Source organism: Suncus etruscus, chromosome 12 (genome assembly GCF_024139225.1).
Source record: "Suncus etruscus isolate mSunEtr1 chromosome 12, mSunEtr1.pri.cur, whole genome shotgun sequence".
Taxonomy (NCBI): domain Eukaryota; kingdom Metazoa; phylum Chordata; class Mammalia; order Eulipotyphla; family Soricidae; genus Suncus; species Suncus etruscus.
Window position 1 is genome coordinate 91,776,003 of NC_064859.1, and position 138,199 is coordinate 91,914,201.

Sequence of the window (138,199 nt, forward strand, 5' to 3'; positions counted from 1 at the left end):
GGCTCTTAGGAATTTGCACTTAGGAGTCATTCCTGGTGGGCTCAGGGACCCTATGGGATGCTGGGGATGGAACCCAGGTTGGCCAAGTGCAAGGTATGCACCCTCCCCACTGTACTATCACTCTGGCCCCTCTGCTTTTTTCAAATGGCTGTTTCTGGGCACTAGAGAGAGGGTACAGGATGGAAGGTACTTGCCTTGCATGTGGTTGCTTCGGCTGACTTAATCCATCTTTGGCACCATATTTGGTCCCCTCAGAGTCTTTCCTGAACACAGAGCTAGGAATATCCCGAGCAACACCACATGTTTCCCTACTATTGCTATTTCTGGTTCAGCACATGCCTAGCACGTGTGGGGACCTGGGTTTCATCCCTAACAACCACACACACACACACACACACACACACACACACACACACACACACACACACACACACACGCTCTTGCAAGCTCTCCATAAAAATTCTTTATCCAGGGGCCCGAGCGGTGGCGCAAGCAGTAGGATGTTTGTCTTGCACTCGCTGACCCAGGATTAACCAAGGTTCAATCCCCCAGCATCCCATATAGTCCCCCAAGCCAAGAGCGATTTCTGAGCACATAGCCAGGAGTAACCCCTGAGCGTCACCAGGTGTGGCCCAAAGAAACAAAAACAAAAAATTTTGTCTCCATGGACCAGAGAGATGGTACCAGGGTAGAGGTACTTACTTTGAACCCTGATTCGAATCCTGAGCACCCCAAACAGTCCCCTGAGCACCACCAGGATTCACTCCTGAAAGCCAGAAATAGCCCCCAAGCACAGTGAGATGTGGTCAACTGCACCCCTCAAATTCTGCCTCTGTCTTTCTGTTTCTTTGTGCCATGATTCCTTTTTTTTTGTATGCCTATGATACTTACCTAATATTCTATATATATATTACTTTTTTCTACCATCTCTCTTCTTCCACCCAAATGTATGTCCTATGATGGCAAAAAAAAAAAAAAAAACTGTGTCTGTTTTCAATGTTGCTATATCTCCAGCATCTAGAACAGTTTGGTATATAATAAAACCCATTAAAACCATATCAAAGACTGGGGCTGGAGTGATCACACAGCAGGGTTTGATCCCGGCATCCCATATGGTCCCCTGAGCCTGCCAAAAGTTATTTCTGAGTCCAGAGCCAGGAGTAACCCCTTAGTGCCTCTAGGCATGGCAAAAAAAATAATAATAATAACAACTCCAAAACAAACAAAGACAAAACAAACAAAAAAATTGTTGAAACAGTGGTGAATGATGTCTGCCAGACTCGGCTGAAATCTCTGAGGGCAGAAAATTTTGGACCGATTACCATTGTATCCAAGTTACTAAATATAGTGTTGTTTCACAGAGCTTTGTTGAAGACATCAATTTATTCAGGAAAAAGACCATTTATGAGGGAAAATGGAACGAGAACAATGACACAGAAATGAGAAAGAACAGGAATATTTTGGTGAGGAGATTGGCTTGATGGATTTAAAAGGGTCCAGAACAGGGTAATACTAGGGAATGAGTTTGGAATGCTGCTGCTTTTTTTTTGTTTGTTTGTTTTTTTGTTTTTTTGTTTTTGGGCCACACCCGGTAACGCTCAGGGGTTACTGCTGGCTATGTGCTCAGAAGTTGCTCCTGGCTTGGGGGACCATATGGGACACCGGGGGATCGAACCGCGGTCCGTCCAAGGCTAGCGCAGGCAAGGCAGGCACCTTACCTTTAGCGCCACCGCCCGGCCCCAGCTGCTGCTTTTTAAGGCTAAAATGCTGGGGCTTTTTTGTTTGTTTGTTTGTTTGGTTGGTTGGTTGGTTTTTGGGTCATACCGGGCGGCGCTCAGGGGTTACTCCTGGCTCTATACTCAAAAATTGCCCCGGCAGGCTCAGGGGACCATATGAGATGCCGGGATTCGAACCACCAGCCTTGTGCATGCAAGGCAAACACCCTACCTGCATGCTATCTCTCTGGCCCCTAAAACGCTGTTTTGAATTTGGCTTTTTGGACCACACTCAGTAGTGCTCAGGGATTACTCTTGGCTCTGTGCTCAGGAATCACTCCTGGCAGACTGGAGACAAATGAGAGTCAGTCACATGCAAGGCAAGTGCCCTAGCCCCTGTACTAACTGTCCAGACCTAAAAGCTGCTTTGCATTTTACAGCTAAGCATTTCTTTAAAAAATCATTATGGATGCACTTGTTTAAGGACCTAGATTTGACAGCAGTGCCTGAGATGGGACTGGCAGCAAAAATAATTAGGTGGCTGGAACAGTCGGTGTAGAATAAAAATCCTCTAACTGGGTGCCTTAGGAAGACAAATTTTGAAACAAATGAAAGGACTATTTTGAAGGGAAGAAAAAAAAAAAGCAGTGGTTTAGGCAGCCTGGGCTTGAAGCTGGTGATGTCTGGTTTTTAAGCATCGTCATCTTGAAAACAGTCCTAATGCTAAGGTCCTCGGAGAGACCGAGATGAATAGTCAGTTTGAGGACAGGATCATAATTCAGACGCTGAGCGTGGCTGGGAGGCTGGCATGTGGGGTGATGGATGTGGGTCAGGGGTTGAGCCAGGATTGCTCAGGAAGGAAGGGACCACGTACAAACAGGCTCGGAAACCAACCCAAACAGTAGGAGCTGGCAGAGGGCGGAGGAAGCAGGAGGCGGAAAGGTGACAGGAACCAGAGAGGAAGGAAAAGCAGCAGAAGGAGGAAGCAACATTAAAACCCAAAGAGGCCAAATTGATGTGGGACAGAAAGACACCTCTTCCCAAACATAGCCCATTAGTTTCCCTCAGTTCAAATTATGGGGGTGAGGGGCCAGAGCAAAAGCGAGTAGTTCTTGTCACACATGTGGCTGAACTGGGTTCGATCCCCGGTATCCCATGTGGTTCTCTGAGCACTGCCAGTGATCTCTGAGTGCAGAGCCAGGAGTAAGCCCTGAAAACAGCTGGGAGAGCTTTTCTCCTAATAAAATTTGAAAGTGAAGGGTTGTGGATCAGAAGAGACCCAACTGAAAGCCACCACCTCCCCCTCCCAGGGGTCCAACCCAAGAGAACAACCCATAGGAGGAGCTCCAGGTCACAGAGAGCGCCAATGCAGTAATGCACCAATGCAGTAAGAGGGATGAGGGGCACAGCCCAGCATTCTCCAGGAAAAGGGGAGAATAGCGATCGCAGCTGACTGTCTCCTAGACCTAGACGGCTGAGTCAGCCAGGGACTGAAGCTCAGGGGAAGAGTGAGATCCCGGGTTCGATCCCTGGCACCGCACACATATGCATACCCTCACAATGATAATAATAAAGTGGGAAAGAAGGAGCTGTCTTAGAGGAAACACTGAAGGTGGGGTTCAGAGAGGTAGGGCTGGAGTTCTGGGGGGGCCCTCGAGGAAGTCAGACTTTCTCTTTGAGCCACGCCTGCCTCAGCTACAAGAGGAAGGCAGGGGGGACTTTGCTGCTCAGAGACTCTTTGCGGCTCCAAGTGTATAATGGCAGACTCTGGTGTTAGTGGATGACAAATTCTGATCTCTCTATCTCTATCTCTCTCTCTCTCTCTCCACATATGTTACCAAGAATGATATTTCAAATATAAATATGCTTCTGTCTGCTGTCTGTGTGTATACACTCCAGCTATATGACTAAAAACTTTAGTTGTTGTGGGTAAACACTTCTTGGTTCTTCCCCAGGAGCGGCCAAATGACTAAGGTAGTGAACATACTCCAGTCGCTGACTCAGGTGGTGAAAAGACAGATTCCAGAAAGGGTCTGTGGTCCGCCTTTGGGACACTTCTGTTTTCATTTTTACTTTTTTAATGACCAAAGGAAAAAAAAATTTTGACATATGTCCTGGGAAATGGCACAAAGTTTATAGTAAAGGAAAGAGAGCTGGCATGGTAGTTATAGCAAAGAGGGCGCTTGTCTTGCATGTGGCCAACCTAGGTTTGATACTGGCCATCATATATGATCCCCTGAGCCCCACGAGGCGTGATTCCTGAGCACAGAGCCAGGAGTAAGCCTGAGAACTACCGAGTGTGTCCCATCTCAAAAATAAGGAAAACAGGGGCCGGAGAGATATCATGGAGGTAAGGCGTTTGCCATGCCTGCAGAAGGTCAGAGGTTCGAATCCTGGTACCCCATATGGTCCCCCGAGCCTGCCAGGAGTGATTCCTGAGCGTAGAGCCAGGAATAACTCCTGAGCGCTGTCGGGTGTGATCCAAAAACCAAAAATAATAATAATAATAAGGAAAACTGATTATCAGAGATGAAGGGCCCCATCTAAAATATCACAGCTGGGAGTGATACAGCAGGTAGGACCCTTGGCTTGCACGTAGCTGATCTAGGTTTGATCTTCTGTATCCCATATAGTCTCCTGAGCACCACCAGGAGTGATTCCAGAGTACAGACCAGGAGTAACCCCTGAGCATCACTGAGTGTGGCTGAAAAACAAAACAGATTAAAGAAAAATCACACAGCCTGCCCACGTCCCTGCATACCAGCTCATGTTCCTCTGAGGACTGGCCAGGACCCTGGGAAACACCCAGGCAGAGAAAACCATCGGGATGACCTCCCTCTAGGTGATGGAGAGAGCCCAGGCCTCTGCAGCCCTATCGCTGTACCATGTCGTCCCTCACAGCAGCACTCAGCACATCCACTCAAGGTCCCTATGAGCGTGGGAATAGGAGAGGGGTCTCTGTTCACACACCTAATCTGACATGACCCAGATCTATGAAGAATTCACAAGACTACAACCAGAAACATGGAATGGAGGGGATATCTCATGGGGAGAGCATGCGTCTAGCATGGGTGAGGCCCTGTATTTGATATGAGACATCACATGTCTCCCCAGGACTTCTAGGTCTGACCTTGATAGCTCCTGAGCACTGTTAGGTTAAAGCACTGAGTCACCAGACCTGCTGTACTGACCTGAGGGACCCTATTCCACTGTATGAACCACATTTAAAAATATAAATAGAATGGGGCCAGAGAGATAGCATGGAGGTAAGGCAATTGCCTTGCACGCAGGACAGGGTTCAAATCCTGGCATCCCATATGCCCCCCTGAGCCTGCCAGGAGTGATTTCTGAGTGTAGAGCCAGGAGTAACCCCTGAGGTCTGCCGGGTGTGACCCAAAAATCAAAAATAAATAAATAAATATATAAATAGGGAGCCAGAGAGGTGGCACAAGTGGTAAGGCATTTGCCTTGCAAGTGCTAACCTAGGATGATCCTGGCATCCAGAAAACATTTATGGCAGGCAGGGGACCATAAAGGATGCTTGGGATTGAACCTGGGTTGACTGCTATGCTATCCCTCCAGACTGACTCTCTCTCTCTCTCTCTCTCTCTCTCTCTCTCTCTCTCTCTCTCTCTCTCTCTCTCTCTCTCTCTCTCTCTCACACACACACACACACACACACATGTATATATATTCATAGTTTTTGGGTCACACCCGGTGGCACTCAGAAATTGCTCCTGGCAATATATATATTGCTTTTTGGGCCACAGCCGATGGGTTACTCGTGCGCTCAGAAATTGCTTCTGGCTTGGGGGACCATATGGCATGCTGGGGGATCGAACCTCTTTCCATCCTAGGCTAATGCAGGCAAGGCAGATGCTTTACCACTTGCACCACCGCTCTGGCCCCCATAATATAAAAAAATTAAAAAAAAAAAAGGACCAGAGAAATAGTACAGTGGGTAGGGTGTTTGCCTTGCATATGGATGACTCAAATTAAGTTTCCCCCAGCACCATATATGGTCCCTGAAGCTCATTAGAAAAGACCCTCGGGCCCGGAGAGATAGCACAGCGGTGTTTGCCTTGCAAGCAGCCAATCCAGGACCAAAGGTGGTTGGTTCGAATCCCGGTGTCCCATATGGTCCCCCGTGCCTGCCAGGAGCTACTTCTGAGCAGACAGCCAGGAGTAACCCCTGAGCACCGCCGGGTGTGACCCAAAAAACCAAAAAAAAAAAAAAAAAAAGAAAAGACCCTCAAGCACAGAGCCAGGAATAAGCCCTGAATGCCCTCAAGTGTGGAAGAAAGAAGAAAGGAGGAGGAGAAGAAAGAAGAAGAGAAGAGGGGCCCGGAGAGATAGCACAGTGGCGTTTGCCTTGCAAGCAGCCGATCCAGGACCAAAGGTGGTTGGTTCGAATCCCGGTGTCCCATATGGTCCCCCGTGCCTGCCAGGAGCTATTTCTGAGCAGACAGCCAGGAGTGACCCTTGAGCACTGCCGGATGTGGCCCAAAAACCAAAAAAAAAAAAAAAGAAGAAGAAAGGAGGAGGAGGAGGAGGAGGAGGAGGAGGAGGAGGAGGAGGAGGAGAAGAAGAAGAAGAAGAAGAAGAAGAAGAAGAAGAAGAAGAAGAAGAAGAAGAAGAAGAAGAAGAAGAAGAAGAAAGGAGGAGGAAAAGAAAGAAGAGGGAAGGAAGAAGAGGAGGAAGAGGAAGAATATATGCCCCCCCCAAGCCAGGAGCGATTTCTGAGCACAGAGCTAGGAGTAACCCCTGAGTGTCACTGTGTATGGCCCAAAAAACAAAAACAAAAAAATGTGGGAAAACTGAACGGACACCAGGCAAAAAGACATATTAATGGCCAATGACACAGGAAAAACGTTACCACTTACTGTCATGAGCTTACAGTGAGATAATAACAGTCCGGCTCAGAGGGCAGAGATCACTGTGGTCAACAGGGTAGAGAACAAGGAATCCATGTTTGCTGTGGTGGGGGATGTAAGTCGGAGCTGCCTTTACAGAAAACAGGATGGAAACTTCTCAAAATAGCCAACTGAATTTACCAGATGGCTCTGTAATTTCATTTCTAGAACACAAAAACATTCATCTGAAAAGATAGATGCCAGCTATGTATGGGCACTAAACTCTATTTATAAAAGTCAAAATACAGAAACTGCCCAGTGCCAATGATGGATAAATGAATAAAGATGTGGTGATTGTCCCAGAGTTATAATACAGTGGGGAGGGCACTCACCTGGCATGCAGTTGGCCCAGGTTCAGTCCCCCGCACCACATATGGTTCCAAATCCCACTAGGAGTGATTTTTGAGCACAGAACCAGGCATAATCCCTGAGCACCACCAGGCATGACCCTAAAAGCAAGCAAAAAAGGTGTTTGTGGGGTTAGAGATAGTACAGTGGGGAGGACACTTGCCTTGCCCACATAGTCCACGATGCTCGATCCCAAGCATCCCACATAGTCCCGAGCCTGCCAGGAGTGATTCCTGAGTACAGGATTAGAAATAATACCTGGGCCGGGCAGTGGCGCTAAAGGTAAAGGTGCCTGCCTTGCCTGCGCTAGCCTTGGACAGACCACGGTTCGATCCCCCGGTGTCCCATATGGTCCCCCAAGCCAGGAGCAACTTCTGAGCACATAGCCAGGAGTGACCCCTGAGCGTTACTGGGTGTGGCCCAAAAAAAAAAAAAGAAATAATACCTGAGCACTTCTGGGTGTGGCCCCCAAAATAAAACAAAAATATGTTTGTATAGTATATGTATGTATAATATGTATGTATGTATAATATATGTATACATATGTGACATATATGTAATATCAGCTATAAGACACCAAATATAGTCCCCCTAGCCCACCAGGAGTGATCCCTGAGTACTGAGCCAGGTGTAAGCCTTAAGCATCACTAGGTGTGGTCCCATAATCCAAAGAATGAAAAGGGTGTTTTTTTGCCATTTTTTTTCGGGGGGCCCACATCTGATGATGTTCAGGGGTTACTCCTGGCTATGAGCTCAGAAATAGCTCCAGGCTTGGGGGACCATATGAGACGCTGGGGGGGAAAGAACCACAGTCTGTCCTAGGTTAGCACGTGCAAGGCAAAATGCCTTACCACTTGCGCCACCACTCTAGCCCTAAAAGTTTAAAAGAATATTGTAACTCCACCCTGGATTTAGGTGTAGCTACCTGAGACCCATCCATTTCTGGGAGGGATCTTGGGAACCAGATATTATGTGTGACCTTACCTGCAAGACCCTGCCCATTCCTGGGAGGGGTCTTGGAAAAGGTAGATTAGCCTTTGAGCCAGGGGATTAGGGGCGTCTGCCCTGCTGGGCTTTCGGGCTTTTGGGTCTTTGCCTCTTTTGGTCTTTGACCAGCATGGAGGTCAAAGGGAGATGGCTGAAAGGAGTTAAGATGCAGGGCTAGCTAAGAATGGCTGAATGCTTGAAAGGTTAGGATAGAGGCCACACATGTGGTGGATAGGGTATGAATAAAGCTGATGCTTCCTGATGCCTGCCTGTGAGTTCAATACCCGTCGCTTTCCTGGACCCCAGACCTGCCGGTTCATGGGGGATGAAGCCACGTGGCCGGGGCCTAAGGACAAAGGCCTCCATCCTTCACCATCCATCGCTATCCAGCTCCATCTTTAATTATTTGATTCAACAGAATATGAAATCCTGCTCTTTGCAACAACAGGGATAGCATTGGAAAAGGTCATAGTAAGCAAAATAATTCAGAGGGAGAAAGCTAAAAGGCCAGAAATCTCATCCATGGTGGTACTTGAAGAAGCAAAGCAAGAGGGGCTAGAGTGGTGGCGCAAGCGGTAGGGCATCTGCCTTGTAAGTGCTGACCTAGGGCGGACCATGGTTCGATCCCCCGGTGTCCCATATGGCCCCCTAAGCCAGAAGCGATATCTGAGCACAGTCAGGATTAACCCCTGAGTGTTACCGGGTGTGGCCCAAAAAGCAAGAAAAAAGAAAGGGGGGTGAAGGAGCATTTAAGGCTGGAGGGGTCTTCACTGGTACTTCGGTGGGGCAGTTAACATATATTTTTGGGGGAGGTCACATCCAACAATGCTTGGGGATGACTCCTGATGCTATGCTTGAGGGCCACCCCCAATGATGGTAGGGGACTATGCGGTGCCAGAAATCATGGCTTGGACCTAGTGCCAGGCATGTGCTCCAGCCCTCTGGACCTCTTTTCCTTGACCCCAGTAATATACTATTTTAGGGGGCCAGAGCAATAGCACAGCAGTGGGGCATTTGCCTTGCACACAGATGACCCGAGATGGATACAATCTTCTCAACATCACCTCATTCAGAAAGAGAGAGGGCCATAGAGTATAGTGGTTAAGGCCTTGCAAGTAGCTAATCTCATTCCTAGTACTGCATATTGTTCCCTGAGCACCCTGGGGTCAATCCTGAGCACAGAGCCAGGAATAGATCCCCACACGCACCCCAAGCAAGCATTTTCGGGTATGGCCTAAAAACGTGCCCCCCATTATGAAGAGAAAAGAAAAGTAACATGTATCTATGTTCACAGAGGGAAGCGAGGTGGCAAGAAATCTCTGGGGTCAAGGCGAGGAGGAAAGGTCAGTGAAGAGTCTGAGAAGTGAGAGGCCGGGACCCTCAAAGGATGCCAATACTGCGTCACTGGGTGAATACCCTTGGGGGGAGTCCCCAGGCAGTGGGGTTTTTCTTATTCAAAGGCTGTGAAGCAAGAGGGAACAGGATGTGCCAGAGGAGTCAGGAATGGGGCTCAGTGGAAGTACATTTGCCTTGCATGGGTGAAGCCCAGAGTTCTGGCCTGAACACTGCAACACAAACTTTAAAAAACACAGAACTTGGAATGCAGTCTAGTACAACCTTTATGGAAAGCGATATGGAGATTCCTTCACAAACTGGAAATTGAGCTTCCATACGATCTAGCTATACCACTCCTAGGAATATACCCGAGGAACACAAAAATACAATACAAAAATCCCTTCCTTACTCCTATATTCATTGCAGCACAATTTACAATAGCCAGACTCTGGAAACAACCAAGATGCCCTTCAACAGATGAGTGGCTAAAGAAACTGTCGTACATATACACAATGGAATACTATGCAGTCATCAGGAGAGATGAAGTCATGAAATTTTCCTATACATGGATGTACATGGAATCTATTATGCTGAGTGAAGTAAGTCAGAGGGAGAGAGAAAGACACAGAATGGTTTCACTCACCTATGGGCTTTGAGAAAAATGAAAGACATTTTTAACAGTATCTCAGAGACAAGAGAGATGAGGGCTGATAGGTGCAGCTCATGACATGAAGCTCATCACATAGAGTGATGAGTGCAGTTGGAGAGATGACTACACTGAAAACTATCATAACAATGTGAATGAATGAGGGAAGTAGAAAGCCTGTCTCAAGTACAGGTGTAGGGGGGTGGGGAGGAGGGAGATCTGGGAAATTGGTGGTGGGAATGTTGCACTGGTGAAGGGGGGTGTTCTTTACATGACTGTAATCATACAACTATAATCATGTTTGTAATCACGGTGTTTAAATAAAGATAATTATAAAAAAAACACACAGAACTGGGGCTAGAGACATAGCACAGTGGTAGGGCATTTGCCTTGCATGTGGCCGACCCAGGATGAACCCAGGTTCGATCCCTAACATCCTATATGGTCTCCCGAATCTGCCAGGAGTAATTTCTGAGTGCAGAACCAGGCATAATCTCTGTGCACTGCCAGGTGTGGCCCAAAAACCTATAAATAAATAAATACATAAATAAATAAAATAATATTTTTTTAAAGCACAGAACTGACAGAAAAACAGAATGGTAGAAACTTGAGCTGCTGGGGCTCGAACCCAAGGTAGGGCTGGGACCCCATGGAAGGAATCCGCACTCCTCAGGTCTTTTTTCCAGGACTAGTGAACATATGGCCAGAGAGACCTACAGGGGGTGTGGTGTTTTTCTTACATGCAGCCGACCCAGATTCTATCCCCAGCATCTCATCCCGAAGCTCCCCCGGGAGTGATTCCTAACTTGACCCCTAAGATTGCTGGATTTGGCCTCCCAAAAAAAACAAACAAAAGACATGACAACCAGGCCTGTCACCATAGAATGGTGTTGAAAGGGGGCCGGAGAGATAGCATGGAGGTAGGGCATTTGCCTTGCATGCAGGATGGTGGTTCGAATCCTGGCATCCTATATGGTCCCCCGAGCCTGCCAGGAGCGATTTCTGAACGTAGAGCAGGAGTAACTCCTGAGCGCTGCCGGGTGTGACCCCCAAAAAAATAAAAAAATAAAAAGAATGGTGATGAAAGGTAGGGGTCTGGTTAGAGAAAGCTGACACAGTATACCCCCCTCCCCGAAAAAAAGTATCTGTCAGGAGATGAACCTCTAAATACTAACCCAGCGCCTAGGAATGGATTGGATGAAGGCAAAGTTTTCACCTCCATTCTCAACAGATCTGTAGGAATCCACTAATTTGGGGCTCACAGGGCAGGCCCTGTCTGCCTACCAGGTTTGTCTGCCCCATCTCTGGGTATTGGCTTGCTACTTAGCACCACCAAGAAGCTGGGGAAAGAGTGATAAAAACTAGAAGAGGGGTAAGAAAGAGATTACTGGATGCTCAGCCGTTGCTCCTGTTCTGAGTGGCGCAAACACTGCCTCCTGCAGGCCGTAAGAGGAACTGAAGCAGCACACATGTGCCCTGCAGACTCCAGTCCTGTTGGGTCACTTTTGGGGAAAGGGTTAGCGATATTGGATCAGGAGCCTCAAAAAATCCTTCTAACCCAGTAATTCCACTTTGGGGAATGTTTACCCTGAGGGAGGGGGAAGATGCAAACGTCTGTAGATGAAATTTTTCATGGTAGGGTTGGAGAGAGAGTACAGGTCTTCGAGAGCAGGCGGACAAGCAGGGTGTGAGCTCCAGCATCTCATATGCTCCCCAGCACTGTCAGCAGCCACTCATGCTCATAGAGCTAGAAATAAGCCTTGAGCACTGTGGGGTGTGGCCCAAAATTATTTTTTAATTATAAGATTATGTTGTTTTTTTCATTATAAGGTTATTATAATATTCAGGTTGGAATAATCCAATAGATTGGTTTGAAAGAATTTAACCATCCAGGGCCGGAGAGATAGCATGGAGGTAGGGTGTTTTCCTTGCGTGTAGAAGGACAGTGGTTTGAATCCCAGCATCCCATATGGTCCCCAAAGCCTGCCAGGAGCAATTTCTGAGTGTAGAGCCAGGAGTAATCCCTGAATGCCCTCAAGTGTGGAAGAAAGAAGAAGAAGAAGAAGAAGAAGAAGAAGAAGAAGAAGAAGAAGAAGAAGAAGAAGAAGAAGAAGAAGAAGAAGGAGGAGGAGGAGGAGGAGGAGGAGGAGGAGGAGGAGGAGGAGGAGGAGGAGGAGGAGGAGGAGGAGGAGGAAGAAATAATGAAAAAGGCTAAAGGGGCCGGAGAGATAGCATGGAGGTAAGGCGTTTGCCTTTCATGCAGGACGGTGGTTCGAATCCCAGCATCCCATATGGTCCCCCGAGCCTGCCAGGAGCGATTTCTGAGCATGGAGCCAGGAGTGACCCCTGAGCACTGTTGGGTGTGATCCAAAAACGAAAAGAAAAAGAAGAAAGAAAGAAAGAAAGAAAGAAAGAAAGAAAGAAAGAAAGAAAGAAAGAAAGAAAGAAAGAAAGAAAGAAAGAAAGGAGGGAGGGAGGGAGGGGAGGGAGGGAGGGAGGGAGGGAGGGAGGGAGGGAGGGAGGGAGAGAGGGAGAGAGAGAGAGAGAGAGAGAGAAAGAAAGAGAGAAAGAAAGAAAGAGAGAAAGAAAGAAAGAAAGAAAGAAAGAAAGAAAGAAAGAAAGAAAGAAAGAAAGAAAGAAAGAAAGAAAGAAAGAAAGAAAGAAAGAAAGAGGCCAGAGAGAGCAGAGGCAGGGCATTTGCCTTGCACACAGCTAACCCAGGACAGACGGTGGTTCGAATCCCAGCATCCCATATCCCCCCGAGCTTGCCAGGAGCAATTTCTGAGCACAGAGCCAGGAGTAAACCCTAAACATCACCAGGTGTGGCCCCAAAACCAGTCAATTAATAAATAAACTGCTAAAATATAAATTAAAAAAAAAGAAACCATCCAAGCTAGATACTGCAATTAGGTTCTAAAGTACAGTCGCCTTACTACTGTAGTTTCAGCATTACTACTGTGCTCTGGTATTACTACTGTAGTAACAGGATTACTTCTGTACTCTAGTACAGAGGAGGTGGTGGCACTTCACGATGTATTTAAAGGTTTCTGAAGAACTGTTGTGACTGCAAATGTACTGAGTAGAGGGAAGCGCGAAGGAACAAGATGAAGGGCAAGCAATGCGTTGTCAGTGCAAGTGGGGACCACCGAGGGGATGCAGGAAGAAGGATGGTCAGGATTGCAGGCACACGAGGTGGAATTTCTGGGGGTGCAAAGCTGTTTCCAGCGGGAAGGGAACTAAAGGGTCCAGTGGGGACCCCAGGAGGCTGAAAAGGACTAGGGGGGAAAAAATAACATGTCTAGGGACCAGAGAGACAGCGCAGCGGGTAGGGCATCTGCCTTGCACTCAGCCGACTCAGATCTTGGCCCTACATGAGCCCAGATTGCAACCTGGAAGGGCGGTCGCCTCCCCCTGGAACTGGGATGTCGCAGGATGCTGTAGCCACCGGGTTGGACGCTCTTCTTCCACGTTGCCTTCCCCGGCGTGAAAGAAGTCCCAGGCTCGCGCATGCTCTCCTCCAGGTTCTTCCGGTGGCGCCAAAAACCGACCCGGAGGATGGCGGCAAGGGTGCGCAGGCGCAGTAGACCTTGGGGCCCTGCTCTGTGAAATTTCACAGCCTAGTGGGGGGATTGTAGGTTGCATGTGGCCGGCAGGAGTGAAGAGTGAGTCGGGGTATGACTTCCACGGATTTGGGGAGACCCCCACGGAACCCAGAAACCTTGGTAGCCAGAGCATGGTGCTTGGGGAGCCCTAGGCCTAGCCCTTGGGCCTCTGAAACGAACGCCTGGGTTCTGTGTCGGTTCCCTCACTGGTCCCCAAGTCACCCCATTTCCTTTTGAAGCTCTTGCATCTGCCTGTGATCCCCAAGGCCCAGGGCTGGCAGGGTCGAGAGGAGTCTATGGCCTGGCCGAGTTGAAGAGGCCCAGGAAAAAAAAAAAAAAAGAAGAGGCCCAGGAACCCAGGGGTCTCTTCAGGCCCTGAACTGCCCAGATCTGTCCCAGCCCCCCAACTCTGCCCCTTCCCTGGAGGTACAGAGTGGCTCTGCTCTGCACAAGCCCAGCTCTCACCCTGGCTTGCACCTCGAAACACAGAGCCCCAGGATGCTGGGGAATCAGATTTCTTCTCTTCCTGTCCTGCTCTTTGCCGTAGTTGTCTGAATTAGGATTCACCAGCTCCCACACTTGACCCTAGTCCTTGCACAACTGCACGTGATGTCTACACAATCACACATTCAGTTGAGGTCCTGAGATCACAAAGATAGACTCCAGAATGGGGCCCCCAACTGGGGATCAAACCTGGGGAGCCACATCCCTGAACCCCTCTTTTCTTTCAGAGCTGGTTCTTTTTTTTTTACATGAAGATAACAACCCTCCAACTTATGCACACACACACACACACACACACACACACACACACACACACCCCTAGTGGTATTTTTCAAGGTCCTGTCCCCTGACCTGGAAGGTCCCAAGGACTCCAGGAATCCCCCCCCCCAAGATTCTGTGTTTCACCCCCATAGCCCTTTCCTGCCATCTGAAAGATACCTGAGTTTATAGCCAATTTTCATTCAAATCCGCTGGAGAAGGGGATGATTTTGCCGCTTTCTCAGCCAAGAACCATGTCATCCTGAACATGTTGTGAGGAGACAGGGCAGAGAGCAGATATGGGGGAGCAAGGGAGAGAAAGCCCTTTTGACCACCTGAATTTGAATGTCTTTTCTGGCACCTTCATTTTCCTGCTGGTCACAGACTGGGGGGCCTCCACCCCACCATTGTTGTCTCAGACTTGCCCCTGACACATCATTTGCCCACTAGGCCCCGAAGGCATGACGTTCTGTCACTGGACGGTCACTCTGAGTGGCCTTTCCTGTGCATGCTCCCTTTCCTGACCCAGATCATGGCGGATGTAGATGAGGCAGCCCGCCATCTGTCAAAAAGTGGGAGCACCCTCTATGCAGTGCTGGAACTGAAAAAAGGGGCTTCGCCCGAAGATGTCAAAAAGGCCTACAGGTTCACTCCTCAGCCCCTCACCCCTCACTAGCCTGGAATTGACCCCTCTGATCTTTGCTCTCTGATCCCTGGCAATCCCCCCCCCCCCCAGTCTTCCTTTGGGGACTGAACAGGATCCTCACCCTCTTGGGCAGCAGGAAAAGAATTCAGTGGAGCTGTTTCTTTCTTTGGGCCCCTCTCTGCCTTCCTTCTTTTCTCCTCCAGCCTTTCACCCCAAAATCCTCTACCCCCTCATGCTCTGTCCTCTTCCCCACCCACCTTCGGGTATTGTCTGGACAGGAGATTGGCTTTGAAGTACCACCCAGACAAGAATCCAGGGAATCCACAAGCAGCAGAGACATTCAAGGAGATCAACACGGCCCATACCATACTGAGTGACCCAAAGACGAGGAAGATCTATGACAGACATGGCTCTCTGGGGATCTACATATATCAACACTTTGGCGCACAGGGCGTCACATACTATTTTATCATGAACAGTTGTTGGTTCAAGGTATGTAAAATCATATTTCCAATCCTGGGTGAACGGGTCTGAAGCAAGGACACACATGAAATATTCCAAACCAGGCTGAAGATGAAACACATGTAGTCTGGCAGTCTTCTACCTCATATTGAGGGTGAGTTGCCTGCCAGAACTATCTTTTGTTGTTGTTGTTGTTGTTGTTGTTGTTGTTGTTGTTTTTGGGTCACATCTGGTGGCACTCAGGGATTACTCCTGGCTCTGTGCTCAGAAATCACTCCTGGCAGGCACGGGGGGGGGGGGGGGGGGGGGGGGGGGGGACGGGGGGGGGGGGGGGCGGGACGGGGACCATATGGGATGACGGGATTTGAACCACCATTCGTCCTGGATCAGCTTTGTGCAAGGCAAATGCCTTACCACTGTGCTACCTCTCCAGCCCCAGAACTATCTTTTTTATTGAGGACAGAGACCACCCCAGGTGGGGTGTTGAATCATAGCCAGGAGTAACAGCCAGGAGTAACCCCTGAGCATCAAAACGGGTGTGGCCCAAAAACCAAAAAAAATAAAAAAATAAAAATAAAAATAAATAAAAATAAAAAAAGCAATCTTTGTTTTGGGTGAAACCAAGTTGTAAACAAATAGAAAGGAATCAGGGATGATCTTTGTTTTGGGTAAAATAAGGTATAATCTAACAAAGTTAGCCTCTTTTCTAATCTCTTAAGAATAAGGAATGGTTAGGGGTCGGAGAGATAGCACAGTAATAGGGCATTAGCCTTGCACACAGTTGATCCAGGATGGACAATGGTTCAAATTCCAGCATCCCATATGGTCCCCACACCTGTCAGGATTGATTCCTGAGCGCACAGCCAGAAATAACCCCTGAGCACCGCCGGGTGTGACCGAAAAACAAAAACAAACAAACAAAAAAAAAAGAATAAGGATGTGGGAGGGGGTAGCTATAGCACAGTGGGAAGGGCATATTTGCCTTGCATGTGGCCCACCAGGGTTCAATCTAGCATCTCAATTGGTCCCCGGGGCTCACGGAGTAACTGCAAAGAAGAAGGAAGCAAGGGCCAGAGTGATAGGATAGTGGGAAGGATGTCAGCCTTGCACGGGTTTGATCCCCATCATCCCATATGGTCCCAAGCCCTTAAGAAATGATTCCTGAGTGCAGAGCCAGGAGGAAGCCCTGAGCACTGCCAGGTGTGGTGGGAAAAAAAAGACATAATGGAAGTGGGAGCCCTGGGTTCCTGGACAGTGAATCCTCTTAGGGCAAACTCACGGTCAATGTGCAAGGATATGAGAGAGAAAGAGAAGCTGGTGGGACAGACCTTTTCCCCTTCCTTTCAGATGCTCATGTGCCTGTGCTGTCTGCTCACCTGCTGCTATTGCTGCTGCTGTTGCTGCTTCTGCTGTGGGACACTCCGGCCTCCAACCGATGAAACTACCAGGAGAAATTACCAGGTCTACACTCAGCAGCCTCCAGGAGCAGGTGAGAGGCTGGGGCCAGAATTGAGTGACTAGTGCGTTTAAGAAACACTTGGGATGTGGGAGAGAAACAGACTGGAGGAGAAACTCTGAAGCTCCTTATGTATGGGTCTAAAAAAAGAAAGAGTTGATTGGGCCCAAATCCAAGTGCAGCGGAGAGGGCTTTTGCCTTGCACGCAGGTGACAAAGGTTTGATCCTGGCATCCCATATGTTCCCGAGCCTGCCAGGAATAATTCCTGGGTGCAGATCTAGAAGAAAACCTTGAGCATTACCGGGTGTGACCCAAAAACCAGAACAAAAACTAATTAAAAAAAAAAAAAAAAGGGGTTTGCATGAGCTCTTCTGTCCTTTTGGTCTCTCACTACTATTGTAAGGAATGGGATGGGAATTAGGCGGTGCTGCGGGAGGGAGCCCTGGAAAGGGCAGTAGCTAAAGATGAGTTAGAGGATGCTTCTGACGCCTGGTCTCACCTAGAAGTTGAGGAATCATGGGGACTCCCTCTGCAAGTAAACTTGAAAGTGGCATCATTTGGGGCCGGAGAGATAGCATGAAGGTAAAGTGTTTGCCTTTCATGCAGAAGGTCAGTGATTCAAGTTCCGGCGTCCCATATGGTCCCCCGAGCCTGCCAGGAGCGATTTCTGAGCATAGAGCCAGGAGTACCTGAGCACTGCCAGGTGTGATATCCCCCCCCCAAAAAAAAGAAAGTGGCATCACTGGCAGTCTCATCAGTGCCACCTTGTGATGCCCATGCATAACTGCAGGACAACGGCTGCTAGAATAAAACATCATGAGACTGAATGATTATTATCTATAGTTTGTTGTGTTTTTTTTTTTAAATCCCATCCTAGGAAAACGAGAAAGCTATGCACAAGAGGACTCTAATAGCATTGGTTAAAAGATAAAGAAGATTAAGGTATGGAAACATATGCAACAAGGATAAGGAAAGAGATGGAAAGATAATAGAGCGGGTAAGGCATTTATTTGCCTTGCACATGGCTAACCCAGGTTCAATCCTGCCACCCCGTATGGTCCCTCGAACCCTCCAGGAGTGATTCCTGAGTGCAAAGCCAGGAGTAGGCCCTGAGATCCCCCAGGCGTGGCCCCAAAATAAAAAGTAAGAAGGGAATATAGATTCAGGGGCTAGAGCAATAGCACAGTGGGTAGGCTGTTGCCTTACATGCAGTTGACCTGGGTTCAATCCTCAGCATCCCTGATGGTCCTCTGAGCACTGCCAAGAGTTAGGAGTAAGCCCTGAACCTGCTGGGTGCCATTTCCTACCTCTATAAAAGAAGAAAAAAAAAAAAAAAAGAATATTTAGACCCATTCCAGAAGGGACATTCATGGCAGCTTTATATCTTTGAGAGAGGAGTACAGGAATTTCTGTCCTTACATAAAGGGGTTTTCTCTCTTTCCAGTGATCTCTGCTTACTGTGCCTCTTCCTCTGCCCAAGGTGCTGACTTCATGATGTGCCATCTACGTCCCAGTCCACTGGACCCTTTGGGGAGAGCAGGTAGCCCGTCCCTACATAGACCCTGCCTCAGAAGCACTGATGACATTCGTCCCCATGAGGGGCTGTCTCTATCCTTGATGGCATCACTGGCCACTCTTCCTCTCCACTCCTCTCAATTTTACCCAGGGGGTGGCCTCTCTTCCCTCTCCTAAGGTGGGCTCCAGCAGCCACTCTGGTTTTCCTTGGCTTTCCCCGAGTATCTTCTGCCCAGTGTCTTCCTTGGGATCTGGGCCCAGCTCAGCTGAGAAGGCCCCAAAGTCATTGGTAGTCTCTTCACCAAGGTGCTGATAACTGAAGCTGGAGCCCCCAGACAACCCCGCCCACCTTTGTTGCAACTCCCAGAATCCTTAGCGAGTCACCTTCCCAGGCCTGGGCACCTTTCTGGTTCCTGCCTCATCTTTCAGACACTTCTCTGAGGGCACCTGAGGCTGAAGAACTGCTAACCTAGGGGTGGGCTGATGCTCACCAACCGTGCCTGGCTCCCCACAGGCTATCCTGGGACCTCCCAACTGATGCAGGCCAGTCAACAGACATCTTCGATCTGGGGCCTGAACCTGACAGTGAGGAGGCTGTGCTCCCACAGCCCCCCAACCCACCAAACCTCCCCACAGCTTATCAGAATCTCCACAGACCCTTTAGTCTGCCCCACCCAGGATCAGAGCTCAGGAACACCTCAGACTTCTCTCTGCGACCTGGGAGAAGGACCAAAAGTGTCAATAAAGGAAATATTGTCCTGTCCCAGTGTGTATGAGTGGGTCAATATGCACACACACACTGTGTCTGGAGACAGGAAGTTGCCTGGAAGGGAAGGCCACGGTCTGCCACCCACGTCTAGCCGGGCCTGGCAGAGAGCAGAAGTCAGCCCATCTGTGAGCGTGGGGCAAAAGCTTCTGGAAGCCTCGTCATTGTGACCGTATGTTCTAACATATCCCTGGAGCCCAAAAATAGGCCCCCAAAGTCAGGTGTCCTCTGCCACGCCCAGCTCCTCTCAACTTCCCGACAAGTTGGAATTCCCTGGGGTGGCTCCAGAGATGCATTTGGGGACCAGCATCTCACACTTTCCTCAGGGAGTGGCTAGGAAGGACAAAGGGGCAGCAGCCATTCTAGCCTGCAAAATTGGAGGGAAGGGGATTGTTGGGGTCACACCTGGCAATGCTCAGGGCTTACTCCTGGCTCTGTGCTCAGGGATTAATTCTGGTGGAACTCAGGGACCCATATGGGATCAAATCTGGATCAGCCATGTGCAAGGCAAATCTAAGGTGATAAAGAATTGGGCAGGGTCTGAGAGATGGGACATCAGGTGTCTTTTGCCTATATGCAGCTGACCTGGGTTCAATTCCCAGCACTCACCAAGAGTGATTCCTGAGCACAGAGCCAGGAGGAAGTTCTGAGCACTGCCAGATGTGGCCTAGAAATTAAACAACCAAACAGTTCAATGCCTCCCTCATCCCAATCACCCACTTCATTGGGGGGGGGGTGTTGTCCTGTTTTGAATCCTGGGGTTTACAGCAAGATACTAACTGACTAAACCAACTTGTGCTGGCTCTAAGTCCCTTTCCTATGCCCGGCCTCAGGCCCATGGAGATTCTGCGCCTCTGCCCTAGCAGAAGGACCCGAGGACTGAGCTTGGGGTTCACAGGAGCTTGCGGGGAGTGAGAGCCAGGTCCCCTATAACCCCCCGAAAACCGTGTGCCCGGCCTGTTTTTGCGTGACTCAGGGTCATCACAAGAACAGCTGCAGCTCGCCTTACAGGAGCTAAATTGGGAGCTGGAATGTCAGGCAGGGGCTCCCCACCCCCATGTTCCAGTTAATTTGGGGAGCAAGGGACAGACAGTGCAGTCCAGAGCGTGAGCAGGAGAGATCGGGGAAGCAGGGGGCAGACACACTCAGCAAACAGGCATTAGCTGGAAGCTCCAGGTCCCTTCAGGCCCAAAACAAGGCAGCTTTCGAAGGAGCAGAAAGGACAGAGAGAGACAGAGAGACAGGCCAGGCGAGCAGGAGCCACTTCTAGAGGGAAAGTCGGGATCCAGAGCCAGTCTAGAGCGGACGAGGAGGGTCAGGAGGCAGTGAGGAAAGGCCAGGAACCAGGGCCGAGGCCAGGCCACAGAGGGGATGAACTTCACCGTGGGGTTCAAGCCGCTGCTAGGGGATGCACACAGCATGGACAACCTGGAGAAGCAGCTCATCTGCCCCATCTGCCTGGAGATGTTCTCCAAGCCGGTGGTGATCCTGCCCTGCCAGCACAACCTCTGCCGCAAGTGCGCCAACGACGTCTTCCAGGTGTGTCTAAAAGGGCAGGGGCCAGGGCGGGAGGTCTCCCAGCAGGTCAGAGCTGGGCGCCCAGATGGCGTCGGGCAGAGGGTAGTGGATGTTCCTGGCTGGGTCCTAGCAAATCCTAAAGTAAGCATGAGTCAGCAGCTGCCAGGAGTGCTGGGGACAAGAGTCTGAGGCACAGCACAGCTGTAGCCCAGAATTCACTGAAGAGGAAGGCGCAATAGAAATGAGAGGGCAGGGGCTGGAGAGATAGCACAGCAGTAGGGCATCTGCCTTGCATGCAGAAGGACGATGGTTCAAATCCCAGCATCTCATATGGTACCCCGAGCCTGGCAGGAGGCATTTCTGAGCTCAGAGCCAGGAGTAAACCCTGAGCGCTTATGGGTGTGACCCAAAAACAAAGAAAAAATAATTTTAAAAAGAGAGAAATAGAAGGGTTGGAGGGAAATGGCCCAAGACCAGCTAGTCTATGTGGATCCAGGTGATCAGTGTGGACTTTTAGATGATTTTGGTTTTGTTTTTATTTCATTTTATTTATTTTGGGGCCATATCTAACAATGTTAAAGGATGACTCCTGGCTCTGCACTCAGGAATCACTTCTGGTATTGCTCAGGGGACTACATGGGATGCCAGAGATCAAATCCAGTCCAACCATGTGGAAAACAAGCCTGCTGTGCTATCGCTCTGTCCCCTTGTTTTTTGTTTTGAGCCCAGTTATCAGCAGTGCTCAGAGATGACTCCTGACTCTTGCACTTAGGAATCATTCCTGGCAAGCTCAAGGGACCTTAGGGGATGCCAAGGATGTAACCCAGATAGCCACGAGCAAGGCAAATGCCCTATCACTGTGCTATCTCTCTGGTCCCTGGAGTTGCGGATTTTGAGGATAAGAAAAGGGTAGAAAAAATATCCAAGAGAGAGTGAAACACTAAAAAGTAAATCCTGTGAGAAAAACTGACTATGGGGTGAAATGATTGGTATTTCAGGCAAAGGTCAACACACCCATCTTGGGGGTCAAGCTAAAGAATGGGCAGGAGGCTGGGAATACCCCAACCAGCATTCATGCTGGGACCCCATCATGTCAGACCAGAGACCTCCTAGTTGAAAAAGAATTTAGACCACAGACTAGAAGCTGAGATAAACACTTCCCAAACTTGTTCTCTGGGTTGGTTTGTGGTTGTGAGGGAAAGCAGAGAGATTCAAATCTCCAGAGGGCCTGTTAGCTACTGGGTTTAACATGTTCAGAGGTTTTAAATATTCTTGATTTGAGGGGAGCTCATTCAGCAGTGCTCATGGATTACTCCTAACTCTGTGCTCAGGAATCACTCGTGGCAGTGCTCAGGAAATCATATGGGATGCTGGAGATTGATCATGGGTAAGGCAAACACTCTACCTGCTGTACTATCTCTCCCACTGGAGCAAAGGTTTTAGAAACAGATTGTCTGGGCCCGGAGAGTTAGCACAGCGGCGTTTGCCTTGCAAGCAGCCCATCCAGGACCAAAGGTGGTTGGTTCAAATCCCGGTGTCCCATATGGTCCCCCGTGCCTGCCAGGAGCTATTTCTGAGCAGACAGCCAGGAGTAAACCCTGAGCAACGCCGGGTGTGACCCAAAAACCAAAAAAAAAAAAAAAAAAAAGAAACAGATTGTCTTACCTGCCTTTTGCCCCTGGGATCACCGCTAGTCATCAAGGAGAGGGAAGGGAAGGGCACTTGCCTTATATGTGGTTGACCTGGCTCGATCCTAGACATCCCATATGGTCCCCCAAGCATCACCAGGAGTGATTCCTGAGTGCAGAGTCAGGAGTAACCCCGGAACATCACCGGTTGTGGCCCCATAACAAAGGAAAGGGAAAGGAAAAGGCTCATGCATATAGGCACAGATCTTGCAGCGGAAGTAAGTGAACAGATGAGAGCCAGAGTGGGCTGGATTAGTATGCATGGTGATAAGGAGCGGCCAGAACATATTTCATTTGCATCTGAATTGATGAGGAAATGCGGGGGACTGGCAGTGATACTTAACTGTAAACACGTGCTTCCACCTTCAGTCCTGTGGGGCAGCTGGTTTAAGGAAATAATGGCCTGGCTGTGTTGAACAGGCTCCATCCGGCCAGCCCCTTGCTGTTCCCTGGGTCTGCTATATGCTCTCTTCAAGGAGTATCACTCAGGGTCTCTGCTGCCATGAATGCCCAGGCCGTATCCTCTTCCTCTTAGTGTCCAAACCTGCCATTATTTGACTCCAGAGTATTCTAGAGCCAATGAGTTCTCTCTCTGCGGATTCAGGCCTGCTGCCATCACCAGTCCATCTTGGGTTCTTCAAGACAGGCCCAAATGGTTGTGCCTTACCTGCCATCTTGGTTTCCCCTGGTTGTGCCTTGCCTGCCATCTTGGTTTCTCCCTGGTTGTGTCTTGAATGCCATCTTGATCTAAGTAACTCTCACAACTTCCTTCAGACTGACAAGTTTAGGGTCCAGAGAGCTAGTACAGCAGGTTGGATGCTTGTTTTGTACTTAGCTGGCCCAGATTCAATTTCTAGTACCACACAAGGACTCCCAAACTATAAACACAAAGTCAGGAGGAAGCCCTGAGCACTGCCAGGTGTGGCCAAAAGCCAGAAACAATAAAAGAAAACAGACTGAGGTCTAGGAAGGAATTTTAGAAAGACATGACCATTCCACCTCATGAGTTTGTTTTTGGGTTGTGTTGTTGTTGTTGTTCTTGGGCTACATCTAGCTGTGCTTTAGGTCTTATTTTTGACTGTGCTTAGGGATCACACCTGGCAGTGCTAAGGGGACCTTTTAGGGTGCCATGGATCAGGCCTAGGTTGGCCACATGAAAGGCAAATGCTCCCCCCACTGCACTATCTTTCTAACCCCCCAACTTTCTTGTGAGTTTGCAATGACACATCCGTTCTATGAAGCCTGAAGTTGTGAAAGCAAAGAGAAGTTTGGGGAGTGAAGGTCCTTCTGGTCAGTGGCCAGTGCCAGGTTTTCTGGATCACCAGGTCTAGGAACACAATCAGGTCATCTGTCAGGAGGTAAGAAGATAGATAAGTGCCTCCCCTGTTCCTGTTGGACCCCTACACCTTTTTAGACCCTCAGCATTCTAAAACTATGAACTGAGTTGCAAGGACCTGGGAGTAGGACCACAGAGGTAGTACAGCAGGTAGGGCATTTGCCTTGCACAGGGCTAACCTGGATTCAATCCCAGCACCCCAAATGGTCCCCTGAGTAACCCCCCAAGAGTAATTCCTGAGTACAGAGCCAGAAGTAACCCCTGAGCATCACCAGGTGTGACCCAAAAACAAAGACTTGGGAATTGCTAGGTTGAAGCCCTGTGCAGAATGTCTGGGGGCTGAGCTTGCTTCTGGAACTATGGAGTGAGAACTGTGAGTTTCTCAGTACAGAGTACCTCAGGGATGGGGTGGAGAAGGCACAGAACTCACTTCCTGGGGCTGCTTTATTCGGGCCTGCCTGGTGGGAGGCTGACCCAGATCCTTGGCTACACTCATCTCTATACATCTCGGTGAATCTCCTCTGCAAGATGAACATATTTCGTTTCTTCACACGTTGCCTCCACATTTTGACAACTTGGGGCATAATCAGATTGTCTGTTTTCTAAGTATGGGGACAAGAATAGGACTTTTGGTTCCTCCAATCTGAAATTCCTGAGGAGTACTAGCCTTAGAACGTTGTCTAGAAAGTTAACAGAACTTATAAGTGTGAAAGCAGTCTTTTATTTACACATGTGAGTGTAAGTATGGGCACACACACACACACACACACACACACACACACACATATATACGTTGTTTTCTAGCCTCTTCATCTCAGATCCTTGAGTTTCTTCTCTAGATGCAGGTAGTATTACAATGCTCCCTCCCCAAAAACCCACAAATAATTTTTTTTTAATTAGGGGCTAGAGAGAGAGGATAGCAGGTAGGGCCGCCTTGCAAGCAGACAACCCAGGTTTGATTCTCCAGGAGTGATCTCTGAGTCAGAGCCAGGAGTAACATCCGAGCCTTGCTAGGCTTGACCCCCAAATCAAAACAAAATGTTTTCAAATTTAAAAATGATTTAGGGGCCAGAGTGGTGGCACAAGTGGTAAGGCCTTGCCCACGCTAGCTTAGAGTGGACCGCGGTTTTATCCCCTGGCATCCCATAGAATCCCCCAAGCCAGGAGCGATTTCTGAGCACATAGCCAGGAGTAACCCCTGAGCGTCACTGGGTGTGGCCCAAAAAGAAAAATATATATATATTTAAAAATTTTTACTTTTAGGGGGGCTAGAGTGATAGAACAGTGAGTAGGGCATTTGCCTTGCACACAACCAACCTGAGTTTGATATCTGACATTCTATAAGGTCCCCTGAGCCAGCCAGGAGTGATTCCTAAGCAAAGAGTCAGGAATAACCTCTGAGCATTTCCAGGTGTGGCTCAAAAACCGAATAATAGGGGCCGGAGAGATAGCATGGAGGTAGGGCATTTGCCTTGCATGCAGAAGATCGGTGGTTCGAATCCCAGCATCCAATATAGTCCCTTGAGCCTGCCAGGAGCAATTTCTGAGCATAGAGCCAGGAGTAACCCCTGAATGCTGCTGAGTGTGACTCAAAAACCAAAATAAATAACAATAATAATAAATAAAAACTTTCATATGTGGGGCTGGAGTGATCGCACAGCAGGAAGGGCATTTATTTACCTTGTACACAGCTGACCCAGGTTCAATCCTGGCATTCCATTTGGTCCCGAGCCTGCCAGGAACTATTTCTGAGCTCAGAGCCAGGAGTAACCCCTGATTACTGCCAGGTGTGGTCCAAAAACAAACAAAAAAAGAATCTACTATTATGGCTGAGAATGTGGTTCAGTGTTCAAGTCTTGATTGCATGAGACCTTTCCCGTCCTGACTCTGTGTCTTCGTTGCTTCCTCTTGGTTGATATGCTCTAGTTACACTACTTGGCTCTGTCTTCCTTTTCAAATGCCACAGAACACTCATTTGTCAGAACTAGACCCAGCCTAGTAAACAATCTTCTAAAATGTTGGTTTGGTTACAATGCCAGAGATGAACCCAACGCCTCACAGACCTAAGCAAAGGCTCTACCCAATGCCTCACAGACCTAAGCAAAGGCTCTACCACTGAGCTGGTCATTCTGCCTTGATAGCATTTACTTGGGGCCTTGTTTTCCTGTTCTAAAACCTGCTGTGATGGACAATGAAGATTAAATTGGAAACTTTTATAACATCAGGATCAGGAAGAGCCAGGAAGCAAATTGAAAAGCTCAGACATGGGACCGGAGAGATAGCATGGAGGTAAGGCGTTTGCCTTTCATGCAGAAGGTCATCGGTTCGAATCCCGGCGTCCCATATGGTCCCCTGTGCCTGCCAGGAGCAATTTCTGAGCATGGAGCCAGGAGTAACCCCTGAGCACTGCCGGGTGTGACCCAAAAGCCCCAAAAAAAAAAAAAAAAAAAAAAAGCTCAGACATTTGAGTGAAGCTGGAGCACCTCCAGGTGTGACCCAAAAGCAAAGGCAAACAAACACCATACACTCCACAGTGGCCAGAAATGTGGCTCAGTGGGCAAAGTACAGGCCTTGCACGTGTGAGGTCCAACAACAGCCAGACATCCTGGAAAATATTGACTTGTTCCCCAGTGCCCTCAAGCACAAGCCCTTCATGTCGGCAGCTGCTTTCAAGGACCCATCTCAGACTTTATTAGAGCTCTTCCATCGTGACTTTCTTTTTTCTTTTTTGGAGCTGTGATCCTTGTCTGTGTTTGGGGAGCAGAATAAACACATCAGCCCCTCTGGGCATCTCCCTCCCTCTGTCCCCACACTCGCACCCACTCAGACAGCAGCGTTCTGATGAGAGGAAAGCTGTCAGAGGAGATCCAACGAGGCGCCGGCCATGTGTCCCTGTATTTGTAAACTCGCCTCCCTCCTCAGCGCCTTCGTTTATTTTTGTACCTGCCCCCACTTCTCCGTGGGCACTTGCAGATCAGCGACAACCTGTTGTCATTTAATAGACAGCCAGAAGGTCTGGAAGGAGGCTGCTTGCGAGGGATTTTTCTGGACCATGTCCAGTTAAGGGAAGGGAGAGAAAATAGAGAGGGCAGGGACCTAATTGTCCTCAGCAAAGGGAGGTGCACAGGGCCCGGAGACAGGTAGGGCACACTTGCATTGCATGTGGTCAACCTCGGTTCAATCCCTGGCATCCCATATGGTCCCCCAAGCTTCCCAGGAGTGATTCCTGAGCACAGTCAGGCTGTTGGATGTGGCACCCAAACAAAAATTAATACAATTTTTAGAAATAGGGGCCGTCATGATAGCACAGCAGTAGGGTGTTTGCCTTGCAAGCGGTCAATCTGGGTTTGATTCCCAGAATCCCATATAATCCTCGAGCCTGTCAAGAGCGATTTCTGAGTGAAGAGTCAGGAGTAACCCCTGGGCACTGCTGGGTGTGGCCCCAAAACAAAACAAAACAAAACAAAAATAATAATAAAAGGGCAGTGTGGGTAAAGAATGACCTCTGTTTTTCTGTACCCCAAATGCAATTCATTTAGGAGGGATGCTTTGGGCCACACCTTCAGGTGCTCAGGCTTACTCCTGGTTCTGTGCTCAGAGATTACTCTTGGTAGAATTTGAGGAGCCCTATGTAGGTTGGAGATTTAAAGTAAAGTTGGGTCATATGCAAGGTCAGGACCTTCCCCAGAACCATCTCTCTGGCCCCCTGACAAAAAAGCAGCTGTTAGTCAGCTCCCTATTCTTTTAGTGTTTGTTTTGTTTTTGTATTTGGGCCACACCCGGCAGTGTCCAGGGTTTACTTCCAGTTCTAAACTCAGGAATTACTCCTAGGGGTGTTGGGGGAGGACACATGGGATGCCAGAGGTTTGAACTGGGTCAGCCTAATGCAAGGTAAACACCCTTCCCGTTGGACTGTTGCTCTGGCCTTGCTCCCTGTTCTGATCCCAACAGTTATAACTAAAGCACAGTTCTTGCGTGTGATGATCCCAGCCCAGCCTGCCTCTGTCCCCCCACTACTGCACCCCCATCTCAGGCAGGTTTCCCTGAGAAATAAGCTCATTGAAATCTTTTTTTTTTTTTTTTTTTTTTTTTTTTTTTTGGTTTTTGGGTCACACCTGGCAGTGCTCAGGGGTTATTCCTGGCTCCAGGCTCAGAAATTGCTCCTGGCAGGCACAGGGGACCATATGGGGCCGTGGGGATTCGAACCGATGACCTCCTGCATGAAAGGCAAACGCCTTACCTCCATGCTATCTCTCCGGCCCCGTGAAATCTTGAAGTTGCTTTAACCAGAGATACCTTAGGGAGCTTCTGGGGAGAGTACCTGGGTTCAATCTCTGACACATGTTGGTCATGTGACAGGCCATGTTGGTCATGTGACAGGAAGCCATGATTGGTGATTGGTCATGTGACAGGGACCAGACTTGGGTGCCTCTTGTGTTCTCTCTCTCTCTCACACTATAAGGAAGGCCCAATGTGACTCTTAGGATTCTCATAAATTCAAAATATATCATTAGGGCTTTATACTTTTCCAGAACCAGGGGGATGAGGCACATGTGAGTTCAGTCCCAGTACCATAGGGTCCCCAGAACCCCCAATCACATGCTTCATTATGGCACTGGGACTCCAAAATAATAAAAACTTCCAGGAGCCTGCTGGGGTACCAGAGATTAGATTCTCAAATCCTATTTGCAAGTAGCAGTGATTTTGCCATTGAGCTAACTGATAATAGACATTGTTTTCCTGGCTTTTGGGTCACACCTGGCTACATGCTCAAAAGTCATTTAGGACAGTGCTCATCGGAGCTCAAGGTACTGGAAATCAAACCTGGGAATCCCACGTGTTTAATTAAGCTTGAACTTGAGCCTTCGGCCAGCCCCTAGCTCCAGTGTGTTTTTATTTTTGGTTTTTTGGGTTACACTCGGCAATGTTCAGGGGTTACTCTGGATTCTGCGCTCAGAAATCGCTCCTGGCAGGCTCAGGGAACCATATGAGATGCTGAGAATCGAATCAGGGTTCGTCTAGGATTGGCTGTGTGCAAGGCAAACGCCCTACAGCTGTTTCTGATGTCTGTGTTAGGCTCTGAATACTTTGGCCATACGCTTTGTGATTTATGCACTTTTTCACACATGCGTTATTTGGGTCAGGGACATGGGACACCAGTTTTATTTTACAGGGAGAAAGTAGGAACCAACTTACAGTCTTACACTAATCTGGATAAATCCGCATATTCAAATCATTAGATGGAATTTCCTCTTCCTGTCGCTTTTTGGCATGTGAAATCATACTATCCTGGGCCACCTCCCTTGTGAAAAACATGGGTTCCTGAAACAACAGACATTCATTTGCAAAACAGGCCCATCAGTCATGTCTTAGTCTTGATTTTACCACAATTTTTAAAAAAGCCTTTGGGGGCCAGAGAGATAGTAACCTGGGGTAGGGCTGTTGCTGGAAGTCAATGTGGGGTTCAATCTCCAGCATCCCAGATGGTTCCCAGAGCACTGCCAGAAGAGATGCCTGAGTGCAGAGCCAGGAGTAACCCCTAAGCACTGCAAGTTGTGGTCCTAAAAACAAAACAAAACAAAACAAAACAAATATAAGCGCTTGATTTAAGCTTCTCTTTCTTTGGGACAGGATGTGATAGCATAGCATTAGTGTTTTCCTTGCACACGGAAGATCCAGGACAAACCCTGGTTCAATCCCTGGCACCCATATTGTTCCCTGAGCCTGCCAGGAGTGATTTCTGAGTATAAAGCCAGGAGTAATCTCTGTACAGCACCAAGTCTCCCCCCCACCCCCGCAAAAAACAAAACTCTTCAAGCTTCCTAGGTGATGCCCCTATTTGTAGTCTGGACCCCTGCAGCCTCTGGTTTCTGGAACTTTTCTACTGCACATCTGCTCTTACCTCTCCTATCTAACCCTCCCCTTCTGAGCTCACTGCATCCTTTTTTTTTTTTTTTTTTTTTTTTTTTTTTGGTTTTGGTTTTTGAGCCACAGGCACTCAGAGGGTTACTCCTGGCTCTTTTGCTCAGAAATCACTTCTGGCAGGCTCAGGGATCATATGGGATGCTGGGGATTGAACCTGGATCAGCCGTATGCACCACAAATGCCTTACCCACTGTGCTATCCTTCCAGTCCCAACTCACTACATCCTTAAAGCTTCTCCCTCACACCTCTCTTCACATTTCAGACCTGCATTTGGGGCGAGAGGTGCCACTTTCGACAGAAGCTGACCTCTGGCTTGGCCCCATCTTATGATAAGACTGTTCCCCTGTTTGGCTCACCATTACCCACTCAACCATCCTACCAACACACTCCCAGGGTCTCCTACTGATCCGGGGCTGAGTCACTATCTGCATAAATATTTCCATTGCTTTCTTGGATGGATTCCAAAGCAGAATTTCTGGGTCAAAAAAGTCTGAATGGGGGACCAGTGAGATGGTAGAGAGGTTAAGGATTTTGCCTTGTATACAGGTGACCCTGGTTCAACTCCTGACACTACATATGGTTTCCCTCTGTCCCACCAGGAGTGATCCTTGAGCACAGAGCCAGGAGTAATCCTTTAGCATTGTTGGGTGTGGCCCCAAACCTTCTAACCTCAAAATGAGCATTTCTATGACATTCCTATTAACTTTTTTTGTTCTGTTTTGGGGCACATCTGGCAGTGCTTGGGTGATTATATGACGTGCTGGGGATCAAACCTGTGTGCAAGGCAAGGGACCCTCTCTGCTATTTCTCCAGCCCCATATGCTTTTATTATCTCTTCATTTGCAATAGGGCACTGCCAAGAGCCAACCTGGTCTTGTTGTTTTGTTTTATAGCCACATTCAGTGGCACTCAGAGGGGTAACTTCTGGCTATGCACGTCAGAAATCACTCCTGGAAGTGCTCAGGGCACTCACTGTAGGGGATGCTGAAGATCAAACTTGGGTCTGTCCCGGTTGGCTGCGTGCAAGGCAAAGTGCCCTCTCACTATGCTAGCTTTCCACCCCAACCCTGATCTTTTTATATCTTGATGGAAAGAGGGTCCAGATCACTTTCCACAGTTCCATGGTAAACCCAAAAGCTGACACACTGTCCCCACAGAAGGGCACCAGAAGGGACAGACAGTGTCTGTTCCCACGCTTCCAGAACCCCTGATATTCTCAAATGCCAACAAGGGGCAGAAGCATGGTCTAGATCTGACCAGTGGAAGGAGGAAGGGAAAGACTGGGGGCTGGGGGGGGGGGGGCACTCCTGCCTCTTCATTCTCTGGCCATAGCTGGGACCATCTGTGCTGTCATTCAATACAGATGGTCTCCAACTCGCCATGATTCTACTCAGGGACTTTTCAACTGTTTGATGGTGTAAAATCTCAGCATGGTCCATGAAATGTTGTCTCGCATCTGAATCAGCAAGTGCCATGCCTTGAAATTAGTATTTGTGTTCAGTTTTTTTTTTTTGTTTTTTGTTTTTTGCTGCAGCCTATGCCTGAAGGCAAATGCCCGGGGTAACCTGCAAGTTCAGGGTGATGAAGCTGAGTTAGAATGTAAGTTACGGGGGCCGAGAAAAAGCACAGCGGTGTTTGCCTTGCAAGCAGCCGAATCCAGGACCTAAGGTGGTTGGTTCAAATCCCGGTGTCCCATATGGTCCCCCGTGCCTGCCAGGAGCTATTTCTGAGCAGACAGCCAGGAGTAACCCTGAGCACCGCCGGGTGTGGCTCAAACACCAAAAAAAAAAGAATGTAGGTTAGGAATTCTACATGTTGGGTTTCAACCTACATATGTATCTTTTTTGTTTTTTGTTTGTTTTTGGGTGGCACTCAGGGGTTACTCCTGGCTCTGTGTGACTCCACCCTGGATTTAGGTTTATCTATCTGAGGCCCGCCCATTTCTGGGAGGGGACTTGGGAATCGAATATTACTTTATCTTTACCTGCAAGACCCCGCCTATTCCTGGGAGTGGTCTTGGGAAGGTGAGAGAAGGCCTTTGGGCTAGGGAAGAGTCTTTGAGTCTTTTGCCAGGAATGGAGGTTGGAAGTAACGTGGATGAAAGAAGTAAAATGCAGGGCTAGCTAAGAATGTGCTGAATGCTTAAATAGGTTATAATAAAGGCCACACAAATTGGTCATGGCAATAAAGATGTTATCTCTCTGGAAGCCTGCCTGTGAATGATTCAATACCCTTGCTTTCCTGAACCCATACCCGCCGGTTAATGGGGGATGGAGCCACGTGGCCCGGGGCCTAAGAACAAAGGCCTCCATCCACCATCCAAGACCATCCTAAGGGCTGATTTTTCTACAGCTCTGCGCTCAGAAATCACTCCTGGCAGGCTTGGGCGACCATATGGGATTGCGGAATCAAACCACTGTCCGTCCTGGGTTAGCCATGTGCAAGGCAAAATGCCCTACCCACTGTACTATCTCTCTGGCCCCAACCTGCATATTTTCCATTTACAGTAGTTGATAAAGAGGTAGTCTCATAAGTCAGATGAGAGGGGTATTTCAATTTAAAAGATCTCATTTTCCGGGTCAGAATGATAGTACAATGTATAAGGTGTTTGTTTATTTGCATGTGGTCAAACTGGGCTCAATGTCTAGCATCCCATATGGTTCCCTGAGCTCCATCAGGAAAGACTTCTGAGTGCAGTCAGGAGTAAGTCCTGAGCATTGTTGGATGTGACCCAGCCCTTCCCCCCCAAAAAAAAGAGCAAAAAAAAAAAAAAAATAGTCTCATTTCCAGAGGCTGGAGAGATAATGCAGGGGTGAAGGTGCTTGCCTTGCACTTCGGTTGACCCAGGTAGATCCCTCCTAGTACTGCCTACAATTGATCCCCTGAGCTCATCCTGGAATGATCCCTGAGCAGAGAGAGTCAGGAGTAAACCTTCAACACAGCAAGTGACTTCAAAACAGTCTAATAAAAGAACTCATTTTGGGGGGCCAGAGTGATAGCATAATAGGGTAGGGTGTTTGGATTTGATCCCCAACATACCAATATGGTCCCTCAAATCTGCCAGTAATAACCCCTGAGAGCTGCTGGGTGTGGCCTCAAAACAAACAAGAACTCATTTTGGGGCCAGAAAGAACAGGAGCAATCCCCCATATGCAATCAAGAAGCCCTCCACTCCACCCCAGCACTGCGGGCTGTGGCGTCCTCAAATTAAATGATGAAATTAAATAAAGGTTCACTTTGGCAAGGAGGGAAAGTTGGAAGGGCTGAGCATGTGTTTCATATTCAGGAAGCAACCAGTGTCTGCCCCATTCCTTCAATAGAGCTGTGAAAAGCCCTTGCCCCCCACTGCCTGAATGTGACCTCCAAATAACCCTCATCAAAATGAGGGGAAAGCACTCATGCTTGAAAACTTAGCTATTTGCCTGTTATCTCTTTTGGGGGGGGTGGGGTGGGGGTGGGGCTTACTGCTGGGGTCGGGATTCAGGGTGGGCTTGGGTGGGACCTTATGGGTGCCAGGGATCAAACCAAGAAGGCAAATCCTCCCAACTGTTTCTAATGGCTCCAGCCCTTGGGCTTGACCTTTGGGTCATGTGTCAGTTCAGTTCCTTTGGTTTCAGAGGTGAGTACAGGGTGTTGACCAGGATTCCTAGTGTGACCTGGAGTTTGGCGTTCGGTGGGAGCCTAGAGTTATTTTTTCAGAGGGTCCTGTTTACTTTTCTTTCTTTCTCTTTCTTTCATTCTTTCTCTTCTTTCTTTCTTTCTTTCTTATCTTTCTTTCTTTCTTTCTTCTTCTTTCTTTCTTTCTTTCTTTCTTCTTTCTTTCTTTTCTTCTTTCTTTCTTTCCGTTCTTTCTTTCTTTTCTTTCTTTCTTTCTTCCTTTCTTTTTTCTTTCTCTCTTTCTTCCTCATTCTTTTTTTCTTTCTTTCTCTCTTCCTTCCTTCCTCCTTTCCTTCCTTCCTTCCTTCCTTCCTTCCTTCCTTCCTTCCTTCCTTCCTTCCTTCCTTCCTTCCTTCCTTCCTACCTTCCTTCTTTCTTTCTTTCTTTCTTTCTTTCTTTCCTTCCTTCCTTCCTTTCCTTCCTTCCTTCCTTCCTTCCCTTCCTTTTCTTTCTTGTTTTTGGGCCACACCCCGTGATGCTCACGAGTTATTCCTGGCTTTGTGCTCAAAAATTACCCCTGCTTGGAAGACCATATGAGACGCCTAGGGGAGTCAAAACCGCGGTCCGTTTAGGTCAGTGCATGGTAAGGCAAACGTCCTACTGCTGCCACACACTCTGGGCCCCAGAGAGTTCTTTCTCAAAGGGTCCTGGGGTAGTCTGAGATGTAGCAGGAGGACTTGCCTGGATTTGGAGGCTATTTTGGATAGAAAAGTAGAAAAATGCTGAGCCTCTTCAGCGACACCCAGTGGCGCAGGGATTTGAGTTAGTGGGTTGGATTTTGCCAGAACAGCCCCTGGGTCGTGGCCCTCCAAACAAAGAAATGAAGGATCCGACCCTTGTTTCTTTCTCTCAACTTCACAATAGCCACAGGGTTGTAGGTTGGAGGACAAATACAAAATAGCCCCAATTGTAACCCACTACTTATTTTTGTTTTACTGGCTAGAGTAAATGTTCCCCTCTGCTGAGTCTACAAACACACATTCACACACACACAACTCACACACACACAAACACACACACACACACACACACACACACACTGTGCCTTCCATGCTCCCCCATTCTCCCTGGAGTGATTTTTTTGTTTTTGTTTTTGGATCACACTCGGTGGGGGCTCAGGTGTTACACCTGGCTTTGTGCTCAGAAATCGTCTCCTGGCAGGCTCAGGGTACCATAAGGGATGCCAAGAGTTGAAACCGGGGTCCGTCCTGTGTAAGGCAAACAAACGCCTTACTGCTATGCTATAGCTCCGACCCCCTCCCTGGAGTGATTAAGGGATCACACTCCTAACCTTGTCTCCATCTCTTGCTACTGATGGATCAAACTCTTGCTTGGTGAAACTCTCTGAACTAGATATCTTGAGGGGGACCAGGGGTGCTGCTATTCACACACTTGAGGTGTCTTTTCAGAACGGCCTCTAGTCCATGGCCAGGGCACAGATCAGGAGAATTACAGCAGATTTCTCTTAAGGATCTCCCTCCCAGAGTGCACGACCTTCCATTGGTTTAGGGTGAGATAACACAGTGGCAGAAAATCCCAAACAGGGGCTGGAGCAATGGTGCAAGAGTTAGGGTGTTTGCCTTACGCACGCTAACCTAGAACGAATCTTGGTTCTTATCCCCCAGCATCCCATATGGTCCCCCAGGCCAGGAGCAAGTTCTGAGCAGATAGTCAGGAGTAACCGCTGAGCGTCACTGGGTGTGGCCCCCAAAACCCAAAATAATAATATTAATAATAAATAAATAAAAAGAAATCCCAAACAGGCTCCAAGGGATAGTTCTGGCCAGAGCTCCCGCCCGTAGCAAGTGTTTAGACTGAGAATTGGATCTGCAGGCCTGGTTTCAGCATCTCAGTTGTCCAGGTCCCTAGGTGTGGCAGAATCCGGTGAACCACACTAGGTGTGGTACAAACACCCTGATTAAAAACTACCCCCCACTCCACCCATGAGTGTATATACCACACTACCTCTACTATGTACCACTCTCTGTAAGCACCACAACCAGGGTTTAGTTAGACACCTGGGTTCATGATAAGAACAGCAATGAAGGGCCTGAGTGATAGCATAGTGGTAAGGCATTTGCCTTGCACGCGGCCACACAGGATGGATTGTGTTCAAATCTGGCATCCCATCCAGATGGTCCCTTGTGCCAGCCAGGAGTGATTTCTGAGGCGCAGAGCCAGGAGTAACCCATGAGTGTCACTGGTGTGGCCCAATAACAAACAAAAAAGAACAGCAATGAAAAGGGGAAGGAGGGAAGAAAAAAGAGCAAGAAGCCAGATTGAGAGGACAGGTTTAGGGTATTGTGTCCAGCCAAGTTCCAGCCCCAGGCATCACATGGTGACCCCAACTTCATTGGGTGCAGGTCTAGAGTCCCGCCAGTCAGCCCTGCTGGGGTGGACAGGTTCTCATCAGCCCTCTGGGCCTCAGGCTTTTGCAAACCAGCCCTTGTTTGCCAAAGAACCACCAGTGGGACCTCCAGACCACTAAGCACCATTTGGAAGGCACAAGTTCCCGTCACAGGGAAATAGTCCCCAAATAATGGATCAAGGGGAAGAAAAAAATTTTTTTTGGTTTTGTTGGGCCATACCTGGTGACGCTCAGGTGTTACTCCTGACTATGTGCTCAGAAATTGCTCCTGGCTTGGGGAACCATGTGGTACACCGCGGGATTGAACCACAGTCCATCCTAGGTTAGTGTGTGCAAGGCAAATGCCCTACCACTTGCGCCACCGCTCTGGCCCAGAAAAATTTTTTTCTCTTTTTTTTTTTTTTTTTTTGGTTTTTGGGCCACACCCGGCGGTGCTCAGGGGTTACTCCTGGCTGTCTGCTCAGAAATAGCTCCTGGCAGGCACAGGGGGACCATATGGGACACCAGGATTCGAACCAACCACCTTTAATCCTGGATCAGCTGCTTGCAAGGCAAACACCGCTGTGCTATCTCTCCGGGCCCTATTTTTTTCTCTTAAATGAATCCGGGGAGAACATTCCACTATCTCTCAGACACTCACCTTCCTTCCTTCCTTCCTTCCTTCCTTCCTTCCTTCCTTCCTTCCTTCCTTCCTTCCTTCTTCCTTCCTTCCTCCCTCCCTCCCTCCCTCCCTCCCACCCCTCCCTCCCTCCCTCCCTCCCTCCCTACCTCCCTCTCCTCTCTCTCTCTCTCTCTCTCTCTCTCTCTCTCTTTCTTTCTTTCTTTCTTTCTTTCTTTCTTTATTCTTCTTTCTTTCTTTCTTTCTTTCTTGATTCTTTCTTTCTTTGCTTCTTCTCTTTTCTTTCTTTCTTTAGTTTTTGGGTCACACCCGGCGGTGCTCAGGGGTTACTCCTGCTGTCTGCTCAGAAAGTAGCTCCTGGCAGGCACGGGGGACCATATGGGGATACCGGGATTCGAACCAACCACCTTTGGTCCTGAATTGGGCTGCTTGCAAGGCAAACGCGCTGTGCCATTTCTCTGGGTCCTCTTTCTTTTTCTTTCTCTTTCTTTCTTTCTTTCTTTTCTTCTCTTTCTTTCCTTTCTTTCTTTCTTTCCTTTTCTTTCTTTCTTTCTTCTTTCTTTCTTTCTTTCTTTCTTTCTTTCTTTCTTTCTTTTCTTTCTTTCTTTCTTTTTTTTTTTTTTGGCCACATCTAACAGTACTCAGGGGTTTACTCCTGGCTCTACACTCAGAAATTGCTCCCTGGGCGTGGGAACCATATGGGAATGCCAGAGTTGGCTGCGTGCAAGGCAAACGCCCTACTGCTGTGCTAGCCTCTGGCCCCAGACACTCACCTTCTTGTTGTCATTCTCATCCCCTTTGCTACTCACACCTTCATGCAGTCTGCTTCAAACAAGTCATTCCTCCTCCTCATCCCAGACAACAGGAAGGACTAAAGAACAGAAGAGGGCATGTCTCTATCCTTAAAGTTACTTCTTAGAGGCTGGAGCAGGTAGAGTGCTAGCACAACAGAAGTACAGTGGGTAGGGTCTTTGCCTTGCACGGGGCTGACCTAGGTTCGATTCCCAGCATCCTATCCGGCTCCCAATTTCCCACCATCAAGAGTGATTCCTGTGTGCAGAGCCAGGAATAAGCCCTGAGTGCCATCGCTGTGGCCCCCAAAACTGAAATAAATAAATAAATAAATGTTGGGGATAAAAAGAACCCATTCCTGACTCAGTGCTCAGAGATTTCTCTGGCAGGAAATTAAAGTTCTTGCCTGCCACACTCCTCCATGCCACACATCTTGGTTGCTCCTCAAAGGTGGCCCAGTTGCCAACCCCAAACGCTCTCAGGGGGGCTGTAATGCTGTTTCACGTCATGCTTCTGTGCCTACAGGCGTCAAACCCGCTGTGGCCAGTCTCGGGGCTCCTGCACCGTGTCCTCGGGTGGGCCGCTTCCGCTGTCCATCCTGCAGGCACGAGGTGGTCCTGGACCGCCTCGGAGTCTATGGGCTGCAGCGGAACCTGCTGGTGAGAACATCATTGACATCTACAAGCAGGAGTCGTCCCGGGTGAGACCCGGGGAGCCCGGCCCACGTGGAAGGGCAGGAGATTCAGTCGCTTCCATCTAGAAAATGAGTGGCCTCAACTAGACGGGGAAGGACTAGGCCCAGCACCCCAGCGCAGTTGGTCTGTTTTGGGGTCCATAGGACCTCTCGCTACACACCCAACCTACATAGTTGCTGGCTGAGTCCCAATCTGTGTCTTCCAGGTCCTCATGCCAGGGTGCCACCTCAGTCCCCTGGAGGAATGTTGTCCTTGGACTCAACTCTGCTCATTTCCGTCTTTCTATTCGAAATGAAAAGAGTGCTTTGGGGCTGGAGCGTTAGCACAGCAGTAGGGACATTTATCTTGCATGCAGCTGACCCAGGATGGACCTGGGTTTGATCCCCAGCATCCTATATGGACCCCCGAGCCAGGAGTGATTTCTGAGTGCAGAGCCAAGAGTAAACCCTGAGCACCACCAAGGTAAGGCCCAAAAACAAAAAAAACAAAAACAAACAAACAAAAAAACAGAAAAATAAAAATAAAAGAGTGTTTTATTTTTGTTTCTATATTGGGTCACACCCAGTGGTGCTCAGGGGGTTACTCCTGACTCTGCACTCAGGGATCACTTCTGGGCAAGGCTCTTGGGGGACCCTTATGGGGATGCCGGCGATCAAACCCTAGTCATGGACACATGCAAGGCAAGCACCTACCGTTGTCCTTGTCTCTCTGGCCTGAGGAAATGAAGAGGGGGTTTTTGGTTTGTTTTTTTGGCCAAAACCCCTGCGTATGCTACAGCAGTTATTCCGTAAGAATTATTCAATCCTGGGCCCGGAGAGATAGCGCAGCGGCGTTTGCCTTGTAAGCAGCCGATCCAGGACCAAAGGTGGTTGGTTCGAATCCCGGTGTCCCATATGGTCCCCCGTGCCTGCCAGAAGCTATTTCTGAGCAGACAGCCAGGAGTGACCCTTGAGCACTGCCGGGTGTGGCCCAAAAACCAAAAAAAAAAAAGAAAAGAATTATTCAATCCGGGGCCAGAGAGATAGCATGGAGGTCATTGGTTCAAATCCCAGCGTCCCATATGGTCCCCCGTGCCTGCCAGGAGCAATTTCTGAGCTGGAGCCAGGAACAGCCCCTGAGCACTGCCGGGTGTGACCCAAAAACCACACCAAAAAAAAAAAAAAAAGAATCCAGGATCAAACGTGGGTTGATTCCATGCAAGCTCTACCAGCTGTACTATCATTCCAGTTCCCTAGATTATATTATTTGAGGATCTACATCCAGCAGTACTCAGGGGTTACTCCTGACTGCATTCAGGGATCACTCCTGGTGGGTTCAGGGGACCACATGGGACATTAGGGATTGAATCTGGGTGGGCTGCATGCAAGGCAAGTGCCCTGCCCACCGTGCTATACCTCTGGCCCCTTGGATTTTGTTTTGTTTTTATTGCTTGGTTTGGGGGGGCACACCTAGCTGTTTTCGTAATTTATTTCCAGCTCCGTGATCAGGGGTGCCCTCTGGTGGTAGACAGGAAGCCCTATGCGGTGGCAGGGTTTAAATCAGGGCTGGTTGTGTAAAGAGAATTTGCTGGTCTGGGGAAGCCTGTGTGCTGCCTTGCTTGCCACAGCGCCAAGGGCAGGAAAGTGGCAGTTAGTGGAGGTGCAGGACAAGTGTTTGGGTGCTCACGGCATGGCCTCTGATCCTGTCTCTCCCCCACAGGCCACTGCATTCCAAGGCTGAACAGCATCTCATGTGCGAGGAGCACGAAGATGAGAAGATCAACATCTACTGCCTGAGTTGCGAGGTGCCCACCTGCTCGCTCTGCAAGGTCTTCGGTGCCCACAAGGACTGCGAGGTGGCCCCACTGCCCACCATTTACAAACGCCAGAAGGTACTAGCAGGATCTGTAGATTGTTTTACTTTTGTTTTTCCACCATACCAAGCAGTGCTCTGGCTCTGCGATCAGAAATCACTCCTGGCAGACTCGGGGGAACCATATAGGATGCCAGGGATTGAATCTGGCTGGGCCACTTGCAAGGCAAATGCCCTACCTGCTGTGCTATCGCTCTGACCCAGGATCTATTGTTTGTACTTTGCACTTCTAACCCTTTCAATCTAAGCAGATGTTGGATCCCAACACTCTGGGGGCATTTTTATTATGTGTGTGTGTGTGTGTGTGTGTGTGTGTGTGTGTGTGTGTGTGTGTGTGTGTGTGTGTAGGGGGTGACAAAAACTGCCAACATTGGGGATTGAGTAGTACAGCAGGTAGGGCTCTTGCCTTACTTGCAGTCAACCCAGGTTCTATCCCTGGCATCCAGAATAATCCCTGAGCTTTCCCAGGCATGTGACCCAAAAAACAAACAAACCAAAAAAACACATAAAAAAAACCAAAAAATGACAACATAAAATGTTTCTTTTCTTTCTTATTTTTGTTGTTGTTGTTGTTGTTTTGGGGTCACACCTGGCAGCACTCGGGGTTATGCCTGGCTCTATGCTCAGAAATCGCTCCTCGGGCCCGGAGAGATAGCACAGCGGCCGTTTTGCCTTGCAAGCAGCCGATCCAGACCAAAGGTGGTTGGTTCGAATCCGCGATGTCCACATGGTCCCCCGTGCCTTGCCAGGAGCTATTTCTGAGCAGAGACAGCCTGGAGTAACCCCTGAGCACCCGCGGTGTGGCCCAAAAACAAAAAAAAAAAAAAAAAATAAAAAAAAAAAAAAAAAAGAAATCGCTCCTGGCAGGCTCCAAGGACCAGTATGGGATGCCGGATTCAAACCACCGTCCTTCTGCATGCAATGGCAAAGACCCTACCTCCATGCTATTTCTCCAGGCCCCCCATAAACGTTTCTTAAAAATGCCTTTCTCATGGCGACCAAATTTAAATGCAAATAAATCTAGGGGCTGGAGAGATAGCACAGCAGTAGGGCATTTGCTTTGCATGGCAGCCTACTCGGGAGGGACCTGGGTTCAATTCCTGGCATCCATATGACCCCCAAGCCTGCCAGAGGTGGATTTCTGAGTGCAGAGTCAGGAGTAACCCCTGAGCACCTCTGGGAGTTTCCAAAAACCTATCTATCAATCAGTAAAGTACAAATTAAAAAATAAATGCAGATGTTCTGTAGTGCTGGCCCAAGAGACATTCTCAAGGGGAGCCGGGTAGCTGAAGCCCTGTTGTGGTCTCTGGATCCCCTGTCCTGACAGTGCCCTAAGGGGGATAGTACAGTGGGCATGAGCACTTGTCTTGCCACAGCTAACAAAACCAGATGTAATTCTTGGGCATGTATATGGTCCCCTGAGCCAACCAGAAGTGATCCCGGAGTGCAGAGCCAGCAGTGACCCACTGAGGAGGGGAGGCTGGGGTTGGTCTCTCCTAGGCTGCAGTTTGGGGGCGTGTGAAGCTGCAGCCAGGTTCTTTTTATTTATTTATTTATTTATTTTGGGTTTTGGGCCACACCCGGTAACGCTCAGGGGTTACTCCTGGCTATTCACTCAGAAGTCACTCCTGGCTTGGGGAACCATATGGGACTCTGGAGGATCGAACCACGGTCCGTCCAAGGCTAGCACCACCGGCCCAGCCCCTGCAGCCAGGTGTTCTTAATGCTGACATGTGTCTGCACCTGCACACAGAGTGAACTCAGTGATGGGCATCGCTATGCTGGGTGGGCAGGCAATGACCGCGTGCAAGCAGTGATCACGCAGATGAGGGGAGGGTGTGTCAGGGACTATAGAGTAAGCTGGGGATGTGGAAGGGTCCGTCTGGGGTTCCTGGGTGAACAACAACTAATGGCATGTGCTTAGATGGGCTATTGGGTGTCAATTTTTTTGTAATATAGGAGGCCAAGGTACCAGAGAGTACAGTTGGTAGGGCACTTGCCTTGCATGCAGCCAACCTAGGTTTGATCCCCAGCATCCCATATGGTCCCCTGAACCTGCCAAGAATAATTTCTGAGTGCAGAGCTTGGAGTAACCCCTGAGTGCCAAAAGGTTTGGCTCAAAACAAAACAGAAAACCTAAACACCAAAGGGCCAGAGAGATAGGTAAGAAACTTGCCTTGAGGGGCCAGAGCAATTGCACAGTGGGTAAGGCATTTGCCTTAAACCCAGCAAACCCATGGGGCCAGCGAGGTGGCGCTAGAGGTAAGGTGCCTGCCTTGCAAGCGCTAGCCAAGGAAAGGACCACGGTTCTATCCCCCGACGTCCCCTATGGTCCCCCCAAGCCAGGGGCAATTTCTGAGCACGTAGCCAGGAGTAACTCCTGAGCATCTAACGGGTGTGGCCCCCCAAAAAAAAAAAGCCGGCAAACCCAGGTTTTTTTTTTTTTTTTTTTTTTTTTTTTTTTTTTTTGTGGTTTTTTTTTTTGGGTCACACCCAGCAGCACTCAGGGGTTACTCCTGGCTTCATGCTCAGAAATCGCTCCTGGCAGGCATGGGGGACCATATGGGACGCCGGGATTCGAACCGATGACCTTCTGCATGAAAGGCAAACACCTTACCTCCATGCTATCATTCCGGCCCCCAAACCCAGGTTTAATCTCCAAAATCCCATATAATCCCCCAAGCCTTCCAGGAGTGATTCCTGAGTGCAGAGCCAGGAGTAATCGCTGAGTGCTTGCTGGGTGTGGCCCAAAACCAAATAATAACAACAATAATTTAAATAAAATAAAATACAGAAATATTATTCTAAGGACTGGAGAGATAGCCAGGGAGATAGCGGTAGGGCCTTTGCCTTGCATGCAGCCAATTAGGACGGAAGGTGGTTTGAATCCGGCATCTCATATGGTCCCCCAAGCCTGCCAGGAGCGACTTCTGAGTCCAGAGCTCGGAGTAACCCCTGAACACCACCAGATGTGACCCAAAAATAATTAAAATGAAATATTATTCTAAAAAAAGAAGCTTTCCTTGAATGCTTTAGACCCAGATTCAATCCCCGGAACACCATATGGTCCTCAGACCCATCAGGTGCACTCCTAGGCTGTAGCCCCCAAACTAAAAAAAATCTATAATAAAATAAATATAGGGGCCAGGCCAGAGATCTCTTCAGGATTTAAAGCACTTGCCTTGTAGTTTGTGCTGAAGCAATGTGGCTGAACCCCCAGTCAATCCTTGGCACTGCTAGGAGTGACCCACCCCAAGCACAGAGCTGAGACTAACTCCCAAAAAATTGCCCTTTGTGACTCCACCAAATGAAGTAAATAACTAAGAGGTTGGAGTGATAGCACAGCAGGTAGGGTATCTGCCTTGCACGTGGACAAATTGATTCAACCCTTCCAGCAGCTCATATGGTCCTGTCTCCCCAACCTGCCAGGAGTATTTTCTCGAGCACAGAGCCTGGAGAGTAACCCCCGGGCACCACCAGGTGTGGCCACCAAAACAAACAAACAAAAAAGTAAATAACAGGGCCCCGGAGAGATAGTACAGCAGCGTTTGCCTTGCAAGCAGCCGATCCAGGACCAAAGGTGGTTGATTCGAATCCCGGTGTCCCATATGGTCCCCTGTGCCTGCAGGAAGCTATTTCTAAGCAGACAGCCAGGAGTAACCCCTGAGCACTGCCGGGTGTGGCCCAAAAACAAAAAAAAAAAAGTAAATAACAAAATGTAGAGGCTGGGAACTGGAGGGGTTTGGCAAGGGAGCTGGGGCCAGTTCAGGTAGGGCTCAGTCGCACCAGTGCTGGCCCTGATGCTGCCGAGAACCACGCAGTGCAAAGGATCTAACTCATACATCCTAGCGGTTGCTCTACCTGCATTGACCTTGGCCCTATGCTTCTGGCTTTGAACCTACCTCCCCTTCCTCCCAGCCTCTGTCTTTGGTCCACTCACTGCACTTCTCTATAAGCACCAGCAAACATTTATGAAATGACAGGACCATGAGCTCACTGCATCTTGCCAAGAATGAATTGGGATTGTGCAAGGGAAAACCAGGACTAGAACTCCCTGAAGCTCCTTTAATAGGGCACATTAGCAAGACTGAGAAGATCTGGGGACCCACTAGCCCTGGGGGAGGAGAAGCAACTAGCTTGGCTTCTTGGCCTCCGTGACATCCTTAAGCAGGGATCCTTGAGGGGGTCAGGAGGCCAGACGGATGGATGGACCCTCGCTCCTGGGTTCCATACAGGACAACAGCCGCCGGCAGAAGCAGCTGCTGAACCAGAGGTTCGAGACCCTGTGTGCGGTGCTAGAGGAGCGCAAGGGCGAGCTGCTGCAGGCCCTGGCCCGCGAGCAGGAGGAGAAGCTGCAACGCGTGCGGGGCCTCATCCGCCAGTACGGAGACCACTTAGAAGTTTCCTCCAAGCTCGTGGAGACGGCCATCCAGTCCATGGAGGAACCGCAGATGGCTCTCTACCTCCAGGTGCTCCAGGCAGGGCCAGGCTCCCTCCTGGGGATGCTGATAGTGGTACCCAGCGCGCCCTCCCCATCCCTTGAGCAGGCCTTGGCGCTTCAGGCCTGGGAATCTTAAAAGTCTGGGGCACAGAGCTGGAGAGATAGCATGGAGGTAGGGCGTTTGTCTTGCATGCAGAAGGACGGTGGTGGTTCGAATCTCGGCATCCCATAAGGTCCCCCGAGCCTGCCAGGGGCGATTTCTGAGTGCAGAGCCAGGAGTAACCCCTGAGCGCTGCTGGGTGTGACCCAAAAACCAACCCCCCCCAAAAAAAAAGGTCTGGTGCACCCCCTTTCCCCTGCACCCCGACCTCCAAGGCCCTGCCTCACTCCTCCCTCCTTTCCTCCTCGCAGCAAGCCAAGGAACTGATCAATAAGTGAGTAGGGAGAGGCGATCCATGGGTGGTGTCTGGGGCACCTTGGCACGGGGGAATTGGGTGGCGGGAACCTGGGCATTTCCCGACCCGTCATTGCGCCCCACGCAGGGTCGGGGCGATGTCCAAGGTGGAGCTGGCGGGGCGGCCCGAGCCCGGGTACGAGAGCATGGAGCAGTTCACAGTGGGCGTGGAGCATGTGGCTGAGATGCTGCGCACCATAGACTTCCAGCCGGGTGAGCGCAAGCCAGCGCGCAAAGCGAGGCCGGGATGGGTAGGTGTGTGGGGCTGGTGGGAGGACCCAGAAGAGGGGCTCACGGGGTGCTTTGCGGGGTGCAGGAGCTTTCGGAGACGACGACGAGGAGGAGGCGGCTATGGAGGGTGATGAAGGCGGCGCAGGGCCCGAGGACGAGCGCTCCTTGGATGCGCCCGAAGGTGAGTGCGACTTTGCGCGCATAGAAGCGCCTACTTTCCCTCCCCACCCAACCCCGCACCCCGTTCCTAGCGGGAGCCCCTGGGAACCCAGACAATACCCAGACCCGGGGGGAAGGCTGAGCTGGGATTTGGAGTTGGCTCGACTGCCCACCGAGCTTTCTTATCCCCATCACAGGCTTGCACTGACCTGCACACCCCAGGAAGGCGCTGAGACCATTCTGTCCCCCAACCCTGGGGATGGAGAGACTCAATAAAAGGCCGAATGTGACCCATCCATCCAGCAGCTCCTTTAGTGCACCCTGGGCTGGGGAAAGGCAGCCCGGTTCCCTACTCGCCCCTCAAAGCATCTGTGACCACTGGGGAGGGTGCATATAGGGGTCCAGTGAGTTTCCTACCCAGGCACCCCTTGGATACTTGGCATCCTTTTGATGCCGGGCATGGAGTCTCCAAGCCTGATGCTAAGAGAAACCTGGTTGGGCGGGTGGGCCTGACTGGCTGAATGTCTCTTCCATCCATCATCTGGTTCCCTCCCCTGGCCCAGGGGTTCCCGTGCCCCCCCCCCAATACAAGCTCTTGAAGGCTCTTGAGCACTTTTATTAAAAACCTCCCCGCAGCCTGTGGCTCCCCACCGCTCTAACCCGTGGGACTTGGGTCCGTTTGCCCATCCAGCCCCGGGACTTTGGGGGCCACGGAGCTGGGAGCAGGAGGGAATGATGAGGTTCCCCAGACGTCTTGCCCACCCCAGTGGGTCACTTGCCCACCGAGTCAAAGATTGATGCGGTTCTGCTCGGCTCGCTCCCGTTGGCTCTGCGCCCGTGCCAGCTCCAGCAGTGCCGCAGCAGGTGGAAGGTGAGATCGATGGACAGTGGAGGGTCGTCCCGTCGTGGGCCGACTCGCCAGCGACCGCCCAGCGGCGCGGGAGCGTTCGGCCAGCAGCAGGAGGAGCGCCCGGGCCCCACCACCCCTGGCTGCCCAGGTTCCGAGCTCCAGGGCTCCAGCGTAGGACCTCGGGTCCCTGTCCCCCGCCGCTGCCACCACTGCCTCTTCTGAGTTCCACTGGCTGCTCCCGGGGCTCAGGCAATGCCAAAGAACAACAGCGTCGCCAGCAGAGCCGCACGCCTCTCCTGCCTCATGGTGCCAACCGGCCCCTGGACACACAGGGGCAGCCCTGGGTGAGGGGTGCCTGTCTCCCCTATCCTATACACATCCAGACCCCGCAAACCCTCAGGGCTGCCTGCCTGTGCCCCACCCCTCCTGCCACGCCCCATCCTGTTCCATCCCTGGCTCTCTCCTGCCCTCCCAGCGCAGCTGGTGGCCGCTGATGGGACGCACAGAGCCACTCACAGTTGCTGGAGAGTGTTTGCTGGGCGCTGTCCCCTCTGGGCGGGCTGCAGGCGCCTTGGGGAGCACGGGGGTCCCCGGCCAGCAGCCAGCCTTATATAGAGCCAGGACAGCTCTGGCTGACGTCAGCCGCACACATACACTGTGGGCAGCAGTGACGGTGACCTCGGCTCCCCGGGCCCTGCTGCAGGTGGAGTGACCCCCAAGGAATGCCCAGGGGGCCCTGGATGGAGTGTCAGAGGTTGGCATGGGTAGGAAGGTTTTTTCTGGCAGCTCAGAGTCCTTCCCGCAGGGAACTGTGGGCTGTCCCCAGACAGGGGACCCCAGTTTTTTTTTTTTTTTTTTTTTTTGGTTTTTGGGCCACACCCGGTGAGGCTCAGGGGTTACTCCTGGCTATGCGCTCAGAAGTCACTCCTGGCTTGGGGGACCATATGGGACGCCGGGGGATCGAACCGCGGTCCGTCCTAGGCTAGCGTAGGCAAGGCAGGCACCTTACCTCTAGCGCCACCGCCCGGCCCTGGGACCCCAGTTTTTTCAGTACCCAAAGGTGAAAGGCTTGTGGTGCTGCCTCTGTGTGTGTTTGCCCAAACATCTCCAAACTCTGTTTCATCCATGTCTTATTTTAGTCCAGGACTTCACTTCTAGGGCTGGGGGCATGAGAAGGGGGTCTCTGGTGCCACATGTAGCTTAGAGGTAGCTCCCGGCTGGATTCAGGCTCCACAAATTAAAGGGGGAAAGAGCTTGGCTCACAACAGACTGGTGGAGTGAGTGTCTGAATCTGCCCTCCAGGGGCTCTGTCCCGGACCCCGCAGGAGGAGCAGCTCTGACCTCAGGGAAGGAGCTAGAGTCCCTGTGAGCTACTGGAATAACCAAGACACATCACGGGCAGTTTAGAAACATTTATTGCTCAAAAGCCAGAGGCTGCAAGTACAAGGTCATGGATACCACCATCTCCAGGGATTCAATTGGGGAGGAGCCACTTTCTAGTGAATCAATGGCATTGGGTCCAGTCCTCTTAAGGCTCTCATAAGGCACTGATTCCCCGAAGACTCGCCTACATGTGGGACCCCCCCCCATCTCCTCCCACTCCCACCAGCTTGGATATTATTAGGCTTTTCATGTGAACATGGTGGGTGGGGGGAGTTTGTGGGCAGTGGGCCCAAGTGTGCACTCAGCACCAATTTCTGATGCGGCAGGTCACTTCTTGTCCTCTTCTACACAAGACTGAGCTGGGGGAAGCGCTGGTCTTGCACACAGCCAACATGGGTTCTATCCTCTACATCCCATATGGTCCCCAAGCCTGTCAGGATTGATTCTTGAGTACGGAGCCAGAAGTCAACCCTGAGCATCACTGAGTGTGGCCCAAAACTACAAACAACAGGCTGAAAAAGACTGGGCTGGATGATCTCTGGGCTTCTTTAGAAAGTCTGATGTGCTGGTCGGTATCTTCTGGATCTGAGGCTTAGTCTCCACAGGAGCTGGATCATGTACAGTGGCGCCATACAAAGGCTCAAAGGTTGGGGGGCACACTTGGGTTAGTGTCAGGACTGAAGAAAGCCACATATCAACAAAGTTGGGGTGTGGGCATGTGAGAGCCTTCTTAGGCATCTGCAGGTATGCAGGTGTCGGGCCCACATCTTAGTGGCTGATCCACCACCCAGTCAACTCTGGGGGAACAGCCGGGGTGCCCATACCCCGGGGGCCAGGCCGCCCACAACCATGTGCTAGGGACAATGCAAGTCCTACAGCCTAGAGCCGATGAGCCTTCCAGGACAGGTAGGAGTTCCAGATCACAGCCACACACTGCACAACAGCCAGCCTGTGGAGGAAGGGCCTGGTGAGGAAGAGGAAGGCAGAGCCCAGGGTGGACACTGCGAGAAGCCGGTTCGGGCCCTTACTGTCACCGCCGAGAGAGGACATGTGGCTGAGGCAGCAAGATGGCCAGCTCAAGTCCCATTGCTATCCCTAGCCCTGTCTCCTGGGCTGGGAGCTCCGAGTCAATTCAGTAACCCTACACCCCTTCTAGCACTCATTGGGAAAGATATATCTCTCTGGCTTAAAATTCTTTTCTCTGATTTCAGAGTGGTTTGGGTTAAAGACTTGGTTCCTGTTCCTTTGTTTGTTTGTTTGTTTTGTTTTGTTTTGTTGGTGGGGAAAGATGGGAAGGAGGCACATGTAGAATCACTCCTGCAGAGCTCTGGGGACCATATGCAGTGCCAGGGATAGAACCCAGGGCCGGCTTAGATGCAAGGCAACAACCATCTCCCTGTTCTGTCTCTCTGGTCCTAAGAATCTGGTCCCTAATCTGTCCTTCATTCCTTCGAGCCAAGCAATTTGTCTCAATCTTGAACCTGTCCTTTCTAATTTACATTATTGGTTTTTTGGCTTTTATTTTTTTTTTATTTTTGGGCACACCCCGGTGATGCTCAGGGGTTACTCCTGGCTATGCGCTCAGAAGTCACTCCTGGCTTGGGGAACCATATGGGACACCAGGGGATCAAACCATGGTCCATTCTAGGCTAGCGCTGGCAAGGCAGACACCTTACCTCTAGCGCCACCACGCCGGCCCCACATTATTGTTTTCTAACACCCATCTCTTCCCTCTATCAAAGCAAAACAAACAAACAAAAACCAACCATATCTTCTTCTTCTTCTACTTTTTTTTGTTTTGTTTTGTTTTTGGGTCATTCCCAGGGGTTATTCCTGGCTATGCGCTCAGAAATCGCTCCTGGCTTGGGGAACCATATGGACGCCGGTGGATCGAACCACGGTCCATCCTAGGCTGGCACGGGCAAGGCAGATGCCTTACAGCTTGCACCACCGTTCCGGCCCCCCAACCATTTCCTTTATGGTTTCTGGGCCACATCAGTCTGTGTCCAGGACTTACTCCTGGCTCTGTGCTTAGGGACCAATCCTGATGGTGGCTGGGAAACCAGGTGGGGTGCCAAGGACTGAACCCAGGTTGGCCACATGCAAGACAACACCCTTCTTGCTATACAACTGTTCTAGCCCCCCACCCCATCCATTATTTTTGTAGAGGTTATCCCTATTCTTTGGTACCTCAGGGCACCAAAACTAACTCAGTGATACTTGAGGGACAGACCTTGATGCTGGGGATGAAACTCAGGGTCCCACACAAGTGAGGCATGAACTGAACCCCATGAGCTATCGCTCAGACCTGGCACTGTCTTACATCCCCCAGTATTCTTAGTGGCAGTTTTGACAGCCAGAGCACAAGAACTTCAGCATAGGAACACTCTAGTAGACTTACCAACCAAGTTCTGACCCAGCCCTCTGACCCTGTCAGAACCAGCCCTTCTCCCAAGCACTATTCCAGTTGGCAGAGCTTGGTGGGTGGCGATCAGGCACCCCTGAGGGATGGAAAACAGTAGGCAGAGCCCAGTGGGCTGTATGGGGTTAGAGGGGTGGGGCAAGGTGCTCAGGAGTCCCAATCAGGACACAGTGTTCTGTGTCTTCAACTGGGAGGGTGGATTCTGTGGCCCTTCCCTGGGGGGCAAGGGGTTGCCCTACCTGTAATGGAGGGGCACCAGGTAGAAGTTGGCCAACTGCACAGCAGGCCAGAGCTGCGACAGAAAGAGACAAAGAAAGGTTGGGGGCTGCACCCCTCACTGGCCCCCCAGGCTCACTGCCTTGTCTGGTCGGCTCTGACCCTGCCAAGCGGACCAGAGTTAAAGATGGGGAACACTTTCTGAACCCTGAGGTGTGGGGGAGCTCCACACTGAAAGTGTGTGTGTATGTGAGAAAAAGCTCTACATGGGTGTGTCTGTGTCTGTGTCTGTGTCTGTGTCTGTGTCTGTGTCTGTGTCCGTGTCCGTGTCCGTGTCCGTGTCCGTGTCCGTGTGTGTGTGTGTGTGTGTGTGTGTGTGTGTGTGTGTGTGTGTGTATGTTAGCTCAAGAGCTCCCCATATATATCCCAGCCCTGGCACTTTGGAGACTCACAGCACAGAGATACTTACATAATAGTTGGTGATGAGGGCGTCCGGGTAATCCTGAGGAGACAAGGGGAGAGACAACATGAGGTCCCCCCACTCTCTCCTCTTTTTGGAGCCCCCCAGCTGACCCCATGACACTCACCCTCCGAAGCTTGTCCCAGTTAGCCTGTGCTGACAGCCCATTGAACGCCCCAACCAGGGGCAGGAAACAACCCAGGAAGCAAGGTGCGAAGCAGCCCTGTGGAGGGAAAGTGGGGATTGGAAAGAAAGCGAGGGTCGAAGAGAGTGTCCCCAGCCCATGCTCCCCTCGGCTTCTTCTTCTCACCTGATCCAGCAGCATCTTCTTGAGTGCGTCCACCTTGGTGGTGCCGGGGACGAGCCGGTCCAGAACTCGATACCAGCCTCCAATCACTGGGCCCTGAGAGTGAACCCCGGAAGAGTCAAGCTGTTTTGGGGGGCCACCAGACTTTCCCCTGCAAGCTCCCCCAACTCATGGGCAGCAAGTTTAGCTGGGATAAGTGAGGCCCTGCAGCCCCAGTCTTAAAGACAGAACTTACAACAAAGCCACAGCCCAGAGAAACCATGGTCAGGGTTCGAGCCGCCTGGTGCTCCCGTAGGCCTCGGCGCTCCACCAGCTGCTGAGAGATCACATCCCCCAAGCCCATCAGGGATCCTGCAGGGAAGGAAGGAATGAGTATGGGGGAATGTGTTAAGACCCCTCCTGGGATCAGTGTGCAGGTGGTGGGAGGTCTGATTCTGGGGCAATTGGCCAGTCCTATCCTGCTACTGGACAGCTTGTATCCCAAGGAAGGGGTATCCAGAGTGACCAGTCACACATGGGTGTTGAGCCTCGGGGAAGAAGCAAGATTGGGAGAAAGGGCCCGGGGAGATAGCACAGCGGCGTTTGCCTTGCAAGCAGCCGATTCAGGACCAAAGGTGGTTGGTTCGAATCCCGGTGTCCCATAAGGTCCCCCGTGCCCCAGGAGCTATTTCTGAGTAGACAGCCAGGAGTAACCCCTGAGCATCGCCAGGTGTGGCCCAAAAACAAAAACAAAAAGATTGGGAGAAGGGGGTGGCACTGGAAAGGCCACACTTAGGGGAGGAAGGAAAGACAGAGCCAGGTAAGAAGCTCAGGCCTGCCCCCCTCCAAACAGACATCGCTATGGAACAGGCCAGGTCCCCTGGGCTCAAACTCTGGTTTCATCTCTCAACCCAGAAGAGGTCTCGAGTCAGTCTGTCCCCAGGGCTTGGGACTCGGGAGCACTGGCAAAAAAACAATTTTTTTTTTTTTTGGTTTTTGGGTCACACCCGACAGTGCTCAGGGGTTACTCCTGGCTCTATGCTTAGAAATCGCTCTTGGCAGGCTTGGAGGACCATATGGGATGCCGGGATTCGAACCACCGTCCTTCTGCGTCTAAGGCAAACACCTTACCGCTGTTCTATCTCTCAGACCCTCAATTTTTGTTTTTGTTTTTTTAGGCCGCACCTGGCTATGCTCAGGGCTCACTCCTGGTTATGCACTCAGGGCTCACTCCTAGTAAACTCGGGGGATCAAACCTGGGTCAGCCACATGCAAGGTAAGGGCCCTCCCTGCTGCATTAGGGTTCCAGCTCTCCATTTTTAGGGGGGATTGGAGGAGAACAGTGAGAATAAGTCTTGGCTAAAAACACAATGCCCAGTTGTTTAGGGAAGATATTGGTTGCCTCTAAGCCATGTCAGGGAGCCCCATTTCCCCCCTCTCCTCCCAATGAGTCAGCAAGGCTGCGTGTCCCCCACCTCGCTCCCACCCCAGATCCACAGCCCCTTCCCTCGAGCTCTGGAAACTGAGCCTTGAATAGCTCCCTGGATAGCGAGGTGAGGGCGGATGCACTGACCCTCTGAGCCTCATTCTCCTGTCCTCTCACTGGGTAATGAGGGTCCCCACACATCACTGTGGCCACCACTATCCGGGTGCCCCCAATTACCCTGGGCAAACACATCCTCCCAGCTGCTGCCCAGCCTGGAGCGGCCTCTCGTCTGTGACGTCTGTGCTCGCCTCACATTGCCCACCCCCCCATCCCAGACCCAGCTAATGGGAGACCAGGGTGGTGGCCCTCCACGGCACCTGTTCTTCCCTCCCTGAGGTCCTGGGGGGGGGGCTGCAGTTCCTGGTCCAGCACTGTGGACCCCAAAACCCAATCATAGGGCTGCCTGGGAAGAGGCAGGAGAGATTCGAGTCTAACTTGAAAAGCCCCTTGGAACCAAAAGCTGCTGGTCCCACCCCATCAGCCCCAGATGACTTCACCTTCTCTTACTTAGCCACTTAGGGTTCCCCAGGTTCCCACCTCTACTCTTAGGCCAGAGCTGCTGTGTTGAGGCATAAGGGGGAGTGTGACCAGAAGGCCACAGGGGAAGGGAAAGGGTGGCTTTTGAGGTTTTAGCAGCTGGTACAGAGGGGGGTTGGGGTACCCAGCAGAGGTTGGGATATTCCTCTCTGCTAGGACCTGAACCCAAGCAAGGTAAGTAAGGCCCATGTTCTGCTCTGAATCCTGGTCTGAGCTCTAAGAAGCAGGTCAGAACCCCCAGAGCTCTGGGTACTGCAACTCCTTCCTGGGACCTGCAGAGGCCTCTGCTCCAGGGGAGCAGGGTGAGGGGCTGTGAGTCAGGGGTGGCCCATGCCAGGCCGGGCAAGAGCCCAGCAGGCAGACGTTGGTTCGGATGTGACATCACGGCCCTGGGTCGGTGCCAGTTCTCATGCCGTCACTCACCACCAAATCCAGCGGGGGAGGAAGGGAAGCCTCAGAGGACGGCTCTAGCTGGGGACACCCCCCCCCAACTCCCACCCGAGTGGAAAAGCCCCAACTTCCAAGCCCTTTTCCTCGGCTTGACAGGGGAGGTTCATTTCCTGGCTCCCCTATCCTGTTCCTCCTCTCTTGGCTCTTGTGTGTGGCCTTAGCTGCAAGAAAAGAAGGTGCTGGTAACAACGGGTAGGGTGTTTGCCTTGCATGCGGCTGACCTGGGATTGACCTGAATCTGATTCCCGGCAACCCATATGGTCCCCCTAGCCTGCCAGGAGTGATTTCTAAGAGCAGAGCCAGAAGGAAGAGTACCGCTGGGAATGACCCAAGCCTCCATAAAAAGAAAGTACTGGTAGAAAATGAGCAGGCTGTGTGCCAAAAGGGCGGCCTGGAGCAGGAGCCAGACCTTAAGGATGGGAGTGGGTCCTGGGTAGGCAGCTAAAGAAACTGGCTCAGGGCCTGCAAGTTTCTAACAACTCCACAGCTGCCTGGGTGAGGGGCTGGGGCTGGCATTGCCTGAAATGCCTTGCCACCAGCCCAGATGGGTGGCTTGGCCCCACCCAACTCACCACTGACCACACACCCAGCGAGATGTCAGGAGCTTGTCCGTCACCCACATTCAGACCAGCACACAGAGCCTCTGGAGTCCTGAGGGCAAGTCAGTGCCCAGGAAGTGCCCCTGGCTTGAGTGCCAGTTCTATCTGCCACTGGCAAGACCCCAGAGTCCTCCTCTGAGTGTCCAGGGCTGGGCTGGATGGTCAGTGCAGTTTCTGGCCTCATTCCCACTCCAGGGACTAGCTGGGGAGACAGTATAGCAGGATTTGCCTTGCACATGGCAGACCTGGGTTTGGTCCCCAGCAGGTATCCCATCAGGTTCCCCAGACCCTTTGATCTTTGAGCACACTCAGGAGTCAGGCCTGAGCACAGGCGGCCAAAAGAATTCGAATTCTGAATTCAGAAAACCCCAAGCCTCCAGTTAGCTGCTCCCACAGCAGGCCCAGGGGGGCCTGGAGTCAAGGCTGGAGTTGAGGCTCAAGCTAGGCTGATGGAAGGGAAAGGCCTCATGGAAGGGTGGAGCAGCTGACTCAGCCTCCACTGGACATGGAGCAGGCTGCTGCCCTAGCTGCCCGTTCCTAGCTCTGGCTTAGCCAATACTGGGTGCCTCAGACACTGCCCGGGAAGCATTTTGGATAGATTCTTGCCACTTGTGCAGTCAGACTGTACCACTAAGACCCTGGCCTTGGACTTAGACCACTTCTCTCTCTGCTGTGATGTCCACAGCAGAAGCCTCGCAGAGCTTGTGGGCAAAGGTTTCTCTGTTTTTCCAGAAACCAGTTCACTAATAAAGCCAAAGAGCTTCTCAGTCCATTCTAAGGGAGGGAGGGAGAGATGGCGGGAGGGAAGGAAGGAAGGAAGGAAGGAAAGAAGGAAGGAAGGAAGGAAGGAAGGAAGGAAGGAAGGAAGGAAGGAAGGAAGGAAGGAAGGAAGGAAGGAAGGAGGGAGGGAGGGAGGGAGGGAGGGAGGGAGGGAGGGAGGGAGGGAGGGAGAGAGATATAAGCACAGAGCCAGGACTTAGCCCTGAGCCACACCACCAAGAGCAAAGAAAAGAAATCCCTTTTCTAATGCACAGTATGATGGGCGCTCTGGGGGATCATGGGAATGACTGTATGGGGTTGAAGAGCTAACTCCACTGCTCTCTCGCTCTCTCTCTTTTTTTGGGGGGGGGGAGTTTGGGTCACACCTGGCAGCGCTCAGACATTGCTCTTGGCAGGCACAGGGGACCATATGGGATGCTGGGATTCGAACCACTATCCATCCTGGATTGGCTGCGTTCAAGGCAAACGCCCTACCACTGTGCGATCTCTCCAGCCCTCCACTGCTCTCTTAATCTGCAGTTTGATTAGAATCCTCAAGAAGGCTTGAGAAGAAGGCAACTGAGGGGTGCTTCCAGCTGGCTTGAGACATCAGCTCCAGCACCTAACACAGCCAGACCCACACCAAGGCCCAGCCAAGCTGTGCCTTATCCCTGCCCAGCAGCCACTGTCTTGGATCAGGAAAACACAAGGGCTCCCCTCCCTTCCCCGTTCCAGAGAGCACAAAGGGGACCTTCCTTCCGGCACGAGCCCCAAGGGATGTGAGACCGGGCAGAGGGCCCGGAGTGTCAGTTCCCATCACAGCCACACAAACCCACATGAGTCACCACACGCACAGCCAGGTGAGTCATGCAGCCTGATGGACACTCTGAGGACAGGACATGGGTGGCGGGGCTCAGAGAGGAAAATAGGGAGAGGTTGTTCCCTGCCCAGCTATTGAGAAGTTTCGAGTGCGGAGGTAGGGTGATTCTAGAAATTGTGGGCCCAGAGAGATAGCACAGCGGCGTTTGCCTTGCAAGCAGCCGATCCAGGACCAAAGGTGGTTGGTTCGAATCCCGGTATCCCATATGGTCCCCCGTGCCTGCCAGGAGCTATTTCTGAGCAGACAGCCAGGAGTAACCCCTGAGCAACGCCGGGTGTGGCCCAAAAACCAAAAAAGAAAAAAAAAATAGGTGGTTTCGGGCCGGAGAGATAGCACAGAGGTGTTTGCCTTGCAAGCAGCCGATCCAGGACCAAAGGTGCTTGGTTCGAATCCTGGCGTCCCATATGGTCCCCCGTGCCTGCCAGGAGCTATTTCAGAGCAGACAGCCAGGAGTAACCCCTGAGCACCGCTAGGTATGACCCAAAAACCAAAAACAAAAAAACAAAAAAAAAAAAAAGAAAGAAAAAAAGAAATTGCTTCCTCATGCTGCCCCAATTTTCTGGCAAAACTTTCAAGAATTTTTCTCTTGGAAGCCCTGGTCCTCCTTATTATTGGGTCCCTTCCCCAAACATCCTAAGGCAAGGGCCCAAGAATTTCGCCATCTTCTAATCTAATCCTTCCTCTAGAAACTGGCTTCTCTCTTGCAGTCCATCCCTAGTAAGAGGAGAAGCAAATCTGCCAGTGAAGATGAGGCTGCTACTCCAACAGCATAAGTGGAGTAAGATATTTTTGATCCTTGGTTTGTTGTGGTGTTTTGTTTTGTTTTGTTTTTAGTGCTCAGGGCTTACTTAGGAATTACTCCTGGTGGGCTTTGGGGACTGACCACATGAGATGCCAATCAAATCTGGGTCAGCCGTGTTCAAGGCAAGTGTACTATCTCTCCGGCCCCTCTTGATGCTTGGTTGGTTTGTGTATTGTTTGAGGGAGATAAACTTAGCTCCCAAGACTATAAGAAAAGCAGAAGAGTGAGAGGAAAGGGTTCTCTCTTGGGGTGTATGATTTAGGGAGTAGCACTTAAAGCTGAGTCCCAATACAGGAGTACAATTTTGTTTTTGTTTTGGGGCTACCCCTGCTGGTGCTGGGGGTGCTCAGAGAACTGAGGCGTTGGTGAATTGGACTGGGCTTCCTGCATGAATGTGCTCCAGCCCTTTGAGCTACCTCCCTGGCTGCAGACATATTGTTTTAGTACATATGCACATCATCATTCCTGGCATAGTAAGCTTTCTCCTACAATTTTTTTTTTTTGGTTTGGTTTTTGGGTCACACCCAGTCATGCTCAGGGGACCATATGGGATGCCAGGATTCGAACCACTGACCTTCTGCATGCAAGGCAAACACTTTACCTCCATGCTATCTCTCCGGCCCCTTCTTCCACAATTTTAAAGCCTAAGGAAGACAGGCTGATAATATAGGAGGTAAGACACTTTGATCCCTGGCACTACAGATGGTCTCTTGAGCACTGTCAAGTCACTCCTGAGCACTGAGCCAGAAATAATATCTCTGCACCAACAAGTATGCCTCCCCTAGGTTATTCCAAAAGAAAATTGAACTGAGAAAGGAATCCTGATTGTAGCTATTAGAGCTGGGCGTGTTCATGTGCTCTCAAACTTGAGGGAGGCTATGTGGTGAGTGCTTAGCACACGAGGATATGTTGGTTGTTTTTTTCCAAGCCAAGTAACCTCCTGGTCAAGTGAGTTAATCCCGAATTGTGGCTATCTCGGGGCCACCAATACAGAACTTGGAGACCATGCTCCTTACAGACTGGATCCAGCTTGAGATGAAAAAATAAAAAGAGTCCACAAAAGCTGAAAGAGGGGAGGCAGGGTACCCTATGAACCCCTGCGGGCCTCTGCAATCTGCATCACTCAAGTCACTCACCGGCTGTCAGCAGCTGCACTTTCCACGGGTGAGCAGTCAGGGCCCTCTGGTAGGCCCGCCAGAGCGCCATGCTTCCTGCCAAGCCAAGAGGAGAGGGGGTCACCCCCGTTGCTCTTCACAGGGACCCCCCCAAACCCTCCAGTAGTAGTGGATGGCGGTCTACACCGGGGATGTGGATTAACCCATATGCCATGCAGACTGCAGCGCAGCCTCCTGCACCCGCTTTTGGCTACTACGTCCGAACAACCTTAGCAGCGGGGCTCCCCGTCACCAAGTGGGAATGGGGGGAGACTGTGGGTGGGCGGGTCACCCCGGGGTCCATTTCCCAGAGGTGCACAGATAAATGGTTCCTTTGCTCGGGTCAGTCCCCCCAGCAGCCCGCAATCCTTCCCGCACTCGGGGAAGCAGGGACGACTGTCACTCGCTGAGCCTGCAGCTGCCACCTGCGCGCGGTGCTGCAAGGTGTAGCCCCGGGTGCGTGCCAACTGCTTGCAACTCACCTGGGCGCGCGCCCTTTCCCCGGCCCCGCGCGAGGACTACCGCGCCTGGCCACGCCCTTTCCGGCTTAGGACACGCCTCTTCCTCTCGGCGGTGGGCGGAGCCAGCCCTGGCTCTCGGGGCGGAAGAAGGCGCCGCACTACGGAGCGAGCCGGCTCCTTCCCGCGGGCCCGGAGCGAGGACTTCCGTCCTAGGCCACGCCCTCTTCCGCAAGGCTCCGCCCACTTCGCGGCGGTGGGCGGGCCCGTCCCTGGGCGCTCGTCCCTTGCCCGGTGCTGGCCAAGGTCCTGAAGGGCTCGGCAGCTCTGGTTGAAACTGACGATGAAACAGTGACACTGACACTGACTGACAATGAAACTGACAATGACACTGAAACTGACATTGACAATGGGGACTGGAGAGATAGCGTGGCGGTAAAGCGTTTGCCTTGCATGCAGAAGGACAGTGGTTCGAATCCCGGCTTCCCATATGGTCCCCTGAGCCTGTCAGGGGCGATTTCTGAGCGTAGAGCCAGGAGTGACACCTGAACGCTGCCAAGTGTGACCCCCCAAAAAAACAAAACAAAACAAAATAAAACTGACATTGACCATGACACTGACCCTGGCACAGATGCTGACTCTGACCCTGAGCCCTTTGAATCCTGGTTAATAAACCAGTTAAGTTTTTTGTAATTTTGTAATTTTATTTTTTGAGGGGTTGGGTCACACCGGGCAGCTGTCAGGCGTTACTACTGGCTCTGAGCTCAGAAATCATCCCTGGCAGGCTCGGGGTGTGTGTTGGGGGGAACCATATGGGATGGGATGGGGATAGAACCATGATCCGTCACCAGTCAGCAGCGTGCAAAGGCAAAGGCCCTCCCCGCTGTACTGACTCTGCTCCTTGTTTGTGCATCTTTTTTTTTTTGGCTTCCTAGCAGCAAGTCAACTTAGTGCTTCATCCACAGTAGTGTTTGGAATTTAACCTTGACAGCCTCTAGAGGGGAGTAGGATTGTGTTTTTCAGATCGGGCTCCTCGGTTTTAGGGAAGATGGAAGGGTAGTGGGGGGGGGGCGGTGGAGGGAGGAGCCTTTATAAATCCTTTCCCTTTAGTTTGGAGTTCCAAACTCGATGTTTGGAGGGGGCAGAGGGGATGTACAGCGGTAGGATGCCTGCCTTGCTGGGGTTGATGTGTCCAGTTCCTCGCACCCCATAGGCTCCCTATCACGGAATATCCCCTAGGAATGATTCTTGGGCAGTCTGAAGTGCTGTACCACAAAAAAGCATTTAGAAACCAATACATGACTTTTTTCGGGGGGGGGGGCGCACTCAGCAGTGCTCAGGGGACCATATGGGATGCTGAGGATCAAACCCAGGTCTTTCAAGCCCCAGGAGGTAACTTTGCCTTTGTTTATTTTGGTCAACACCTAGCAATGCTCAGGTTTTACTCCTGGCCCTGTACTCAGGAGTTACTCCTGGAGGTGCACAGGGAACCACATGGGATGCCAGGGAACCAACCCTGGTTGGCCATGTTCGAGACAAATGCCCTGCCCTCTATATTATTGCTCTAGCCTCAACAGGTAATTTCTTAACCCTTTCCAGATTTTTTTTTGTGGGGGGCCTCACCCAGTGGAACTCAGGGATTACTCCTGGCTCAGTGTTCAGAAATCGCTCCTGGCTTGGGGGACCACATGGGATACAGAAATCAAACTCAGGTCTGTCCTGGATTGGCTGTGTGCAAGACAAACGCCCTACCGCTGTGCTGGCTCTCCTGCCCACCTTTTCCAGATCTTTTTTTTTTTTTTTTTTTGGGGTCACACCCGGCGGTGCTCAGGGGTTATTCCTGGCTGTCTGCTCAGAAATAGCTCCTGGCAGGCACGGGGGACCATATGGGACACCGGGATTCGAACCAACCACCTTTGGTCCTGGATCGGCTGCTTGCAAGGCAAACACCGCTGTGCTATCTCTCCGGGCCCCTTTTCCAGATCTTAACATAGTAAAAATTAGTGAAGAGGCCTGAGCAATAGCTTAGCAGGTAGGGCTTTTGCCTTGCACATGGTTGACCCATGCTTGATCCCCGGCATCCCATATGGCCCTCCAAACCTGCCAGTGGTGATTTGTTTTTAGCACAGAGCCAGGAATAACCCGAGAACTGCCAGGTGTGACCTAAACCCCCCGCCCCATTATTTTAGTGAATATTGTGCAACTTGCTATGTAAGTGGTGAAAACTTCAAGTGGATGTCCAGGCTGACCAGAGCCTGCACTTCAGAGAGGACTTTCCCCAGCTTGCGATCTGACTAGGTCCAGACTCAATTCACTTAATTCCTTTAAGTCTGTCAGGGAGAAACCTGCCACTGATAATGGAGAAACACAGCAAGCAGCAAGAGAATCCGATATCATAACCTTCGATGTAAGGCTCCTTTATGCAAAATATCGTGAAAATTTATACTAGTCGAAAAAGGCAGTCCAATGTTACAGGTTGCAAGCTGTGTTCTGCAGACCATTCAGATCTGCATTCCAACCCCACCCCTTAGGAGTCATGTGACCTTATTCTGGCTGAGGAGGTGCTCTCAGTGCTGGGCTATTCCTGGCTCTGTGCTCTGGAGCGTCCCTGACAATGCTTCGGGATCGAACCAGGACTGAACCAGGATGGCAGATGATGTTTGCCTGCATGCAAGACAAGAGCTTCAACTCCTGGACTCACTCTCTCTCTGACCCTGTCCAGAATTTCTTATCAGGTAAAATTTGGCAGACATACTTCACATGATTAACCTCTACGAAGAAGCACAATAGCAATAGCACAAAGGGGAGGGTGTTTGCCTTGCATGGCCGACCAGATTTTAATCTTCAGCATCCCATATGGTCCCCAGAGTCTGCCAGGAGTGATTTCTGAATGCAGAACCAGGAGTGACTAAAACAAAAAACCATATACACACAGTATCTGAAATACACCCAGTGCTTGTTGGTTTTCTTTTCTTTCCTTCCCTGGTGGGAACACATGGGAGAAAGAATGTTTTGCTAGAGATAGGGGGGATTGGAGTTGGAACCAGGTAGGATGACTCAGCCTTTGGGGGAGATAATGGAAAGGAAGGGATAGAGTGAGCACAGGCACAGGTCAGAGAAACAGTCCCCCTCCCCTCCCGGATGCTGCCAAGTGGTATCTTTGGAACAGTTTATCGGGGAGAAGAGCTGCCAGATGCCTGAGAATGCAATTTCACAACACCCTATCATGGGCTGCCACCTAGAATGAATGGGAGACGCTTCCTGTCATTCAGCTCACAAACACAAAGTGTACAGGGTCCCAATGGGGTGATGCAACCGTTGGCCTCTTTGCGTTGATACGGGTTGTGTCCCCATGGCTAATGGGAACTAATGCCTTCCTCCTGGTCTGTTCTGATTCTGCACAGGAAGGGAACCATAAGCACTCACTTCTTTTATTTCTTTCTTTCTTTTTTTTTTTTTTGGTTTTTGGGCCACACCCGGTGACGCTCAGGGGTTACTCCTGGCTATGCGCTCAGAAGTTGCTCCTGGCTTCTTGGGGGACCATATGGGACGCCGGGGGATCGAACCGCGGTCCGTCCTAGGCTAGCGCAGGTAAGGCAGGCACCTTACCTTTAGCGCCACTGCCCGGCCCCTTCTTTTATTTCTTGAGGTGCAGAAGATCAAACCTAGAGACCCAGACATGTATAGCAAGCGTACAACTGCTGTGCTAAGTTCCCAACCCTCAACTCCATTCTTGGTAAAGATTCCCTAGGCTGAAGAGGAAGGTGGTGGCTGACAGGTATTTCCCTACTCTGTCTAGAACGGCAGAGGGCTGTGTCCAAAGCGGCATGACCCTTATCCAGATGCTTCTCTCAGTCATCCTGTGACTCTGATTTGCCTCTTTCTGTGCTTAGTCTGTCTCAGCTCAGCAGGCTGGTCCACAATCCCTGTCGCTCCACAGTCTCCTAGAGAACTCTGCAGATGATGTGTCTAGATGAAAACTTACAGTGTGCCCTGTGCTTGCTGCTAAACATGGGGGAGGGGGGGAAGGAAGAGAAAGGGAGAGAGAGGGAGAGAGAGGGAAAGAGAGGAAGAGAGAGGGAGAGTGAAATAAAGTGGCTAACTGTATGTAAAAAGTCACAGTGGGACTGTATGTGAAAAATCAAAAAGAATGACGTGTGAAAGAATCGGTTAAGGAACTGAAGATGTTTAATCTAGAGAAAACTGGGGAAACACATGATCGCTACTGTTCCATACTTAAAAGGGGCAACCACAAGAATGCCTAGGCTTGTTAATACCTAGGGTCAAATTTATAGACGTATGCTCTTTGACTTGATACAAAGGAAGGCTGAAAACATGACTGTCTAGAACTATTCAAGTAGGGTCGGATGGCCAGTGACCACAATAGTTTGTAAGCAGGAGCGAGTACGGTCTGAGCCGACGACCGACTGGCAGGGTGTTTGCCGTGCCCCCGGCTAAAGAAGCTGCTGCTGTCCAACAACCACTGACCCCTCCCTGTGCGCCCATGTGTTGCTAACTCTATAAAAAAAGAGGTCTGGGGAGGCAGTAAGCGTGGATCCTGGGGCCAGAGAGGAGCCTTCACGCAGCTCTGACTTCTCCAGTTCTCCAAACACCCATTCACGTGCGGTCTCAAAAACACCCAGTACCTTTACTTCGCTTCACCTATGTCACACAACATGTGCTCAATATGAGCAATTTGACTCCCAAGCCGAGGTCAGGCCTGAGGATTTCTCGTGAGCCAGAATTGAGGCTGAGGAGCCTGGGGGGCTGGTGGGGGAGAGCCCCTCTGCCTGCAGGAGGCTGTGGTGATCAAGTCTGTGGAAGGAGAGGGACATAGGAGTCCTCGGGGGGCAGGCCTAAGGTCCAGGCTGGCAGCAACACCGTCCAGCAAAGCCCCAGTGCTTATGGCTCTGTGCATGGGGCCCTTTGTGCCTCGGCTGACTTCGTTCCGAGAGGCCTGTGTGGAGCAGACTAAGGACCAGGCAGAAGATGGTGGCTGGCTGGAGGCAAGTCTGGCCCTTTAGTTGGGGACGACGGCTGGAACATAGCACTGAAATGAGCCTGGCTCTCAAGCTGCATACGGTGACCCAGCGGGGAGGTGAGTCCACGGATAAAATGAACTCGCACCAGTCCTGACTGCCCCCCAGACACCAGCCAGCCGTAGGAGTCCAGGTTTGGGCTGAAGCGTACCTGTGAAGAGAAGAGAGAATATAAGAGATGCAGTCAGGGCTTTCAGAAGAATCCCGATCATCAGAGGAAAAACAACGGGGTACAGTGCGAGGCCAGGACCACAGTGCGGGGTGCGGGACAGGAAGGGGCATGAACGCAGAGATGTGGGACTCCTGCTCTGGAGCGGGGCTTCAGCCTTTTCCCATTCACAGCTTCTGTTCTTTTCTTTTTTTGGTTTATGGGTCACACCGGCAGTGCTCAGGAGTTACTCCTGGCTCTACACTCAGAAATCGCTCCTGGCAGGCTCAGGGGACTATATGGGATGCTGGGATTCGAACCACTGTCCTTCTGCATGCAAGGCAAACACCTTGCCTCCATGCTATCTCTCCAGCCTCTCACAGCTTCTTTTCAACTAAAGAAACTATTACTCGATCCCGGGTATACAGGCGTATAAAGTAGACATACAGCTCAGACATTTACTGATAATAAATCATAAAGAAATTTTATTTTCAAAGCTTTTCTGTTTAGATGTTTGGTGACACCCACATTTAGTTACATGACCCCAGATGGGGTCTCAGCCAGAGTTTAAGAAGCTAGAGGAAGAAGCTGCCAGAGAGGTGAGCTCCTTAGACACCTGTTCCCTTCCTTCTCCCCACCCCCCCACCCCCAGTCCTGAGAGAAGGGTCCGAGGGGGCTCTTACCTTGTGAACAGCCTCCAGCTGCAGCCGGTCCAGGCAGAGATGAGACTGGCCCTCTCCCTCCTGCATGCGCAGCATGGGCTCTCGATGGAGCAGGTCATGGAATGAGCCCTGCGGAGGGGTCACGGGGGAGAGAGGGGGGAGCAGCCCCTTAATCGGAAATCTTTGTCTGGGAACAAAGCCCTCTGGAGGCCTCCTTCCTGTGCAGGGAGGGAAAAAAGCTTCCTGCCTTTTTCTACTGCCACACCCGTTCTCCTGACCTCAATTTACCAGGTCTGTATCCTGAAAGAGCAAATAGTGATGGTTCACAGTTTCAGCGTAAGTTCGAGCTTTGGGAGGAGGATTGGTGGCCTCCGAGGAATCAGAGTGGTCCTCGCCGTCATGTCTGTCCTGATAAGGCATTAGATCCGCTTTGTAAATGGGCTAGAAAGGAGAAAAGTGTGATTAGATTCTGCAACACCACAGACAGAAAAAAACTGCCTTTTGACTGGGCCAGAGTGATAGCACAGCAAGGAGGGTGTTTGCCTTGCATGCAACCAACCCGGATTCAATCTCCGGCATCCCATGTGGTCCAAGAGTAATGTAATTCCTGAGTGCAGAGCCAGAAGTAACCCCTGAGCATGGCCAGGTGTGGCCCTCCCAAAAAGACCAAACCAACGAAAATTCATGGACGTACAAATCTCCGTTCTGCGGGCCGCTTGACATTTATTGGGTTCAGCGCCATGTCCGGCAATATGGCTGCAATGAGCTCCCCAGATATATCTCCTGCGGCAATTGTCCCGAGCCAGTCAGATCCTGAAAGACTCTATTAGGAAGAGACGGATTTCATTATTCATTATTCTTTTGCTTACTAGCAGCCATTTTCATTCAGTTCTTGAACTGGGAATAGTAGCTGACTCTTGCAAGCACAAACCAGTTGCTGAGTCTTGGGATAAGGACACACAATGGTAGTGTCTTAGGGTGACAGGTACACACAGACACACATGTCCCTCATGGTAGTTCCAGACCCCCATCTCCCTTCATAATCAGAACAATTGAATGGAATCGTTTCCCAAGGAACAAAAGTGACAGAGGCTCACCCAGACGGTGCCTTTCCGAGGGGCAGTGAAATAGGCCTTGAAACCCAAATACCCAGCGTCAATGTAGTGGATTCCACAGAGTCCATAACTGTAAGAGGAAGAACATGTAAAACCTCCTTCTTTCGAGATCTCAGATTCTTCTCGGCCCCTCCCAGACATCACACCACTTCAGTGAACCAGTCCTCAGGCCCCTCTCCCCAGCATGAGCCCCAGCCCCTCAGCCTGTGCCAGAGCTCCCCCTCTTTCTGTCCTGCCGTACGAGGCATAGCAGTTGTCCTGGGCCACGGTGACACCATTGTAGGGGAGCAGCCAGGCCAGCTCTGTACTCAAGAATCGCTTGATAGAGTTTATAGGTTCATAAGGTCGCCGAAGGTCCCAGAATTTGATTTTCCGGTCACTCCCCGCAGAGACCAGGAAATGGCTGTAGAGGGACGAGAAGGCGCAGATGGGATTTAAATGGGCTTGAAAGCCTCCTGCGTGAGCCTTACCTGCTGCTCGCCTACCCATACCTGTTTGCTTTGCACCACTGAAGGGTGCGCACGGCCTGGTCATGAGCGAGGATGCACTGGAAGGGGTAGAGCTTCAAAGACCCATCAGGTAGCCGTATCCGTTGCAGGGGAGAGTTAGTGGGAAGGTTCCAGAAAACTACCATGCCTGAAATAGGGACAGAAATTTTTGATATTCAAATCAGATTCTTGGGGCTGGGGCTGGAGCAACAGTATCGAGGGTAGGATGCTTCCTTGTACCCAGCTAACTTGAGTTTGAGCCCCAGCACCTATATGATCACCAAGCCCACCAGGAATGATCTCTGAGGGCAATGAGGAAAAAAGGCCTGAGCATTGCTGGATGTGTCCTCAAAACAAACAGACAAACAAGAAGATTCTTTCCTCCTCTACCCTCCAACGTGACCCTGAAGATCAGTAAAGGACTCTGACTTTGCAGATGGGTAAAGGAACATTTTGCATAATGTAAAGACATCACCTGGTATTTTAGCTCTGATTCTCATCATTAAGAAAGCCATCATTTTAGTCCGGAAAAGACAGACTATATTGAAAGGCAGACTGTATGCACACATCAACCTCTAATCAACTAAAAAGGATTCTTTAAAAGTGTAAACCTAGGGGCCGGAGAGATAGCATGGAGGTAAGGCGTTTGCCTTTCATGCAGAAGGTCATTGGTTCGAATTCCGGCATCCCATATGGTCCCCAAGCCTGCCAGGAACGATTTCTGAGCAGAGCCTGGAGTTATGCTTGAGCGCTGCCGAGTGTGACTCAAAAACCAAAAAAAAAGTGTAAACCTAGAGGTTGGATCGGTGGCACTAGAGGTAAGGTGCCTTCAAGCGCTAGCCTAAGATGGACCGCAGTTTGATTCCCCAGTATCCCATATGGTCCCCCAAGCCAGGAGCGATTTCTGAGCGCAGAGCCAGGAGTAACCCCTGAGCATCACCAGATGTGGCCCAGAAATAAAATAAAACAAAACAAAACAAAGAAAACAAAAGAGAACAGATCAATAGCACTGCAGAGAGGGAATTTGCCTTGCATGTGGCTGATCCGGGTACAAATCCCGGCCCAAAATAACCAAAGAAATAAAAAATAAAAAACAGAACAAAAAACACAAAACAAAGTAAAAATAAAAAGATGAATTTGGGGCCTGGAGAGATGGCACAGCAGCGTTTGCCTTGCAAGCAGCCGATCTAGGACCAAAGGTGGTTGGTGCGAATCCCAGTGTCCCACATGGTCCCCCGTGCCTGCCAGGAGCTATTTCTGAGCAGACAGCCAGGAGTAACCCCTGAGCACTGCAAGGTGTGGTTCCCCCCCCCCCCCAAAAAAAAAGATGAATTTGGATAAGATGTGTGGCTCAGGGCCGGAAAGATAGCATGGAGGTGGGGTGTTTGCCTTGTATGCAGACAGGACAGTGGCAATGTGGGTGGCAGTCAGGGCTATGCTGGCAGTGATCGGGACCAAAGGCCAGCCTTGCACGTGTGCGGGTCAGGCCCTCGAGTCCTTCCAGACCCCCACAGCTCCTCTTAGTATCTTCATCTCCTGGATTCACAGTGCTCTCATTTTTTGGTAGATAAATCCTAAGGACTATTTTTCCTTCTTTTCTACATTGCTTGAATCTCTCTACCATGCCCAACATCAAAACAAACAAAAGAAAAAAACTGCAGCAACCAAAAAGCAAGCAGAGAGCAGTTCCGAGAGGTTTGGCTTTGATTTTTACCATTGTAGTATCCAGCCGCTAGGTGGTGGTGGGGCCGGGTGGGCATCCAGGCCAGGCTAAGGCACTGCCCACACTCAGAAGGGTCTGTGGCTTGCATGGACCCCACCTGCAGGGTTGCCACACACTGCACCTGCAGTGACAAGAGAGGCCTGGTTAGGGGGACACCGCTGGGGAAAGCTTTCGGAGGTGGGTGGAACAGGTTGGGGAAGGTTCCGGAAGACGGGGCCTCACTCACCTTATAGATGGCGGGCTTCATCGCATCTGTGAGGGGGAAGAACAAAAAACGGGGATCCTAATCAGACCCAGCTCCAAGAATAGGACTCTGCCCTTCTGTGTTTCTTCCCAGCACCTCCAGATAAGCCGTCTCAGGACCTGCACCATCCCACCAGGCAGGACACCATCCTGCCAATGGCACAGCAAATCCCTCCACAGCCTTCTGCCCCTGGCTGATCCCTTCTTCTGCCTGCGTCACCCACTTCTCTCTCTCCCTTCTGGGCAATGCTCACTCACAGAGAAAAATGGATTATTTCTTCTACCCAAATAGAGCAAAACCTTCCTCTATTCGCAGTGCCAACTGCCATCCTTCCCAGAACTGTGCATCCTGCCTGCCCTTACATCCTCCATCGCAGCACTACTTCCTGCCTGAAGCCCAGCACTCTCCCCTCAGATTCCCAGTGCTGCTAGGCATGGAGATCCAGGAAGTAGGAGCTTCCTGTTCTGATCCTCCCTCCCCTGGCCTCCCGGCTCTCTTCTACACCTCTCTCCCTCTCTTGAACAGACAGTCTACATGCTTCCATGCATCAAGAGGATCAAAGGAGATAAGAAAAGGCCCCCAGGGAATGGGCCTCAGCCATTATAAGACATGTTACAGACAGAAACTAGCATAGGAAAGATGAGAGGAATGGGCAGAAGACAGTTATGGGGGCTGCCAGAGTTTCCAGAACAAAGCACGGAAGTTGGAACAGGGGAATGGCTGAGTGGGCTGAGTGTTCGGGCGATGGCAAGCCCTGTTCAGCCCTGTTCAGCCAACCCCTCCGAGCCTGCTGCTCACCTGCAGGCTGCAGAGCCAGCAGGGCCTCGGGATGCGGCAGGCTGAAGAGCAGCACCTTTCCATCTGAGCAGGCCAGAGCCAGAAGGCCCAAGCGGGGCAGGAGCGGAGCCTGGAGAGAAGAGAGACCTGGCTTGGGCTGAGGCTCGCTGCCACTGACCTCTCAGGGAATTGGGGTCTCTGAAGAGATGACAGGGTGTTGCGGGCAAAGCTTCATCCTCTGCTTCAAACTCCCTTTCCTCGGCTATAGGAATGGGATAACCAGGGCTCTTTGTCCCAGCTCTGAAGGCTGCCTGTAACCAATAGGACGTACCTTCCGAGGGGTGCTGGGAAGCTCCCAGGCTCCACTGGGGCAGAACTTGAGGTCCCAGATGCAACCATTGTCACAGGCAATCCCATAGACGAAGTGGGCCCTGTTGCCAGCGCTAAGGAGAACAGTCACACAGGAGAAGGGTAGGAAGATCAGGCCACGGGGTCCTGGACTCCCTTCCCAGAGCCAGTCTCCCCACCCCCACACTCCCAGCCAGAGCCCCCGCCCCACCTCACCAGCTCTCCTGCTGCAAGGTCCCCAGACCCCAGAACTGGAGCAGCCCAGGGCCGGAGTGGAGCTGGCTCAGAGGGTGCGTCTCATTCATGTCTGGACTGGAGTAAAGGGCCACGTACTGCGAGGCGGCGGCCCCCTCCGGCACCGGGCACCAGTCCAGCGCCCACAGCGGGCCACCAGTGAAGAAAGACAAATCCCAACGCTCAGGGTGCGCTGTGATGGAGCTGAACCTAGGGACAGTCAATGAAGGAGGAAGAAAGGAATTCACAGGAGGCAGCGAGGACTCTGGTGAGTAAAACAGACACACTGGGGACAGCAAGCCGGGACTGGCTCGCCGATGCTAAACCCAAGGAGTTGTCTGAACGCTCAGATACCCTCCTCAAAAGGCTTGGAAGGACTCACTCAGCATGCAGCACAAAGCTGAAGAAGCCCATTGGGGAAGGCTACATGCTCTGATCCCAACCGACTATGTGACAGTCCAGGAAAGGCCAAACTATGGAGAGAGGGATCAGGAAAGTGGGGGGCAAGGGAACAGGGGAAATGAAGCCAAGCACAGAGGATTTCCAGGGTGATGCAGTCGTTCTATGACCCTCTCTCGGCGATTCATGCCGGTGTGTATTTGTCCACATCTAGGGCAGGTGTAGCCCCCAGGTGAACCCGAAAGTAGACCGGGGACTGAGTGATGATGCTGGGTCAAGGTTGGCTCAGGGATTGGAACTAGGGCAGCACTGCCATGAGGTTCTGGTAGGGGAGCGAGTGTGTGCATAGAGGAGCAAAACCTCTGCTGAGAACACTAATAAAAGACAAGGGCAACAACAATAACAAACAAACAAAAATAAACCAAACAAACAAAAAATAAAAGGGCAACAAGGCCAGAGTGGGGCAGTGTAGATCTCGTGCGTCAGAAACCACCTAAGCCAGGTCTGGAGAGTTGGGGTGCAGTGCTCAGTCACCCCCAAACCTCCTCTGAATCTGAAGAGCAGTTGCAACCGGGACACAGCTCACCTGTTGATCCGGTACAGGGTGCCATCTTCAGGGAGCCCCTCACGGTGAACAGAGAACAGGGGCGATTTCTCCTCCTGCGGCAGGTAAGGGGCCGCCTCCCTGGGGAAGGACAAGACACAGCCTACATCTGGAGGTGCCCACTCAGCCCAGAGCTGTCAGACCTCGCCCTGTGGCTCCCTCCCAGGCTCAGCGATGTCTTTCCAACTTACAGTTCAGAGAGTAAGTGCCACTTCCAGGCTAAAGGGATCCACTCAGCGAACTCCCAGTATGAATGCTTCTGGTCTCGGCTGGGGGAACAGGGCACAGTGCGCTGGTGAAGGTGCCGGGACTCTCACACAGTGCCACACCAGAGTCACCAGCTGTGCTTTCAGACACGCTAAACAGGCCCTTCAAATTTGACCAGTTTGACCTGGACACCCAGTATGATTTTTTGTTTTACTCTTTTGGTCTTGTCTACTGGTATATGATGAGATGGGGGACCTCCCAAAATGGTGCCCAGGGGACTACTCCAGCAGTGCTTAGGGAGCTGAAGCTGGGGTGTCCTGCTGCAGCCCTTCGAGCCATCTCTCTGATCCCCTGCAATCTTCCTCAACCTCAACCGATGGTCACATGTGGCCAGAGAGCCCTGGACTAGACTAGCCTGTGGCACGCTGCATTTCACAAATGTCACCACCATTCTGCCTTCAGAGTGCTTCTCCTTCCCAGGGCCACACTTCCAGGCAGAGCTTTGTACCCCACCACCTCTCACATCCCTGTCCCCAGTCCTTGAGCCTCACAGGTCTTTGGTGAGATGGAGACACTTCCAAACAGGAGCCATGATGTGATTGGCTAGGCCATTGGGGGCCATTCCGCGGCAGTGGGGCTTCTGTTTCTGAGGATCAAATGGGGAAAAAAGGGGAGATTGTTGTAAGTTGAAGAAACATCCCGAGAGAGCTTTCCCAGCTTTCCACATTTTTCTTCTTCCTTTTTTTCAGCTTTGGCACCATGCCCAAGAATACTCAGGACTTACTTGTGGCTCTGAGCTCAGGGATCACCCCTGGTGGGGCTCAAGGGATGACCCTAGGGTGCCAGGAATAGACCTGGGGACAACCACATGCAAGTCTGACCACTACTCTGCCAGCATCTAGAAATACTAAAGTTTCTGCCACTACGATGACTTCTGTACCTTTGGCTCCTCCTTCAAAACTGTAAAGCCTGTTACCTACTTCCTGGATGCCTGCCTTACTGTCTCCTTGGTCTCAGATTCCAAGGACTTCCATCTGCTTCTGGAAACTCCTATCCAGTGAGCAGATGCTCCTTGTTTCTGTCATCTCTCTAAGACTCCTTTGCAGCTTCTCCCTTCCTCTGATCTACTCAACTAATGATTCCCCCCAGAATCCCTCTTTTATCCAATCCTCCAGACACTCCTGGTTATCTGCTCCCATGTTCTGTAGCTTTGGACTCTTACTCCCATTTCATGTCCAAATTACAATGCACATTTCTGTAAATATAAATTTGATCTAGCTTCTCTATAAATCCTAGACCTTTACAAGATAAGAGTGAGCCATAACAGAGACTAAGTCAAGAGAAAAAGTAACACCGGCCCCGTCTTTATTTAAGATAGATATCTGGGGATTGGAGAGAGTGTACAGTGGGTAGGGAACTTGCCTTGCATGCAGCTGATCTAGCTTCAATCTCTGGAATTCCATATGGTCGCCTGAGCTCTTCCAGGAATAACCCCTGAGCATTGCCAGGTGTGGCCCCCAAACAAACAAGAACAAAAATAAATATGGAGGGGTTGGAGAGAGAGTACAGCAGGTAGGGTGCATGCCTTGAACACACTGACTCAGGTTCAATTCCCAGCATCCCATATGATGCCCCAAACACTACTAGGAGTAATTCCTGAGTGCAAATCCAGGAGTAAGCCCTGAGTATTTGAGTGACCCCCAAATAAAAACAAACAAACAAACAAACAAACAAATCATACTTGAGATGATGAACGTTTTGGAAAAGGACAGAGGTGATAAAGACGCAAAACTGACAAACTGAACACTTCCAGTGGAAACTTCTTATTTGTTTTTGGGTCCCACCCGGCGATGCTCAGGGCTTACTCCTGGCTTGCATTTAGGAATTATTCCTGGAGGTGCTCCAGGAATCATAAAGGATGCCAGGGATCAAACCTAGATTGGCCACAAGCAAGACAAATGCCCTACTTGCTGAATTATCTCTCTAACCTCCAAATGGAAACTTAAAAAAAAATTTTTTTTAATTTAAAGAACTGTGATTTACAAATTTGTTTGTTTTTGGGCCACACCCAGTGATGCTCAGGGGTTACTCCTGGCTATGCGCTCAGAAATCGCTCCTGGCTTGGGGGACCATATGGGACGCCTGGGGATTGAACTGCGGTCCGTCCTAGGCTAGCATGGGCAAGGCAGAAAAGCCTTACCGCTTGCGCCACCGCTCCGGCCCCTACAAAATTTTTAATAGTTGAGTTTTAGGCACATAATATTTAAACACCAATCCCACCACCAATGTCAACTCCCATCACCCGTGTTCCCAGACTCCATTCCAAAATGGAAACCTTTAAGCACATTTTACTCAAATTAAACAAGTAAATAGGACTTCAATTGTTTCGTCCTTTAACCCTCCAGTTGAACCCACCATCCCCTTCGCACTGGGCTATGCCGCAAGCACCACTAAGTCCTAGGAAAGCCATCCTTACTAGCAAACTTCTAGCCACCTTCAAGACCGAGCTCAGTCAGCACTGCACTAGGAAGCAGATACTGCCATCTCTTCTCTTCCATCAGCCAACCTGGCTTCACTATTCAGAGCATCATCATCCCACTTCGAGTGCTGTGAGACATGGCTGTCTATTTTCCTTTCTTGTTACTTTTTCAGGTTTTGGGCCACAGTTAGCAATGTGCAGAGTGAGACTATGTGGTGCTAGAGTTTGAACTGGGGTTGGCAGCAAGGAAGGCAGGTGCCTACACCACTGATGTCTCTCCAGCAGAACTGTCTTCTGCCTGCCTCCTAACACAGAATGGAGGGAGACTCAGGGTAGGAGCGAACAGGCCCAGAGCCCAGAGTCAGCTGCTGCTAACTGTGTCCCGTTCTCCACTGCCTCTCTCCACGAAGTCACAGCACTCCAGGCCAGAGTTTCCTACCTACTCATTCCCTAGTGACCCTTCTAACCCAGCCCCAGCCCCACTTTTGACCAGTGATTACCGCTGATGAGGACCCTCGGGGAGTGTTCCGAGACACTGCTGGCTCGGGGTCGGATGAGTTTTCACTTGGCGCCTCACTCTCCTCTTCCTCTTCAGCCTCCACTTGTAGGACAAAGTCCTCATCGTGGGTGGTGCTGACCTTCGCTTCTCCGCCCCGACAGGCTGCAGGCGGCCGACCTCTCCTCCGTTTGGTGGGGCTGCTCACCTTGGTGGGGTTCTCAGGACAGGCGGGCATGGGTGTGGGTGTGGGTGTGGGTGTGGGTGTGGATGTGGGTGCGGGTGCGGGCAGGGTGGTGGAAAGCTCCTCCGCCAGTTCCTGAAGATAGAGAAGTGCCCTGTGGAAGGACAGAGTCAGAGACGTGCTCAGGAGCCCAAGAGCCCCCTGTAGACCTCGGCAGGTCCTCAGCTCCCGGGGGTCCTCCTACCAGTGGTCCTCAAACTATGGCCCGCAGGCCACATATTGTATTTGTATCTGTTTTGTTTCTTCATTGCAAAATAAGATCTATGCAGTGTGCATAAGAATTCGTTCATAAGTTTTGTTTTTACTATAGTCAGACCCTCCAATGGTCTAAGGGACAGTGTACTGGCCCCCTGTTTAAAAAGTTTGAGGACCCCTGTGACGCTCTGCAAGGCGGCTATCCATTCCCTGTCCCCACTGCTAGATAAACAGAAATATAGGCGAGTGAAGTGGCATGGCCAGAAGCTTCTAGTAACTTAGTGGAAAGTCAAACTGACTTCAAGTCCAAAGCCCTTTCAGTGTCTCACAGTCAAGTCATTCAGGGCCCAGGGAAAGAGAAGGACACAGGGCCGGCCACAAATACTGGTCACCAACGTGAAGGATGGGAGAGGGTCCAAGGCACAAAGTAAACCTCTCAGGCAGGCGAGGTCAGTGATAGGCCAGAGCTAGTCAGATCCCCCCAAATCCAGACACCCTCCCTCCCCGCTTAGCTGATGGCACCTCCCAATCTTCTCGTCTCTTTAACATCTGTGTCCCCACCCTGGATCCCTTCATCCCAGTCCCCCTCCATCAAGCTGTGCCTGCAATTCTTACACTTGGGCAGCCCTTCGGCGGGGTCGTTCCCCAGAAGGGGACTCAAAGTCCTCAGGGGGCCTCTTTGGAAGTGGAGACTCTGGCTGATCGAGGTCTTTCGACAACTTCAGCAGGAGCATATCTCCCTTGGCCTTTCGAGCTCGTTTCTTAGGCATGGGGACGGGTAGAGGGTTGGACTGATCTAAGAGACCAGGAACCAGAGTGGCTGGTGGAGGGTTAGGCTGCTCGGACCTTTTGGGGCCTCTCCGTGTCCTACCACCTCTCTTCCGGCCAGGCTTTGCACCCCTAGGCTTGGCGACCATGGGCATCCCTGGAGAAAGATCTGTAGGGAAGAATATAGATCTGTGAGAGGGACTGGAGCTCCAACCATGTTGGAACAGATCACCCCATACCCACGTCTGTGGGCTTCTGTGAACTCTGCCTGCTCCCATTCCTCTGAGCCTGGGGAGGCAGAAAGATGAAAGGCTGAGGGACGTACCTTGCTCTTCCAACCTGGAGAGGCCATCCAGGTCTGGAGCAGGCGGCCTCTCCTCCAGAGAGTCCTCAAATCCAGGCACAGGGGGAGGGAAGGACATCTCTAAGGGTGCCTCGGCCCCCGCTGTTTCTGAAGAGGCCTTGATATCAAGTTGGCTTGATACCTCGGGTCCAGAAGGTCCAGGAGAGTCTACCATACTCACGTTCCCCACGGGGTCGGCCTCCCCCAGAGCAACATAGCCGACCCCGCAGGTATCCATCAGCGCCCCCGAAAATGGCTGCCCCTGCACACAGAGACAGACAAATGAGTAGTGGGCAAAGGCGGTCGGTGGCGACTCAGATGTTTTCTGCTTTCCCCTCTTTGCTTCCCTCAATATCAACCCAAGCAAACGCCTCAGCTTCCAGACCATTCCTTCATTCAATGGTTACCAAGCAGCTTCTACTTCCTAGGAACTGGTTAGTAATAACACTGACAAGGTATCTCTCTGCCATGTGGAATTTATACTGTGGAGTTAGCAATAAATGAATAATACACACTTCAAAATGACTTATTTTTTGTTATTTTTGGGCCACACCCAGAGGTGCTCATGCTGAGCTTAAGGATCACTCCTGATAGACTCCTGATAGATAGGGGATCTATGGGGTGCTGGGGATCAAACCTGGGTTGGTCATATGCAAGGAAAATCTACCTGCTGTACTACTGCTCTATCCCTGATTACCGCTTATTAAAAGTCAAACACTAAAATGATTTGTTATTCCTTTATTATCATTATTTTATTTTTTTGGTCATAGTCAGAATCTCAGACATACAAGGCAAGTTCTAGTGTTGAGTTACAGCTCCAATCTTTATTTATTTATTTTTAAAACTTGGAAGGGGTTGAAGTGATAGCATAGTGGTAGGATGTTTGCCTTGCACATGGCTGATCCGGGACGGATCCGGGTTTGATCCCCGGCATCCCAAGGCATTAAAGCCTGCCAGAAGTGACTTCTGAGTGCAGAACCAGGAGCAACCCAAGTGCTGCTGGGTTGTCCCCCCCCCCCAAAAAAAAAAAAAAACTCGTGGGGTGTGCACTCCTCCTCAGGCCTTTCTACCTGTTTGGTACTCAGGATCACTCTGGTAGTACTTAGGGGACAACGGTATTGCCGGAAATTCAAACCAGGGTTGGCTGCAGGAAAGGCACCTTACCATCTATACAATCTCTGGCCATATAAAATCTCTTGTAAGGCGATATAGCAGTAGATAAAAATTAATGAAATAATAATCTCCTTCAAAAAAATAAATAAAAATGAAAGGTGGGGGCCAGAGTGATAGCACAGTGGTAGGGCATTTGCCTTGCAAGTGGCCAATCCTGGGCAGACTCCATCTCAATTTCCAGCTTCCCATATGGTCCCCTGAGCCTGCCAGGAGTGATTTCTGCCAGGAGCAGAGCCAGGAGTAATCCCTGAGTGCCAAAGGGTGTGACCCAAACCTCCACCCCCTCAAAATAGAGGTGGGTGGAGAGAAAGAAAATAAACCATATTATGAAAGTGAGAGAGACTCAAGGGCTTCCTAAAACAGTTTAAGGAGCTGCCCTGGGCCAAGAAAAACCTCAGAGGGCTGCAGCCTGGGCTTTGCGTGCAGGTGGCTGGGTTTGATCTCCCTAGCGCCACTGAAAATGGGGGAGTAGAGAGGAGGAGGAGAAGGGGAAGAGAGGGAAAAAAAAGAGAATACTTTTTTTTTTTTACCAAATAAAGGATCTATATATAGATCAAAAAGGCTGTTTGAAAGGGAATAAAAATAAATTAATGGGTCCAAGAAAGATAGCTTAACAGGGAGGGTGTTTGCCTTGCATGCAGCCAATCCTCAGCATCCCATATGGTCTCCTAAGCACTACCAGGAGTGACTTCTAAGCAGTCATGAGTAACCCCTGAGTGATGCCAGGTATGGGCCAGGCCCCCCCACCAAACCAAGACTAGGACATATATAACTGAGTAAAAATAGTTTCCAAGAAAAAATATATTAAATATAAAAAAAAATCTTGGGGCCGGTGAGGTGGCGCTAGAGGTAAGGTGTCTGCCTTGCAAGCACTAGCCAAGCAAGGACCGTGGTTCGATCCCCCAGTGTCCCATATGGTCCCCCCAAGCCAGGGGCAATTTCTGAGTGCTTAGCCAGGAGTAACCCCTGAGCATCAAAGGGGTGTGGCCCCCCCAAAAAAAAAATAAATAAAAAAAATAAAATCTTGCAGTCTGGGTTCAATCCCTGGGACGCCATTTGGTCCCACAACCCCACCAGGAATGATTTCTGAACAGAGCCAGGAGTAAACCCTAAACACCAGTGGGTGTGGCCTGAAAACAAAAACTATTAGATTAGCCTTAGAGTTGTCAGAAACACTTGCTGCCAGAAGAAAAAATACACTAGAACAATTGGCTCAGAGGGTCAGAGTGATAGAACAGTGGATAGGGCATTTGCCTTGAACGTGGCCAACCTGGATTCATTCCCTAGCATCCCATATGGTCCCCTGAGCCTGCCAAGAGTGATAACTGAGCACAGAGCTAGAAGTAACCCCTGAGTGCTACCTGGTGTGCACCCCCTGCCAAAAAAAAAAAGAAAAAGAAAAAAAGAAAAAAAATTGGCTCAGTCTACAGAGCACCCGTGCCTTGCTTCTATGAGGCCCTGGCTACAATCCCTAGTGCTGTCAAAGTTCTCCAGAAAACCACAATGCCATTCTCAATATACATGCTTTTATGTCTGGTCCAGCCTGACAACTCTGGGGTCTTCTTGGAATGGGAATGGGCAGTTCCCTTTCTGCTGAAGGAATAGTAGTCCACAGCCATATCTAACATCCTCAGACAGAAACAGTCAAGCTCTACAAGACATCCTTTGAGTCAAACTTCCAAGCCGCCAAATTTGGTCCAGATCTATAGATCCTGGCCTGCGCAGCCGTGTGACCCCTTGGAATTTTGCAGTAGTGTCAGCCCACTACGATCACAACCAATCTGATGGGAAAAGTGCATGGAAGCTCACCAACAGTGAGCCTCAAAACAGAAAGTTCAGCTAGCACCAGCCACAGCTTAGATACTGACTATAGTAACATCACTGAAAGACAGGACAATTATTTAAAATTGATCTCTCGTGGTTTAAGTTTTGATAATTCCATTTGGTGTTATGTTGTAATAACAGTATAAAATAAATGTGGGGGCTGGAGAGATAGCACAGTGGTAGAGTGTTTGCCTAGCATACCCAACCCAGGATGAATGGTGGTGCAATTCTTGGCATCTCATATGGTCCCTTGAACCTGCCAGGAGTGATTTCTGAGTGCAGAGCCGGGAGTAACCCCTGAGCACCACTGGGTGTGACCCCAAAAACCAAAATAATAAATTAAAATAAAATAAAAAATAAAATTTGTCTGTGCTCCCTTATAGGTTAGAATGATGGGTGGGAAACTGGGGACACTTGTGGAGGGAAGATCACATTGGTGGTGGGACTGGTATTTGAATATTTAATATCTGAAATGACCATATTACGAACAACTTGGTAAATCATAATGTCCTGATAAAAAAAAAATGTAAGCGGGCTGGGCGGTGGCGCTGGAGGTAAGGTGCCTGCCTTGCCTGCGCTAGCCTAGGACGGACCGCGGTTCGATCCCCCGGCGTCCCATATGGTCCTCCAAGAAGCCAGGAGCAACTTCTGAGCGCATAGCCAGGAGTGACCCCTGAGCGTCACAGGGTGTGGCCCAAAAACCAAAAAAAAAAAAAAAAATGTAAGCATCGGGGACTAGAGTGATAGCACTGCAGGTAGGACATTGCCTTGCCTTGCACGCAGCTGATCTAGATTCAATCCTCAGCATCCCATATGGTCCCCTGAGACTGCCAAGTGTGATTTCTGAGTGCAAAGCCAGGAGTAATCCCTGAGTACCATTGGGGTGGCCCAAAATTAGGTACTCTAATTAGAAAAAATACACTTGAAGACCTAACTGACCTAACTTTAGTTGTCTAAAAGACAAATTAATAATAAGAATATATGTGCTTTGTGGGTCAGGGGTTTGGGTCACACCCAGTGATGCTCAAGGCTTACTCCTGGCTCTATACTCTGAAATCGTGGTGCTCAGAGGACCATATGTGATGCCAGAGATTAAACTCAGGTATGCCAAATGTAAGGCAAGTGCTCTACACTACTCACTGTATTAAGTTTTAGCCACCACACCCCATTTCTGGCTTTAATAAAGAACTTTATAACAGGGCCCGGAGAGATAGCACAGCGGCGTTTGCCTTGCAAGCAGCCGATCCAGGACCAAAGGTGGTTGGTTCAAATCCCGGTGTCCCATATGGTCCCCCGTGCCTGCCAGGAGCTATTTCTGAGCAGACAGCCAGGAGTTAACCCCTGAGCAACGCCGGGTGTGGCCCAAAAACCAAAAATAAATAAATAAATAAATAAATAAATAAATAAATAAATAAAATAAAGAACTTTATAACAAAGTATAGAAAGAACATTCTTCCTTCCTCCCTTCCTCCCTCCCTTCCTTTCATTATTGGGGCACATCCAGCGATGCTCAGGGGTTACTCCTGGCTCTCGCTCAGAAATCACTTCTGCAGGCTTGGAGGCTCAGGGGACTATAAGGGATGTCAGGTTTCGGTAGCATGCAAGGCAAGCACCTGACCACTGTGCTATCACTCTGGCCCAGTATATAAAGAACTTTATAACAAAGTATCTACATATGAAAAGATTACATAAGCTTTAATTTTTTGTCTTGTTTTTGGGTCACACCCTGAGGTGCTCATCCCATCTGGTTCCCCATGCCCGCCAGGAGATACTTCAGAGTGCAGAGCCAGGAGTAGCTCACCCTGAGCGTCACCGGGTGTGACCCAAAAACAAAACAAAACCAAAAAAAAAAAAAAAGAAAAGAAACTCTGGGCCCAGTACTTTATACAAACTCTTCAGTGATTCAGAGCACATGTAATTTTGCAAAGCTCTAGCAGAGCATTGGCTGAGAGGGTTGGTGAAAAGCATTTAAGAACAAGTCTTGGTCAGATTGGGTAGATGCTGACTGATTAAAGAACCATGCAGCTGGTGGTAGCTGGGAGCCACCTACTCAATTCAGAGAGCCAAAGACCCAGCCTAAGGCCATGCGAGCTGCCTCTGAGAGAACCAGGACAAGACCATCTAAGAGTGCAGGTCTGCTCCCATGAGCCAATCATGGTCATCAGAGTCCACTCCCTCGAAACACATTCCTCCCGCCTGACTCTAGGTTAGCTAAGCTAGTAGTAAGGCCAAGTGGGAGTTCTTCAAGAGCATATCTGATCAGCAGGATGGAAATCATTTCGAGTCGAAGATGGCAAACCTCCCAGGAAACGAAATCCCCATCTTGAAGGCACTGCCGTGGAGATGGCTCATCCTCAAGTCCCACAGCACAAACTGACAACTTCGTCTTTCTCAATTTCTCTTCAAGGCCACTTCTAAACTAAGAGTTCTTCTTCCCCTAAGGTCCAAGAGATCTAAGAACCTTGTTCCTTTGAGCACAGGACTAAAGCAGAGCTACTCTACTGTCACATCTGGTACCACGCAAACCCTATCTGACCTTCCAAATCACTGTGACGCCTCACTATCTATCTGATCATTGCAGCTTCCCTGCTCAGCTACTATCACTGTATTCATCAATCTCTCATCGAATCACTCTCCACGGATGAACCAATTTCTCCCGCTGGCCACATCTATCTGCCTTAGATTTCCCTTATATATTAACTTCTTTATGTCTTTTTTGTCCCACTGGCCTGGCAAAATTAAAATCCTACATCACTGTTTCCCAAAATGAACAATACAGCTCACAGAAATAATGTGGGTTTGTGGGGGCAAGAGCTTTAGCTGCAACAAAGAGGGGTACATTTTTTGGAGGGGGTCACACCCACCAGCGCTCAGGAGTTACTCCTGGCTCCAAGCTCAGAAAATCGCCCCTTGCAGGCACGGGGGACATATGGGATGCTGGGATTCGAACCACCGTCCTTCTGCATGAAAGGCAAACACCTTACCTCCATGGTATCTCTCCAGCCCGCCCCCCCCGGGGGGGGGGGTATTTTCTATTTGTTGACTTAGGGTAGATTTCCATAGGAAGACTTTTTTTTTTTTTTTTTTTTTGGAACACATCAGGAGACTTGCTCAGGGGTTACTCCTTGGCTGTGCACTCATAAATCACTCCTGGCAGGCTTGGGATACCATACGAGATGCCAGAGATCAAACCCGGGTCTGATCTGGGGCAGCATCATACAAGGCAAATGCTCTACTGCTGTGCTCATCACTCCAGTCCTGAGAGATAGCTTTTTCTTCCCTAAAAGGGGGTCAGTAGGCCTAGATCCAGCAACTCTACCAGGTGGCCCCAGTGGTCTCCAGCACCTCAGACACGCTGGCTCTAGCACTGAACTTACAGCTTTGTTGGCCTCATAGATTCTAGGAATGGCCCCTAGCTCCCCTCAACACTCCTGCCCCTTCATTTCCAACCAGGAATTTTGCTCAGTGATAGAACACACACCTCACTGCATGAAGCTCCAGCTTCCATGCCTCCCTCCCCGTTACCTCCCAGCCAGCAAAATCTTTTTTGTTTATATAAAATACATATGATAAAGCTTTACTGTACTGCTGAATCACATTCGCCCTCAACTTAGTTTTAATGGACCAACTTGACTTAATATGATCACAAAATTTCACAGCCAGAGTAGTTCAACTGGCTGAGTGCCTGCTTCACATGGGGGAGATCTGGGCTCAATCCCTGGCATCTTATGACCACAAGGTCATTCCCAAACAGGACTGAGTATGATCCCCAAACCAAATCAAAACTAGCATCCAACTTAGCTCCTGGGAGAATGACCAGGCCCATCTATAGGAGGAAAGTCTGCAGGCTTGAGACAATCAATGTGCCATTTCTTTTGTGCTTTACAGAGGAAATGTCGTTGAACATAGGGAGCTAGTTAAATGGGAATCAGTTAGAATCTCTGTCCATGGGCCGGAGAAATAGCACAGCGGTAGGGCGTTTGTCTTGCACACAGCTGGCCTAGGATGGATGGTGGTTCGATTCCCGGCATCCCATGTGGTCCCCTGAGCCTACCAAGAACTTTTTTTTTTTTTTTTTGGGGGGGGGGAGTTACACCCAGCAGCGCTCAGGGGTTACTCATGGCCCTACGCTCAGAAATAGAAATCTCGGGGCCCAGAGAGATAACACAGCGGCATTTGCCTTGCAAGCAGCCGATCCAGGACCAAAGGTGGTTGGTTTGAATCCCGGTGTCCCATATGTGGTCCCCCGTGCCTGCCAGGAGCTATTTCTGAGCAGACAGCCAGGAGTAACCCCTGAGCACCACTGGGTGTGGCCCCAAAACCAAAATAAATAAATAAATAAATAAATAGAAATCGCTCCTGGCAGGCTCAGGGGACCATATGGAATACCGGTATTCAAACCACTGTCCTTCTGCATGCAAGACAAACACCCTACCTCCATGCTATCTCTCCAGCCCTGGCCAGGAGCGATTTCTGAGTGCAGAGCTAGGAGTAACCCCTGAGCACTGCTGGATGCGACCCCAAACCAGAAAACAAACAAACAAACAAAACTCTGTCCTTAAGCTTTTCCTTACTAGTACACAGCTACCTATATTCTTGTCACTACTCTAAGGTATTCTATAGAATAATAATGTACTCAGTCCTGTTCAATGATCCATTTTTTTTTTTTTTTAATTTTTGGGTCACACCCGGCAGCACTCAGGGGTTACTCCTGGCTCCACGCTCAGAAATCGCTCCTGGCAGGCTCAGGGGACCATATGGGGTGCCGGGATTTGAACCAATGACCTTCTGCATGAAAGGCAAATACCTTACCTCCACGCTATCTCTCTGGCCCCTAGATCCATTATTCTAAAATAATTGTCTACAGTAGAATCACTACAGTGGGTTGAGGGATCCAGTCATTTCAAATTGTGGCATTACAGAACAACTCAGCAAAGCAAAACCAAATTATATTCCTAACTTGAAATCAATCCCCACTTGTGAGTAGAGGTGGGGGAGAGGGCAGCGAAGGCCAACTAGTTGAATACTCAATACTTTCAATACTCAATACACTGCCATGCAGTACAGGGATCAAATGTGGGGCCCAACACAAGCAAGGGATGCCTCCCTCAGTCCTGAGCCATCTCCTTGGCTCAGGTCACCATGTTATCACACCCTTACGAGTCTTTAATTTTTGCTAATGTAATAGGTGGAAACATTATTCTCTACCGTATATTTCCATCATCCTGAATTATTGAAGCTAGTCAGTTTTTCTTCTTTTGGTTTTGTTTGTTTTGTTTTGGGGCCACAACCGGTGATGCTCAGGGGTTACTCCTGGCTTTGCACTCAGAAATCGTTCCTGGCTTAGGGACCATATGGGACACCAGAGGATCGAACCATGGTCCATCCTAGGTCAGCCATGCGCAAGACAAATGCCCTACCACTGCGCCATTGCTCCGGGCCCTTCTTTTGGTTTTTGGATCACACCTGAAGATGCTCAGGGTTTATTCCTGGTTCTACACTAGGAATCATTCCTGGCAGGGCTTGGGAAGGACCATATGTAATGCTGGGAACCAACCCGGGTCAGCTACACACCAGGCAAGCACCCTACCTGCTGTACTATCTTGTCAGTGCTACCAACTTTTTATACGTTGCCCATATCCCTTATGAAATGCATGCATGTATGTACATTATTTGTCCGTTTTCTTTCTTTTTTTAGTTTTTGGGCCACACCCAGCAACACTCAGTGTGCTCAGATATCACTCCTGGCTGGCTCGGGGTGGGGGTGGGGCCATATGGCATGCTGGAGATCAAGCCTGGGTTGACTGCATACAAGGCAAACTCCCTACCCACTGTGCTATCACTCTAGCCCCTGTCCATATTCTTTTTTGTTTGTTTTGTTTTTGGGTCACACCCGGCAGCGTTCAGGGGTTACTCCTTGCTCCACGCTCAGAAATCGCCCCTGGCAGGCACAGGGGACCATATGGGATGCCGGGATTCAAACCGATGAGCTTCTGCATGAAAGGCAAACACTTTACCTCCATACTATCTCTCTGGCCCCCGTCCACATTTCAAAAGGAAAAAAGATCTTCCCTTTATTGATCTGTAAGGTTATTATCTATGATGCAATTTTTCTTTTTTGTTTTTTATTTTTTGGGCCACACCCATTGACACTCAGGGGTTACTCCTGGCTCTACACTCAGAAATTGCTCCTGGCTTGGGGGACCATATGGGACCCTGGGGGATCAAACCACAGTCCATACTAGGTTAGCGCTTGCAAGGCAGACAGATGCCTTACTCTGGTCCCTATGATGCAATTTTTCTATGTCTGTATCTACTTGTTTAACAAGGTTTTTCAAGGTGCTGGAGAGGTAAGAGAGCAGGTAGGGTGCTTGCCTTGCACATGGCCAACCCAGGCTCAATTTCCAGCATGCCATATGGTCCACCCTAGCCCTGCCGAGTGATCCCTAAACACCACTGGGTGTGGCCAATAAAGTGTTTTCAATCACACATGGCAATGCTCAAGGGTTACTCCAGACTCTGCACTCAGGAATCACTCCTAGCAGGGCTTGGGGGACTATATGGGATGCTGGGATAGGCCCTAAGTAGTTGCATACAAGTTAAGTACCCTACCCAATGTACTACTGCTCTGGTCTCTATGGCTGCTGCTCTGTGTCTTCAATAGCATAAAGAAGTAGCTCAGTAGAATGACCACATGGCTCCTTAAATGCATGGACTCCTGAGTTCTAAACCTGGCACAAAAATGAGAGAGAGAGAATGAAAAAGGAGGGAGAGGGAGAGAGGCATGAGGGCGAGAACAGAAGAAAACAGAATGCATTTTCAGCCTCCCTGCTATAATTTTTTTTGGGGGGGGGTCACACCTGGCATTGCTCAGGGGTTACTTCTGGCTCTACACTCAGAAATCGCTCCTGGCAGGCTTGGGGGACCATATGGGATGCCGGGACTCGAACCACTGTCCATTTGAATGCAAGGCAAATGCCTTACCTCTATGCTATCTCTCTGGCCCTGCTGTTATAATTTTTGTAGTTTGGACAGTACATGTAGGTAGCCCTTTGGCTGATCTGAAATTTTCTTTTTTGTTTTTGTTTTTGGGTCACACCCGGCGGTGCTCAGGGGTCACTCCTGGCTGTCTGCTCAGAAATAGCTCCTGGCAGGCACAGGAGACCATATGGGACACTGGGATTCGAACCAACCACCTTAGGTCCTGGATCGACTGCTTGCAAGGCAAACACCGCTGTGCTATCTCTCCGGGCCCTCATCTGAAATTTTCTTATCATAAGAAACATACATGGGAGCTGGAGAGAAAGCCCATAAGTAGGGTGTTTGCTTGCACACAACCAACTCAGAAGACAGTGGTTTGATTTCCTGTATCCCATATGATTCCTGAGCCTGCAAGCAGGGCTATGAAGACGGTAGATAAATGCTCTGACTCAACTCCTCAGTTTTTTGTACTTCCGACTCCAACTCCAGGTACTAAAATTTAAAAAAAAAAACACAATTTTTTCCCTCCAATTCTGACTCCGCAGCCCTGCCTGCCAGGGGCGATTTCTGAGTGCAGAGCCAGGACTAACACCTGAGAGCAGCCCGGTTTGACACAAAAAAGAAAACAACAACAACAAAAGAACCATACTTTTCTTTTTCTTTGGTTTCTGGGACATACCCGGTGACGCTCAGGGGTTACTCCTGGCTAGGCGATCAGAAATCGTTCCTGGATTGGGTGACTATATGGGACACCAGGGTTCGAACTGAGGTTTGTTCTAGGTTAGCGCTTAGCAAGGCAAATGCCCTACCTCTTGCTCCGGCCCCAGAAACATACATGTTTATTATTTTATATTCATCTTCCCCTACGCTTTTGCCTCACAGGATATCGCCCCCTTTCGCTACTGTATTCCAAACCTGGTTTGTGGTAAGTGGATTTACTACCCCCTCTCCTACCCCATTGATTTGAATGCCAATGTCTCAAGGTACAAATACCCATTTAAGGATTTCTTTTTCTTTTTTTGGTTCTATGGAAGCTGGTTTAGAGGCACAAAAAAAAAAAAAACAAAAAACAAAAAAAAACGAGCAACTTTGAACTTCCATTAAAAACTATAATCCTGGGCCCGGAGAGATAGCACAGCGGCGTTTGCCTTGCAAGCAGCCAATCCAGGACCAAAGGTGGTTGGTTCGAATCCCTGTGTCCCATACAGTCCCCGAGCCTGCCAGGAGCTATTTCTGATCAGACAGCCAGGAGTAACCCCTGAGCACCGCCAGGTGTGGCCCCCCCCAAAAAAAAAAAAAAAAAAAAAAAACACAACTATAATCCTGGAACCAGCGAGGTGGCGCTAGAGGTAAGGTATCTGCCTTGCAAGCAATAGCCAAGGAAGGACCGCAGTTTGATCCACCGGCGAGTAGCCCCTGAGCATCAAACGGGTGTGGCCCGAAAAACAAAACAAACAAACAAAAAAAACAAAACAAAACTATAATCAACGACTTCCGTGGTTTATCAAAGTTGCTTAGATGTAGGGGCCAGAACAATAGTGAAACAGTAGGGCGTTTGCCTTGCAAGCAGGTGATCCAGGACGGCCCTCGGTTGGATCCCAGGCGTCCCATATGGTCCCCCAAGCCAAGAGCGATTTCTAAGTGCATAGCTAGGAGTAACCCCTGAGCGTCACCGGGTGTGACCCCCCCCCCAAATAAAAAAACAACCAAAACCAAAAAAAGTTGCTTAGATCTAGACTAAAGCACTTAAAAAACTTTTTCTTTTTTTAAATTTCTTTTTTTTTTTTTTTTTTTGGGTCACACCAGGTGGCGCTCAGGGGTTACTTATTCCTGGCTCAGGGCTCAGAAATCGCTCCTGGCAGGCACGGGGGACCATATGGGATGCTGAGGGGATTCGAACCGCACCATCTGTCCTGATTTGGCTGCACGGAGGGCAGACGCCCTATTGCTGTGCTATCTCTCCGTCCCCCATAAAGCATTTAATCTTTAAAGGAAACAAAAGCAAAACCATAAAGTAACTGCACAGCGACTTATAAAAAAAAAATGGGGGGCCCGGAGAGATAGCACAGCGGCGTTTGCCTTGCAAGCAGCCGATCCAGGACCAAAGGTGGTTGGCTCGAATCCCGGTGTCCCATATGGTTCCCCGTGCCTGCCAGGAGCTATTTCTGAGCAGGCAGCCAGGAGTAACCCCTGAGCGCCGCTGGGTGTGGCCCAAAAACCAAAAAAAGAAAGGGGGGGAGAGGGGAGTTTGGCCCAATAAACAAAACAAAACATAAAACACAAGGGGCCCATCCATGACGGACTTGTCTGGGTAACAACAGCGAGGGTTAGTCTAGCCCGTCCGCTAACCCACGGAGTCAACCAGGGGCTGGGGAAGCCGCCAACACACACACACAGCCACACGCACACACAGCCCAACGGCCGAGGGATGAGGAGCAACAGGCCGGGGGAAGAAACCTCACTGGCCCTGGGCTGCGCCAATGGGGTGGCAGCGCGCGGGGCACAACCCCCAGGGTTAGGCGGGCCTGCTGGGCGACACTTAGCCTGGCGCCCAGCAGGAGGAGGAGGAGTGGAGGAGGCCCGTCCTCGTCCTCGTCCTCGCAGCTCCCACTGCCAGCCCTGGCCCCGCAAGTTGGCGCCCGGACGGGCTGGGGGTGGGGGTGGAGATCTGAGCGCGGTGCGTGGGCTGTGCGTGCCAGGCCCTCGGCCCCGGGGCTGCAGCGGCCTCGACGGGGCTGGCGGGCGGGCATGCAGGCAGGAAGGCGGCGGCGGGCGGGCTCGCGGGTTTCCGGCGCGGCGCGGCGCTCGGGCGGCGGCGGGGAAGGAAGCGCGGAGGCGGGAGCGGCCTGAGCCCCCGCGCGGTGAACGTTCCGGGCCGAAGGAGAAGGGGCGGGAGTCCCCGAAGCGCCCCACGCACGCACCCCGCGGCGGTCCACTCACCCTCGCCCAAGTCCTCCCGGAAGTCCCAGTTCGAAGATGGCGCCGCCCGTCCTGGGCGCGGGGTGATGACGTCAGCGCGCCCGCCCCCCGCCCCTCCGCGCTCGGCGGCCACGTGCGCCGCATCCGGTCCGTGCGCGACTTCCGCGTCCCATGATGCAGTGCGGCGCGAGCACCCACTCTCTCCCTCCCTCCCTCCCTCCCTCCCCCCCACCCACCCGCTGACCTCACCGAGCGGCCACAGGCAGCTTCAGGCGAGCGGCACGCTGCGGGGCCTTCTGGGAGCTGTTTCGCGAGGCCTTCTGGGAGATGTAGTTCCTCAGGGCCCCACGACGCCTGCGCAGTGGCATCGGGAGCCCAGGGCGGGACGTCAGGCCCTCGCAGCCCCGAAGGCAGGCAGAGAGGTTCCCCGAGACTAACTAGGGCTGGCTTCGCTGTCATCGCTTTTCCCTCCCAGAGATGACAGTGGCCGCCGCCGCCAGCTGCGGCAGGTCCCTGCGGGTGGCCATCGGTGAACTCAAGGATGGATGGACCTGGATGGAGACGATTCAAGGGGCTCCGGGAAAGGAAAAGGCAAAGGCAAAACTTGGCCCAGTTCTGCCCCCAGATGAGATGCGGATGGAGAAAGGATCTTGGCAAATTTCTGTCCTTTCTAAAGGCACTTTAGAAATGTCCTTTTCTTCTACACCCCGTGTAGGGGCGTTCAGGATGCATACTAGGGATAGAAAGGGTAGGGGAAAACCGTCCTTCTCTGCCCCAATCATCTGCCCCATTACATTCTCCTACTCACACAAAACCCCAGAAAGAGAAAGCACGGGAGACTAGCCAAGATCAACATCTGTGCTGTCTTAGGCCTCGGAGAAAGCAAGATTTGGCTCTAATGAAGGCAGTGCTCGAGGGGACACTTCCAAGACCATGCTTGTCCTGGTTCTGGTTCTCCATACTAAACTGCTCAGTGCTCAGCCAGATGTTGAGGTGCATCTCAGGCCCAGAGGTATTGGGGAACCACAAGGGCCACACCTATATGCCGGGGCTAGCACTTCAGTGAGGCTTGCTCCGACGCCCTTTTACTTGTCAGAATGAGGAAGGTATTTTTGGAGAGGGGCAGTGCTGGGGGCCTATCACTGAGCAGCATCTCATGCCCAGAGGAAGTTTATGTAAAACTGGATCCATCTCAACTGTACACTTTTTATTTGAGGGGAAGGCCTACCTGGTAGTACTCAGAAATCACTCCTGGCAGGCTCGGGGGACCATATATAAGGTGCTCTGGATAGGACCTCATTCAGGCTCGTGCAAGGCAAATGCCCTACCCACTGTGCTATAGCTCCGACCCCTCCACTGTACACTTTTTTTTTTTTTTTTTTTTTTTGGTTTTTGGGCCACACCCTGCGGTGCTCAGGGGTTACTCCTGGCTGTCTGCTCAGAAATAGCTCCTGGCAGGCACGGGGGACCATATGGGACACCGGGATTCGAACCAACCACCTTTGGTCCTGGATCGGCTGCTTGCAAGGCAAACGCCGCTGTGCTATCTCTCCAGGCCCAAGTACACTTATTTTTAAAATGATTTTTATTGTGACCAAAATGAATTACAGATCTTTCACGATAACATTTAAGGTACATAGTAACAATGAATCAGGGCCATTCCCACCACCAGTGTTGTTCTCCCTCCCTCCACTGTACACTTCTTTTTTTTCCGGGCCACACCCATTTGATGCTCAGGGGTTACTCCTCGCTAAGTGCTCAGAAATGGCCCCTGGCTTGGGGGGACCATATGGGACACCAGGGGATCGAATCGCGGTCCTTCCTTGACTAGTGCTTACAAGGCAGACACCTTACTTCTAGCGCCACCTCGCTGGCCCCTCCACTGGACACTTTTAAAGGAGCAGTTTAAAGGCTGGTTGAAGCCAGAGGGATAGTAAGCCAACACAAATTTGATCCTCAACTCCTGTATGGCCCCCCAAGAACTGCCAAAAGTGATTCTTGAGTACAAAACCAGAAGTAAACTCTAATACCCCAACACAAAATAAAAGGATCAGACTGGAGAGATAGTTCATGGGTTATGGCACTTACTTGCCTTGCGTGCTTTTAACCCTGGTTTCATCCATGGCACCTTATATGGTTCCCAAACTCATCCAGGAGAGCCAGAATAGACTTAAGTACCACCATATGGATCCACTCAATTCTCATCCCCTTCTACCCAAAAATACCCACCAGGGTGTAGGACAACAATTCATGACTAGGGGAGATTATTTTTGCTATCAAGTATCAAACCCAGGGCTTCCCGCATGCGAGATGTGTGCTCTGCTGCTGAGGCATATCCCTGGCACTAGAAGCAAGATGCTTGTGTATTTGTGTGTGCAAATACAAGAGATTCTTGGGCTTTATAGGAAGAGATTGACCAACTGCCTGCACATGTGACCTAGGCGGTTAGAAATGGTCTCACTTACGGGACAGCGACAGCACAGTGGGGAGGGCATTTGCCTTGCACAAAGCCAACCCAGTTAGATGCATAGGGTCCCTCAACACTACCAGGAATGACTTCTGAATGCAAAGCCAGGAGTACCCTGAACACCAAGTGTGATCCAAAAACTAAAAAAAAAAAAAAAAAAAAAAAAAAAGTCTCATTTCTTTATTCTTTGTAGCTTTAGAATTTGGAGCTGATGAAAGTCTTATTCCAACAGGTTATTAAGGTATGAAATTTTGGGGGCTGGCAGAAGTGCATACCTTGGATGGGGGGTAACGCAGGTTCAGTTCTTAGCAGTGCACCTAATTATTTACAGTTGTGCTCCTTCTCCCCAAAAATAGTTGAAAGATTTTATGGTAAAGTCTAACCTAATCTAAGTTGAGAGCTGAGTGTCAGTTGGGCATTTAAGAGGCTGTGAATTTGTTTGGATCCTATTTGCACAAACCAAAAGTAAAATGTCTTATTTGGGGGTGGGGGGAGCCCACCTGGCCATCCTTGGATGAAACCTTGTGGTGTTGGGGAGGGCCCCAGGACTCTATGCAAAATCTGCACTTTAGCCCTTTGAGCTTCCCCTGGCCTTTTCTGAGACAACCAAGAAAACCTCACTGTGGATTAGATAACACCAAAGAAGTCTATTAGTAGCAAGGTAAAATTTTGTTTTTGTTTTTTGGGCCACACGCAGTGATGCGCAGGAGTTACTCCTAGCTATATGCTCAGAAGTCGCTCCTGGCTTGGGGGACCATATGGGATGCCAGGGATCAAACCCAGGTCCATCTTGGGCAACTGCATGCAAGGCAAATGTCCTACCGTTGTGCTATCACTCTGGCCCCAAAAATCTCATAATTTTGGAGACATGTACTGGTGTACTGGTGTTTATAGACACTTATAGAAGTGAAATGGTATTGTTTCAGATTCGCTCTGAGGAAACTGGCAAAAAAAAAAAGTTGGGCCGGAGAGGTATCATGAAGGTAAGGTGTTTGCCTTGCATGCAGAAGGATGGTGGTTCGAATGCCGGCATCCCGTATGTTCCCTCGAGCCTGCCAGGAGTGATTTCTGAGCAGAGAGCCAAGAGTGTAACCCCTGAGCACTGCCGGGTATAACCGAGAAACAAAAAAAAAGTTAATGTGGCAGATCTTGAGATAATTGCTATATTTGCTAATTGTTTGAGATTTTTCAATAAAACATGCACATACACCTAACACAAACAAATCTCCATTTTGTTGGTTAGCCAGAATGCTTAGACTATCGGTCTTATCTCACCCCAGAAGGTCTCGAAGCCACACCTGGTAGTGTGCCAGGGACCATTTGGGGTGCCAGAGACTGAATCTAAGTCAGCTGCATGCAAGGCAGTAACCTTACCTGCTGTACTGTAGCTCTTGCCCATTTTATGTTGTTTTAGGACCACACCTGGTGATGCTCAGGAGTTACTCCTGGCTATCCAGTAAGGAATTACTCATGGCAGTGCTTAGGGGACCATGTAGGATGCTTGTGCAAGGCAAACCTCCAACACACTGTGTTCTCTCTCCAGCCCAGGAAGTGACCTACTCATTTTAAACTAGTCTATTCAAGTTACTTCCTCTACTGACCTGCTTTTCCATTGTTTTTGTTGTCTGGCTTGAGTTTTGGGGTTACAACACCTAGCTGTGCTCAGGGGTCACTCCTGGTAGGACTTGGGGATCAAACCTAGCCATAGTGCAAGGCTAAGTACCTCACCCAGTTTTCTCTCCCCTCACCTCCTCATTCTTTTCCAACTGGGAAGACTTCAAGGATGTCAGGGGTAACCTGTGAGTTCTTACCCAATCTTTTTTTTTTTTTTTTTGGTCTTCCCCAATCTTAGTGAACTTCCTGGCATCACCTTTGATCCAAGGAACTCTGCTACTAGAGTAGAATTTATATGATACTGTAGGTAGAACCTGCCTATTGTACTGGAAGACTCCTTAAAAGGCCCTGTAATTTGTATTAAGCCACAGTCAATTGTGAGCTCACATCAGTAAACGCCACCATCAATGTTAGTGGCAGAGAGCATAAAAACTAAGGTCGAATCTCTTCATAGAAAATTTAATGCTGTTATCTGATTGAACATTATGAGTCTTGGGGTGCAGAATTCCTGAGCTCACATGCTGGTTCAGTTTCCACTATGGACAGGGTTCATCTGTCTTTAGATTGCTCCTCAAATTTAATGTAGTGTTGATTGCACAGATGTCCAGCAAGATTTTGGTTGCCACACTGACCTTCACTTTTGGCTCTGAAGCACTGGCACAGACTTGGCAAGAGGTTCCTTACAAAGGCCTGGGCAGGTACTAGAGACTAGAGAGGCTGGGAAGTCTCATAGACACAAAGGCAGCAAAGTTGCCAGCTGCAGAGAATGTCCTTTATTGACCCTGAGATGCCCCACTCACTGGTCACTACTCTTGACACGGAGGACAACAGGTACAGAACTGCAAGGGATCATCCCCAACTCCGTGATCACCAGATCCACCAGTTCCGGGGGCGTCACATCGTAGACCAGATTCAGCAGCCGGAGGGACGGGTGGTTTTGCCAGTTTGCCAGGGCTACGGAGTCACCTCGCTCACACAGAAGGTCATCAGGGTCATCTATGACAAGGCATAAAGGATTCCCCCCCACTGATGTCCTCTTGGGAATTCTTTGTTGTCTTTAACTCAAAACCTGCAGCACTTGGGTTACTCCTGGCTCTGGGCTGAGAATCACTCCTGGCAGTCTTGGGGGACCATATGGGATGCCAGGGATGGAAACCAGGTGGTTGTGTGCAAGACAAATGCTCTCCCCGAGGTGCTATCGCTCTGGCACCTTAGGAATTTCCACCTCTCTCCCCCCTTCCAAATCTTTTCGGGTCCCTTCCTGCAGCACCGTCTGCCCTGCCGGGCTCCTCACCTAGCTCGTTGGAGACGAAGGCATCCGTCTGCACACGCTCACAGAACTTGTACGTCTCACAGCACACCAGCACTGGTACGTTATGGGCTCGTGCCACCAGGGCCAGCTGGGCTGTCCCAACTCGGGACATCACGAACCCATTGGCCAAGAGTGCGTGAGCTCCCAACAGCACCTTAGAAACCTGTGGGTGTAGCAAGAGGAAAGGGGGAGGGGGGGGGGACGTGATCATGTGACCCAAGAGAATGAGGAGGTGCCCCAGTCTTGCCCAGGACAATAGCACTGAGACAAGTATAACATATCTTGCCAAGTGGAACACCCCTACCCACAGCCCCACCACATTTCCCACTGGAAAACTCGGAGACTCGGGAGTGACTTTTTGTCCTCATCCCTCTTGGTGGCTGCCACTTTACTCTAAAGCTCTCGCTATAGCTGAACTGTGGTCTAACACAAGAGCTCTAACTTGGAGGTGTTTTCCCTCTTAACACAAAACGCCGGACAGCTATCACCATGGGGAAGCCAAACTGGGCCCTTTGGGCTCCAGCTCTGGAGTCCCTTTCCTCTGCCCTCACCTCTGGGAGCACATAGGAGGCTGCAGCAATCAGCATGTAGGAGGCAGGGACCCCCGCACGGACCAGAGCCCGAAGTGTGTGCCTTCCCTCCAGCCAAGGCCGGCTGTCCACCACCACCACCCGAAACCGCCGTTTCTTAGCCCAAGCCTCCTGGAGAATCCGTGACACCAGAGACGAGCTGGAGTGAACGGAGAGGATTCGGTTATGAGTGTCCCTTGCTGGTGGCCAGCTCCTCCCCAGAAGGCTGAGGGGAGCCCACGTCTTCAGCCCCACAGCCCACCCCATCCCTGGTGCCTTCCCACGGGGGCTGCATTTCCTGAGCAGGGGTGCAGGTGGGCACTGCCTGTGGTGTGGCAGGAAACAGTTATCAGCCCCAGGGGGTAACACATGTCAGGATCACACTTGTGTATGTGATATCCCCAGGAGCTGAACTTGAGATCTGAAGCTTGCAAGGCAGCAGCCATTTTAACCCCCCTGACTTATTCCTTTAGCCCACACTCCTTATGGCAAGTACTTTACAGGTGAAGAAAGCAAGGGCTGCTGGAGCAACAGTACAGTACAGTGGGGAGGGAGCTTGGTTTGTATGCAGCCAACAGTTTGATCCCTGGCATCCCATGTGGTCCCCCAAGCCTGCCAGGAGTGATTCCTGAGCGCAATTGAGTAGTAGTACCCTCAGCACTGCCAGATGAGACCCCCAAAACAAACCATGAAGCAGAGGTCATTGAGATGGCTCAAAGCCCTGGAGCAGACTCAGCATTCAGGAGCCCCAGGCTCTACCCTTGGCACTGCAAGGTCCCAAGCAATGTCTGCCCACCTCCTCAAAACAAAGGCACAATAAACAAGGCTGGAAGATGGCAGACAGCTCTAAGATCGAGGGCATATGACTTGTATGTGGAGGTTCAGGTTCAACCCCTGGTACCAGGTGGTCCCTGAGCACTGTTGCATATGGTCTCAGAAGCAGCAAAACAAGGCCAGGCAGATGTCTCAGCTATCTCAAAGGGTTAATGCATGACTTTGCATGCAGGAGGCCTGACTCTATGCCCACCACAGCACAATCCACTAGGAATGACTCCTGGTCACCAAGCCAAGAGTAGCCCCTTGAGCACAGCCCATTATGGCCCCAAAGCTAACAAACAGCCCACCACAGTCAAGAAGGCAGATGGCAGGAGTCGAAGATGAGACTCAAGTGACAGCACAGGCCTTACACAAGCTGCTCCAGCATGGTTGGGGATGGTATTGGGAGACCTGAGCACCACTTGGTGAGATGCCCAGAGCAATGAAAATAATAAATCATGAGGCCGAGCAACAGCACAGCAGAGGGCATTTGCCTGCACTCTACAGACCCAGGTTTGATCCCTGGCATCCTATATGGTCCCCAGAGCCAGGAGTAACCTGAGCACAGCCAGGTGTGGCCCAAAAACCAAAAAAGAGAAAAAAAATCACTTTAAAAAAAACGGGCTGGAGGGATAGCACAGTGGTAGGGCATAGCCTTGCACATGGCTGACCCGGGACAGACCTGGGTTCGATCCCCGGCATCCCATATGGTCCCCCCAAGCCAGGAGAGATTTCTGAGCGCAGAGCCAGGAGTAACCCTTAATCGTAACCGGGTGTGCCCCCTCCAAAAAATAAACAGAACATAGGCGCCAGAGTGATAGCACAGCAATAGGATGCTTGCCTTGCATGTGGCTAATCCTGATTCAATCCTGGATATCCATATGGCCCCCTGGGCACTGCTAGGAGTAACTCCTGAGTACAGAGGCAGGAGTGACCCTGAGCATTGCCCGATATGGCCAAAAAAAAATAAACATTTTAAAATAAGTAAAGCATAGAGGGGTTAGGTACTCCAGCAAAAGCATTCACCTTGCACGTAACTGCAATCCCCAGCATCCCATATGGTTCCGAGCCCAGCACGAATGATCCCAGAGTACACCCTGAGCACTAATAATGATGATGATAGTGATGATATGGGGCCAGAGTGATAGTACAGCAGGTAGAGTGCTTGCCTTGCACACGGCTGACCTAGATTCAATCCCCAGCACCCAGTATGGTTCCCCTGAATACCGCCAGGCGTGATTCCTGAGCACAGAGCTAGGAGTCAGCCCTGAGCTCCACAGGGTGTGGCCGAAAAACAGAACAATAAAAATAGGAAAGCAAGCATATAATCATAATAGGGGTGGAATTCTTTCTCCCCTCCTCCAACGCCACCCCCACCAGCGGACATCCTTGACTCCGGGTTTGAATCATACCATCCATACACCAAGATCACATCTCCATCGCTGATCTTCTGATAAGCAAAGCGGGAAATTGCCTCGGCAGCAAGTACGATCTTCTCTCGCACATACCGGTCTATGGCTGAGTGAAGCTCTGACTTGGCCTAAATGGAGAATGGAGCTTAGTTTCGAAACAAGAAATGACAGGTAGTGCAGGAAAGCAGACACTGATTAGGGGATGGGTGTTTAAACACTGTGTGCCAGAAACCCAATCATGATTAACTGTGGCTTTAAAAAAAGTTGAGAGGGAACTTCCTTAAGCCCTAACTAGGTCAGAACTGGGAGTACTGGGCTAGCTTCTCCACCCCCGCACCCCACTCCCACCCCCAGGCATGCTCAACACTCAGAGTCATTACCTCCTCTTCCCGCAAGGAGCTGCTCATAGCTGTGATCTCCTTGTTAAGGTACTTGATGGCGTTGTGCATGCTTGCGGACAGGGGGCGGCACTGAGCCAGAAAGCTGCAACAGGAAGACCTTACATTTGTGACAGGCCCTTCACAACTTGACAACTTTCACGTTTAAAAAAACTGCCTTATGGGGCTGGATAGCACAATGGTAGGGCGTTTGCCTTGCACGCGGCCGGCCTGGGTTCGATTCCCGGCATCCCATATGGTCCCCAAGCCAGCCAAAAGTGGTTTCTGAGCACAGAGTGAAGAGTAACCCAAGCACCGGCAAACACCCCCCCCCAAAAAAAAAAGAAAAGAAAGAAAAATAAAAACTAGAAATGGAAAAGAAAAGCTGGAAGAAGCAAAAGGCACAGGAGACAGAAAGGGCCTCTTCCAGCCACACTTACCTGAAGTAGGGCTTGAGCTTGTTCACCAGGTCCCTGGAAAGCTCTTCATTGGGAGGGGTGGTGTAATCCCGAATCACCTAGGGGAGACACGGGCTGCTCAGCAGTGTGTCCCTGGCGACGGTTGGAGGAAACAAGGCAGCCACCATGCCCTCTTCCTCCCAGGGCTGACCGGGGAGAGTGTGGGCCAAGGTGGCCTAGCATGAGAACAAGGCCAGGCGGGGGCTGCCTACCTGCTGCAAGGCACGAAGCAGGGCAACACAGCGGGCGTTGGAGCCGCTGACCAGGCCCTGGGAGTACTGCAGGCCGAGGCGCACCATGGCTGGGTGGACCACAGAGGACGGGATGCTGATGGGGTGGTCGTGTCACATGAGGAACAGGGGAGCTTGAGCCCCTCCTGCCCATGAGTTCCTTCACAGCTTCCCAGTCCCTCTCAATTTCTGCCCCGGGGGCTCGTGTTCCCTCCCACTATCCCATCCCACAATCTGGGTCACTTCTGGTGCCTGGTTAGGAAAATGGTGCCAGGTTCCTAAGCTCCTACCTCATATACTGGGTTAGAGAGTTTTGTCTGCTGTACTGGGGTAGATGGGAGAAGAGACTGACTTTGGAGCCATAATCCTTCCGAGCAGGCACCTGGACAAAACAGGGAAATGGGACCAGTGGCCCCAAGTTGAAAGGTTACGGGATGAAGCTGTCGAGGAAGTAGACCATGAGAGTTCTTTGAAGCAAATTCCATGCCTGTCCAGGGCCCTCGGTACTTCTCCTCCCCCGACTTCTGCGGCCTAGATGCTCTCTGACCACACACCAAACCCATTTCCTACCTGCTGCCGCTCTGGTTTTTTAACGAGTCTCCTCAGGAGTGTGAGGTCGTCGGCCTTAGAGTGTTCAGGGAGCTGCTTCACTCCTAACAAAAAAAAAGTAATGATGGTGTTTTTGAAAACACTGGAATTGATAAAGAGAAATTTACCTTTGGATGTAAGGCACCACAAGAAAAACTTGACAGGAGCCGGAGAGATAGCATGGAGGTAAGGCATTTGCCTTGCATGCAGAAGGACTGTGGTTCGAATCCCGGCATCCCATATGGTCCCCCGAGCCTGACAGGAGTGATTTCTGAGCGTAGAGCGCTGCCAGGTGTGACCAAACCCCCCACCTCAAAGAAAAAAAAAACGACAGAGGAAGAGGGTAGGGGGAAGAAAAGGCAGATATAGTATGAGGTGAAGAGAATTTTGAACTCTGGGTCTGACGAGATAATACAATGGGTAAGGCTCTTGCTTTGCATACAAAAGCCAACCAAGTTTGATATCCAGCATCTCATATGTCAGAGTGATTCCTGAGCGCAGAGCCAAGAGCAAGCCCTGAACACAACTGGGTATGGCTCAAAAGACAAAACAAAACAAAAACAAGAGGATTTTTTGGGGGGGTTCTTGGATTTTGGGCCACACCCAGCGACTCTCAGGAATTACTCCTGGCTCTGAGTTCAGAAATCGCTCCTGGCAGGCTCAGGGGACCTTATGGGATGCTGGGGATCGAACCTGGGCTCATTCAGGTTAACAGCATGCAAGGCAAATGACCTACTGCTGTGTTATCACTCCAGCCCCAACCAGAGGATTTTTAACTCTGGGTCCCGAGGTGAAGGATGGGAATGGAGACTCCAGAGAAATCGGAAATAACACACCAACAGACTCTTGAAAGGAAGGTAAGATACCTGAGGGGGGGTCTCCAGTCGTACTGGGGATGGACTGAGCGGGAGGCCCTCCAGCTTCTCCTTTCCTGGCCTGCTTTAGAGCCCGCTCAGCCTCTTGTTTGGCCCGCCGCTCTGCACGGAGCTCAGCTTTACTTTTGCCAGCTGAAACTTTCTCTCCAGCAGACCCCTGCTGACTGCCCGGTCCTGGTGGTTCTTTGATGGGGCCTGCTAAGGCAAGATGGTAGAGCCAAGTCACGGGGGAAGCAATATCGAAGCCCCAGAGAGAATATGAAGCTGCTTCTATTCTTAAATGTCTCGGCTGAGCGCTTCCCCAGCTTGCAAGCCCAGACCTGCTTTTAGAAAAAAGATCCATCAGTCCTGAATACATAGATAGATACCTCGGCCTTCTGCAGACACCGCAGAGCCGGCTTCGGGTTCTGCCGCCTTTTCCTCCTTCCGTTTCTTCTTCTGCTGCTTCTTTTCCTTCCGAAGCTGCAGCTTCTCTTCTTGGGTCATCTCCCTACCCCCGGCCTGAGAGAGAGAAACCGAGATTTGGTTCAAACATGAATGACCTGCCCTGATGTTGCTCTGTTCTGGGGGTTGGGGGGGGTAACCTGTATGTGACCAGCCTCTATCCTTCTCCAGGCTCAGTAAAGGAGCATTTTTCAACCACTAGTGTGCCATGAGATATTGTCTGGTGTGCCGTGGGGAAAAAATATTCCAATTTCATCTATAAACATGTGGCTTCAGCTCACAAAGAGACCGATCATTAGGTGATTTCATATAAAGTCATTATAAAATAATTTCTTTGGGGCCGGAGAGATAGCATGGAGGTAGGCGTTTGCCTTGCATGCAGAAGGACAATGGTTCGACTCGCTGGTTTGAATCCCAGCATCCCATATGGTCCCCCGTGCCTGCTGGAGCGATTTCTGAGCTTAGAGCCAGGAGTAACCCCTGAGCACTGCCGGGTGTGACCCAAAAACAAACAAACAAACAAACAAACAAAAAAAGTGTGCCTGAGAGCCGGAGAGATAGCATGGAGGTAGAGTTTGCCTTGCATGCAGAAGGATGGTGGTTCAAATCTTGGTATCCCAAATGGTCCCCCGAGCCTGCCAGGAGTGATTTCTGAGCATAGAGCCAGGAGTAACCCCTGAGAGCCAGGAGTAACCCCTGAGCGCTGCTGGGTGTGACCCAAAAACCAAAATAAATAAACACAACCAATCAAGGATAATAAACAAATGATAGTAGATCTTGGCACATGATTTAAGAAGACTCCAAAGAATGTGGGGTGGGGGGAAGGAAGGAAGGAAGGAAGGAAGGAAGGAAGGAAGGAAGGAAGGAAGGAAGGAAGGAAGGAAGGAAGGAAGGAAGGAAGGGTGACAAACCTGGAGTGGGGAAGAGAGAAGAGGGTGGTTCATGGGGGGTGGATACCCCACCTTGAAATAAAATGCACAAGGGGCTGCTGAGAGCCGGGGAGAGAGCATGGAGGTAGGGCAGTCGTTTGCCTGGCACGCAGGACGGTGGGGTTCGAATCCCGGCACCCCATATGGTCCCCCGAGCCTGCCGGGAGTGAATTCTGACAGGAGTGCAGTCGGGCGTGACCCGAAAACAAAAACAGAAGAAAGCGTGCCTTTGCACAACAAGGCTGGAAAGGAGTCGTGAACCCCCGCGGGCCTTCCCGGGGACACCGAGAGATGGGGGCTCGAGGCTGAAGGGGCCGAAGCTCCCCAAAGCTGCGGGCAGGCGGGCAGGCGAGCAGGCGAGTGCCACTTACCCCCGGCCGCGGGGCGAGCTCCGTCTTCATGGCCGAGGCCGAGTCTGCGGGGGAGAAGAGGGTGCACAGTGAGCCCGAGAGACGCGCCGCGGGCCTGGGCGCCGTCGGGGCCGGCATGAGCGGGGACGAGGGCGGCGGACAGGGAAGGAGCCGCGACCCGCGTGGGGACGCGACGCCGGCCCAGCTTCAAAGGCGAGGCGGGGCCCCGCAGGGCGGAGCGAGCACCAGGAGCCCGCGCTGGGCGGGCCGGAGCCCGGGCGCCGCCCACCGGCACGCCGGGTCGCACTCGGGGCGCTCCGGGCTCAGGCAGCCCCGGGGTCCGCGTGCCTGAGGAGGTGCGCCCGGGCCAGACACTCACCGTCGCGCAGGGCCACCGCCACGGCCGCCATCGCCTTCCGCTCTAAGGGCCGGACTACAACGCCCGGCCTGCACCGCGGCCGCCGCCCCGCTCCGGACGCCTGCAATCACCTTCCGCTCTAGGCTCCGCCGCGCCCGACTACAACTCCCAGCCTGCATCGCGGCGCCGCCCCGGCCGCCCCAGCAGCCACCACTTCCGCTCTAGGCTCCGCCGCGCCCGACTACAACTCCCGGCATGCACCGCCGCTACGGGTCTCGAGGAGGCTCAGCGCCGCCCTCCGGATGCGGCCAACAAACTACAACTCCCAGTGTGCCCCGGGGGAGGCGCGGCGGCGCTGGGCGCTTGGACGACCATCCAGTCTCGCCCGGCCCCCCAAAATGGCGAAGGAAGCGGCGGGGACGCGCTGAGGGAGACGGAGGCGAGCGTGCCCCCCAAACCGCCGCTGCACGGTTCCGCTCCTGGGCGCCGGGAACATGCACTTCTCCATCCCGGAGACCGAGTCCCGCAGCGGGGACGGCGGCGGCTCGGCCTACGTGGTGAGGCCCAAGGCGAGGGCGGGGATAACGGGCCGCCCAGGCCTGGCCGCCCGCCCGGCCGTTTCGGGGTGGCCCCTCCTCGCCTCCCTCGCTGGCACGGACCCCGAGGTCCGCCCCGGGCTCGCCCCGTTGCCCCGCAGGGCCCCGGGGAGGCCGCGGCCGCGCCGGTGGGCGTCGCTGGCTTCTGGGGGAGCGCCCCACCGAGTGTGCCCGTCCGGGATTAGGGGGTGTCCTGCCTGGGGGACCCCCTCCTTGGCCAGCCGAGCCCAGCCTGCAACTCAGGACGCTGCCAAGTGAACCCAAGGCCGAGCCCCCACCCCCGCCGTCGTGCAATTTCCGGCCCGGGCTTGCTGGGGTAGGGGGTCTCCCCGATTTGTTTGCCACACCCCCCAAAAAAAAAAACCCAGCCCTCTTTTTGTCTGTCCTCAGGCCTACAACATTCACGTGAACGGAGTCCTGCACTGTCGGGTGCGCTACAGCCAGCTCCTGGGGCTGCACGAGCAGGTGGGAGACGCTTTTCCAGGGGTGCCCCCCTTGGCCTGCACCCCTTCACTAGCCCCGCGCCCCGTTCACCCCTGTTGTCATCAGTGTGCCACAAGGGGAGTTGTGGGTGCTCTAGCTGGGAGCCAGCTTGTTGACGTTTCCGGGGAAACTCCTTAAGAAGTTGGAAGTGTCATGTCAGCCAAGACAGACAGTCGGACAGACACGCCCCGGCTCCTCCCCCGGACTCACATCCTCCTTCCTGGTCTGGCCTTTGCCTTAGCTAGGGGAAAATAAATAAATAAGCTTCCCTCTACCCAGGCTCCCTTCCCCCACCACCCTGCAGCCCCAGCACATTCCTTCTGTCATCTGAGCTGCTGCTGCTGCTGCAACTTGAAAGTTGTTTTCTTTTTTTCCTTTTTCTTTTTCTGCGGCTTGCAATTCTCTTCCCTGCATCTCTAAACTCTCTCCACTGGTGTGTCTTTTGTTTTCTTTGGCTCCTCTCAGGCCTGAGCCCTGCCAGTTGTCCTTACGTCTCTTGCCATGCAGTGTGTCTCCATTCTTCCCGGTTGAGAATCCTGGTTCCACTGAGCAAGTCTCCTCATTTCTTTGGGCCTCTGTCTCCTACCACAGAACCAGGGCAGGGCCTCGAAGTCAGAAGGGGATTTGTGCCATTTTGTCACTATTGCTGCAGAGTCGTTTTCTTGATGAGTCTTGCGTACAACTAGGAGTTAAATTGAAAAAAAAAAAAAGAAAGAAAGAAAATGCTTGCCTAGAGTACCCTGGGACTCCCCAGGCCCTGGCCCCATCCACCCCCTCTCCCCACACTGAAGCAAGGGGTTGCTTTCTACTCAGCGAGACAGGAAAGAGGGTGACTTCCTCTGCCGCTGGAGGAGTCAGAGCTCAGCAGAGGACCTTGGGGGTGCAGGCTGTCCACCCTCCAGAGAGAAGGGAAGGGGAACTGAGGGGTCGCCTCTGCTGGTTTTGCTGTGTTTATGTGAAGGGTTCTGTCTCTTTCTCTAACTAGCTTCGGAAGGAGTATGGGGCCAATGTGCTTCCTGCATTTCCCCCAAAGAAACTTTTCTCTCTGACACCTGCTGAGGTCGAACAGAGGAGGGAGCAGTTAGAGAAGTACATGCAAGCTGGTGAGTGGTCGGAGGAGAGAACTTTAGGCTCACATCATGGAGGACTTTGGGGGAAAGGTGCAAATGTGGTTCTTGTCAAAGGCCCGGAGTTCTGGGGACACCTCCCGTGTGACCTGTTCTTTAGCTCTAGCAAAGGGCGTCTAAGGATGCTCTGGAGGTTAGGAAAGCCGCTGAAGGAAGGGGACAGCCAACAGCATTTGTTTTCTGATGTTCTATAGACTAACTTCGTGGTTATTTTCCCCGTTCTATAGACAGAACTTGCCTAGCTGGCAGCCAAGGGTGGGGCAGGTGAAGAGTTTATGCTGTGAGTGACGTATGGCCAGCTGGGGAGCTGACAGGCCTCCATCAGCCTAGATGGGGCAGTGGGGAGGCTCGGAAACCTGTTGAGAAGAGAAGTGAAGGGAGGAGCCAATAGGGAGTTCCCAGTGACTGGAACTTTGCTCTCTTGTCCCCAGTTCGGCAAGATCCATTGCTGGGGAGCAGTGAGACCTTCAATAGTTTCCTACGTCGCGCACAACAGGTAAGGCTGCTGGCAGGCCTCCCAGAAGCCAGGGAAGCACTAGTGGGGGATGTGGGGCATCCTGTGAATGAGGTGGCTCCAGAGGAGTCAGCCTGGCACCTATTTTATGGACTGGGCTCCTGTACCCTGCCAGTCTAGAACTACGACCTGTAATTAAGCTGCAGAGGGAATCGGAAGTGGGAGGCTAGGCCAGGACAGATGTTGACAGGCCGCCACTGTGTGCTTCGGTGCTGTTTGCCTTCCCAGGAGACTCAGCAGGTGCCCACCGAGGAGGTCTCCTTGGAAGTGCTGCTCAGCAACGGGCAGAAAGTGCTGGTCAATGTACTCACTTCAGATCAAACCGAGGATGTCCTGGAGGTGAGGGACCAGTTGGGCACTGTCCCCCCACCTTCCTTTAGGGGCCAGGCTGTGGGGGTGACTGGGCCTACCCCACGTGACCTCAGGCTTCCTTCCCTACCCCCAGGCAGTGGCCGCTAAGCTGGATCTTCCAGATGACTTGATCGGCTATTTCAGCCTCTTCCTCGTCCGAGACAAAGAAGATGGGGCCTTTTCTTGTGAGTGTCTCCAGTTTGGCCCGCCCTTCCTCCCTCCCCTGCTTCCAGTCAAGAATGTGCATCCCAGGACCCCAAGCAAATGGCATTTCTTCCAGGCTTCTCTATATTTCATTTCCCTTGAGCTTCATGCTTTTTTTTTTTTTTTTTTTCAATTTAACTCCTAGTTGTACGCAAGTTGCAAGAGTTTGAGCTGCCTTACGTGTCTGTCACCAGTCTCCGGAGTCAAGAATACAAGATAGTACTGAGAAAGAGGTCTGGGCTGGGCTTGGAGGGTGGGTAGAGGATTGGATTATGGGGCCATGGAAGGGAACAGAATGTTCCAGACAGTGGGGGGTGGGGGTGGAGCAGCAGTGAGTTTCTTTTCCCCTGTCAAAATTCCCAAGCTCCCTCTCGCTCCCTGATGTAGCACCATGGGCCCAACAGTTCCAGACTGCTCCCCGTTTGCCTGTTCTCCATTCCGCCTCTTAGCTCGTCCCAGCTTAGCCTGCCATTACTCCTTTCCACCCTCTGCCTCACAGTTATTGGGACCCTGCCTATGATGACGACGTCATGGAGAACCGGGTCGGCCTGAACCTGCTCTATGCTCAGGTGAGCTCCGAGCTTTCTCCAGAAATGACCTGGGGTTTCATCCTTTGCTGAGAAAACTCAGGAGGGTCCTAGAATGCTGTCAGGGAATCTGGCATCACCACACTGCCGACTCTTTCAAGTGGGTGTGTTCAGGGTCTCACTGCAGCGAGGCCCCCCCAAGAGCAGTGCTCAATAGAGCCCCAACCTTCCACCCTGGTCCCCCACTGTAGACAGTGTCAGACATCGAGCGTGGATGGATTTTGGTCACCAAGGAGCAGCATCGACAACTCAAGTCGCTGCAAGAGAAGGTCTCCAAGAAGGAGGTGAGGCCTGTCCTCGCAAGCGGTGGCTTCCTCTGGGCGCCCAACTTCCCCTGCCGACCCAGCCGTGTGGTTTCAGTTCCTGCGGCTGGCCCAGACACTGCGGCACTATGGCTACTTGCGCTTCGATGCATGCGTGGCAGACTTCCCAGAAAAAGACTGTCCGGTGGTGGTGAGCGCCGGCAACAGTGAGCTCAGCCTCCAGCTCCGCCTGCCCGGCCAGCAGCTGCGAGAAGGCTCCTTCCGGGTCACCCGCATGCGGTGCTGGAGAGTCACCTCTTCTGTGAGTTGGGGAAGAGCCTGCAGTGAGTGAGGGTCGTGGAGGTGGGCAAATAGGCGAGGTCACACCTGATGCCTTGCCCCCCCCCCCCAATCTCCACCACCAGGTGCCACTGCCCAGTGGAGGCACAAGCAGCCCGGGCCGGGGCCAGGGTGAGGTGCGCCTGGAACTGGCTTTCGAATACCTCATGAGCAAGGACCGGCTCCAATGGGTCACCATCACCAGCCCGCAGGTGTGAGCCCGCTGCACCCTCTCTCAGCTGCCCGAGTCTAAGGGGTGCCAGGCACCACGGCAGGGGGAGATGTCCTAGGGACACTCTGGCCAGGCTCAGCTGTCTCCATGTCCACAGGCCATCATGATGAGTATCTGCTTGCAATCCATGGTCGACGAGCTGATGGTGAAGAAATCCGGGGGCAGTATCCGGAAGGTGAGAGGGCAGTCCTGCAGTACAGCTGGCTGGCTCCCTGTGCAGACACGGGTGGGAGGTGTCTCTGCGCAGCTAGGGGGCGTCCTTGCCCTCCTCTGAGTTTGCTGTGTCCATCTGCAGATGCTGCGCCGGCGGGTGGGGGGCACCCTGAGACGTTCTGACAGCCAGCAGGCAGTGAAGTCCCCACCGCTGCTCGTGAGTATCTCCCGCAGGTCAGGCCCAGGGAGGCCCGTCCCCCGCGAGGGCCTCACCCACTCCTTCTTTTTCCCCAGGAGTCTCCGGATGCCAGCAGGGAATCCATGGTCAAACTCTCCGTGAGTTCCCAGAAGGCCTGGACAGGGTTCTCTGGGTGGGAAGGCGCCAGTCCTGGACACCCCCTCACCTGCTCACCCTGTCTATTCCAGAGCAAGCTGAGTGCTGTGAGCTTGCGGGGGATCGGCAGCCCTGGCACAGATGCCAGCGCGGGTGACGTCCATGGCAACTTCGCCTTTGAGGGCATTGGAGATGAGGATCTCTAACTTTAACTTCCGGTGGCCGGTTGTCAGCCCTCCACCTTGGAGCAGTGTTGAGAAGCTTGCCCTGTGCCTGTCTCCCCCGAGCTGGGGAGTCTTTCTCCCTTCCTGCCTTTCCCCTTTTTTTGCCCCTAGCCAGGGGCCTTCCTTACCCCTTCAACCCTACCCCAGGCTGGCTTCACAAAGGATCATGCCCCTTCCCCTCTTCAGAGCTGGCCCTCGATGCCAAGTTAACCTTTAGTATTTTTGCACAAAGTCCAAGGGACCATGGTTCCGTGCCCGGGGAGGAACCCGCAGCTCCCCCAGCTTGCCTTTGGCTTCTGGGGGCCTTGGGCAGAGGGGATGGGCAGGTCTGTGTTGGGTCTGGCCCAGCCCCCATCATTAAACTCAGCCTGATTGCTGCCTACCTCTGCTTCCCTCTCACTGGCTGCTGTGCCCGGGGCAGCCGAGCCGTGCCTGCCACTGCCAACCGCGCAGACACGGCTTTGTTAGTGTCTCCTTTATTATAAAGCACTGAAATAAGTTAAACAGGTGGGAGGCTGGGCAGTCCCCCGCCAGTCCCTCTGCCACCCTAGAGCAGGGAGGCGAGTGCAGGGCCTCCTCACTGAGCTCAGGCGCAGCAGCTGAGACCAGGCCCCGGGTGCATAAGGGCACCTCCCCACCCCACCCCCGACAGTGGGGAAGGGGCTGGTCCATCAGCGCCTGGGGGCCGTGTAGCCCCCAGCCAGTGGGGAAGGTCGACTTCAGGTCCACCTGCATAGAACATACAGGGAGGTCGTCAGGGCTCATCTATCTGCGGGCCCCGGCTCAGGGCGAGTCTGTATGGAGCGCCCGGCTGCCAGAGCCCAGGGCGGTGGGGCCCCGTGAACTCAAGACTGGGGGGCTGTGCGGCGGGGCCCAGCCCTCGGGGGCGGAGAGGCCGGGCCCCACGGCCCCGCCGTGGCCGTGCACCTTCTGGTGGCGCTTGTAGTTGTCCCAGTGGCCCGTGGTGTAGGCGCAGGTGGCGCAGCGGAAGGGCTTCTCGCCCGTGTGCCGCAGCATGTGGCGCTTGAGGTTCATGCTCTGGTTGCAGCTGTAGTTGCAGAGGCTGCACCGGAAGGGCTTGTCGCCCGAGTGGATGCGGCCGTGGCGCTTGAGGTTGGCCAGGTTGCCGCAGGCGTAGGGGCAGAGGGGACACTTGTAGGGCTTCTCCCCCGTGTGCACGCGCTGGTGGCGCTTGAGGTTGTCCAGGTGCGCCGAGGCGTAGGGGCAGCGGGCGCAGCGGAAGGGCTTCTCGCCGCTGTGCGTCTTCATGTGACGCGCCAGGTGGTTGGGGTAGTGCGTGGCGAAGGGGCAGAGGCTGCAGGCGAAGCCCTTGTCGCTGGGGGCCTGGGCGCCCCCGCTGGCATCCCCGCCGGCCTCGCCTCGCGCACAGCAGCGCCCGCACAGGGCGGCCCCGAGCCGGTGGTTCCCCTCGCCCTCCTCCAGCTCCTGGCCACAGTTCCGGCAGGTCCAGGGAAAGAGCAGCTCCGGCAGCGGTTCGGCTCCAGCACCGCACAGGCCCTCCCCTTCGCCCCGCAGCTGCCCGCAGTCCGGCAGGAAAGCGGCACCCCCCGGCGGCACGTGGAGGCTCAAGTCCGGGAGCAGCAGGGCGTCTGTGAGGAGGAGGAGAAGGAGGAGACGCACACGGAAGGGGTGTCGGTCGACGCTGGCCCATGGGATGGGAGTCTTTGCTCCACACCCCTCCACCTCCACCCTCCGTCCTTCCCTCCCTGGTCCGGCCCGGTGACACCGGCTTTGCTCTTTGCTTTACCTTCGGGTCGCCGGGGCACGGTGCCCTCCTGCTCCGTGGGGCTGGGAGGCCGGGGTGGGCGCGGGGCGCAGCAGCGGAAGCCGCAGGTCGGGCAGGGCGGCGCAGGGGGCCCCGCGTGGGTGCGCTGGTGGCGCCTCAGGTTGCCCAGGCTGCTGCAGGCAAAGGCGCAGTGGGGACAGCGGTAGGGCTTCTCGCCGGTGTGGGTGCGGGTGTGGCGCGTGAGGTTCACCAGCTGGGCCGAGGCGTAGGGGCAGCGGCCGCAGCGGAACGGCTTCTCGCCGCTATGGGTCTGCATGTGGCGCTTGAGGTGGCTCGAGTAGTGGGACACAAAGGCGCAGAGGCGGCACGAGTACAGGAGCCGCGGGGGCAGCGGGGGCCCCCCACCCGGCCCTCCGGCCCCGCAGCACGGGCCCTCGCCGGTCGGCCCCCCGCACAGGTGGCAGGCTGGGCCCGGCCTCTCACCCCTGGCCTCCTCGGGGCCCCTGCGGGCGGGCTCCTCCGCTTCGCTCTCGGCGCTCAGTGCCCGGCCGCCCCCAGACTCGTCGTCGCTCAGCCCGTAGGGGAGTCCGGGCCTGGCCCCCAGGGAGTCTCCTGGTGGGACAGACAGAAGAGAGGTCAGCAGAGGGAAGGGGGACCCCAGGCTCACACTCCGTCTCTCTCCTGGAGCCTCGGGGTCGGGCCCATCCTGCTCCCCGCAGGTACTCCAACAGATTTGGGGGGTTGGGGGAAAGCCATCTATCTCCCAGCCTGGCCTCAGCGGCCTAATGAGAACCCCGCTGAAGGCAAACAGAGGAAGGGCCGCGGTGGCCAGTGACAGGCAAGCTGGAGGACGTAATAAAGGAGCCTGCGGAGATGGCGAAACAAGCAGGCAGAGCCAGACTTTCTTCGCTAAGCTCTCCTCTCCGCGGCCCAGGTTCCGGCCATTCGGAATCAGCAAAAGGAATGTAAAGCCGGACGGGCTCTTGGGAGGAAAAGTGGGAACAAAGTTCCTGGGATACGGATGCCCTCCGGAAGGGGCAGGCGGTGATGCGGGATGGGCGCGGGGCGAGGGGCGAGGGGGTGGTGGGCGCACCGAGAACCTCGACACAAAAGAGATCCGGCCCGGGGGGGCCTTGGGAGCGTCCCCGCAGCCTCCTCCAGGAGCGCTCGCCCGGGACAGACGGGGCTCGCTCGGCTGGGGCACAAGGTTAGGAAGAGGGCATCCGCGCCGCCTTTGGACGGGCCCCAGAACTTTTCCGAATGACTCGATGTGGATGGAGCGGCGGGCCGGGCCGGGCCGGGCCGGGGGCGAGCTCCAGGTCCAGGGAGAGGCAGCCCGTCGCAGTCGTGGTCCCTGGGTCCCGGTCCCCGTCCGGCTGCGGCAGGGCACGAGCGGCGTCCACCACCGGCCCCTCGAGGGGCCCCAGACGCACCTTCCGAGTCCCTCTCGAAGCCCATGAGCCGGTCGCCGCGGCCGTCCCCGCCGCCGCCGTCCTCCTCCTCCTCCTCCTCTTCCTCTTCCTCCTCGAACTCCAGGTCCTGGCCTAGCAGCAGGTCGCTCTCGAGCACCAGCGCGCCGGGGCCTTCGTCCAGCGAGTCCTCGGGGTCGGCTGGACCGGGGGAGAGGGGAGCGGGGCGCGGGCCAGGGGAGAGGGCGGGCGTCAGCAGAAGGCGCCGACCCCCTCCTTCGCTTCCTCCTCCTCCTCCTCCTCCTCCCCCCCCGCACCGCCCCGCACCTCGGCGGCCGGGCGCCCCGTCCATCCCGTCCGCTCCGCTCCCCTCGCTCCCCAGGCTCCGCGCCTCCCTCGCGCCTCCTCGCCCCCCGCCCGCCCGCCCGCGGCCCCTGACCCCTGACCTCTGACCCCCTCGCACTTGACGGGCTGCGGGTGGCTCTGCTTCCTTCGGGGCATCGTGCCCGGCTCCAGCCCGACGCGCCTGGTCCGCGGACGCCCGCCCGCCCGGCCCCGCCCCTCCGCCCGCCGCCGCCGCCGCCGCCGCGCGGCTCAGGGCCCGCCCGCCACCCCGACCCCCGGCAGCAGCGGCGCGGGCCCCGGGCGGGCAGCCCCAGCCCGCCGCCTCACTCCGCGCCCGCCGCCGCCGCCGCCGCCGCCGCCGCGTCCATTCATGGAGCCCCCGCCGCCGCCTCCCCCCGCCGACACAGCTGGGACCGCGCGCGCTTCCGCTTCCGCCGCCGCCAGCGCCGCACAGCCTCACGGGACTCGCAGTCCGCGCGCGGAGCCGGAAGGGGCGGGGCGGGGCGGGACCCGGAAGGGACGCGGGCGGGGACGCGACGGAGGCCGGCGGGAGCCTGGACGCGAATGCGGAGAGGACCGATCGCAGCGGGGTGAGCGGAGGGGCGCCGAGGGTTTTGGCCTCCCCGCACTCACGCACGGACAGGCACATGGCTCACTCCGCATAGGCTGGCGGGTTTCGAGGGTAGAGGGAGGGAGGGAGGGAGGGAGGGAGAGAGGGGCCCGGGCAGGGCAGGACGAGTCGGGGGACAAAATGAAAGGACACCAGGGCAGGGTTTACGTTTTAGGTCTTGGCCTTTAGTCTGAAAAAGTGTTGATTCAAAGTGTACAACAGAGAGCAGGTGCGGGCGGCCGAGGGCGGGCCGTGGGGCCGCCAATAAAAAAGAATGTCCTTAAATAAAGTTCACAAGAGTAAAAACCAGAACCGCAGTCTTCCCTCCAACACAACAGCACAGGCACAGAACCGGTCGGCGAAGAGCCAGCCAGCCCCGCGGGGCCCAGGAGGCCGGGGCCGCCGGGCTGTGGCCCCGGTACACCTCATAACCACTGCTAAGGCTAAAGAAAAAAGACAGAACTCAGTCTTGGGTCCGGAGGAGGGCTCAGAAAAGAGTCTGGGTGGGTGGGCGGGCGCGGGGATCCCGGCCACCACTAGTCCCGCTTGGTCTTCTTGCTGTTGCTGTTCCCGTTCTCCTCGGCCCCCTCCGACTGCGCAGCCTCCAGTTTCCGCTTGCCGCTCTCTTCCAAGTTTCGGGGCTTGAAGCAGATGATTATGCAGGTCATGTTGTCGCACCCGGTGCCGTCCCCAGAAGTGTCTGGCGCCAGGCATTGATCCAGCAGCTACAAAGGAGACAGGGTGGTAGGTTCAAGACCCCGGCACCTCCCTCAGGACTTAAGTCTCACAGGCCGCCCACCTGCTAGTCCACGAGACAGAAAGACCAGGGAATTGAGGGAAGGTGCAACTGTCCGCTCTGTGTGGCCTCAGGATATTCTCAAACTGCAGAGACCAGACCCCTCTCTTCGATACCCCCAGGACTCACCTCTTCCACAATGGATGACAATAACCGCAGCTCCCCATTTTCATCACGCTGGCTGATCTTTGACTGAATAAAGTCTATCACTTCCTGGCTGCTCATCACATTCCTGGGACAGAAACAATAAGTCTTCCTTAGCTGCTTAGTTGCTCACATACAAGATGAGAGCAATGCTGGAAGAGGTGATAGGTCAAGCCCGGGTAAACACCCATCAACCTCTTCTGCTGTAGACTTGGGGGTGTCTTCCCTCTGCTCTGATCCTGAACAGCTTGGGAAAAGCAACTAAGGCAGCTGTTCAAAGGATGAAGCCAAAGCAACTCTGAGCCCTACCAGAAGTGACCCGCTAAGGGCCTTGAGTGCCCTCTGCCGATGCTCACCAGATGCCATCGCAGGCAATGACCATGAAATCGTGATCGTCCGTGAGAGTCAGCATTCTGATATCTGGAAGGGCTGAAATCATCTGTTCCTCAGGTGGCAAGTTTTTGTTTCTCTTGTAGAAATGGTCTCCTGAAGTAAAGAAATGGTGGAGAATAAGTGACTTGGGTGCTTCAACAGATGGATTTGAAGCTAGTTAAGCCTTTTCTATCTAGCCAGTTTCACGATCTAGTGGGTTCGTTCTTAAAAAGCGAACTCACCCTCTTCATTCCTCACAGTGACACCTGTCTTACCTAGTTCACACAGGAATGCAACAACAGGCAGCAGACATAGAAGTACTTGGAAAGAAACAATGCTATGAAATATAAAGTTTGCTACAAAGTGGTCTGCAACAGAGAAAGAGAAAGAGGCCAGAAAATACCCTGGCTCCTCCTCCTCCTTACCAATGGCTCTGGAGAGGTTGAGGCCCCCGTTGACTCGCCCATCCAGCGTGACCTTTCCACCTGCGTTCCTTATGCGTGTTAGCTCCATGTAATCTTCAGGCTTGTGGTCATAGGACATGTCTAAAGCTCTGCCACCCACAGACACCACGCAGCGAGAGTCTCCTGCATTGGCTACAACCAACTGCTTCCCTCGGATCAGAGCCACCACGGCTGTTGTGCCGCTGTCGGAGCCAGGCTGGAGAAGGAGAGGAATCACGGGCACTGCTGGGCACAAACTCCTGTCCAGTGCTCCAGACCAATCCCCCCGGCTGCCGCTTGGACCACTAAGAGAGCCAGCTTAAAATACAGGAGCAGGAGCACAGCGCTCATCTTTCTGGAGACTCCGGCAGGCCACCTCCTTTATCTGAGATGATTATACCCAAGACCTTCCACTTAAGAGAGCGGTGTGCTTGCTGCCCCCAGTGATCAGACTTGTCTACTGAGAAAGAACTAATCAGGTTACAAAACCAGAACCAGGTATCCACGGCTGCCTTTCATTTTTCCCACATATAAAGCTGGCCTTCCCCAACTTACCTCCTCCTTGCCCTCCATTCCAGGCACCATCATCTCCTCTTCCTCTTCCTCATACTCCTCAGCCTCCTCAGTGTCATATTCCTCATTCTCTGCCTCTTCGCTGCTGTAGCCATCCTCTTCCTCACTGCATTCCTGCCAGAGGAATGATCCCAGGCTGCTGAGACCAGAATGACTCTAGGCCCCCCCAACTCCTATTCAGCAGAGACCCTCAATGAACAGAGGTCCTCATGACACTGGGACAGTGTTAGGGTTAAGGCCTGCATGTAGGGGATTCTGACTTCAGCATTCCATATTCCATACACACCATTGTAAATGGGAGCAGCTGGCCAAGTACCACCACTGTGTGTGGCCTAAACCCCTCAACTGCCAGAGCCCCAGTACAGCAGAGAGGGCACTTGCCTCTTAAGAGCTGATCCTGAATCACTTATGGTCTATGAGACCCACCAGGATAGATCCGAGTGTAGAGCCAAGAGCAAACATTGATGGGTGTGGCCCCACCCCCCAAAATAACAAAATTCCCTTAAATATATAGTTATGGGGCTGAAGCAATAATACAGTGGGCAGAGTACTTGCCGTGTATGCGGCAGACCCATATGGTTCAATCCCCCAGCATCTTATATGTCTAACTCCATCTGGATGAATTCCTGAGAACTGCCAGAGGTGTGGCTTTAAAAAAAATAAAAAAAGTAGGGGCCAGAGCAATAGCACAGGGGTAGGGCGTTTGCCTTGCATGCAGCCAATCCAAGACTGATGGTGGTTCAAATACCAGTATCCCATATGGTTTCCCGAGTCTGCCAAGAACGACTTCTGAGCGCAGAGCCAAGAGTAACCTGAGTGCTGCCAGGTGTGACCGAAAACACACACACACACAAAAAAAGATAAAATTATAAAGGCTGAAGAGGTGGCATCCAGAGTGGCTGAGCCAGGGTCTGAGAGGAGGCAAGCTCAACAGACCAGAGTACACAGTTTGTAGGCCGTAGGCCTTGGTTCAATCCCCAGCACTGCCGGAGTGACCATTCAAGCAGAGCTGGGGTAGCCCAAAGAGCACCAGTGTACCAGTGTAGTCCACAAACCACCATCCCCAAAAGAAAACGGAATATGTTTTGCATGTGGGAGTCCTGTGTCTAATCCCCAGTACCACCAAGAAAAGGAAAAAGACATAGTCCTGGTGAGAAAACTGGGGGAAGGGGTGAATCCTAGAACAGGAAGTTCTGAAGACAAGAACTGCCAGCCAAAAGCACCTTCCAGGCCACAGGGTCAAATAAGCTGTCCAAAGAAGAAATCCCCCCAATATCCAAAGGAATAACCACTGTCACATTGTTCTCTCAAAGAGGCAAACTCCGGGAGGCTACAACTAGGTTGATTTGTTACAGAACAAATAGCAAATAAAGCAAGAGGTAAAAGGAGGAGGCAGCTGTGTGGCTGGGAGAGGAATTCAAGAGAAACTTGGATGGTGTCAAGAGCAGGACCAAGCCCAAAGCGATGGCAGCCATATAAGAGGCCATCTGAATCTGTGCCTACTCCACAGGCTCTCACCTCGCTGTCTTCCTCTTCCTCCTCGGCCTCATCTGACTCATCTTCACTGTCCTCAAAGAACTTGGACTTAGCAACGCGAGGCAGCTTCTCAGAAGCCGAGGAGCAGGAAGGCCCAGCCTCTCCAGTGGGTGTACCAGGCTCACCACCTTGGCCAGCCTCAGGGCCACAGTCCGAGTTGGAGGAAGGACCCGTGTGGGCCTTAGCTGTGGGGCCATTTTCCTCCACAGATGTTTCTTTCGAGGGGTTCTCAGGCCCTGCCTCCCCATTGAGGCCCTGGGACCCCAGTTCCTCGTCTGTCTCAGTCCCTGACTTGCCATGGGGAGCACCCTTGTGACAGTTCTGCCCATAGCGCGTCAGCAGCTCTTCAATAGTCATGGTGGCCTCTTCATGCAACAGTGCAGCCTCCTCATTGTCCACTGCAAGGAGAGACACGATCAGCACCTGCCGGCTCATGCCATCGCAGAAGCCTGACTTCCAGCTCCCCCTCACATCCCAAGTCCCAAAATCCTTTTTCACTTATTGCTCTCCTTCAGGTCCATCAGCTTCCAGTCTCCCTTTCTTCCCATCCCACACAAATGAAGGTATTTCCTCTATTAACTTTTTTACTTCTTTCTCATTTTGGTTTCTGGATTACATACACCTGGTATATGCTCAGCCCTTTGAGCTATCTCTCTGGTTCCCTCTTGATATTTTTTGATAGAGGCCTCACCCATCAGTATTTAGGGGTCACCTGGACTATACTTGACAATGCTGGGGAGCCATGTAATGATAAGACTTGAACCCAGAGTTTCATGCATGCTAGGAATGCACTTACATCCTCTGAGGTTTTGTTTGGGTTTTGAGTCATACCAAGTAGTGCTCAGGGGCAACTCCCAGCTCAGAATCCAGGAGTCTCTGCCGGAAGTGCTGTGGGATCATGCCTTGCCAAGGACTGAACCCCTTGCTTCAACCCCTTTGAGCCAGCTCCCTAAATCCTATCACCTTTTTGTTGCTAATTCCGAACCCAGAAGTTCACAATGCCAATTTCGGTACAGATCAAGCTTTGGCCAACAGCAGCTTCGATCTTGAAAAAAGGTCACACACACACTATAGATTAGTTCCTTAGCACTGGGCAGTTCTCTCTCCCTTCAGCACCACATGCAGGACAGTGAACAGAGCTTCTAGAAGGCCATCCTTGATTAAGATTAAGGAATATTTACATTTTTCAATTTTAGAAGGGTATTCAATTCAGGGGACCTCGTGGTACTGAAGACTGAACCTTGAATCTCTGCATCAAGAAAATACATTCCAGTTGTTTGTGCCCTCTCCCAGCCCCGGAAAAAAAGTTCTTTACCATGTTGATTTACTCTTCAGCTAAGAGCTGGCACACCTACCATCATCTTCATCAGCTACTTTTTCTTTCTCATCCTCATCCTCAGTGGGCCTCCCCGCAATCTGTGCCAGCTCCTTAATGACTTCCTCCGTGGTCAGTTTGGCATCAATAGCCAAGAAAGCATCTTCCAAAGCCTGATGTGCAAAAATAGTGTGAAAAGTGAAAAGGGTGCAAAATGAACTTTTACAGTCTTAAACAACAGGGTAGGATGGAAATTAAATGTGACCTGCCACCCACGTGCATACATAAAAACAATCCACAGACCCAGAAATGGTAAGACAACTCTGAAAGGCCCAAGTGGTTGGACCTTAGGCAAAGAAGAAAGCTGGTTGGAAAAATACAGGAAAAACAAAGATGTAGCCAACAAGGGGCAGAGAAGGGAGACAGACCTTGTGTAGCTTGCCTTCTTTGTATGCCGTCTGCTCTTTGATGATCTCGGGAAGATATTTGGCACAGTACAAGGCAACTTCCTCCCCTAGAAGAAAGGTAAGGTCACCCAGAGCACAGCTCTCCACTCATGGAAAGTGACAGAATACTTTTGTTATGCCACAAGAGTGACCCCAGGATAATGATGGGCAGAAAACAAAATTATTTTGGTGGAGAGACAAAATTTTGATTCATTCCTGTGGTACTCAGGGCTTACTCCTGGCTCTGCACTCAGGGATCACTCTTGGTGAGACTCGAGGGGACTTGATGGGGTGCCAAAGATCAAACCCAGCTCAGCCTTGCGCAAGATAAGCACCTTGCCCATTGTACTATCTCTAGCCTGAAAACTATCACAAGTTCTGATCCACAACACATTTATTACATCTTTTGTGCTATATTAATATCCCCTGTGTTTCTCACCTGCCTATTTAGTCCAGGGGATGAATGAGATATGCAAAGATAGGAAGAGGCTTCTTGGTTTAAAAACTAAGCATGGTGAGATTATGAACTAATACATTACCTCAATAGAAAGAAGGGGCAGTAGAATAATAGGAAAAACACTATCAGGTGAGAGATACTGGTGGGGCCAGAGCAACATACTATAGCAGGGAGCTTGTTTGCCTTGCATGTAACCAACCAGGGTCAATTCCTTGAACTCCATAAAGTCCCCTGAGCCCTGAGCACCATCATGTGTGGCCCAAATATACAAAAAAGAAAGTGAAATGATACCTAAGGTCTAGAACACTAGAACTTGAAGAGACAAAGCATCTGCTATCCAGGTAGGGCATTTGCTTTGCACACAGCCGACCCAAGTTCGATACCTGGCATCCCCTATGGTCACCCAACCAAGACTGCAGGGAGTGATTTCTGGGTGTAGATCCAGAAGTAGCCCCTGGGCGCCGCTGGGCATAGCCATAAAATCATAACCATAAACAAACAAATAAAGGATCTGCTCTTGTACCATAAAACCCAGAACTAGGGTCCTAGAACATAACCACAGTGCTCAGCTGAAGTTACCTCCATGTCCATCGTAGACGGAAAACATGGCAGTCTCACTGTCCAGTTCAGGAATACAGTTGTGAGCATCCTAGGAAGAAGGAGAGCATACTTGCATTTTCTTGGGTCAAGGACATTCCTTCTGGGGCACCTCAAATGATAAAGATCACCTTCACACCTTATTCTCACTAACCCATCCCTGGCTGATCTACATAAACTGGGAATAAAAAAAGATGAAACAAATAACCACAACATAAGTAAATAAAAGTCCAGGGCAGGGAGGAAAGGAAAGAGGGCAGTGGACCAGGGGTGGGAATGGGGAATGAAGTTAGGAAGGAGGAGGAGAAGGCACTACCTCTGTGGTCTAGCAGCCTCAGCCTAGGAGATCTCAGTCCAGATGGCAGAATATTTGGCTGTTAGAACTCTAGACCTGACCCTTTTGGATTATGTGGCAACTATGGGAAGAACCAGAATAAAAGATCTTTAAAGTCACTTCCAGACCCAGTCTATGAACAGTGAACTGCAAGAAGAAAATATTAGAAGATAGTAGAAGGGCCTACGGAACTTGAGAGGTTCCTAAACAAATCCTGAGATAGCATCTAAATACAAACTCAGAACTTAATAATGCTATTGACGTGGAGACCTCCCATACTCCCACCCAAAGCACTTTCTTATTCCTCTTCAAGTTTCACTTCCTCAAGAAGTGACCCTGAGGGGAGATACATTTACAAAAAACAGAACACCCAATTGATCACATTATTTAACTCTACTGTTTTTTAATAATTGTCAGACAGATCATACAAAAACTCATACAGTGACCTTCCCTATCCCAGATGAAACTGGTGTATCAGGCAGTCAGCACCAATGACAAAGCACACCTGAAAGCAACACTGCAGGGACTGAAGGCAACCACACTCACATGTTGATCAAGAGGCTGGGATGGATGATCAAATTCTTCTAATAACTAAATTCTGCCACTCCAAGCCAATGCACATGTTTCAGCGTATCAAAGTTCAACCAAGACCAAGGGATAGTCTGTGGGGGCTTACTCTGCCCCACGGAAAACCATCCAACTTTTCCTTCATGAACTTTCTACAAAGAGAAAGGATCTAATTAACTATTTACTTAACCTCATGAAGTCCTTCCTTTCTCAGGCATTAATATTTTAACATATATTGTTTTTGCTTTGCTTCTTGAGCACATCCAACAGGACTTAGGGCTTACTCTGTGCTCAGGAATCACTCCTACTGGTGCTCAAGGGAACTATGTTGGGGCCTGGGGCTCAAACCCAGAACAGCTGTGTGGAAGCAAATGCCCTACCCTTGCACTACTGATCCAATCCCAATATTCAATTATCTTAACACTAATTCAAGTGTCCTGGAAACTACTGGGCTGCCACGGACCAAGACCAACACAACACCTCAACCTCAGCCTCAGCCCCATCATCCCCAACATCTCAGCTTTAGCCCCAGGACCCAGAGCCATCACTCACGGAGGACTCACCCTTCCAAAACTCCCCCACCTGCCACACTGGCCTCTCCTCCATCTAAGGCAGAGGTTATGATACTGGGTGGTCTCTCACTACCTTCAGCACCTTCTTTGTCTTTGGCTGTCCGTTCTCCAAGATTCTCAGAACCGATGAGTCTCAGATTTGAATGTGCCCAAGAATTCATCTGCTCATCCAGCTATTCATTAATCAGCTGGGTACACACATGCCAGGATATGTTCTGGGCTCCTGGGATACATCAGTGAACAAGATAAAGACCTATACTTTTTTGGGGGGGAGGGGGCTGGGCCACACCCTGTGGTGCTCAGGGGTTATTCCTGGAAGGCTTAGAGGGCTATATGGGGTGACAGGGATCAAATCTGGGTCAACCACATGCAAGGCAAATGCCCTAACCACAGTGCTATTGTTCCAGTTCCCATACTTCCATATTTTTAAAAATTACATTCCATTGAGGAATATATACAATAAAGAGGTAGATCAAAGAGAATGATGATAGTATAATGTACAGAAAAAGAGGTTGCACGATAAAAGACAAAAGAACAAAGTCAAAGGGGTTGTTTGAGGGCAAAGAGGTGGCGCTAGAGGTAAGGCGTCTGTCTTCCAAGTGCTAGCCTAGAGATGGAGCGTGGATCGATCCCTGGTGTCCCATATGGTCCACCCAAGCCAGGGGCGATTTCTGAGAGCATAGCCAGGAGTAACCCCTAAGCATCAAACGGGTAAGGCCCAAAAAAAGGGGGGAAGGGCTGGGGCTGGAGAGATAGCATGGAGGTAGGGTGTTTGTCTTGCATGCAGAAGGATGGTGGTTCAAACCCCTCCCCCCGGCCTGCCAGGAGTGATTTCTGAGCATAGAGCAAGGAGGAACCCCTGAGCACTGCCAGGTGTGACCAAAAATCAAAATGGGGGGGCTAGGATTGGGGGCCAGAGAGATAGCATGGAGGTAGGGTGTTTGCCTTGTATGCAGAAGGACGGTGGTTCGAATCCCGGCATCCCATACAGTCCCCCGAGCCTGCCAGGAGTGATTTCTGAGCGTAGAGCCAGAAGGAACCCCTGAGCGCTGCCGGGTGTGACCCAAAAACCAAAAAAAGAGGGGGGTTAGGATGGGGGCCAGAGAGATAGCATGGAGGTAGGGTGTTTGCCTTGCATGCAGAAGGACAGTGGTTTGAATCCCGGCACCCCATATGGTCCCCCGTACCTGCCAGGAGCGATTTCTGAGTATGGATCAGGAGTAACCCTTGAGTGCTGCGGGGTGTGACCCAAAAAACCCATAAAAACAAAACAAAAAAGGGCTAGGATGGATTACAAAGAGGAACAAACAGAGGCAAATGGGCACTGATAGAAAAGCTGACAGAATATCCAGGGAAGACCCAAATAATCTGCACACAACTGGGGAGGCCCCCCAAACAGAACAACAAAGATGCTGGAGCTGGGAATATAATTCAGCAGTAGAGCACTTGCATGCATTTGTATGAGCCTGGTTTCAATTCCTGGCACCACAAAACAAGAATTTTGACTATGACCATTTACAGTATCTAGATAACATGAAATGATTATCATGTAAACTAAATCGAGTATTATTTCATGTCTATTATACTTGAATTTTAAATAAATCCTAGGAATGAATTCCAAACAGCATATGCCACCCATGGAGAAAGCACAGGCACCGCAGAAGAGCCCAAACCTCGGGAGGACTGCCCACGTCAGACAGTGTCGAATTTGCTCCAGCGAAACAACCAAAGCATATTAATGCTAATTTTAATTTTGGTTTTGTATTTTATTGGCATGGAATTAATACTTTGTTCTCTCTGTACACATTTAAGTAGTATTGAATTCATTCTAGTGAACACTGGAATTTCACAAGTATTATTTCCCTTTAAAAAAAAAGATCTTATGGGGGCGGGGCGGAAAAAAAAGATTTTATGAGGGGCCAGAAAGATAGCACAGTGGTAGGGCGTTTGCCTTGCATGCAGAAAGATGGTGGTTTGAATCCCGGTATCCCATATGGTCCCCAAGCCTGCCAAAGGCGATTTCTGAGCATAGAGCCAGGAGCAGCCCAAGTGCTACCGGGTGTGACCCCAAAACAACAATAAAAAAGATTTTATAGGGGCGGTAGTACAAGGGGTAAGGTGTCTGCCTTACCCGCACTAACCTAGGACGGATCTCAGTTTGATCCCCAGCGTCCCATATGTTTCCCCAAGCCAGGAGCGATTTCTGAGCGCATAGCCAGGAGTAATAACCCTTGAGTGTCACTGTGTGTGGCCCAAAAACAAAAACAAAAACAAAAAAAAGATTTTATGGAACCAGAAAAATAACGCAGCAAGTTGGGAATTTGTCTTACACACAACCAACCTGAGTTCATGATTCTCTAAACTTTCCAGGAGTAATTCTTAAGTACAGAGCCAGCAGTAACCCTAAGCATCACTGGATGTGACAGCCCCCACCCCCAAAATTCTAGGACCAGAGATAGCACAGGGGTTAAGGAACTTGCTGCTGACCTCAGTTTCAATCCCTAGCACCATATATATAGTCCCCAAGGACCACAAAAATTGACCCTAAGCATTGCCAGGTGTGGCCCAAACACAAAACCCAAAAAAACTAGCAAAAAAAAAAAAAAAATTGGGAGCCAGAGATAGCATGGAGATAGAGCATTTGCCTTGCATGCACAAGGTCGATGGTTCGAATCCCTGAGCCTGCCAGGAGCGATTTCTGAGTGTAGAGCCAGGAGTAACCCGGGCACTGCCAAATGTGACCAAAAAAAATTTTTTTCAGGGATGTGGAGCTAGCTCATAGGTTCTCTCCTAGGTACCACATAGTCCCTAAGCACAGCTGGGAGCAACTACAAGCATCAAGCAGGGAGTGACTGGAACACTGCTGGGTGTGGCAAAACAAAACAACCAAACTGCAGGACCAAAAGATGGCTCCGTGGCTAAAAAGCACATACCATGTAAGGTTGGGTCGAGGAGCTCGATCCCTGGTGGTACCTACATGCACCGTGTGACAACAGTGGTCTTTCTGGGGACAACCCCATGCTGTGGCACAATAGCAAGCGTGAGAAGTCTAATGCAAAGCCACATAAGTGTGAGCACTGCAGATGGACCACATAGGCACCACAGCTGCGAGAAAGTGGCCCCAATCACTGCAACAGCAACAGTAGGAAGGAAGGGCATGCGAGCTGAGTGAGAACTGTTGGTTTCTCCAGGAGAGCATGATGAAGAAAGTCAAATAAGGAGGGCTAGAGTGCTTGGGAGAGGTGGTGGTAAGGGCCAACCCAGCTCCACACAGCCTACATGAACTCCCCTGGGGGCAGCCCCAAGGCCTCCAAGATATGGTGGCTGAGGTGGCACTCATAATACCTGACAAAGCAGAGTTAATAAGCAGCACCACTTACATCCTCAGGTATTGATTGAATCTGGTCCACTGAGAAGTGACAGGAGTCAGCCCTTGGCTTCCTGAGCACCTCTTGGCGCTCGCACACAAACACACTCACTCACTCTGGAGCAACAACAGTACAATGGGGAAGGGACTTGCCTTGCACATGACCAACCCAAGTCCGTCCCATCCTCAGTATCCCCATGTGGTCCCCCCCAACCCACCATGAGCAATCTGAGTGTAAAACTGAATGTAAGATGACACCCAGCTATGAATCCAAAACAAAGACATTCTCCCATCTTCTCTTTCCTTTAAACCTGTACTTGATATGTAAAAATTCACCTGAATAGGGCTTTTGTCTCTCACAGGACCTTCCTCCTGCCCTGGTGAATTTTATAATGGGTTAATAAAGGTCAGTTTGGCTTGACAGACCACTAGGCAAGAAGCAAATTGACTCTGATTCTCTCCTGACTGGCTTGTTTTTTTGTTTTGCTTTGTTTTTGGGTGTTTTGGTCTTGGTTTTTGGGCCACACCCAGTATGCTCGGGGATTTACCCCTGGCTCTGTGCTGGGAAATCACTCCTGGCAAGCTCGAGGGACCATTTGGGATGCCGGGAAACCTGGATTGTCCCGGATCACTGCATACAAGGGAAACACCCCACCGCCCTACCGCTGCGCTATCACTCCAGCCCTGTGGTTTATTAATTCTTTGCAGCTACCCTTCTTCAGACCCATCTGGAAAATAAAGCCCAGGGAATTATCTGACGCTTGAACCACAGAACCAAGAGTAAGAACAAAATAAAATTGAACCAGGATGTTAATGACTTATCAGGATCACAGTACAATATATGCAGGAACCAAATCGTTTTGCCTTACACTAAAAACTAAAATTTTCTTCTTTTTTTGGGGGGTGGTGGTGGTGGTGGTGGTTTTGGGTCATACTCGGCAGCACTCAGGGATTGATTACTCCTGGCTCTGCGCTCAGGGGGACCACATGGATGCTGGGATCCGAACCATAACGTCCATCCTGGATCCGCAGCGTGCAAGGCAAACGCCCACTGCTGTGCTCTCTCCAGCCCCCCCAAAACTAAAATTTTCTTATATGGCAGTTACACCTTACTCAAAGTAACAATGGTCATGTTTGGGAACAACTTTACTATACATCTCATGATAAAAAGAAAGTCAGGTCTAGCAATGTAGCTCCACAAAAGAGCACCTGCCGTGCCTGTGTGAAGTGAGGCCCTGAAAGGGAAAATAAAAATTTGAAGAATTAGCAAGGCTGGAGGCCAGAGTTATATAGTATAGCTGATAGGATATCTGTCTTGCACACAGCTGAGCAGCTTCAATCCCCAGCACCCCAGGTGATCCCCCCAAGTCTGCCAGGAGTAATTCCAAAAAATATGATTCCTGTGTGTAGTCAGGAATAAGCCCTGAGTGCCACCAGGCCCAAAAAACAAAAACAAAACCAAACACAAAAAGTTAAGCACCTGTGATGTCAGAGCCTAGAAGATCACATTGGTCTTTGCAGAGGGTAAGAGCTAAAGTCATTCACTTCTCCGTTTCAACACTTTACAATGTGCCACACATCTCCATCCTAAAGAACCACAACAAAAATCAACCTCTGAATGGTCATGCTGCCACACTGCATGGCCTCTGGTCACGGATGAGTCGCGGTGTCTGCTACAACACAGGCTCCTGGTGTCTGCCATACACGTTCCAGAGGCCCTGGACAGATACGCCTGCTCAGTCTTTAATGCCTGCTTTGCACTTTCCTTTTTCCTCACAGAGCCATGGATGCCCCGTGAAGATCCACCTCAGCCTTCATGTCTCCATTCCTGGATCCTCTCAGGCTCTCCCCCCCACTCTGTGGTGAAACCCTGGCTCTCTCACAGCACCTGTATGCGCTTGCTTCCCTCTGGTCCCCCCACTTTACAATCTCTGACCATAGCCTCCCACCTTCACCCTGTGTGTGTGGCTTGAGTGTGAGGCAGGCAGGCAGGTAGACAAATGGACAGACACAGAGCCAAGTATTTCATCACTGTCTCCACACTTAAGAAAAACCCACCCAACCCTGTTGAACCTGATCAACCGCTTCCTTTTCCCCTGAATCAGAACTAGCATATTAGTCATGAGATGTCAGGAAATCATGCTAACTGCTGTCACTGCGTCCATTCAGCACCTTCCCCTGTACTCTACACTGGCAGGGGTCCTCAAACTTTTTAAACAGGGGGCCAGTTCACTGTCCCTCAGACCATTGGAGGGTCTGACTATAGTAAAAACAAAACTTATGAACGAATTCTTATGCACCTGCATAGATCTTATTTTGCAATGAAGAAACAAAACAGATACAAATACAATATGTGGCCCGCGGGCCATAGTTTGAGGGCCACTGCTTTACAGAGTCAAATAAATATATTAAGACCGGTCATAAACTTTTCCCACACTGTTGGAGCTCTCAGTGTTATTCTTTCACTTTTTTTTTTTTTTTGATAGTGGTCAGTGTAGTTTTTCTTTTTTTCTTTTTTTTTTTTTACTGTGATTTTCTTTTTATTTAAACAACTTTATTACATATATGACTGTGTTTGGGTTTCAGTCATGTAAAGAACACCACCCATCACCAGTGCAACATTCCCATCACCAATGTCCCAAATCTCCCTCCTCCCCTCCCAACCCCCGCCTGGACTCTAGACAGGCTTTCTATTCCCCTCGTACATTCTCATTATTAGGATAGTTTATTCTTTCACTCTTACACTGTAAATACTAACCATATTTCACTTAGCACCTGTATGCATTTCAGGAACTACCTCATCTCCTCTGGTCTACCTCAAAATTTCTCACTACTTTCTGAGAAATTTCCCCACTCATGCCTCAGGTAGCAGCACCCCTTTTCTTTCTGGACTTTTCTTTCTCCTACATTCCTAATCACCAATGCTTCAACTTCACAGAGCAGGCAACCACCTTAGAAACCAGCTGAATAGAGACACGCACTGCAGACTTTGGCTTTCCAACTACTACATAGGATTCACACAAACTAAATCACGTGTTGAAGATTATCTTAGATTCGGGATACTCATTTCCACAGGCTCTCACTTCTCCACCTCAGAGTGAACACATGCAAACAGGAACCCAACCACCTCCCAAAGGCCCATCCACATCTATTTCTGTCACTAGAATGGTAATTTGCAGGCAACACCTAATGTCAGTCCTCCGGGACTTCGCGTCATCAACCATCCATGATTACATCCTCTCACTCTTCCTTCATACCTTTGCTTCTGGATTACTTTTTTGGGGGAGGGGGCCTCTTGGTGTTCCAGGGTTACTCCTGGTTCTGCATTCAGAAATTACTCCTGGCAGTGCTTGGGGAACCATATGGGATGCTGGGGGATCAACCCACGCCAGCTGATTGCAAGGCAAACACCCTACCTGCTATGCTATCATATCACTCAAGCCCTAGATGACACTTTATTCTTCAATGTATTGGGGGGGGGGGGGATTTCACACCCAGCAGGGCTCAGGGATTACTACTGGCTCTGCGCTCAGAAGTCACTCCTGGGCCCGGAGAGATAGCACAGCGGCGTATGCCTTGCAAGCAGCCGATCCAGGACCAAAGGTGGTTGGTTCGAATCCCGGTGTCCCATATGGTCCCCCGTGCCTGCCAGGAGCTATTTCTGAGCAGACAGCCAGGAGTAACCCCTGAGCACCGCCAGGTGTGACCCAAAAACCAAAAAAAAAAAAAAAAAAAAAAAAAAAAAGAAGTCACTCCTGGCAGGCACAGGGAATTATATGGGATGCCAGGAATTGAACTGGGGTCCATCCAGTGTTGGCCACGTGCAAGGCAAATGCCCTACTGTATGCTATCTTTCCAGCCCCTACTTTCTGATTTTTGAGAGAATTTTTCAGTTTCTTCTTGATTTCTATCACTATGCTATTGCTACAGCCCCTTTTCAATGTATTTTGTGTGTGTGTGTACGTGTGTGTGTGTGTGTTTTGAGGATCACATCCCGTGGCGCTCAGGGGTACTCCTGGCAGGCTCAGGGAATCATACTGGATGCCGGGATTCGAACCAGGGTCCATCCTGTGTTGGCCGCGTGCAAGGCAAATGCCTTACTGCTGTGCTATCACTCCAGCCCCTCCTTCAATGTATTTTAACACCACTCCTATCCTCACTTGTTGCTACCCATAATCAAGTCACATCATCCAGCTGCCAGTTTATTGCCTTACTGCCTTTAGTGGATTCGATCACACATAAAACTAATGCAATTGTCAAAATTGAAAGTAAATGTCATTCTGTTAATAAACCAATCTCTTCACTTTCATATCATTCCTCAAAACAAATTATTCGCCAAAAGAAGATAATGGCTAAAGGCTGGAGCAGTGGTGCAGCAGTAGGGGTGTTTGCCTTGAACGCACTAACCTGGGAAGGACCACGATTTGATCCCCCGGCATCCCATATGGTCTCCCAAACCAGGAGCAATTTCTGAGCGCATAACCAGGAGTGACCCCTGAGCATCACCGGTGTGGCCCAAAAACCAGAAATAAAGAAAATAATGGCTGCCGACATACTTCCCAGGTAGCCCAGTCGGGCTGATCCTTCCAGGGCGGTCTCCACAAAGCAAGGGAGTAAGATTCCTTTCTGCATGAACTATGCAACTCAAAGCCAGCCCCTACACCCTCTGACAGAAAAGACCCAGCTCCTCAGCTTAACCTTATCAAGCTTGCAAGTCACCAACTTTGTTTCAGATCTATAAATTCTGGATGCCTCAGTATCTTAAAGTGGTGTCAGTCCAGTCAGCTCACAGCAAATTTGATGAATAAGTTCCATCGGGATCTCCCAAGCCCAGTGAGCCTCAACAGTCACATAGAAGCTCAACTAGCACCAACCACAGCCCAGGAAATCCTAGACAACAATCAATTCAAATAGACCTGCGCTGAATAAGTTTTGATCATGCCATTGGCCTCTCTGTTGTATCAAACAGTATGAAATAAATTTGTGCCTGCCTGAAGGCAGGCTAGGGTGGCAGATAAGAGATTGGGGACACTGGTGAAGGGCAGGTCACAATGATGGTCACAAGGGCAGGACTGGTGCCTGAATATTTAATGCCTGAAATTATTGTATTATGAAAATTTGGTAATTTTATAAAAAAAAAACATTTGGTAAATGTTATTAAAAAATTAAGGAAAGAATGAATCACCCACGACTGAAACTGACCTCTGCATACTAGCGAAGCAGTGAGCACACCTATCTCAATTTTTCCCCAGTTTTCCACTCCCATCTCCCCAAAGCCTGCCCTCTTAACAGGTTTATAATGCTTCTTACAACACATACTAAAACATAAAACTGCTCTGGGCCTTCTCAGAATGGGTGGGGGCAGATTCCCCTTCCTACCTAAATCACATCAATGTCACTGCACGTAACATGGATGTCTCCACTATAAGGGAAAGCACACTCCAGATGTGTCTTTTGCTTTCCTGGTGAAGTGCCTGACTTTCCCCAAGAAATAATTCAGTCAGAAGCCCATCAGTGGAAGTCAATCATAACCCCTGCATGGATTACTGGCTATATTCCTGTTATATTCATGACATGTGGTGACATTATATATCTTTCCTTTTATTTATCTGGCTTTGCCTCCCTTGCTAAACTACAGATATTCGGCCTCAGTTTTCCTGCAGTCTTAAGAAATTTCAGTACCAAAAAAAGCTCCTAAGTTCCCCACTGGCTAGTATATTTGCAACTCAAAGATTGAGTCCAGCTAGTCGCCAGCCACCAGTTTTTCTTCTCTCCCTATTAGAAGCTTCTTGCAAAACCAGAACACCTCCTTTCTAACTAGAACTTCCTCCTTTTCAGCTAAGGATTTCTCTTCACCTGTATCGGCTAGTTCTTTAGATATGTATATTCTAGGGTCCAGTACCATAGTGTTGTCCCTCCTAAAGATCCTCTGCCCTTTGTTTCCCTGGAAATACCTTGCATACCAGAGTTGTGCTTAAAATGTCATCAGCTGCCGGGGCCGGGCGGTGGAGCTGGAGATAAGGTGCCTGCCTTACAAGCGCTAGCCAAGGAACGGACAGCGGTTCGATCCCCCGGCGTCCCATATGGTTCCCCCAAGCCAGGGGCGATTTCTGAGCACATAGCCAGGAGTAACCCCTGAGCGTCAAACGGGTGTGGCCCAAAAACCAAAAAAAAAAAAAAAAATGTCATCAGCTGAAAAGTAAAGTTTATCTCTCGCCTGCACCACCTATGATGCAGACGTGGGTCCCCATACAATACATTTTGTGTGGTCTCAATTATTTCATATTTTATATTCGTCCACTCGTGTGCCTGTTTTCCTCTCGTGAAAGTACTATGACCCACGAGAATTGCTGAGACGCAACATATCAACTGGCCACCACACCCCACACACTCCAACAAGCAACAGCCCAGCTCTACATCTTAACTTTATCAAACTGCCAAGCCACCACATGTTCCAGATCTAATAAAGATCCTGGACCACATGACACCCCAAAATGTCACAGTAGTGTCAGCCCAGTAGAACCACAGCAAATCTGATGGGAAAGTTCCATAGAAGACCACCAAGCTCAGTGAGCCTCAACAGTAACACAGGAGATTCTACTGGTACCAACCACAGCAGGTCAGTCCTCAGACTTTAGTAACACCATGAAGAGATATAAATAGCATTTCAAACTGATTCTTTGTTGATCTAAGTTTTGATAATTCCATTTGCTTTTGCTTTTTATGTTCTTGTTTTGTTTTATGGGCCATCCCTAGTGGCGCTCAAGGGCTACTCCTGGCTCTGCACTCAGAAATTACTCCTGGCATGCTCGGGGAACCATACGTGATGCCAGAGGTGGAGCCTGGGCTGGCTGTGCGCTAGGCAAATGCCCCAACTGCTGTGCTACCGCTCTGGCCTACCTTTGTGTTGTAGTGAAATATGAAATAAATTTTTGTGCTTGTAAGGGAGCAGCCTAGGGTGCTGGGTGGGAAATTGGGGACATTAGTGGAGGGAAGATCACAAGGTAGTGGGATTGGTATTTGAACAGTTAATGCCTGGAAAAACTATCATGGTAAATGACAATGTTATAATTTTTTTTAAAAGACCATAAAATTACTTTTTTTTGGGGGGGGGGCACCCAGTGGTGCTCAGGGGTTACTCCTGGCTGTCTCCTCAGAAATAGCTCCTGGCAGGCACGGGGGACCATATGGGACACCGGGATTCGAACCAACCACCTTTGGTCCTGGATCGGCTGCTTGCAAGGCAAATGCCGCTGTGCTATCTCTCCGGAAAATTACTCTTGTATCAGTAATTCCCTTTGTAGTGGGGTTGTTGCTGGGATGAACAGTGTGACACACACACACTGGCTCTGAAGTTGCACATAGGCTGTGGTGGCAGCACACTTGGCTATACTGCTTATTATTTTGGTTGTACACAGTAAAATTTCTCACCCACCCATCACCCAAGACCTTCCGAACCTTTAGCAGGCACAATTTTTTTTTTTGGGTCACACCCAGCAGCGCTCAGGATTTACTCCTGGCAGGCTCGGGGGACCATATGAGATGCCGGGATTCGAACCACCGTCCTTCTGTATGCAAGGCAAACGCCCTACCTCCAGCTAGCTCTAGCTCTCCAGCCCCAAATTATTTTATATTACAGGTCACAACAAGGAATTATCAGAAAACAGATGAACAAAAGTCAACTTGTGATCATTGTTGTATCTCATGACAGAGTGACAGTGTTACTGAAGTCTTTATCTGATCCTGAGCTGGTTGGTGCTGACTGAGCCTTCTGTGCTATGCTTTCACTCACTGAGCTGGGGGACTTCTCCGAAACCTTCCCACCAAAGTTCCTGCGTTCCTACTGGACTATCAATACTATGAAAGTTAGAGGTGTTGCATAGGCGCCACACACTTCAGAAGCTGGAACGGCTGGCAACTTGAGAGATTTCGGTTGCAGAGCTGGGCAATTTCTATGCCAGAAGGTGTCCAAAGGTGTCAGTGTGGGCAGCAATTGCTGGGGCCTTCCAGTGAGAGTGGGAGAGAGGAAGAATAATCTGCTACTCCTATTTCAAGTTCTCAACCCAGACTACCTGGTTGGTGGTTTTTATTTCCCAAGGGATCGTCCTTTTTGGGTTTGTTTTTTTTTTTTTGGGGGGGGGTCACACCCTGTGGCACTCAGGAGTTACTCCTGGCTCTGTTGTCAGAAATCGCTCCTGGGGGCCAGAGAGATAGCATAGAGGTAGGGCATTTGCCTTGCATGCAGAAGGACAGTGGTTCGAATCCCGGCATCCCATATGGTCCCCCAAGCCTGCCAGGAGCAATTTCTGAGCGTAGAGCCAGGAGTGACCCCTGATCATGCCGGGTGTGACCCCCCCACAAAAAATAATAAAATATAAATAAATAAATAAACAAATAAATAAATAAATAAATAAGGGGCCGGGCGGTGGCGCTAAAGGTAAGGTGCCTGCCTTGCCTGCGCTAGCCTTGGACGGACCGCGGTTCGATTCCCCCGGTGTCCCATATGGTCCCCCAAGCCAGGAGCAACTTCTGAGCACATAGCCAGGAGTAACCCCTGAGCGTTACCGGGTGTGGCCCAAAAACCAAAAATAAATAAATAAATAAATAAATAAATAAATAAATAAATAAATAAATAAATAAATAAATAAATAAATAAAAGAAAGCACTCCTGGCAGGCACAAGGAACCATATTAGAACCACTGTCCGTTCTTGGGGGCCGGGCGGTGGCGCTGGAGGTAAAGTGCCTGCCTTACCTGCGCTAGCCTAGGAGACGGACCGCGGTTCGATCCCCCGGCGTCCCATATGGTCCCCCAAGCCAGGAGCGACTTCTGAGCGCATAGCCAGGAGTAACCCCTGAGCGTTACCGGGTGTGGCCCAAAAACCAAAAAAAAAAAAAAAAAAAAAAAGAACCACTGTCCGTTCTGGATTAGGTAAACGCCCTACAACTGTGCTATCTCTCTGGCCCAGGAGAGCCCAAGAGATCCCTCTTAATGATACCAATATTCTATGACTAGTTCTTCTAAACTCTTTTTATCACCTCTACCAATAACTTGAAATGCAGTATATGCCTAGCTTAGCCAACACAGGCAAGTGCGGGGACTCTTCCATTCAAAACCATCAAGTAAGTTCTCTAGATAGTAAACTTAGATGCAAAACTAGGTAAGTTTTCTATCTGGTAAACAAGAAAACAAATGCTGCTGTCCATGTCTTTATAGCTCTGGGCCCAATTGCTAATTCTGAAGTAGAGCAGGACCTCCAGGTTTGCTTGTGATGAGTTCCCAGGGGTAACACCTTCAGGATACTTCCTCCTCCATTTCCTGCCCTGTACTCAGAGATATACTGTAATACAACAGAGTGATTGCCTGGAAGAATGACTCAGAATACATATGACATGAGTAAGGGCTCTTGGGCCATACTTTATGAAACGTGTTTCATAGAACTTCTTCCAACCTTCCAGACACACAATGGAGTAGACCTCTGTTAACTAAGGACCTGTTTCTGCTTTCTGATGTCAATCTCACAGCGTTATAAATATAACCATAAATGTTCTGTATCACTTGCCCAGCCATTTACATTTATGATGAGGGTGGCGGAAAGTGGTCACTGGTAGGGAGAGATGAGGTAAACTAGAAATGACATTAAAAACAATGGTTTTTATGTGTTTCTGGCATTCTGGTAGTGGTAGAGGTGTGATAATTTCATACACCAAAACCAATTATTAATGTTGTTGTAAACCATGTTAATTACTCAATAATTAAATGAAATGAATAGAGTTATGATACATAAATATAGTTAAGTCTTTACAACTCAAGATAAAAGAATTGAAAGTGGCTGAGAAGGAACTATATTTTTGGCTTAAAAAGCAAAATAATAAAAATGCCTGCCCCAGAGACAAGTGGGAGGTGGGGGCTAGGAGGGAAATGGGAGACAGTGGTGGTTTGAATCCTGGCATCCCATATGGTCCCCCGAGCCTGCCGGGGGTGGCGATTTCTGAGCGTAGAGCCAGGTATAACCCCTGAGCATAGCAGGGTGTGACCCAAAAACCAAAAACAAAAAACAAAAAAAAAAAAGAAAGCAAAATGGTGAAAATGGTAGGGAGGAAATATGGAGTGTTGTTTATGAGGTACAAAATTTCAGGTTTTTCGGGGCCGGAGAGATAGCATGGAGGTAAGGCGTTTGCCTTTCATGCAGGAGGTCATCGGTTCGAATCCCGGTGTCCCATATGGTCCCCCGTGCCTGCCAGGAGCAATTTCTGAGCCTGGAGCCAGGAATAACCCCTGAGCACTGCCGGGTGTGACCCAAAAAAAAAAAAAAAAAATTTCAGGTTTTTCACGATGACAAAGAAAAAAAAAAAAACGTTCTCCAGATTAATTGGTTGCAAGACATAAGATTACTTTTTAAAACTTAGTAGATGGGGCCGGTGCGATGGTGCAAGCGGTAAGGTGTCTGCCTTATCAATGAAAGAATGAATGAATTGGGCTGGAGAGATAGCATGGAAGTCAGGCGTTTGCCTTGCAGGCAGAAAGAAGGTCATTGGTTCGAATCCCGGCATCCCATATGGTCCCCTGAGCCTGCCAGGAGTGATTTCTGAACAGAGCCAAGAGTAACCCCTGAGCGATGCCAGGTGTGACCCTAAATAGTTAGTTAGTAAGTAAGTAAATAAATAAATAAAATAAAACTTAGTTGAACTTCTTGTAGTCACTAGCAATGAAATCTATTTAAACATAATTTTTTTTTTTGGTTTTTGGGCCACACCCGGTGATGCTCAGTGATTATTCCTGGCTCTGCACTCAGAAATCCCTCCTAGTTAGGGGAACCATATGGGACACCGGGGATCGAAACCAGATCCGTCCTGTGTCAGTCACATACAAGGCAAATGCCCTACCACTGTGCTATCGCTCTGGCTCTTATAACACAAAAATTTTAAGCATAAAATATGAGCTCTGAAAACTATAAGATGTAGTTAAAAGAAATTACAGATCAAAATAAATAGAAAGACACTTCAAGCTCATGAATAAGATAAAGGTGGCTGGTTATACTCCTGAAATGAGGGATAGATTCAGCAGTGTCTATATCAAAATCCTAGTTGCCATTTGTGCAGAATTTGATAAAAATGATCCTCCAATTCACATGAAATTTAAGGGAACCTGGAAAGAGAAACAAATAAAGAGCTGGAGAGATAATACAATGGGGAGGGCGCTGGCCTTGCATGCAGCCAAATGGAGTGAGGCTCAATCACCAGCATCCCACATGGTCCCCCGAGACCAGCCAGGAGCAATTCCTGAAAACAGAGCCAGGAGTAAGCTAGTGCTGGGTGTGGCCCAAAAAGCCAGTGCTGGGTGTGGCCCCTATGCAAAAATCAAATCAAAACAAAACAAAACAAAGCAAAATTTACACTTCTGACTTCAAAATTCACCAAAAAACTTGAGTGGTAAGTCTTTAGGGTATTTGGCAAGATACATGCCCAGGGGCAGAGGAGAAAGTGCAGGGGTTAGCATCTCACCAGACTCAGTTCAAACCTCTAGAACCATGTTATGCCTTACCCAAGAACTGCCAGGGCATAGAGCCATGAGCACCACCAAATGTTGGCCACCCACTCCCCTCCCCCAAAGATACAGGGCATGAGAGTCACAAATGCAGAAATAAAACATAAACACTTATAAATCAACTGATCAGCAACAATGCCAAAGTAACTCAAAAAAAAAAAAAAACTTGGGGCTAGAGATAATACAGCAGGTAAAGGTGCTTGCCTTGCTTATGATCAACCTGGGTTCGATGCCCAGCATCCCATAACCAGGAGTAACCCCAAAGCATTGCTAGGTGTGACCCAAAATAAAACAAACAAAAATGGGGCCAGAGAGACAGCACAGCAGTAGGGTGAGGGAGAGAGATCACGTTCTGCAGGCTGGAGGCCGAGGCTTGGGTCTGCCTAGTTCCATATGGTCTGTCAGTTTGCTCCCCAGCACTGCACACAATTTGGAGTCACCCTGAGCACCTCTGGGGGTGCCCCCCTTCGACCAAGTAGGCTTAAATGTGCTATATCACATGCCAAAGGGCAGGTATGGGGAGATGGTCAAATGGCTGGATGCTCTAGCTCTCTTCTCTATTGAGATGATCCCCCCCCACATAAAGTACTCTCTAAACAGCAATAGGTAAGTAAACAAACAAACAAACAAATGGCATCAGGTGTGATGTCTGAGCCACCAGTCCCACTGATGTGACCTAAAAAAAAAAAAATGAAAACAGAGATAATTACAGAAGTTAAGGCACCTGTCTTGCACGAGGTCAGCTGGCTTCTATCCCTGGCACCACACCTGGTCCCCACAGCACAATCAGGGGTGATCCCTGAGCCAAAACCACCTCCCCCTTTCCAGTCACAAATAAAGTAAATTCAAGGCTAAAGATTGTGTTTGGTAAAAGTGAATGCTTCTAATGTATGACTCACTAGAGCTGACCCCAGAACACACGAGGTGGAATCCGTACTCTATACCATCACAAAATTAATTTACCGTAAACAGCTCACAGACCTAAATGTAATAGCTAAAACTACAAGACTCTAAAAAGAAAATCTAAGAGCAAGTTGCCAATCCTGTGGACTAGGCAAAGCTTCTTAAATACAAGGAAAGAAAAAGAGACCAAGGTGGCCGACCCAGGACGGACCCTGGTTCAAATCCTGCCAACCCATGAGGTCTCCGGAGCCTGCCAAGAGTGACTTCTGAGTGCAGAGCCACAAGTAACCCCTGAGGGCCGCCAGGTGTGACCCAAAAACAAAACAAAACGAAAAAAGGAGGCCAAGGGCTGAAGTGAGAAAGTGAGAGTATAGTGGATAGGGCATTTACCTTGCACAAAGCTGCCCCAGGTTTGATCCCTAGCCACCCATGTGATTCCCAGGAGTGATTCCTACCTGGAGATTCAGGAGTAACTGCTGAGCATCACCAGGTGTGCTCCCAGCCCTAAACCCCCAAATAAGAGTAGGGGTTTGCAGGACTACAGCTGCAATACAGATGTCCGAAAAATAAATTTGTATCCAAAATAAAGAGCTCCAGTAAAAAAGAAAAAAGACAACTGAGCAAACTTGTCAGGATGTGGTTCAGCACTGGAGCACCTGCCTGGTGTGAAGCTGATTCTGAGCCCAGCCCACATCACCAAAGCCTTGCCCAGCCTGGCCAGTATAACCCGCAGCACACCACAACCCACATACAACCCCAGCATACAGCAAGAACCAATTACAACTAAGCGGGGGGGGGGGGGGGGAATATTGACACTAATATAGTGCTTACAGAAAGATATTATTCAAAAAAAATCTGAGTAAAAATATTCCCATCAACCCCTAAATAAGCTGGCATGAAACAACTTTTAAAAAGGAATTAAAAGGGGCCAGAGAGAGAGAGCATGGAGGTAAGACATTTGCATTTCATGCCGAAGGACGGTGGTGCGATCCCATATGGTCCCCCGAGCCTGCCAGGGGCGATTTCTAAGCGTAGAGCCAAGAGTAACCCCTGAGCACTGCTGGGTGTGACACACACACACACACACACACACACACACACACACACACAGAGCGTAGAGCCAGGAGGAACCCCTGAGCACTGCTGGGTGTGAGACACACACACACACACACACACACACACACACACACACACACACACACAGAGGAATTAAAAAAGGAATCAAGTACCGAACAATTCCTAATACAACAAGGGTGAGCAGGAAAATATTCAGCCATATATTTGTGATTCCAAACCACAATGTTCAGGAATAGATGCATCCATAAAAATAAGTTACCAAGATAGAGGTGAAAGGTGGTACTGACCAAGCTTTTTCCTCAAGTCATGAGAATCACCCACAAATGACAGTGCTGGTTCCAGACTATTATTATGGAGGGGCTTAAAGCACCTGCCCCCTTAGGACACACCGTCCACGTTTCAGATCCCTGGTGCCCCACATATGCTCGAGGTGACTTTCCAGCTATGCTGCTTGTGATCCCTGCTGCAAACGATTTCCAGCAACACCACAGGCAGGTATATACAAACATTACAAAAAGAGTGTGAGTCCCGGTAGGAACAGCAGCATAAAAGAAGTTCAAGGGACCAGAGCAACAGCACAGCAGTAAGGCGTTTGCCTAGCATAGAATGACGATCCAGGACGTATGGTGGTTCGAATCCCAGCAATCCATATGGTGTCGTCCCCCCCCCCCCATGCCTGCCATGAGCGATTTCTGAGCTCAGAGCCATGAATAACCCCTGAGCGCCGGGTGTGACCCAAAAACAAAACAAAAACAAAAACAAAAACAAAAAAGTTCAGGCAGTATAAGCACCCCAGGTCTAACTTAGTACCTCACCCCAAAATGCAAGCCCCAGGGAACATCTGTGGAAGCACTAAAGCCGTGAGTGCAACTGGGGGCACGGACCGCTATGCAACCCATAACAAGCACCAATGCCTGGAGTACATGGTCCCTTGGTCAGCAAAACAACGAGGGAAAGGGTGGGTAGGGGAATAAATGAAACCGAGAGTAGTGTTGCCACTATAGTCCTTGAGTATAGATGGTTATAGAATTGGCACTTTCAATGGTCATGACTGAATTGTATCTCAACCAAGATGATTTAAAACAAACCTCAAGGGGCCCGAAAGATAGATGGATAGCACAGCAGGAAGGGCCTTTGCCCTGTACACGGCCAACTCGTGTTTGGTCCCGGGCATTCCTGAGCCAGTCAGGAGTAATTTCTGAGCAGTCAGGAGTAACCCTGAACATCACCTGGTGTGGCCCAAAATCACAAACCAACCAACCAACCAACAAACCAACAAAAACCTCGAAAGGAGCTAGATCCAAAGCACAATGGGCTGAGCACTTGCTTTGCAGCAGGACACAGCTTCAATCCCAGGCACCACAGCTCTCTCAAGCACCGAGTGACCCTGAGCACAGAGCTGGTGTGGCAACAACACAATAGACCTGCATAAAGACCAAGCCAGGGCTATGGGCCTGAGTGCACGCTTGGCATGTGTGAGGCCTGGGCTCAATCCCTGGCACAGCGCCAAGAGTAACTCCTCATCACTCTTGGGTGTAACTGCCACTCAATAATTTTTGGTATTTTTTGGGCTACACTCAGCAGTGCTCAGGGGTTACTCCAGCTCTGCATTCAGAAATTACTCCTGGTGGTGCATGGAAGATGATATGGGATGCTGGGGACAGAACTCGAGCTGCATGCAAGACAAGAGCCCTCCCTGTGTTATCACAACAGCCGAGAAATAATTTTTTTTTTTTTTTTTTTTTTTTTGGTTTTTGGGCCACACCAGGCGTTGCTCAGGGGTTACTCCTGGCTGTCTGCTCAGAAATAGCTCCTGGCAGGCACGGGGGACCATATGGGACACCAGGATTCGAACCAACCACCTTTGGTCCTGGATCGGCTGCTTGCAACGCAAACGCCACTGTGCTATCTCTCCGGGCCCAATAATTTATTTTTTTAATTTAACATGGAGGGTTGCACTGCCTCAAGGATCTCTCCTAGAGGGGACCAAGGGGTCCAAGACCAGGTTAGCCCCGTGAAAGGTAAGCAGCCTATATGCTCACTAGACTCTCTCCAGCCCTCAAAAAATACTGTGTTGGGGGGAAAGAACACCAACCGTACTCTGAGCTTACAACTGGCTTGTGCTGAAGAACATAATGGGATGCTGGGGTTCAAACCTGGGTGGGGCTGCATGCAAAGCAAGTGCCCTTCCCGCTGTAGTCTGGGTCTGGCCCCACAAATGTCCTTTTATACAAGTTGCTTGTTTAGGAGAAATAGCTTAATGAGCTAAAAAAAAAAAAAAAAAAAAAATTGCAAAGCACACCTTGCATTCAGGAGGCCAAATCAAGCACGGAAAGACATGGTTCCAAGCATCACCAGTAGCAATCCCAGCGCAACCAGGTGTCCTCCTCAATACCCCCCCACAAAAGAGAAATTAAAGTAAAAACTGTTTAACTGCATGTCAGACAAAGGACTTTTGATCTGATTCAGTGAAGAAAAAGTGTTTTGCTAAAAAATAAATGAGACACTAATCTGAAGATCAGATACAACTTCAGCACTGGGTGGAGAATAGCGGGTATAAGGCGTTGTTTTGCCTATCTAATTTACATTCTATCCCCAGAACATTAAATGGTTCCCCAAACACCACCTCAAGTGATCCCTGAGCAGAGAGCCAGGAGTAAGCCTTGAGCATGAACCACCAGGTAAGGGGAGTGATGGGAGGGAGAGAGGGAAGAAGGAAGGAAAGAAAGAAATTCAATTAAGTTCCTTTCAGGGGAGACTCATTAGCCACCAAAACCTCAGAGCCTTCCCTACATATTTCTAAAACCCGAACTATAAACCGCTCCAACCATAGGGAAGGAAAAGGGGAAAGATAACATTGACATGGTATTTGGATTACTCTGCCTCAAAAGCACCTGTAACCATAGCAAGAGGGCCTGGGCAGGAGGCAGAATGTATGGATGCCAGCAAGGGACAGTTGTCACCCTTGTCCCTAAGCCCAATGCTCTGAATTAAGTAAAATGCACTGAATTTGTAAAGTGTACCAGCATAATAGGCTTAGCTGCACCATTATAGTCAAACAAATAAGCTCAACAGTTAATAAAATGGTGGAATTAAGCCCTGAAGGTGAGTTAATGGGGGCACCATTTTCTGAAAAGGCAATTGCAGTCAGGAGTCAGAGGTATTTTTATTGCCAAAACAAAGAGAGATGTTGCAAGTCAGAGAGAAAAAGAAGCAAAGCCAGAAGAGAAAAGTATCAATGAAGCAGAACAGGCTCTCAAGGAAGACTCTGAGAGGATTGGATTGGATATATTTAACTACTCCAACAAAGGTAAAATCCTAAAACCGCTTATTAGGGGATTAACCTCTCAGGAGGAAGATTAGGAATCTAAGGATAGTCTTTAAGAATCTGAGAAGAGTCTAGCAAGTTCTTAAAAACGAAACAGTTCTGGCTAGGAAAAGTCATGTTCTAATTACTAAAGTATGGTGCAATCTGCACACATTGTTGGGTGTGGCCACACACACGTGCAGAGAAGCAGCAAATAGTACAGAATCCCAGGGTAAATGACTTGGAAAATTAAATATCCAAGCAACCAAAAAAATAAAGAAAACAAGATTACCTCCCACACACGGAAAATCACAGCAGAATGGAGAAAGAGACAATAAAGAATGAATGAAACCTCTTTTTTATTAACCTTGGGGAAAAAACCTGGGAGACGAAACGGTCCCCTCAAATCTTCCAACACTACAGAAATGCCTAGAAGTAGAACCTCCAAACTATCAACTCACTCAAGCCCCAACTTTTCCTAAAAAAAGAAAAAAAAAGGATGAATTAACAT

The 138,199-nt window shown here is 50.8% G+C and overlaps 9 protein-coding genes across 11 annotated transcripts in view; 3 read left to right on the forward strand and 6 right to left on the reverse strand.

Annotated features, from left to right (window-relative positions):
- Window positions 1-14,840: 14,840 nt before the first annotated feature.
- On the forward strand, window positions 14,841-20,017 carry DNAJC5G (DnaJ heat shock protein family (Hsp40) member C5 gamma). Its single transcript, XM_049784682.1, has 6 exons — window positions 14,841-14,953; window positions 15,158-15,446; window positions 16,764-16,905; window positions 18,903-18,973; window positions 19,249-19,326; window positions 19,988-20,017. Exons 1-6 carry the CDS (start codon window positions 14,841-14,843, stop codon window positions 20,015-20,017), a joined length of 723 nt encoding a protein of 240 aa, XP_049640639.1.
- A 508-nt stretch (window positions 20,018-20,525) lies between these two features.
- Window positions 20,526-45,030, forward strand: TRIM54 (tripartite motif containing 54). Its single transcript, XM_049784683.1, is given in 12 exon segments — window positions 20,526-20,693; window positions 37,583-37,600; window positions 37,602-37,634; window positions 37,636-37,714; window positions 37,717-37,753; window positions 39,448-39,622; window positions 41,357-41,447; window positions 43,831-44,072; window positions 44,456-44,478; window positions 44,587-44,711; window positions 44,815-44,910; window positions 44,981-45,030. Coding segments are annotated over 12 exon segments (1,137 nt in total).
- A 629-nt stretch (window positions 45,031-45,659) lies between these two features.
- UCN (urocortin) lies at window positions 45,660-46,043 on the reverse strand. The gene is given in 7 exon segments (XM_049784222.1): window positions 45,660-45,683; window positions 45,685-45,743; window positions 45,746-45,816; window positions 45,818-45,876; window positions 45,878-45,913; window positions 45,916-45,999; window positions 46,002-46,043. Coding segments are annotated over 7 exon segments (375 nt in total).
- Window positions 46,044-47,972: 1,929 nt separating this feature from the next.
- Window positions 47,973-57,676, reverse strand: MPV17 (mitochondrial inner membrane protein MPV17). Its single transcript, XM_049784221.1, has 7 exons — window positions 57,655-57,676; window positions 57,155-57,229; window positions 50,762-50,877; window positions 50,530-50,622; window positions 50,347-50,442; window positions 49,783-49,835; window positions 47,973-48,070 (listed from the first exon to the last, which is right to left on the reverse strand). Exons 2-7 carry the CDS (start codon window positions 57,222-57,224, stop codon window positions 48,001-48,003), a joined length of 498 nt encoding a protein of 165 aa, XP_049640178.1. The 5' UTR covers window positions 57,225-57,229; window positions 57,655-57,676; the 3' UTR covers window positions 47,973-48,000.
- A 4,122-nt stretch (window positions 57,677-61,798) lies between these two features.
- Window positions 61,799-87,090, reverse strand: GTF3C2 (general transcription factor IIIC subunit 2). Of its 2 annotated transcripts, XM_049784174.1 has the most exons (21): window positions 87,062-87,090; window positions 74,126-74,405; window positions 73,648-73,969; window positions 72,873-72,931; window positions 72,598-72,830; window positions 71,041-71,112; window positions 70,170-70,264; window positions 69,603-69,680; window positions 69,394-69,492; window positions 68,391-68,618; window positions 68,158-68,269; window positions 67,848-67,956; window positions 67,032-67,057; window positions 66,797-66,926; window positions 65,086-65,230; window positions 64,836-64,997; window positions 64,577-64,664; window positions 64,174-64,302; window positions 63,768-63,920; window positions 63,501-63,608; window positions 61,799-62,820 (listed from the first exon to the last, which is right to left on the reverse strand). In XM_049784174.1, the coding sequence occupies exons 2-21, from the start codon at window positions 74,379-74,381 to the stop codon at window positions 62,602-62,604; spliced, it is 2,823 nt and encodes a 940-aa protein (XP_049640131.1). In that variant the 5' UTR covers window positions 74,382-74,405; window positions 87,062-87,090; the 3' UTR covers window positions 61,799-62,601. The 2 variants fall into 2 exon arrangements, with proteins under 2 accessions (XP_049640131.1, XP_049640132.1); XM_049784175.1 differs by lacking the exon at window positions 71,041-71,112 and having other exon boundaries at window positions 72,598-72,931.
- A 4,789-nt stretch (window positions 87,091-91,879) lies between these two features.
- EIF2B4 (eukaryotic translation initiation factor 2B subunit delta) lies at window positions 91,880-99,891 on the reverse strand. Of its 2 annotated transcripts, XM_049784197.1 has the most exons (13): window positions 99,861-99,891; window positions 99,503-99,546; window positions 98,127-98,259; window positions 97,750-97,956; window positions 96,866-96,948; window positions 96,586-96,677; window positions 96,278-96,392; window positions 96,048-96,124; window positions 95,611-95,713; window positions 95,231-95,358; window positions 92,985-93,162; window positions 92,416-92,596; window positions 91,880-92,117 (listed from the first exon to the last, which is right to left on the reverse strand). In XM_049784197.1, exons 1-13 carry the CDS (start codon window positions 99,889-99,891, stop codon window positions 91,918-91,920), a joined length of 1,572 nt encoding a protein of 523 aa, XP_049640154.1. In that variant the 3' UTR covers window positions 91,880-91,917. The 2 variants fall into 2 exon arrangements, with proteins under 2 accessions (XP_049640154.1, XP_049640155.1); XM_049784198.1 differs by lacking the exons at window positions 96,866-96,948; window positions 97,750-97,956; window positions 98,127-98,259; window positions 99,503-99,546; window positions 99,861-99,891 and having other exon boundaries at window positions 96,278-96,366; window positions 96,586-96,678.
- A 325-nt stretch (window positions 99,892-100,216) lies between these two features.
- Window positions 100,217-105,607, forward strand: SNX17 (sorting nexin 17). Its single transcript, XM_049784202.1, has 15 exons — window positions 100,217-100,396; window positions 100,826-100,900; window positions 101,904-102,021; window positions 102,477-102,541; window positions 102,788-102,898; window positions 103,005-103,095; window positions 103,260-103,347; window positions 103,614-103,683; window positions 103,893-103,985; window positions 104,062-104,265; window positions 104,369-104,494; window positions 104,612-104,689; window positions 104,810-104,884; window positions 104,962-105,003; window positions 105,094-105,607. The coding sequence occupies exons 1-15, from the start codon at window positions 100,334-100,336 to the stop codon at window positions 105,205-105,207; spliced, it is 1,413 nt and encodes a 470-aa protein (XP_049640159.1). The 5' UTR covers window positions 100,217-100,333; the 3' UTR covers window positions 105,208-105,607.
- A 318-nt stretch (window positions 105,608-105,925) lies between these two features.
- ZNF513 (zinc finger protein 513) lies at window positions 105,926-108,902 on the reverse strand. Its single transcript, XM_049784190.1, has 4 exons — window positions 108,828-108,902; window positions 108,406-108,582; window positions 106,994-107,584; window positions 105,926-106,835 (listed from the first exon to the last, which is right to left on the reverse strand). The coding sequence occupies exons 1-4, from the start codon at window positions 108,880-108,882 to the stop codon at window positions 106,009-106,011; spliced, it is 1,650 nt and encodes a 549-aa protein (XP_049640147.1). The 5' UTR covers window positions 108,883-108,902; the 3' UTR covers window positions 105,926-106,008.
- Window positions 108,903-109,756: 854 nt separating this feature from the next.
- The window catches only part of PPM1G (protein phosphatase, Mg2+/Mn2+ dependent 1G), a 30,980-nt gene continuing 2,537 nt past the window's right edge, over window positions 109,757-138,199 (reverse strand). The window contains exons 2-10 of the mRNA XM_049784193.1: window positions 115,998-116,067; window positions 114,944-115,029; window positions 114,556-114,688; window positions 113,183-113,598; window positions 111,647-111,778; window positions 111,074-111,308; window positions 110,633-110,762; window positions 110,262-110,364; window positions 109,757-110,061 (exon numbers count right to left, since the gene is read on the reverse strand). Coding sequence (XP_049640150.1) covers window positions 109,873-110,061; window positions 110,262-110,364; window positions 110,633-110,762; window positions 111,074-111,308; window positions 111,647-111,778; window positions 113,183-113,598; window positions 114,556-114,688; window positions 114,944-115,029; window positions 115,998-116,067 — 1,494 coding nt within the window. The 3' untranslated portion in view covers window positions 109,757-109,872. The remainder of the gene's footprint in view (window positions 110,062-110,261; window positions 110,365-110,632; window positions 110,763-111,073; window positions 111,309-111,646; window positions 111,779-113,182; window positions 113,599-114,555; window positions 114,689-114,943; window positions 115,030-115,997; window positions 116,068-138,199) is intronic.

Bases quoted from the DNA above. Each gene is read 5' to 3' on its own strand.
- GTF3C2 (XM_049784174.1), bottom strand. From the start codon at position 74,381: ATGGATACCTGCGGGGTCGGCTATGTTGCTCTGGGGGAGGCCGACCCC. The intron at 66,927-67,031 runs GTGAGTGAGGCC...TTGTCACTGCAG, and splicing joins TGAAGCCCGCCATCTATAAG to GTGCAGTGTGTGGCAACCCT. The intron at 64,665-64,835 runs GTACGGCAGGAC...TTCCTCTTACAG, and splicing joins CAGGACAACTGCTATGCCTC to TTATGGACTCTGTGGAATCC.
- SNX17 (XM_049784202.1), top strand. From the start codon at position 100,334: ATGCACTTCTCCATCCCGGAGACCGAGTCCCGCAGCGGGGACGGCGGC. The intron at 104,690-104,809 runs GTGAGAGGGCAG...GTCCATCTGCAG, and splicing joins CCGGGGGCAGTATCCGGAAG to ATGCTGCGCCGGCGGGTGGG. The intron at 104,885-104,961 runs GTGAGTATCTCC...CTTTTTCCCCAG, and splicing joins TGAAGTCCCCACCGCTGCTC to GAGTCTCCGGATGCCAGCAG.
- MPV17 (XM_049784221.1), bottom strand. From the start codon at position 57,224: ATGGCGCTCTGGCGGGCCTACCAGAGGGCCCTGACTGCTCACCCGTGG. The intron at 50,878-57,154 runs GTGAGTGACTTG...CCTTCCCTGCAG, and splicing joins AGTGCAGCTGCTGACAGCCG to GATCCCTGATGGGCTTGGGG. The intron at 50,623-50,761 runs GTAAGTTCTGTC...GTTCACTCTCAG, and splicing joins CTCTGGGCTGTGGCTTTGTT to GGCCCAGTGATTGGAGGCTG.
- ZNF513 (XM_049784190.1), bottom strand. From the start codon at position 108,882: ATGCCCCGAAGGAAGCAGAGCCACCCGCAGCCCGTCAAGTGCGAGGGG. The intron at 108,583-108,827 runs GTCAGGGGTCAG...CCCCCGGTCCAG, and splicing joins CAAGTGCGAGGGGGTCAGAG to CCGACCCCGAGGACTCGCTG. The intron at 107,585-108,405 runs GTGCGTCTGGGG...CTGTCCCACCAG, and splicing joins CTTCGAGAGGGACTCGGAAG to GAGACTCCCTGGGGGCCAGG.
- DNAJC5G (XM_049784682.1), top strand. From the start codon at position 14,841: ATGGCGGATGTAGATGAGGCAGCCCGCCATCTGTCAAAAAGTGGGAGC. The intron at 14,954-15,157 runs GTTCACTCCTCA...TTTCTCCTCCAG, and splicing joins GATGTCAAAAAGGCCTACAG to CCTTTCACCCCAAAATCCTC. The intron at 15,447-16,763 runs GTATGTAAAATC...CCTTCCTTTCAG, and splicing joins TGAACAGTTGTTGGTTCAAG to ATGCTCATGTGCCTGTGCTG.
- EIF2B4 (XM_049784197.1), bottom strand. From the start codon at position 99,891: ATGGCGGCCGTGGCGGTGGCCCTGCGCGACG. The intron at 99,547-99,860 runs GTGAGTGTCTGG...TCTCCCCCGCAG, and splicing joins GGCGGTGGCCCTGCGCGACG to ACTCGGCCTCGGCCATGAAG. The intron at 95,714-96,047 runs GTAAGTGTGGCT...TTCCTGTTGCAG, and splicing joins AAGCTCAAGCCCTACTTCAG to CTTTCTGGCTCAGTGCCGCC.